A 128690-nucleotide genomic window follows, 5' to 3' on the forward strand; every position below is an offset into this window, starting at 1 on the left:
GGAAAGATCACTTGAGGCTAGGAGTTCCAGGTGTAAACCTGGGCAACATAGCAAGACCCCATCTCTACAAAACATTTTTTAAAAATTAGGCACAATGGCATGTGCCTGTAGTCTCAGCTACTCAGGAGCCTGAGGCAAGAGGATTGCTGGAGCCCAGAAGGTGGAGCCTGCAGTGAGCCGTGCTTGTGCCCCTGCACTCCAGCCTGGGTGACAGAGTGAGACCCTGTCTCTCAAAAAAAAGAATTCAGAGGCCGGGCGCGGTGGCTCAAGCCTGTAATCCCAGCACTTTGGGAGGCCGAGGCGGGTGGATCACGAGGTCGAGAGATCGAGACCATCCTGGTCAACATGGTGAAACCCCATCTCTACTAAAAATACAAAAAATTAGCTGGGCATGGTGGCACGTGCCTGTAATCCCAGCTACTCAGGAGGCTGAGGCAGGAGAATTGCCTGAACCCAGGAGGCGGAGGTTGCAGTGAGCCAAGATCGCGCCATTGCATTCCAGCTTGGGTAACAAGAGCGAAACTCCGTCTCAAAAAAAAAAAAAAAAAAAAAAAAAAAGAATTCAGAGTAGAGAAAAGTATGAATTGTAAGTTCAAGCATGCCATGTCCCAAATTTCCTTCACAAGTGTTGATGCACGCCCCAAGAAACCTGCATTCATTTCCCAGCGCTGCCTTAACAGAGTACCCTAAACTGTGTGGCTTCAACCACAGAGGTTTATTCTCCCAGTTCTGGAGGCCAGGAGTCTGAAATCAAGGGATTTTTTTATTGTTTGTTTGTTTTTCCTGTGAAGGCTGTGAGGGAGGGTCTGTCCCAGGTCTCGCTCCTGGATTCTCAGAGCTTCCAGAGTTCCTTGGCCTGTAGGTGGTCTTCTGTCTCTGTCTTGACATTGTCTTCCCTTGGCAGGTGTCTTTGTCCACACATCCCCTTTTTATAAGGACACCAGGCACACGGGATTAGGATTCACCCTCATCACCTCAGCTTAGCCTGATCACATGTGAAGAGCCTATTTCCAAATAAGGTCGCATCCACAGACCCTGCGCTGCAGGCTTCAACGTCTTTCGGGAAGACACAGGACAACGCATAACGCTATAGATTTGCAAATATTTTTAGTTTGAGTTTCTGGGTTTTATTTTTTATTTTTCACATCAGGTGGGTGATGTGATGATACCATAAGAAGTTTTGAGGAGGGCACGTATCATAAAATAGCATGAAAACACAATCGTCATGCTTAGGTTTTGATTTCTTAATTTTACTTTTAATTTTTCTTGAGGCAGGGTCTTGCTCCGTTACTCAGGCTGGAGGGCAGTGGTGCAAACATGGCTCACTGCAACCTCAACCTCCTGGGCTCCAGCGATCTTCCCACCTCAGCCTCCCAAAGTGCTAGGATTATCGGAATGAGCCACCACCCCCAGCTGTTCTCTACGTTTTGTTTGTACGTTGTTCTTTTTACTTAAAAATATACCTTTGCAGCTGGGCATGCTGGCTCATTCCTGTAATCCTCAGCACTTTGGGAGGCCAAGGCAGGTGGATCACTTGAGGTCAGGAGTTCAAGACCAGCCTGGCCAACATGGTGTAATGCCTTCTCTACTAAAAATACAAAAATGAGCTGGACATGGTAGTGCATGCCTGTAATCCCAGTGACTCGGGAAGCTTAGGCAGGAGAACCACTTGAACCCTGGAGGCGGAGGTTGCAGTGAGCCAAGTTCATAATACTGCACTCCAGACTGGGTGGCGGAGCGAGACTCTGACTCAAAAAAAAAAGGAAATACACATACATATATATACATATACACACTTAATACACACACACATACACACTCACACACCTTGGCAATCTTTTTATATATCAGCATTTGCTATTACAATTTAAATTCTATAGTAGATTTCATTTAGATTAATAGTCTAAATACTATCCTAGTAAGTTCTACAACTAAAGAAAATAGGCAATGCATTTAAATGATGCAAAGTTCAAAACCTATGAAAGAGTATAGAACTGAGTCTCCCATATGGCAGCCAGTGGCATCTGTGTTTCTTGAAATCGAAGTGAGGCCAGATATGGTGGCTCATGCCTGTAATCCCAGCACTTTGGGAGGCGGAGTCAGGTGGCTCTTCTGAGGTCAGGAGTTTGAAAGCAGCCTGACCAACATGGTGAAACCCCATCTCTACTAAAAACACAGCAAGAAGCCAGATGTGATTGTGAGCCCCTGTAACCCTATCTACTTGGGATGCTGAGGCAGGAGACCTGCTTGAACCTGGGGACAGAGGTTGTGGTTAGCCAAGATCATGCAGCCTCACTTCAGCCTGGGCAACAGAGCTAGACTCCATCCCAAAATAGAAAAAAAATCTAAATGAATTAACATTAAAGAAGATGAAGGATTTGGTTCTTTGGCTGCATCGGCCACATTTCGGGTGCTCCACAGCTGCAGATGGTCCTCAAACATGGTCCTCATTGCAAAAAGTTCTATTGGTTGGTGCTGGTGCCGCCTTAAAGCCACTCTTCCTCCTCTCCTGAAAGCCAACCACTGTTAGGGTTTTTTTGGTGATTCCTTTCCGAGATGATCTATGCATACGATCAGCACGTGGAGTTAATATATCTACCTAAAAAAAAAAAAATCTGTGTGTCCCGTGTAGTGCGAATGACCATGTAAAAGTCCATGGAATGGAATGTATTCAGCTGGTTTCATAATGAAGTGCTCTTGAGTTTTTCCCAGGTTTCCTCTCGGACGATTATTCTGCGGTGAACACCATTCCCTCTGCAGAGCACATTCTTAACGGTGGGATTCCCCGGCCACAAGGTTTACATGTCTCTCTCTTTTCTTTTCTTTCCTTTCTCTCCCTCCCTCTATTCCCTCATTCTTCCTTTTCCTACCTCTTCTTCCCTTTCCCCTCTCTCTCCCCCTCCCTTTTTTTTCTCACCCACTTTCCTCTTTCTTTCACAAGGTCTTCTATGCAATGGCATGAGCCTAGATGACTGCAGCCTCGAACCCCTGAGCCCCAGTGATCCTCTTGCTTCAGCCTCCCAAGTAGCTGGATCTAAGGCCTGTGCCATCATGCCCTTCCGTTGTTTTCTTTTTGTGGAGATGCAGCTTACTGTGTTGTCTAGGCTCATTTTCATCTTAGTAGGTGCTTTTCAAGGGTTCTTACCCAAGGGTACCTGGATAGAACTTAGTCACTTGAAGCCCTTGTCGTTGTGTTGAAGTTTTGTGTCTGTTTCCTCCATACTGGGGAGAAAATTTAAAACTTCTATCCCCTTTTCAAGCAGAGCAGTGACTTCAAAAAGTGTACAAATGTTGGGAGGTGAGGTGGGATTATCACATGAAGTCAGGAACTTGGGACCAGGCCTGCCAAGAAGGTGAAACCCTGTCTCTACCAAAAATACAAAACTTACCTGGGCGTGGTTGTGCACGTCTGTGGGCCCAGCTTCTCAGGAGGCTGAGGCAGGCGGATTGCTTGAATCTGGAAGGTGCACGTTGCAGTGAGTCGAGATTGCACCACTGCACTCCAGCCAGGGTACAAATAGCACCTTTAGCCTTGATCCCACCAGGCATGACCACTGGGCACGTTCAACAGTGGATCACCCAATTCTGCCTCAATTTGCAGTGTCTTCTCAGATGGCTGGAGTGGCGCATCTGAAGCCGGGGCTGGATGTCTTGCTGCATAAATACTCTCTCCATTTCCACCTGTGCCGTCAGCCTGGGTCGGGAGAAAACCCGTGTCAGGGGAGAGCCGTCTTCTTCCTAAAGCCCCACCTGTCTGATGGCTGAGACATCTGCCTCATTTCCCGAACTCCCAGGGGCCCTTGAACGTCTTGTTATTTGCTAAATATGCAAGCACAGATTGCCTGTACCTCCCCTCGGACCTTCCTGCCACTCCCTATAGAGCTGTCTGAAGCCTGGACATGTTTATTTGCCTTTGGAGAAATTCTAGTTCTATCTGCCCCAGACTCATCAAAATTACAGTAACAGCCTGTGCTCTATAACTTTCTGGAGCCTGTTCCAGCAAGTCCCTTCTTCAAGTCTTTTTTCTAACCCCGTACAAGATGGGGAAACTGAGGCAGGTGAGCTCATGAATACAAAGTGCCAGAGCTCAGGTTCAACCTCAAATCCCTGGGCCCAGGGGTTCGAGGCTTGGGTTCAACCTTAAAGTTTGAGGGATTTAAGGTTGATGTGGGAAGTGTTCTGTTTGGCACCTCCTACCCCGGTGTGTGGGGGTTGGTCCTGTGTTGCCTGGAGAGCCCCAGTTTTCTCCCGCTCACCTGACGCATTTGTGGCTAGTGTTCTCTTTAACTGCAAAGTGTGGTTTGGGAGAGAAGTTCTGTGCTCACCCTGTTCACCTGCACCCTGAGGAAGCTCTGAGAACACCACGCAGCCTCTGATACACACTGGAGAAAGCCGGCGCTAGGATGTGCCTGCCAGCAGGAGGAGCTGCGAGCATCTACATCCACATGTAGACATATTTGTACACATACATTCAGATACACACATCCATATATATACACGTTTTACACACATCTGCACACATGTCTATATACCCACACATTCATACACATGTCTACATGTAGACACATCCATGTACACATCACTGTACACACATCCATATCCACACATTCATACACACATATCTGTATTTCCATATATCTATATACATACACATCTACACACATCCATGTACAGATACATCTGTATACAGATGCATACACATACATACACACACATCTGCGCACATGTCGGTGGGGATCAGGGAAACATAGTATTAAGTAGTGACGGTCTGGCAATAGCAAGTATTGTTTTGACATCTTTTGGGTGAACTGACCAGCTAGTGGCTATCAGAGGGGTGTGTGGGGTGTCCGCAGGTTGGTGGGGTCATCAAACATGGTATTTATAGTTGCTCGTGGCTTTTCTAGAGGATATCCCATGTGGGGCCTTGGAGTGTAATGAGCTGTCCCCGTGGCCCACCTGCTAGTGTCTGCACCAGTGACCAAAGTTCTGGCTTCACAGGCCTCAAGGACTTTGCATTGTACTGTAAGAAACGCTAGTGTGCCATCATTGGAAGTGTCTGGTCACCACGTGGAGATCCGTTGCAAGCGGCAGGTTGGGAGCCGGGAGAGCCGGGAGGATGTTTCAGTCAGACAGGCTTGACGACCAGGGCTGGAGCTGGTGGGCAGTGGAGATGGCAGATGAGGTTGACTCTAGTCACATTCCATAGTGATGGTCGACAGAGTTCCTGATAGATCCAACGAGTGGGTTGTCAATGAGAGAATAGGAGTCCTTTGTGTTTATGTCTGAGTTTATAACACAGGTTTCTAATTTTGAAAAATCCAGAGTTTAAAAAATTGGGGAAGGGCTGGGCATAGTGGTTCCCACCTGTAATCTCAGCACTTTGGGAGGCCAAGGCGGGCGGATCACTTGGGCTCAGGAGTTTTAGACCAGCCTCGCCAACATGGTGAAACCCTGTCTCTACTAAAAATACAAAAATTAGCTGGGCACTGTGGTATACATTTGTCTTTCCAGCTACTTGGCAGGCTGAGGCAGGAGAATCACTTGAACCCAGGAGGTGAAGTTTGCATTGAACCAGGATCCTGCCACTGCTCTCCAGCCTGGGTGACAGAGTGAGACTCTGTCTCAAGGAAAATCAAAAACCAGGGAAGGATCAGCATACAAAGCCATTAGTTGGGCTGTCTCCTGCCCTCTCTCCAGTCCCAGCTTGTGTGATCATGGCTGGGCTTGCTGGCCAAGCCTGTCATTTCATGGCCTTTTCAGGACTAGAGACCTGCAGCCACCCATGGTCGGCAAGGCTTAGTGGTTCCAGGAGCAGCTGGAGAGGAAACTGGTCATGGGGGCAGCCCTGTCATCTTTACAGGGAACCTCACGCAGCAGGCGGGCTGCAAGCTGGCCTCTCTGCATCGATGAGCCATCTGCTGAGTGACCAGGCCCACGTGACAGGTAGGCTATGAAACCCCTTGCGCCCCGTCTCCCCTGTGGCCAGGCTAGGGTGTGGGCCAAATGCCTCCTGATGGTCCTCATCAGCCCAGCCTCTCAATATCAACAACCCATCTAAGGACAGACGTAGGCTCAGTGTGAGTCCCCAGAACCTCCCCAACCTCCAACTGCCCCCACAAACCTTAAAATGGCAGCTTTAGGGCAGTTTTTATTCTCACCCACGGTCAGAAACACATGTAACATTTTGACCTAAAATACACAGGGCATTTAAAACACACACCCAGGCTGAGCAGGTGCTGGCCCGGTGCCAGAGCCAGGGTGGTGGCGCCTGGGTGTGCTGCTTATGTGTTCTGAAAGATTCCAAGGTAAAGACAGGAGCTGAGGCTGGGGGCACTTGGAGCAATGGCTGTTGACCACCTCATGTGGGTGTTTGGGAGTCATAACAGCTGGCCCATTTCCACCTGTGTGTTCTGGATGACCTTCAGTGTTGCAGAAGTAGAAGCTTCAGAAGGTGAAATTTACCCAACAACCCATGATGTGTGGTTAATTCTTTTGTCATCTGTCCTATTTGATTTTGTTTCATTCTACTTTTTTTTTTTTTTGACACAGTCTCACAGTGTTGCTGGGACTGGATACAATGGTGCAATCTTGGCTCACTGCAGCCTCTGCCTCCAGGGTTCAAGCAATTCTTCTGCCTCAGCCTCCTGTGTAACTAGGATTACAGGTGCCTACCACCATACTTGGTTAATTTTTTTTTTTTTTTTTTTTTTTTTGTATTTCTAGTAAAGACACTGTTTCACTATGTTGGCCAGGCTGGTCTTGAACTCGTGACCTCAGGAAATCTGCCTGGCTTGGCCTCCCAAAGTGCTGAGATTACAGGAATGAGCCTCTGTGCCTGGCCTCATTCTACTTTATCCTTGGGCCAAGCACAGTGTCCCACGCCTATAATCCCAGAACTTTGGGAAGCCAAGGCAGGAGGATTGCTTGAGTCCAGGAGTTCAAGACCAGCCTGGGAAACACAGTGAGACTCCTGTTTCTACAAAAAATATCTGTATATGTATATATATACAACATTAGCCAAGGTGGCGGCACATGTCTGTAGTTCCAGCGACTTGGGCTGCTGAGGTGGGAGGATCAATTGAGCCTGGGAGGTCAAGGCTGCAGTGAGCCTTGATCAGGTCTGTCTGTGGGCTGTTGTGCAGGGCACAGGTGTTGGTTTTTCAAGGAGCCCCCGAACCCCAAGGCCCCTGGTGTATCCCGAGTCCCCTCTTCGCCTGGGTCTGGGGGTGTTGGTCCCTGGGGGCTGACCCTTTCACCTGCCTGCTCTCTGTCCCTGCAGCACTGCTGGAAAAGGAGGAGGAGGATGGACACTGGGCGGCCACACTGGGTGCCGAGCTCTTCTGTCAGGACTGGCGGGGCTGTGTGCCCTTAGCCTGCTGCAGCAGCGAGGCCGGCTCTGGACCAACTCCCTGAGGATCCAGTGCAGCCTCCTGGGTAAGGCACTGCACGCCTGGCTGTGGGGCAGGTGGAGGTGGCAGGGTCTGTCCTGTTTCTTGAGGCTGTGGCTCTGCACGCTAAGATATGCTGTCACCACAGAATTTTCCATTAGTCATTCTGTGGGCTCTGACTAGGACTTAGTACCTGCTCATTTAAAAAAAAAATGAGTGTTTTTTGAGGGGACGTTCATCCATCTCTTAAGACCTCCCCAAGAACAGGGTCTAATGGAGAGACAGGTGAAGCAGACCACAGGGCTGCAGGGACACGGCTGAGGCCAGGCTGGGCTGGGCTGGGCCCTCCTCCTCTTGGAGCCCTGGTGGAGGGCTGCCTGGCAGAGGAGGGCAGGGGTCCGTTGATCAATCTTCACAGCTCAGGCAAAGCAGCCAGTGCACCAGTGCAGCACCGGCCAGAGGCTGCCGACAGAGAGTGGCTTAGATGGCGCTTACCGGCTGGAGCTGGGCCACAAGCTCCACAGCACACAGATCCTGGCCTCAGCCACAAGGTGGGTGCCCAGGCCAGGTGGGACATCCAGAGAGAGCACCAGAGTCTGGCAAGGTGATCTGAGTACCCTGAGCTCATTCCTAAAGAGATGAGCTTGCTCCCAATAGCATAGCCTCATAGGAGTGGATCCAGGGCTGGCACTTCAGCCTCAGTCTTATGTCTCTTCATCCAGGGTTGCTTCAGTCATGGAGGCAGAGGTTGCAATGAGCCAAGATGGTGCCACTGTACTCCAGCCTGGGCAACAGAGTGAGATCTTATCTCTAAAATAAACAAATAATAAGTTTAAAAAAAAAAAAAAAAGGCCAGGCGCAGTGGCTCATGCTTGTAATTCCAGCACTTTGGGATGCTGAGGCGGACAGATCATGAGGTCAGAAGTTCAAGGTCAGCCTGGCCAACATGGTGAAATCCTATGTCTACTAAAAATACAAAAATTAGCCAGGTGTAGTGGCGGATGCCTGTAATCCCAGCTTCTCTGGAGGCTGAGGCAGGAGAATCGCTTGAACTGGAGGTGAGTTATGGGAAGCACTGGGACGAGAGCAGCAACGAGAGGCATCTCCGTGTCAGCCAGACCTTCAAGAATGACTCGGGACCCACCCTGAGCAATCACTTCATGGAGGTAAGCCCGGCCACTGCAGCAGAGTCGTGCCTTGTGATTCCAGCGTGGACGGCGGGAGCTAGGGAGCCCCTCATGGCCCTCTGGCCCTGGCTGCAAGGATGCAGGCAGCTGGAACTCAGCCTTGGTGACTTTCCCTTTTGCATCTCCAACCCCACGTCCCCAGAAGTAAGAAATGCTTGTCACAGTGCCAAGGACTGGAAGGAGGGCTTGGGAAACAGATTTTCAACCGTAAAAATGCATTTTGGAAACAGCAGTTCACTTAGTTGTTCCCGGAGTCGGGGTTCTTTTGCTGAGTTAGGAATGACGATGTGCTCAGCAGATGAACAGGTGGCGGTTCTTCTACCGCATGCAGTTAATCTTCTACATTTTTTTTCCTTTTCACATTCAGTTCTGCAAATTGTGGTTTTTCTTTAAGATAGATTCTTGCTCTGTCACCAGGCTGGAGTGCAGTGGCATGATCTCGGCTCACTGCAACCTCTGCCTCCTGCATTCCAGCAATTTTCCTGCCTCATCCTCCCAAGTAGCTGGGACTACAGGCATGCATCACAATGCCTGCTCAGTTTTGTATTTTCAGTAGAGATGGGGTTTCATCATTTTGGCAAGGATGGTCTTGATCTCTTGACCTCGTAATCCACTGGCCTCAACCTAAAATGCTGGGATTGTAAGTGTGAGCCACGGTGCCTGGCCCAACCTTCTTTTTATTTATTTATTTATTTATTTAAATTTTAATTTTAATTTTTTATTGCATTTTAGGTTTTGGGGTATCTGTGAAGAACATGCAAGTTTGTTACGTAGGTACACACATGGCAGTGTGATGTGCTGCCTTCCTCCCCCTCACCTATATCTGGCATTTCTCCCCATGCTCTCTCCCCAACTCCCCACCCCCCACCCCCCACTGTCCCTCCCCTATTTCCCCCCAAAGACCCCAATGTGTGATGCTCCCCTCCCTGCGTCCATGTATTCTCATTGTTCAACACTCACCTATGAGTGAGAACATGTGGTGTTCGATTTTCTGTCATTGTGTCAGTTTGCTGCAAATGATGGTTTCCAGGTTCATCCATGTTTCTACAAAGAACATAAATTCATCATTTTTGATGGCTGCATAGTATTCCATGGTGTATATGTGCCACATTTTCCCTGTCCAGTCTATCATCGATGGGTATTTGGGTTGGCTCCAGGTCTTTGATACTGTAAACAGTGCTGCAATGAACATTTGTGTGCATGTGTCCTTACAGTAGAATGATTTATAATTCTTTGGATATATACCCAGTAATGGAATTAATTGCTGGGTCAAATGGAATTTCTATTTCTAGGTTCTGAAGGAATCGCCACACTGTCTTCCACAATGGTTGAACTAATTTACACTCCCACCAATAGTGTAAAAGTGTTCCTAATTCTCCACATCCTCTCCAGCATCTTTCTCCAGACTTTTTTATGATCGCCATTCTAACTGGCGTAAGGTTAGAATGAAGAATTTTGCATCTATGTTCATCATGGCTATTGGCCTGAAGTTTTCTTTTCTAGCTGAGTCTCTGCCGGGTTCTGGTATTAGGATGATGTTGGTCTCATAAAATAATTTGGGAAGGATTCCCTCTTTTTGGATTGTTTGTAATAGTTTTAGAAGGAATTGTACCTGCTCCTCTTTTTATGTCTGGCAGAATTTGGCTGTGAGTCCATCTGGACCTGGGCTTTTTTTGGGTGGTAGGCTCTTAATTGCTGCCTCAACTTCAGACCTTGTTATTGGTCTATTCAGGGTTTTGACTTCTTCCTGGTTTAGGCTTGCGAGGATGCAAGTGTCCAGGAATATATCCATTTCTTCCAGGTTTACTAGTTTATGTGTACAGAGTTGTTTGTAATAATCTCTGTTGATGGTTTCTATTTCTGTGAAATCTGTGGTGATATCCCCTATATCATTTTTTATTGCATCTATTATTCTCTCTTTTCTTTTTTATTAATCTGGCTAGTGGTCTATTTTGTTGATCTTTTCCAAAAACCAGCTCCTGGATTTATTGATTTTTTGAAAATTTATTCATTTTTTGTATGTGTCTCTATCTCCTTCAGTTCTGCTCTGATCTTAGTTATTTCTTGTCTTCTGCTAGGTTTTGAGTCTTTTCTGGTCTTGCTCATCTAGCTCTTTCACTTTTGATGACAGAATGTCAATTTTAGATCTTTTCTTGCTTCTCATGTGTGCATTTACTGCTATATATTTTCCTCTAGACACTGCTTTAAATGTGTCCCAGAGATTCTGGTATGTTGTGTCTTCATTCTCATCGGTTTCAAAGAGACCACTTTATTTCTGCCTTCATTTCATTGTTTATCCAGTCAACATTCAAGAGCCAGTTCTTCAGTTTCCATGAAGCTGTGTGGTTCTGAGTTAATTTCTGAATTCTGAGTTCTAACTTGATTGCACTGTGCTCTGAGAGACTGTTAGGATTTCCATTCTTTTCCATCTGCTGAGAAGCGATTTACTTCCAATTATGTGGTCAATTTTAGAGTAGGTGTGATGTGGTTCTGAGAAGAATGTATATTCTGTGGATTTGGAGTGGAACGTTTTGTAAATGTCTATTAGATTGGCTTGGTCCAGGTCTGCGTTCAAGTCCTGGATATCTTTGTTAATTTTCTTTCTGGTTGATCTGTCTAATATTGACAATGGGGTGTTAAAGTCTCCCACTATTATTGTGTGGGAGTCTAAGTCTTTTTCTAAGTCATTAAGAACTTGCTTTATGTGTCTGGGTGCTCCTGTATGTGGTCCATACATATTTAGGATCATTAGCTCTCCTTGTTGCATTGATCCTTTTACCATTATGTAATGTCCTTCTTTGTCTCTTTTGATCTTTGTTGGTTTAGTCTATTTTATCTGAGATGGGAACTGCAAGTCCTGCTTTTTTTTTTTTTTTTTTTTTTTTTTTTTTTTTTTTTGCTCTTCATTTGCTTGGTAAATCTTCCTCCATCCCTTTATTTTGAGCCTATGTGTATCCTTGCATATGAAATAGGTTTTCTGGATACAGCACATCCATGGATTTTGGCTTTTTATTCAATTTGGCAGTCTGTGTCTTTTGATTAGGGCATTTAGCTCATTTACATTTAGGGTTGATATTATTATGTGCAAATTTGATCCTGCCATTTTGATGCTAGCTGGCTCTTTTGCCCATTAATTGATGCAATTTCTTCATTGTGTTGATGCTCTTTACTATTTGGCATGTTTTTAAAGTGGCTGGTACAGGTCGTTCCTTTCTATGATTAGTGCCTCTTTTAGGAGCCCTTGTAAAGCAGGCCTCGTGGTGATGAAATCTCTGAGTACTTGCTTGTTTGTAAAGGATTTTATTTTTCCTTTACTTATGAAGCTTAGTTTGGCTGGATATGAAATTCTGGGTTCAAAGTTCTTTTCTTTATAGATGTTAAATATTGGCCCCCACTTTCTTCTGGCTTGTAGGGTTTCTGCTGAGAGATCTACTGTGAGTCTGATGGGCTTTCCTTTGTGGGTAACCCCACCTTTCTCTCTGGCTGCCCTTAGCATTTTCTTCTTCATTTCAACCCTGGTGAATCTGACGATTATGTGCCTTGAGATTGCTCTTTTTGAGGAATATCTTCATGGTGTTCTCTGTATTTCCTATACTTGAATATTGGCCTGCCTTGCTAGGTTGGGAAAGTTTTCCTGGATAATATCCTGAAGAGTATTTTCCAGCTTGGATTCATTCTCTCCGTCACATTCAGGTAAACCTATTAAATGTAGATTAGGTCTTTTCACATAGTCCCATATTTCTTGGAGACTTTGTTCATTCTTTTTTACCCTTTTTTCTCTAATCTTGCCTTCTCATTTTATTTCATTGAGTTGATCTTGGACCTCTGATATTCTTTCTTCTGCTTGGTCAATTTGGCTGCTGAAACTTGTGTATGCTTCACAAAGTTCTTGTGTTGTGTTTTTCAGCTCCATCAGTTTACTTACATTCCTCTCTAAGTTTATTCTCGTTAACATTTTGTCGATTTTTTTCTCAGTGTTCTTAGTATCTTTGCATTGGGTTAGAAGTTCACAGAAGTTTCTTATTGCAGCAGAGGTGTTCTGGTTTCGGGTGTTTTCATCCTTTTTGCACTGGTTTCTTCCCATCTTTGTGGATTTATCCACCTGTCGTCTTTGTAGTTGTTGACTTTCAGATTGGGTCTCTGAGTGGACATCCTGTTTGTTGATGATGAGGTTATTTCTTTCTGTTTTTTAGTTTTCCTTCTAACAGTCTGGCCCCTCTGCTATAGGACTTTTGAGGTCCACTCCAGGCCCTGCTTGCCTCAGGATCACCTGCAGCAGCTGCAGAACAGCAAGGGTTCCTGCCAGTTTCTTCTTCTGCTATCTTTGTCCCTGAAGGATACCTGCCTGATGTCAATCTGAGCTCTTTTTTATGAGGTGACTCTTTGGGTATACAGGGGTCAGGGAGCTGCTTGAGGAGACAGTCTGTCCTTTATAGGAGCTCAAGGGCTGAGCTGTGAGCTCCGTTGTTCATTCAGAGCTGCTGGGCAGGTATGTTTGTCTGCTGCAGCAGAAGTCATAACCCGCCCCCCCTTTTTTCCCCAGGTGCTCTGTCCCAGGGAGTTAGGGCTTTATTTATTAGTTTCTGTTGTGCTGCTGCATTTTTTTCAGGGATGCCCAGACCAGTGAGGAGGCAGCCTAGTCACTGTCTGCCTGCAGAGGCTTTGCTGAACTGCTGTGGGCTCCGTCCAGCTGCCATGTGAACTTCCCTGCAGTCCTGTTTATAGGAGTACAGTTAGAATTGCCTCGGCAATGGCAGCCACCTCTGTAATGGCGGGCTGCCTTAGCAATGGCAGACTACATCCATAGTGGTGGAGTGCCTCGGTAATGGCCGATGCCCCTCCTCGACAGAGCTGTACCGTCCTGGGTTCAGCTGTGCTTGCTGTGAAACTCTGAATCCAGAGCATTTCAGATTGCTGTTTTTTTGTGGGGGTGGGACCAGCTGAGCCTGATCCCCTGGTTCTCTGCCTCAGAGCCTTTTTTGTTGTTATTTTTTAGTTGAACGTTCAACTGTCTCCCAGGTGTTCCAGTTGTCTGTTGACAAGGTGCAAGGATCTGTGTTATTTCCCGTGCGGTGACCCACTGTGCCGGCTGAAACAGCTGCAATGAGATTCATGTCATTTTTTGGCCCAGGAATCTCCTGGCCTGGCTCCCTGTTTCAGTCCCCTTTTTAATCAGATGAATGAGTGACTCTATCTCCCCGGAGCTCCAATCTCCAGCTTAAACAGCTCCTGGACCCATGTATTTTGTACAGAGAACTGCTACACTGGGGCGCCAGCCAAAGCAGCCACACTGGCCAAAACAGCTGTGCCTGCCAAAACAGCCATGCTGGTGAGCTGTGGGGCTCCTCTGCCTGGGAATCTCCTGGTCTGTGGGCAATAAAAATCCATCTGGAAATGTGGCGTTCACTCACCCTCCCACTTTTGCTGGGAGCTGCAAACTGAGCTGCTCCTAATCCACCATCTTGGATCTGTCCATGTTTCTGATTCTAATCAGAGGGAAAACAGTTTCAGTGTAGCTTATAGGTTCACGTTAGTGATGAACTTGGGTGGAGATGATGACACAGCTTGTTCTCTCCTCCTAGGCTCTCAGTGCATCCAAGATCCTGAGCATCCACGGGCGTGGCCACTCCCTTCCTGACCCCTGCCTTGGCTGAGCTGGTCACTGCTGTGTGTCCCGAGCTGCCGGCCTGCCTATCCTCTGCAGTGCAAAGGTATGCATGTGTGCGCATATGTACATGTACCTCACACATACCATGCTCAGCTCACACCACACACATACACGATACACACCATACACAACACACATACACCCACCTCACACACCATACACTGCGTTATACACCATGCCCACCTCATACACCCCACACGTTGAATTTGTACAGATACACAACATATACCACACACATACTATAACCACGTCACACACAGCATACATATATCATACCCATCTGACACACCAGGAACATATCACATCCACCTCACACCACACACACACACACACACACACACACACACACACACCATACAGGCCACACACAACACATATACAGACACCTCACACACCACATAACACTTATAAATCATGCCCACCTCACGCACCCCACACACTTAAGCCATATACACCACACACATCATTCCCACCTCACACACAAACCCCATACTCATATACACCCCATGCATGCCACACACAACACACATACACACCTTACATACCACATATATACCATGCTCACCTCACACACACCACACACTTCATACCACATATACAACATGCCCACCTCACACACCACACACATTGAACCCATATACACCATCCTCACCTCACACATACCCCATACACACCACATGCATATAACCCTCACACCACGTATTTACCATGCTCACCTCACACACACAATGCACTTAACCTATGTACACCAGACACCACACACGTTGAACTCACGTCACAGACACCACACACACCCTTTATACACCACACACATATCATGTCTACTTCACAAACATAACACACACACTTCCTACACATCATGAACTCTTCACACGTACCACACACTGCACACATATACCATACACACAACACACATACCACACTCACCACATACCATGCATACACCATATACATTTCACACACACCACATGCATTTCACACACAGCACACAAACACTTCATAAGTACCACATACACAGCACACCACATTCCACATACATATTACATCACCTGTACTACACACCACATTCCACACACCATACACAACATATCTACCCACCTCCCACACCACACACTACATATATATCATGCCCACCTCACACATCCTACACACTTAACCCATATACAGCACACACACACCACACACAAACCATGCCCACCTCACACACACCACACCCATACCCCATACACACCATACACAGCACACATATACCCACCTCACACTATACACTACATTATACACCATGCCCAGCTCACACACCCCACACACTTAACCCATATGCAGCACACACACCACACACATACCATGCCCACCTCACACACACCAGGAGGAGGAAAACTCTGTGCAGGCCCTGAGGCCCCAGAAGGAGTGTTACAATCGGTGCTCTTTTAGCTTCCCTGCCCATGGACAGCTGAAGTGTTAGCAGCTCAGTGGAAGGTAAGTGTGACAGCCTTTTACACCAGCCTGGAAGAGAAATGGCTGTTGGAATATGAGAAAGGGTGGATATGAAAGATACTCCTTTCGACTGTGTTAAGTTTCAGATGCTGGCTAGACTTTGAAGTAGAAATGTGAAGAACATTGAAGATGTGAATCTGGAGTTCAGGGAATAGGGCAGGACTCAAGATTCTATTTGGAGGTTGCACATTTTATCTTGAAAGAATTCCATTGTATTTTTCAGAGTAAGAATTTCATTTGATAGAATAAAGAGCCAGTGGTATTTTGAGTAGAATGATGAGAAAAATTTTAATTTTTTTAAAGCATTGTGAATAAAAATAAGAGTAAAAGGTAGGTGATTTTCAGTCAACATCAGTGACCTGTCTGTATCTGACCTGAGTCCCAGCTGATAAAGCCAGTAGACAGTAGAAAACTCAGAATTTGATTTGCATGTTTTAAAGCTATTGAGAAGAATAATTAGACATTTTAATTTCTCCCCCCACCCCCATAAGGAACCTTGTGAATATATTTGTGAGCCTTATCTTTTTTTTTTTTTCTTAGCAGGAAACCAGTCTGAACTGGGAGGCCTCTGAACAAGCTGTACGCTGTGAAGCCGCCAGCTTCTGCTTTCTCGAGGCAGAACGCTGGCCCTCAGTGCCTCTTTCTGCTTCCCCTTGTTCAGACCACTGAGGACTGCCACTGTCCTGTCTGACTCCTCCTGTCGTGGTGAGAATATAGGGACACTGAGAGATTGATATTATTTGGCTCCATATTTTAAAAAGATACTTGGTAATTACATAAAGTTACGTCTAGTTTGAACAGTACCACTTACAACTTTAAGTTGTTGTACAGAAATTGATCCCTTATTATTTAGAAAACAGACTTTACATTTAATAATCCTGAGAGAATTCATGGTTCTTTCCTTTCCCCTTCCCTGTCCTTTAGTTCTTTCTTTTTAGAGCTTTTGTACCGGCACATCTTCCCTTTCCTGAGGAGTTGATTTTAAAAATTAGATTTGCAAGAGCTTATCCTTTTAGAGGATGATGAAAACCACTTGTACTTGAACTTAAAGAAAAGATTTTTTAAGTTCCTTGTGTGCCCTTTTCAGATCACATCCCAGAGAGGAGAGAATTCTGCAATATTGTGTTAATCATTTCCTTTCTTCAAGTGTTATCCACAACTGTATATATGTATGTGGTAATAATGAAATTTGCCATCTTCACCGTCTTTAAGTGGGTAGTTCAGTGGTGATGAGTGATGAGTGCATTCACAACTTTGAGTACTAGGTCTCCAGTTTTTCTTTTTACAGAATTGAAACTATATATTAATTTATCAACTCTCTATTTCCTCCAGGCCCAGCCACTGGCCTTTTGTTTCTATGAATTTGACTATTCTAGATACTTCATATAAGTGGAAACTTACAGCATTTGTCTTTTTGTGAGTGACATATCTGAGTTAGCATGTTTTCAGGGTTCATCTGTGTTGTCACATATATGTTTTATGACTCATAAAAGCCAGAATTTCTTTTCTTTTGAAAAGCTGAATAATGATCCATTTATAAATTTCTTAATATTCGTGTGACTGAAATTATAACATTCATATTTGCAATGTTTTCATAACTAGTTTAGGAAATTCTTCTGTATCCTGAGATCATAAAGATAGCCTCCTATATTTTTAAGAAATATTTTTTCTTTGTTTTAAAACAAGATTAAATTTACAGGAAGCTTACCAGTACAATTCAGATAACATTTGCTTTTCCTTGAACCATTTGATAATAAGTTGCTGACTTGATGATCCATTGTTTCCAAATATTTTAGTGGCATTTCCTAAAAAAGGGACATTCTTCTGTGTAATATCAAAATGACTGTCAAAATTAGAAAATTAATACATTTCTATCCTCACAACTTCAACTTCATTCAAGCTTTACTGGTTATCTCATCCTCGACAACAGGATCTAGTTTGGAATTACAGGTTGCATTTGGTTCTAAACTCTCTTTAGTCTCCTTACATCTAGACCACTCCCTTTATTGAATTGAGATGTATTCCTTCCCCTTCCATTTTCTGGGAGGGGTTGTATAAAACCCATATTAATTATTTTAAAAAAATTTGATAGAATTCTTGAGTAAAGCCATCTGGGCTGAGTTTTTTGGTTTTTGGTTTTTTTGCTTTTTGGGATGGAGTTTTGCTCTTGTTGCCCAGACTGGAGTGCAATGGCATGAAATTGGCTCATTGCAGCCTCCACCTCCTGGGTTCAAGGATTCTCCTGCCTCAGCCTCCTGAGTAGCTGGGATTACAGGTACCCACCACCAGGCCCAGCTAATATTTTGTATTTTGAGTAGAGATAGGTTTCACCGTGTTTGCCAGAGTGGTCTTGAATTCCTGACCTCCAGTGATCCACCTGCCTCGGCCTCCCAAAGTGCTGGAATTACAGGTGTGAGCCACTGCACCTCACTGGCCTAGAGATGTTTATGAGATTTTAAATTGCAAAGTCAGTTTTCTTAACAGTTACAGGTCTACTTAAATTCATATTGGATGAGTTGTAGTTGTGTTTTTTCTGGAATTGGTGCATTTCATCTAAGAAATTCTATTTTAGCTAATCTATGTGCAGTTTTATTCTTCCTTACCTTATATAGACATATTTTCCATGAAAAGGCAATCTATTACAAATACTTATAAAAAGCATATTTTACATCTGTATCATATAATTTTTTATCTGTATCATATACTTTGGATTGAGCTCTAGATGTAGCCAAGATCTCAGGGGGCAGGCTATATTCACTACTTTTGGGAGACTCAGTGACCTTTAAAGTATGTGTCTCTACACACTTCAGAGTTTGCTCTGCATGAGTCTCTGACCATGCAGATAGCTATACTGTGGCTATATTTTGGTGACACCTCATTCTGTTTCAATTTTTTTTCATGACTTATTCAAAATAATGTGATACAGTGCAAATCAGATTTGCTATGGTGCCTGACCTCAGGTTGCTTAGAGTCTCTGTATGGGTTGCAGAGAAGTAATTATGAAATCAGAAATCAGTGTGGTCTGTGTTCTGATGAGGAGGCAACAACTCCCCATGAAAACACAAAGAGGTATCTGTTCTATTCTCTCCACCTCTGGTACCTAGTACAGTACCTTGCACATAGTAGGTTCTCACTAAGTCTTTGTTGAATGAATGAATGAACTAAGAACTGGGTGATCACAGGGTCACTTATGGAGAGGACTTGTGTCTGAGCCAAGTTAGTGGTATCTATGGGCAGTAGATGAGTGGAGGGAACTCTCTCCTGTGGACGCAATAATATGCAGTGCTGTAGAAGAACTGAAAGCTTAGCAATCTAAATAGTTGTCTAAAGCTGTCTATTTGCTAGTGGGGAGTGGTTTCCAAAAGTGATTGCAGACTGAAGGCTAAGAAGAAATAACTCTGACCAAAGTATGTATTGGGCAAGGTTAGCTAAGGACCAGAATTGATTTTTATGAATTAGCATTTTTGGTTCTGGCCGTTGTCTTTACCATTACTAGGTTTAGTTTCTAACTTCTTAAAAATGATGCTCTTGAAATAAATAAGTATTTTTTTGTGAAGCATAGTACAGTTTTCTCTGGCTCTTACCTACTAGTCTTATTCATGCTATCTTTGCTTTAAAACGATACTTTTCTATGCTCTAAATATATCTGTGATAAATCATGAGTTTACCACTAATAATGGTGGGTTATACTGTTGTGTTTTCATATGCCAGGTACTGTATTGAGACCCTGCCATGAGTTATTTCATTTAATGTGGGCAGTGGCCTGTCTGTAAGAAAACCAAACCTAGGGATCCCATTTTACAGAAGTGGCAACTAAGGTTTGGGGAAGTTAAATTGTGTGTACCCAAGGTCACTTAGGTAAGCCTGGGACTCACATTTGAATCTAAGTGTGTCTGACTTCATTTAACCACTGAGCTGTGTGCTCTTTCCAGTGTTTTATATGTCTTTTTATGGCCCAGGGTTTAGTTTTACTTGTGTATATATCCTTGGAAAGTTTTTCAGTTAAGTAGGGAAAAAGTTTGTAATGAAGTAACATATTAAGACTCTCCTAATAGCAAATGACAGAAACCCACTTTAAACTGGCCAGCAGGGCTGGAGGCAGATGCGCCAACAATAATTACTGTGCTCTTCCTCTCTATGTCTCCTGCTTTCTCACCTTCCTCTTTCCCCTCCTTCTTTATCCCACTGCCCCACTTTCTCTCTCTCATTCTGCTTTTCTTAGAGTGTTGGCCCATTCTCTCTTGTCACAGGAGCAGCCCCAGTTGAACCCAGCTCCATCTGTGATTCTAGGAAGAGAAAACATCTTCTCTGGGAGCTCTGGCAGAAATGCTCTGGGGAATACTCTTGGTCATGGAGACTGGGGGCTGTGAGAGGACTTTGTGAACTCTATGGAACGTAGCTGTTGAGGTGACATGTCCATACTTCGTCTTGATAAGACATGTCATTTGATGGTTGAAAGCTATCATTATTTAAAGATAATGCACAATGTATTTTAATAGCTTTATCAAGATATAGTTCACATACCATAGGACTCGCCCATTTAAAGTGTACAGTTCAATGGATTTTAATGTATTCACGGTTGTACAGCTATCACCACTGTCTAATCTGTAACATTTCTATCACAAAAAGGAAACTTGTACCCATTCAGGCACTCCCTATTTTTTACAAATCTCTCAGCCTTAAGCAACCACTCATCTACTTTCTGTCTTTATAGATTTGCCTATTCTAGACATTTTATGTAAGCGCAGTCAGACGACTTGTGGTCTTTGTGTCTGACTTCTTTCATTAGCATGTTTTCAAGGTTTATCTATCTTTGCGTATTATCATGCATTTTTTATTAATTGCTAAATATTATTCCATTATATGGATATATGCCATATTTTATTTGTCTGTTGGACATTTGGGTTGTTTTCACATTTTCGCAATAAAGAAAAATGCTGCTGTGAACACTTGCCTAGAAGCTTTTGTGTAGATCTGTTTTTAGTTCTTTTTTTTTTTGAGACGGAGTTTCGCTCTTGTTACCCAGGTGGGAGTGCAATGGCGCGATCTCGGCTCACCGCAACCTCCGCCTCCTGGGTTCAGGCAATTCTCCTGCCTCAGCCTCCTGAGTAGCTGGGATTACAGGCATGCGCCGCCATGCCCAGCTAATTTTTTTGTATTTTTAGTAGAGACGGGGTTTCACCATGTTGACCAGGATGGTCTCGATCTCTTGACCTCGTGATCCACCCGCCTCAGCCTCCCAAAGTGCTGGGATTACAGGCTTGAGCCACCGCGCCCAGAAATGGTTTTTTTTTTTTTTTTTGAGACGGAGTTTCGCTCTTGTTACCCAGGCTGGAGTGCAATGGCGCGATCTCGGCTCACCGCAACCTCTGCCTTCTGGGTTCAAGCAATTCTCCTGCCTCAGCCTCCTGAGTAGCTGGGATTACAGGCACGTGCCACCATGCCCAGCTAATTTTTTTGTATTTTTAGTAGAGACGGGGTTTCACCATGTTGACCAGGATGGTCTCGATCTCTTGACCTCGTGATCCACCCGCCTCAGCCTCCCAAAGTGCTGGGATTACAGGCTTGAGCCACCGCGCCCAGAAATGGTTTTTTTTTTTTTTTTTGAGACGGAGTTTCGCTCTTGTTACCCAGGCTGGAGTGCAATGGCGCGATCTCGGCTCACCGCAACCTCTGCCTTCTGGGTTCAAGCAATTCTCCTGCCTCAGCCTCCTGAGTAGCTGGGATTACAGGCACGTGCCACCATGCCCAGCTAATTTTTTGTATTTTTAGTAGAGACGGGGTTTCACCATGTTGACCAGGATGGTCTCGATCTCTTGACCTCGTGATCCACCCGCCTCGGCCTCCCAAAGTGCTGGGATTACAGGCGTGAGCCACCGCGCCTGGCTGTTTTTAGTTCTTTTGTGTGCATACCTAGGCGTGGAATTGCCGGCTTATGTGATAACTATACCTAACATTTTGAGGAACTGTTTTCCAAAGTGACTGTATCATTTTACATTCTCACCAGCAATGTGTGAGGGTTCCAATTTCTTTACATTCTTGTCAACACTTACTATCTTTTTGATTATAGGCATCTTGGTGGGTGCAAAGTGGTATAATATGTATTTTAGAAAAGGCTGTTTTGTTGGTTAAATAATGGCCCGTTTACTTGTCTTGTTACCTTGTATGGGAGCTTTCCCAGTGGGTTCTGAACCTGCTCTACCTCAGTCCAGCCAGCCAGGTAGGCAGACCATGTTGGTCAAAAGATCAGAAGTATGTTTATTTTTCTTTTTCTTGATAAATTCTATTATTTACAAATCTAGACAGGGATTATTCTTATTTTCATATTAAGAAACAGGTTAGGCCGGGCGCGGTGGCTCAAGCCTGTAATCCCAGCACTTTGGGAGGCCGAGGTGGGCGGATCACAAGGTCAAGAGATCGCTGCTGTGGGTATCTAGAAGATCACTTCATCTTGGTACTTACAGAACTGCCTGATTCTCTGTGATGGCTGTAGAGCATTCACTCCATCGACTGAATGTAACATGCCTTAGGAGTCCCCACCACTCTTCCTGTTATATCAGTGCTGAAATACATAATACTTACAGGTACATACATCATCTCCCACATTTCCAAATTGTTCTCCATTAACATTTTATCGGTATGTACTTCCACCAACAAGGTTTTAGTGTGTCTGTTTCCTTATACACTCAACAGTATGGAGTGCTAGTAGAGTTTATCTGATTGGTGAAAATGTTATTTTATTCTGATTTTTAACTTAGATTCCTCTTACAGAGTTTGGGCATCTTTTCATGTGAATGAGTCATTTGTCATTCTTTTTCTGAGAGTTCAGTGTTCCTGTATGCTACCTATTTTTGTACTATATGATTACTGTTTTATTATTGAGATGTAGGAGCTTTAGATATATTAAGGAAATTAGCTCTTGGCAGTATGACTTACACTGTTGCTTTTAAGTTTGTTTGTCCTTTGACTTTGCTTACTGTGTTTTGCCATGAGGGAATTTTTAATATTTATGTAATGGAATTCTACCTAATTTTAAAAATTGCTCTCAAATTTTGTGTTACACTGAAAACATTTCAGACACAACATTTATAATATTTTAAATACCCATTATGTGTTTGGATTTACCTTGGGAATTCCAGTTACATTTTATTGATCTGTTTTATCTGCTCATCATTCTAGCTTTAAAAAAAATTTGTTCTAGTCTCTGAAAGGGCAATCAATCCACCCTCATTACAAATTTATTGGCTATCTCACATGTTTATAATTCTCTATTCATTTTTAAAATAATTTTGTCTTGAAAAACCCTATTGGCCGGGCGCAGTGGCTCAAGCCTGTAATCCCAGCACTTTGGGAGGCCAAGGCGGGTGGATCACGAGGTCAAGAGATTGAGACCATCCTGGTCAACATGGTGAAACCTCGTCTCTACCAAAAATACAGATAATTAGCTGGGCATCGTGGCACGTGCCTGTAATCCCAGCTACTCAGGAGGCTGAGGCAGGAGAATTTCCTGAACCCAGGAGGCGGAGGTTGCGGTGAGCCGAGATTGCGCCATTGCACTCCAGCCTGGGTAACAAGAGCGAAACTCCATCTCAAAAAGAAAAAAAAGAAAAGAAAAGAAAAGAAAAACCCTATTGACATTTTTATTGCATGGACTTAATGATGAAAATAAGGAGAAATGAACATCTTTATTATTCTAAGTCTTCCTATCCAAGAATGGTGTGCTTTTCCATTTATTCAAGTGAAGATCTTTGAGACGGGTATCTGCTTTGGACAGTTACATAAACCTGTTTTCATTACAGCCATTAAATATTTTCTGAGTCCATTTATTATAGTACCTAGTGTTACTACAACGAATACATAAGATTTAACAAAATACTAAAAAGCCAGTATTTGTGTGACCACCCTGGGCAAAAGTACATTACCAGCCCACAAAAGTTCTCTGTCTGTCACTATTGTAACCTGTTCTCTCCTTTCATAGGCAACATTCTAGTGACTTCAATGGCAATCCCTTTCATGTTCTTTATAATTTTATCAATGTTGTAGGTATTCCTAGACAAATGGTTTATTACTTGCTTTATGGAACGTCTGTGAAATATTTATATGTTATAATGTATTCTTCTGAATTGATTCAAGAGATGTATGGTTTCTTTTGCACAACATTATGTGTTGAATTCAGTTCATATTTTTGTTAAGAAGTTATAGTTCACTTTCATTTTCTGTGTAGTTTCTTACTGTGTGGATATACCACTATATATTTAGCCATTTTGCTGTTAATTTTTTTTTTCTCATTTGGCTATGATGAACAACATTGTGCTGAATATTCCTGCACATGTATCTCGTACCCCATGTTAGACATGTGGATATTGGAGTGATTGGTCATGGATAGGACTATTTTCAATCCTATAAGAAAATACTGAGGTTTTCTCTAAAGTAGTGTTTGGCCATGTGTGAAAAATCTCATTGCTCTACATCATAGTCTGTCTTGGTATTGTGAGACTTAAAAATTTTGGCAATCTGATGGGTGTATAATAGTGTCTTATGTCTGTTTAATTTGTGTTTTAAAGATTTTTAAAGTGGGTCTTTCCTTTGCCTTTGGGCCCTTTCCTCTCTAGTTAACTTTGAGGTTGGTTTGTGGTCAAGAGCTTTGTTGATGAGGACACTTGTTTTCTAAACATAGCTACACAGAATTTTGCCTGGAAAATTTACAAAGACTCCCAACTCCCATTTCAAACTTGGAGAACAGAAAGTTTTGGAGCTAGTATCCAAGAATCTATTTCTACCTAGCTGTCTGAGTGATTATTACACAGCTAGACTTAGATAGATTCGAGCACAGGGCCCTTGAAACTGAAGGTTGTTCTGTCTGTCTATACTATTTTTTCCAAGTCTGTTGTGTATTTAGCACTTAAAACACACCTGTATTTGTAATAGTCACATACAAGTGCTCATGGCCCCATATGGCTAGCTGCTATTATATTGAACTGTGCAAATCTGTTTAGAAAATTGCTTAATGATCAGAGTGTATAGTATGGCATGCATTTTAAACTTTGATATGCAGTTTGATCTTTGGCATCAGGTTCATGCCTCCCCACTCCCTTCCCATCAAAGTAGGGCCTCACAAAGACTGGCCATTCACCATTCATCTTGGGAGGGAGTAGTTAAAAGTGTAAGTATGTTATCCAAAATCAATTTATATTATTAAAAAGATAACATTAGAACATATTTTGTATTCCATCAGTAGAGGTGTGGATATAACCATGGATTTTTTTTTTTTGGCTGCTTTTACTGATTTGTTGAAGGTTGTAATCATTTTGAGCTGTCTTGAAACTAAAAGCTTTTTTAGTTTAAATTACATTAATTTTTGACTTCTTGTAGAATGCCTCATTCTGATGTAGAGGTAATTTACAAGCTTTTGTTGGGCATATGTGACAGTTGTTGGGCATGTGGCTAGAGGCTATCATATGGAACAGCGATATGCTTTCAATGTGTCAGAAAATTGCTCAATTATCTAGAAGTGTATTGTTTGATAGAGATTTTGAATGTGCCAGAAACTCCCTTCTCATGTTCCTGTAAGAGATTAAGCATAAAAAGGTAGAGAAAATATGCAATTTATTGTAGAGACAGCATGTGAATTTGTAACATTTTTACATTTTCTCAACCACACTTTAAAGTGTAATTACCCTTAGTAAAAATAAGAAAATGGTAAGATCAGGTTCAACTTTGAAGCTAAAAGGAAAACTCTGTAAGATGGAGAGTCCAGAGGTAGATCTCACATGAGCATGGAGGATAACTTAGATTTTGTGAAATGTAATAACAGTTGTTTATTATAAATTTATACACACACACACACACACACACACACACACACACACACACTCACACGTAAGCCGTACCTTTGTGTTAGTCTTCAGGGCAAAAAACTTTCCTTTCAATTTTTGGAAGTACACTCCTGTGTTCTCTCTCACTGTTTCTCTCTGTCCTGCGTGCATTTGCCTCCTCAGGCCTTCCCCACCCATAAAACGATGATTAAGATACTTTTGTTTGGGAAAGTTTCGCATTGAAGACCTTTCACAACAGTTATTTGAATGTCTAGGTTTATGTATCGTCCCATCTTTTCTGGTGATGTAACAGCTTTGACTTCCCCATCTGAATTACTTACACAATTTTTTCCTGATATGATTGATGCTGCTCCCTCTTCCTAGAGCCCCTGCCATGGTCTGACTGTCCATATCCTTCATAGCTCAGTTATAAGACCCACTGCCAGGTATACTTTTGGGAGGCTCCTCCTTCCCCCCTCCCCACCACCAACCCGCTTCCTGTCAGGGAACTGGCTGCTTTTCCTCTGGGTTGCTCCTAGGTCTTTACTTTAGCTAGCATTTAATAAGTTGTACTCCAGCTTTGTGTCTGTGGCTTCTTCCCCTTGTTTTTTCAAAACCACATCTTCATATCTCCTGTACAGTTACCTGGCAGTTACTGGATAAATGTATGACTTTAAGCTCCGTGACTTTAAATGGGTCACTTAAGTACTGAGACCTAGTCTCCCGATCTATAAAATGTGGCTTTCTGCCTCTTGACTCTCACTAAGGTCATCAATAAAGTTGCAATTGCCAAATCAGATGACCGGCTTTGGACTTTCTGTCCTATGACATGAGACAGTGACCTTTGCTTCTTGACCTCCTACCCCCCAGTTCTGCTCATTGTTACACTTCTTAGAAGATTGATCCTCTGTTGCTCTTGGTACTTGGCCTTGGATGTGTCCTTTGCAGGTCTTTGGGATTCTGCCCTACATCTTGTCTTTCCGTAGCTTTCCTTCAGCTGTGTTCGTTACTTCCAGATTCACATCTGTCTTGATGGCTCCAAACCAGTCTTCCCAAAACGCATGTGAAGTGTACACACGTGTCCCTGGGCGCACTCAAACTAAGCATACCCAAGGTGGAATCATTCCTCCCCTGGAACTACTCTCTCCGCCTGCATTTGCCAATCTTGATTAAGGTTGTCATCATCTATGAATGTTGCCATTTCTTAATCCCCCTCATCTGGTGACCAGTCCTGACAGATCCAGTCCCAAGTACTCTTTGAATTGGTCCTCTTTTCCATCCTCTAGCAGCTCCAGGCCTCCTCCTTTTTTAAAAAAAAATATTTCATTCCACTTTAGGTTCTGGGGTACATGTGCAAAACATGCAGGATTATTGCATAGGTACACACATGGTGATGTGGTTTGCTGCCTTCTTTTCTCAAGGGGACTGGAACGGCAGCCTCCTGACCTGCCTCTGCACATTCAGTGTCCATTCCTTCCTTTGTGGAAGCAGAGGGCCAGTCACATCACTTTCTTATTTTAAAAATCTTCAATGGTTTTGTCATCATTACGGACTCAAATGCTTTAGTGTGGCATAGAGAGCACCTCACTTTTGAATCATCCACCTTCCAGCCTCATCTTCAAAGATCCCTTCCCACTGTGCTCATTTGCACTATCATGGCCAAGTCCTTCCTTCATTAGAATGTACTTTCTGTTATTGTCCAACACAGTGGTTCTCACATGTTGGGGATTATGCAAACCTGTGTTTTATTTTTTAATATGTACTTTTGGGCCTATTCCTCCCAAAATTTTTATTTGGTATCTGAAGTGAGGCCTGTTGTCATTTTCTTTATCTGAAAGGTGACAATGTTGAAAAGAAGTGATTGCAAAAATTTTATAAAATTCTACATGCATGTTGTCCTAGAATGCTTCTAAGTAATTACTCTTTGTTTCGTAGTGTAAAAATACACAGAAATTGAAAGTGGGAGGGAAAGCAGCTCCTTCAGTGGTTGTGGAGATCAGCTGGGGTGGAACCTGTTGCTCTGACCCAGTTTGCTTGCCATGTACGCTTTCAGGCTTTCCTTTGTGAGACACGGTTTCAGTCTGTCCCAAAATCCTGGGCTCAAGCAATCCTCCCATCTCAGCCTCCCAAGTAAGTAGGCATCGCCACACTTGGCTACGTTTTTAATTTGTGTGTGTGTGTGTGACAGGGGAGAGGTAGAGACAGGGTCTCCCTATGTTGCCCAGGCTGGAGTGCAGTGGTGCAATCTAGCTAATTGCAGCCTCTTCTCCTGGGTTGAAGTAATTCTCTCCCTCAGCCTCCCAAGTAGTTGGGATTACAGGCGACCACCACCGTGCCTGGTTAATTTTTCGTATTTTAGTAGACATGGGGGTTTCACCAACTTGGCCAGGCTGGTCTTGAACTCCTGAACTCCTGATCCACCCGCCTATGCCTCCCACAGTGCTGGAATCATAAGCATGAGGCCACGGTGCCCAGCCAATTTTATTTATTTATTTATTTATTTATTTATGAGACAGAGTCACTCCCCTTCCTGATCCCCTAGGCTGCAGTGCAGTGGTGCGACCTTGGGTTCACTGCAGTCTCCACCTCCCCATTTCAAGCAGTTCTCCTGTTTCAGTCTCCCGAGTAGCTGGGATTACAGGCATGCACCACCATGCTCAGCTAATTTTTAAAATTTTAGTAGAGAAGGGGTTTTGCCATGTTGGCCAAGCTGATCTGAAACTCCTGACCTTGAAGGATGCACCTATGTCGGCCTCCCAAAGAGCTGGGATCACAGGTGTGAGCCACTGCACCCGGCCGGGAAAAGTCTTCTTAAAGATGCACGTATGTAGTAAAATGCATATCCCAACACAAACGTCGTTGCACCGGTTGATAGGTGTCTTAAGCCAGAGGTAGGGAAGTTTGGTAGGTGGAAGTTACTTGCCATCTCCTTTCTCATAGCATGGCACATGGAAGCAAAGATTTTGGCTTTAGCACTTCACTGTGAGCGTCCTGCTTATTCCATGGTCATGGGCCTTTAGTACCAAATTTACTTGAAAACCTTGTGAAATTATTTATGCAGAAAGAAAGAATGAGGAATCTTGGATAATGGGAAGGCAACCTGCCAGTTTTGCAAAAAGTCCAACATGGGTGGTTTATAACTAATTGGAAAAACATGTCTCATTTCAGTTGACTTAATCCTTTTTGCAGTGCTGGGGGCCTTAAGTGTTCCCAGAAGGTCATGGCCAGCTCTCTCTAGGGGAGGCAAGACTCTGTCTATCCTCAGCCTTCCTGGCTATGGCAGGGGCATGGGGTTGAGAGAGCAGAGCGTGGGCACTTGTTCTGGCTGGAAACTTAGCCTTGGAAACAAGGTTCCAGAGGCAGAGTTTGAGACCCAAACAGGAGAAGGGGATGGCCAATGTTGATGCTCTCAGAGCGGAGGGTCCCGAACTTTCTGATTATAAGCGCAGTGTTGGGTCCTTACGTACTTATACGAAGTTATTTTCAGAAACATGGAAGCCAGTGGACCCACTTTCTCTTCCTCATTAGAGTTCTCTGGAAAAGAGTGTTCCCAGGTACAGATGATCTGCCGGGGCCACGGCCACACCAGTGTCCTTAAGACGGAAAGCTCTGTCAGCAGAGAGAACCTCACCCCTGGCTGATCACACAGGCTACACTAGGCCAGGATCTGCAGACACCAACAGCCTGCCCTGAGGCTCCAAAGTCAGAGAGGTCTGGTTGGTCCCGGTTGTGGCTTTGCTAGCCAGTCTCAGTCCCTGGCTTCATCTCTTGGGGGACTGATCCCATGTCGTTTATGAGATGGAGCAAAATGGCATTGCTCCTACCCCCACAAGGGTGCCATCAGGTTAAAATTCAACATGGGAAGCACCCTCCCCCCACACCCATGGACCAAGAGGTGATGCTGTTAGAGTTATATGGGTTTATAGTTTCCCATTACTGTTTCCACTTCCTTCCTGAAACCTTGCAAGAGGCTTCGTGGGAAAGGAAGGGTCTTTCAGATGGCTGCGTGCAGCTGGGAATGGCTGTTCCCAGTGAGCCAGACTGGTTGGAGCCCAGGGTGAGAATGGCTGGGTAGTGGGTTTGAACCACCAAAGCCACTGAGGCACAGCTGGCCCACTGCCAAGTGCTGCCAACCATCCTGCAAATGCACCATTGCTCATGCCTAGGAGACATTCCAGCATTGACCAAAAGGGTTGCTGGGTCTTGTCCTGCTCAGGACAGGCCACTGAAGAGTGATCTCTTGTCATACTCTAAGGACAGATCTGGATCCTATGCCTCCCAGGGACCCCAAACACAGAATGCCCATGACAAGACCCCAGCCCATGGGCATAGCCCCTCTTGTTAGTATTAATTATGCACTTAGGTGAAATGCACCCGCTCTTGAAGAGAGGGACAGACGGTGATTAAAATAGTTGACGGCAGTTCACCAGGGTGTTTCAGACTCCATTAGGAAATGGCTCTGAGAGGGTTACTTTAGAACAAGGGAAAGATCTCCCTTTTGGAGGGGCTCTGTGCCTGGCCAGGCTCTTAATTTAAATCCCAGCCTACTCCAGCCACCCAGGAATCTTCATTAAGTGGTTCTGTAGTAGGAACTGCTACTTAATTTGCATGGATTCACACAAAACAAAAATCAGTAATATTCAGAAATTAAGATTCAAGTGGGTTGGGCACAGTGGCTCACACCTGTAATCCCAGCACTTTGGGAGGCTGAGGCAGGCGGATCATGAGGTCAGGAGTTCAAGACCAGCCTGGCCAACATGGTGAAATTCTGTCTCTACTAAAAATAAAAAACTTAGCTGGGCCTGGCGCGGTGGCTCAAGCCTGTAATCCCAGCACTTTGGGAGGCCAAGGCAGGTGGATCACGAGGTCGAGAGATCGAGACCAACCTGGTCAACATGGTGAAACCCCATCTCTACTAAAAATACAAAAAATTAGCTGGGCATGGTGGTGCGTGCCTATAATCCCAGGTACTCAGGAGGCTGAGGCAGGAGAATTGCCTGAACCCAGGAGGCGGAGGTTGCGGTGAGCCGAGATCGCGCCATTGCACTCCAGCCTGGGTAACAAGAGCGAAACTCCACCTCAAAAAAAAAAAAAAAAAAAAAAAACTTAGCTGGGCATGGTAGTGGGCACCTGTAATCCCAGCTACTCAGGAGGCTGAGGCAGGAGAATCACTTGAACCCAGGAGGTGGAGGTTGCAGTGAGGCAAGATCATGCCATTGCACTCCAGCCTGGGTGACAGTGAGAGACTATGTCTGAAAAAAAAAGATTAAAGCAGCAGAGCATTCAAGCAAACATTAGGGACCCTTCTGAGCACAGGGCCCTGACTGTGTAGTTTGTACACTGGCCCAGGTCTGGAGACAGTGCCAGGCAGGCAGCTGGCCTGCACCATGTGGGTGAACTGAGTCACCCTGCCCTTTGCGGGTTGTATGGGGACCTTTTCTAGGCTGTTGGCCTGGGCAGGGCTGATGACATGAGCGGGGCTTGCCCAGGTCTGGGCTGAATATGATACACTGGGACAAGTTGAAGGGAGGGGAATTGGAGTGGGGTGCTCCAGGTAGCATCATCTGTGTACAACAGGAAGTCCTTGAGCTTGGACGCATGACTTAATCATCTGCCGTGAGGTTCAGAGCAAAACCCAGAAGGCCAGGCAATGATGCACTGAAACCGTCACTACCCAAGTTAGCATTTTCCAGTATCATTAAAAAATGTTTTATAGATAAGAGGTCTCACTGTGTTGGCCAGGATGGTCTTGAACTCTTGGTCTCAAGTGATCCTCCTGCCTTGGCCTCCCAAGGTGTTGGGATTACACTCCAGAGACACTGCCCCTGGCCTCCAGCACGGTTTGAAAATTTTTGATGTATCTGTGATTTTTTGACCGTACCTATGTTGTTACTTCCATTAGAGAAAATTAACCTGGCCAGGCGAGGTGGTTCACGCCTATAATCCCAGCACTTTGGGAGGTTGAGGTGGGCAGACCACATGACGTTTCTCCTGTGAGAGTTTGAGACCAGTTTGGACAACATGGTGAAACCCCGCCTGTACTAAAAACACACAAATTAGCCAGGCATGGTGATGGGTGTTTGTAATCCTAGCTACTCAGGAGGCTGAAGCAGGAGAATCTTTTAAACCCTTGAGACAGAGATTGCAGGGAGCTGAGATTGTGCCTCTGCACTTCTGCCTGGGCTGCAGAACAAGACTCTGTCTCCAAAAAAAAAACCTTCAAAATCAGATTTTTGTCACTGCCAGGTGACCTTACTAATCACTAGCCATGGGCATACAAGGACAAACAAAATGAGTGCACAATAATTTATGCCTTGTTTTCTTTGCCTTTGACCTTCAGCCCTATGCATTCCTGCAAATGATTCGCCCATGGCAAACGTTTGAAAACCTTAACTTTTCTGTTTTAAATGAGATTTCCAAGCGAATTTATGTTGTCTGGAAAGACAATCCCTTTCCTGGAGAGCAATTGGTATTTGAACGGAAAGAGATCAGGTTGCTAAGGACACCCTTGTTTGTAATCTTTGGTTTATACAAATTATTGATGAATAAGAGAAATGTTTATTCTTTTTTTCCCAGATGGTAAACCGGAAGGGAAGAGTGTTACAGGGTAAAGTGGGTCATGGGGCGTGGGAGGCTCAGATGGAACAGGGCTCTAGACGCCTCTCTCTTGACTTGGGTCATTTTTTTTTTTTTTTTTTTTTGTACTTTTAGTAGAGATGGCATTTCACCATGTTGGCCAGGCTGATCTTGAACTCCTAACCTCAAGGGATCCATCCACCTCAGCCTCCCAAAGTGCTGGGATTACAGGTGTCAACCACTGCACCTGGCTGCACCTGCTTTAGTATTTATTCTTCATAGCACTCTCCACTTGACGTGCTGTCGGTGCTAATGGTTTGTTTATGGATCGCCTGTCTCTTTCCCCCTCATTAGAATGATGGATCCATTAAGACAGGTGTCCCCAAACTTTTTACACAGGGGGCCAGTTCACTGTCCCTCAGACCGTTGGAGGGCTGCCACATACTGTGCTCCTCTCACTGACCATCAATGAAAGAGGTGCCCCTTCCTGAAGTGCGTTGGGGGGCTGGATAAATGGCCTCAGGGGGCCACATGCTGCCCGCGGGCCAGGCTGTAGTTTGGGGACACCTGCAGTAAGAGATCAGGAACTTTGTTTTGCTCATTGCAGTTTCCCCAGAGCCTCGAACCCTGCCGGGTATATGACAACCATACAGTATTTATTTATAGAATAAATGAATGTTAAAATAAATGGCTGGGTGCTGTGGCTCATCTCAGCACTTTGGGAGGCCGAGGTGGGTGGATCACGAGGTCAGGAGATCGAGACCATCCTGGTCAACATGGTGAAACCCCATCTCTAATAAAAATAAAAAAGTAGGCTAGGAATGGTGATGCATGCCTGTAATCCCAGCTACTCGGGAGGCTGAGGCAGGAGAATTGCCTGCACCCGGGAGGTGGAGGTTGCAGTGAGTCGAGATCATGTCACTGCACTGTAGCCTGGCAGAAAGGGAGAGACTGTCTCAGAAATAAATAAAAATAATTTAAAAAAAGAATGAATGAAAGACAAGAAGGCCTAGATAGAAGGAATAAGTTAGGGTAATCAATAGTGCACAAGGGAAATTACAGTGAATGAGAATTTATTTGAAGATTTCCAGATACCTAGAAGGATTTTCGTGTTCCCAAAACAAAAGATAAGTATTTCAGGTGATGACTGTCTCAATTACCCTGATTTGATCATTACCTGCTGTCTACAGCTGGGGTCCCCAACCTTCCTGGCCATGGACCAGTACAAGTCTGTAGCCTGTTTTTGTTTTTGTTTGAGACAGAGTCTCACTCTGTGCAGTGGTGCGATCTCGGGTCAATGTAACCTCCACCTCCAAGGTTCAAGCAATTCTCTGCCTCAGCCTCCCAAGTAGCTGGGATTACAGGCATGTACCACCACACCTGGCTAATTTTTGTATTTGTAGTAGAGACAGGGTTTCACCATGTTGGCCAGGCTAGTCCCGAACTCCTTATTTCAGGTGATTCGCCCTCCTCATTCTCCCAAAGTGCTGGGATTGCAAGTGTAAGTCATCATGCCCGGTCTTTTTTTTTTTTTTTTTTTTTTTTGACATGGAGTTTTGCTCTTGTTGCCCAAGCTGGAATGGCTGGAATGCAATGGCGTGATCTTGGCTCACTGCAACCTCCATCTCTCAGATTCAAGCAACTTTTCTGCCTCAGACTCCCAAGTAGCTGGGATTACAGGTATGAGACACTACGCTAGGCTAATTTTGGTATTTCTAGAAGAGACAGGGTGTCTCAGTGTTGGTCAGGTTGGTCTCGAACTCCTGACCTCAGGTGACTCACCCACCTCAGTCTCCCAAAGTGCTGGGATTACAGGCATGAGCCACTGCACCCAGCTCGCCTGTTAGGAACTGGGCAGGCAACACAGCAGGTGAGCAGCGGGAGGGCGAGGGAGGCTTCATCTGTGTTCACAGCCACTCCTATTGCTGGCATCACCACCTGAGCTCCACCTCCTGTCAGATCGGTGGCCAGTGTTAGAGTCTCAGACGAGCGCAAACCCTACTGTAAACAGCACATGCGAGGGAGCTGGGCTGCGTGCTCCTTATGAGAATCCAATGCCTGTTGATCTGTCACTGTCTCCTGTCACCCACAGAAGGGACCATCTAGTTTCAGGAAAACAAGTTCAGGGCTCCCACTGATTCTACATTACGGTGAGTTGTGTAAGTATTTCATTACATATGACAAGGTAATAATAATAGAAGTAGGCCGGGCACAGTGGCTTATGCCTGGCATCCCAGCACTTTGGGAGGCTGAGGCAGGTGGATCATCTGAGGTCAGGAGTTCAAGACCAGCCTGGCCAACATGGTGAAACACCATCTCTACTAAAGATACAAAAACTAGCTGCACATGGTAGCAGGAACCTGTAATCCCAGCTACTTGGGAGGCTGAGGCAGGAGAATTGCTTGAACCCAGGAGCAGAGGTTGCAGTGAGCCACAACTATAGCATTTTGGGAAGCTGAAGTGGGTGGATCACCTGAAGTCAGCAGTTCGAGACCAGCCTGGCCCAGTGGTGAAACCCCGTGTCTAATAAAAATACAAAAATTAGCTGGGTGTGGTGGTAGGTGCCTATAATCTGAGCTACTTGGGAGGCTGAGGCAAAAGAATTGTTCGAACCCAGGAGATGGAGGTTGCAGTGAGCTGAGATCATGTCCCTGCACTCCAGCCTGGGTGATAGAGCAAGATTCTATCTTTAAAATAAATAAATAAATAAAAAGGCTGGGTGCGGTGGCTCAAGCCTGTAATCCCAGCACTTTGGGAGGCCGAGGCGGGTGGATCACGAAGTCAAGAGATCGAGACCATCCTGGTCAACATGGTGAAACCCCGTCTCTACTAAAAATACTAAAAATTAGCTGGGCATGGTGGCGTCTGCCTGTAATCTCAGCTACTCAGGAGGCTGAGGCAGGAGAATTGCCTGAACCCAGGAGGCGGAGGTTGCAGTGAGCTGAGATCGCGCCATTGCACTCCAGCCTGGGCAATAAGAGCGAACTCCGTCTCAAAAAAAAAAAAAAAAAAAGGCAAGCCAGTTAAAATGGCTTATACCTGTAATCCCAGAACTTTCGGTGGCCAAGGTGGGAAGATTACTTGAGGCTAGCTGTTCCAGGTAAACCTGGGCAACATAGCAAGACCCCATCTCTACAAAACATTAAAAAAAAATTAGCCAGGCACAGTGGCATCTGCTTGTAGTCTCAGCTACTCAGGAGGCTGAGGCAAGAGGACTGCTGGAGCCCAGGAGGTGGAGGCTGCAGTGAGCCATGCTTGTGCCACTGCACTCCAGCCTGGGTGACAGAGTGAGACCCTGTCTGTCAGAAAAAGAATTCAGAGTAGAGAAAGGTATGAACTGTAAGTTCAAGCAAGCCACGTCCCAAATTTCCTGCAGATTTTTTTTTTTTTTTTTTTGAGACGGAGTTTCGCTCTTGTTACCCAGGCTGGAGTGCAATGGCGTGATCTTGGCTCACCGCAACCTCCGCCTCCTGGGTTCAGGCAATTCTCCTGCCTCAGCCTCCTGAGTAGCTGAGATTACAGGCACGTGCCACCATGCCCAGCTAATTTTTTGTATTTTTAGTAGAGACGGGGTTTCACCATGTTGACCAGGATGGTCTCGATCTCTCGACCTCGTGATCCACCCGCCTCGGCCTCCCAAAGTGCTGGGATTACAGGCTTGAGCCACCGCGCCCGGCTCCTGCAGAAGTATTGATGCACGCCCCAAGAAATCTGCATTCATTTCTGAGCACTGCCTTAACAAAGTACCCTAAACTGTGTGGCTTCAACCACAGAGATTTATTCTCCCAGTTCTGGAGGCCAGGAGTCTGAAATCAAGGAGTATTTTATAGTTTTTGCTTTGAAGACTGTGAGGGAGGGTCTGTCCCAGGTCTCGCTCCTGGATTCTCACAGCCTCCAGAGTTCCTTGGCCTGTAGGTGGTCTTCTGTCTCTGTCTTGACATTGTCTTCCCTTTGTAGGTGTCTCTGTCCACACATCCGTTTTGATAAGGACACCAGGCACACGGGATTAGGATCCACCCTCATCACCTCAGCTTAGCTTGATCACATGTGAAGAGTCTATTTCCAAATAAGGTCGCATCCACAGACCCTGCGCTGCAGGCTTCAGCGTCTTTCAGGGAGACACAGGACAACGCATAATGCTATAGATTTGCAAATATATTTAGTTTGAGTATCTGGGTTTTCTTTTTTCCTTTTCACGTCAGATGGGTGATGTGATGGTATCGTAACAAGTTTTGAGGAAGGCACATACGGTAGCATGAAAACCCAATTGTCATGCTTAGGTTTTCGTTGTTTAATTTTATTTTTCTTGAGGCAGGGTCTTGCTCCGTTACTCAGGCTGGAGGGCGTAGTGCAAACATGGCTCACTGCAGCCTCAACCTCCTGGGCTCCAGCGATCTTCCCACCTCAGCCTCCCAAACCACTAGGATTACAGGAATGAGCCATCACCCCCAGCTGTTCCCACCCCCCCAACCCTTTTTTTTTTCTTTTTCTTTTTGTTTTTGAGACAGAGTTTCACTCTTGTTAACCAGGCTGGAGTGCAATGGTGCGATCTCGGCTCACTGCAACCTCCGCCTCCTGGGTTCAAGCGATTCTCCTGCCTCAGCTTCCTGAGTAGCTGGGATTACAGGCACACGCCAACATGCCCAGCTAATTTTTTTGTATTTTTAGTAGAGACGGGGTTTCACCATGTTGACCAGGATGGTCACGATCTCTTGACTTCGTGATCCACCCGCCTCGGCCTCCCAAAGTGCTGGGATTACAGGCATGAGCCACCGCGCCCTGCCGGGCCACATTTCAGTTGCTCCACAGCTGCAAATGGTCCTGAAACATGGTCCTTATTGCAAAAAGTTCTATTGGTTGATGCTGGTGCAGGCCTAAAGCCTCTCTCCCACCCCTCCTGAAAGCCAACCACTGTTAGGGTTTTTTGGGTGATTCCTTTCCGAGATGATCTATGCACACAATCAGCACATGGAGTTAATGTATCCACTTAAAAAAAATCAGCATCTCCCATGTAGTGTGAATGACCATGTAATTGTCCATGGAATGGAATGCATTCAGCTGTTTCATTATGAAGTGCTCTCGAGTTTTTCCCAGGTTTCCTCTCTCACAATTACTGTGTGGTGAACACCATTCCCTCTGCAGAGTAAATTCTTAACAGTGGAATTCCCTGGCCACAAGGTTTATATGTTTTTCTCATTTCTTTTCTCATTTCTTCCTTTCTTTTTCTTTCCTTTCTCTCCCTCCCTCTATTCCCTCTTTTCCTCTTCCTACCTCTTTCCCTCCCTTTTCCCCATGTCTCTTCCCCCTCGTCCTCCCCTTTTCTCCCTCCCCCACTGTTCTTTCTTTTACAAGGTCTTCTGCGCAATGACATGATCCTAGATCACTGCAGCCTAGAACCCCTGGGCCCAAGAGATCCTCTTGCCTCAGCTTCCCACGTAGATGGGACTAAGGCCTGTGCCACCGTGCCCTTCTATATTATTTTTCTCTTTTTTTGTCTTACTATGTTGTCCAGGCTCATTTTCATCTTGGTGCTTTTCAAGGGTTCTTATCCAAGGGTACCTGGATGGAACTTAGTCACGTGAAGCCCTTGTCATTGCGTTGAAGTTTTGTATCTTTCTCCTCCATCCTGGGGAGAAGATTTAAAACTTCTATCCCCTTTTCAAGCAGATGAGTGACTTCAAAAAGTGTACAAATGTTGGGAGGCTGTGGTGGGAGGATCACATGAAGTCAGGAATTTGGGACCAGGCTGGCCAAGAAGGTGAAATCCTATCTCTGCTAAAAATATAAAACTTATCTGGGCATGGTGGTGCACGCCTGTAGGCCCAGCTTCTCTGGAGGCTGAGGCAGGCGAATTGCTTGAATCTAGAAGGTGGAGGTTGCAGTGAGTCAAGATCGTGCCACTGCACTCCAGCCAGCGTACAAATAGCAGCTTTAGACTTGATCCCGCCAGGCGTGACCACTGGGCACGTTCAGCAGTGGATCTCTCAATTCTGCCTCAGTTTCCAGTGTCTTCTCAGAGAGGCCTAGAGTGGAGTGTCTGAAGCCAGGGCTGGAGGTCTTGCTGCATACTCTGTCCACTTCCACCTGTGCCGTCAGCCCGGGTGGGAAGAAGACCCATGTAGGAGGAGAGCCGCCTTCCTCCTAAAGCCCCACCTGCCTGACGGCTGAGACTTCTGCCTTATTTCCAGAACTCTCAGGGGCCCTTGAACGTCTCGTTATTTGCTAAATGTGCAAGCACAGATTGCCTGTACCTCCCCTCGGACCTTTCTGCTGCTCCCTATAGAGCTGTCTGAAGCCTGGAAATGTTTATTTGCCTTTGGAGAAATTCTAGTTCCATCTGCTCCAGACAGTAACAGCTGGTGCTCTGTAACTTTCTGGAGCCTGTTCCAGCAGACAGGAGGTCCCTTCTTCAAGTCCTCTTTATAACCTCATACAAGATGAGGAAAGTGAGGCAGGTGAGCTCATGAATACAAAGTGCCAGAGCTTGGGTTCAACTTGTCTCAAAGTTTGTGGGATTTAAGGTTGGTGTGGGAAGCGTTCTGTTTGGCACCCCCTGTCCTGGTGTGTGTGGGTTGGGTCCTGGGTTGCCTGGAGAGCCGGTTTACCCCTGCTGACCTGACGTATTTGTGACTAGTGTTCTCTCTTTTTTTTTTTTTGAGACGGAGTTTCGCTCTTGTTACCCAGGCTGGAGTGCAATGGCGCGATCTCGGCTCACCGCAACCTCCGCCTCCTGGGTTCAGGCAATTCTCCTGCCTCAGCCTCCTGAGTAGCTGGGATTACAGGCACGTGCCACCATGCCCAGTTAATTTTTTGTATTTTTAGTAGAGACGGGGTTTCACCATGTTGACCAGGATGGTCTCGATCTCTCGACCTCGTGATCCACCCGCCTCGGCCTCCCAAAGTGCTGGGATTACAAGCTTGAGCCACCGCGCCCGGCCAACTAGTGTTCTCTTTAACTGCAAAGTGTTGTGGTTTGGGAGAGAAATTCTGCGCTCACCCTGTTCACGTGCACCCTGAGGAAGCTCTGATACCACTGCGCAGCCTCTGATGCACACTGGCGCCGGATGTGCCTGTCAGCAGGAAAAGGTACGAGTGTCTACATCCACATGTAGACATATCTGTACACACACATTAATATACACATCCATATATATACACATCTTATACACATCTGCACACACGTCTACATTAGACACATGTACACACACATCGCTGTACACATTCTTATCCACACATTCGTACATACATATCTGTGTATTTCCATATTTCTGCAATACATACACATCTACACACACCCATGTACAGAAACATCTGTACACAGATGCACACAAATTCATACACACACATCTGCATACACGTCGGTGGGGATCAGGGGAGCACAGCATTAAGCAGTGACAGTCTGGTAATAGCGAGTATTGTTTTGACATCTTTTGGGTGAACTGACCAGCTAGTGGCTATCGGAGGGGTGTCCACAGGTTGGTGGAGCCATCAAAGATGGTATTTGTAGTTGCTCATGGCTTTTCTAGAGGATCTCCCATGTGGGGCCTTGGAGTGAAGTGAGCTGTCCCCATGGCCCACCTGCCAGTGTCTGCACCAGTGACCGACAAAGTTCTGGCTTCACTGGCCTTCTCAAGGACTTTGGATTGTACTGTAAGAAACGCTAGTGTGTCATCATTCGACGTATCTGGTCACCACATGGAGATCAGTTGCCAGCGGCGGGATGGGAGCTGGAGAGCCAGGAGGATGTTGCAGTGAGACAGGCACGATGACCAGGGCTGGGGCTGGTGCGCAGCGGCGGTGGCAGATGGGGTTGACTCTAGTCACATTCTGTAGTGACGGTCAACTGAGTTCCTGATGGATCCAGTGAGGGGGTTGTCAAGGAGAGAAGGGGAGTCCTTTGTATTTATGTCTGAGTTTGTAACACAGGTTTCTAATTTTGATAAATCTGGAGTTTAAAACATTGAGGAAAGGCTGGGCACAGTGCCTCATGCCTGTAATCTCAGCACTTTGGGAGGCCAAGGCAGGCGAATCATTTGGGCTCAGGAGTTTGAAACCAGCCTCGCCAACATGGCAAAACCCCGTCTCTACTAAAAATACAAAAATTAGCTGCGCACTGTGGTGTGTGCCAGTCATCCCAGCTACTTGGGAGGCTGAGGCAGAAGAATCTCTTGAACCTGGGAGGCGAAGGTTGCAGTGAACCAGGATCCCACCACTGCACTCCAGCCTGGGTGACAGAGTGAGACTCTGTCTCAAGAAAAATCAAAAATTGGGGAAGGATTGGCATAAAAAGCCAACATATGGGCTGTCTCCTGCCCTCTTTCCAGTCCCAGCTTGTGTGATCATGGCTGGGCTTGTTGGCCACGCCTGTCGTTCCAGGTGACACCAATGTCTTTTCAGAGCTACAGTGACCTGCGGCCACCCATGGTTGGCAAGGCAAGTGGTTCCAGGCGCAGCTGGAAATGAAACTGGTGATGGGGACAGCCCTGTCATCTTTACAGGGAACCTCACGTGGCAGGCAGGCAGCAAGCTGGCCTCTCCGCATCGCTGAGCCATCTGCTGAGTGACCAGGCCCACGTGACAGGTAGGAGACCCCTTGTGCCCCGTCTCCTCCATGGCCAGGCTAGAGTGTGGGCCAAATGCCTCCTGATGGTCCTCTTCACCCCAGCCTCTCAACATTTAACATCCCATCTAAGGACAGACGCAGGCTCAGTGTGAGCCCTCAGAACCTCCCCCAACCTCCAACCACCCCCACAAACCCTAAAATAGCAGATTTTGAGCTGTTTTTATTCTCACCCATGATAAGAAACACATGTAACATTCTGACCTAAAATACACGGGGCATTTAAAACACACACACACACACAGGCTGGGCAGGTGCTGGTCCCGTGCCAGAGATGAGGGGTGCGGGTGGCACTTGGGTGTGACGTTTATGGGTTCTGAAAGATTCCAAGGTAAGGACAGGAGCTGGGGGCACTTGGAGCAGTGGCTGTTGACCACCTCTTGTGGGTGTCTGGAGTCAACAGCTGGCCCACTTCCACCTGTGTGTTCTGGATGACCTTCGGTGTTACAGAAGTGAAGCTTCAGAAGGTGAAATTTACCCAACAACCCATGATGTGTGATTAATTCTTTTGTCATCTGTCCTATTTGATTTTGTTTCATTCTATTTTATTTTAAGACAGAGTCTCAAACTGTTGCTGGGACTGGATGCAATGGTGCGATCTCGGCTCACTGCAGCCTCTGCCTCCTGGTTCAAGCGATTCTCCTGCCTCAGCCTCCCGAGTAGCTGGGATTACAGGTGCCCGCCACCACATTTGGTTAATTTTTTTTCTTTCTTTTTTTTTTTTTTTTTGTATTTCTAGTAAAGACAGGGTTTCACTATGTTGGCCAGGCTGGTCTCGAACTCCTGACCTCAGGAAATCGGCTTGCCTTGGCCTCCCAAAGTGCTGGGATTACAGGTATGAGACACTGTGCTCGGCCTCATTGTACTTTATTCTTGGGCCAAGCACAGTGTCCCACGCCTATAATACCAGCACTTTGGGAAGCCAAGGCAGGAGGATTGCTTGAGCCCAGGAGTTCAAGACCAGCCTGGGCAACATAGTGAGACCCCTGTTTTTAGAAAAAATATGTGTGTGTGTGTGTGTGTGTGTGTGTGTGTGTGTGTGTGTGTGTACACACACACGCCAATGTGGTGGCACATGTCTGTAGTACCAGTTACTTGGGAGGCTGAGGTGGGAGGACCGATTGAGCCTGGGAGATTAGGCCTGTCTGTAGCCTGTTGTGCAGGGCACAGGTGTTGACTCTTCAAGGAGCCCCCAACCCCAAGGCCCTGGGGTATTCCCAAGTCCCCTCTCTGCCTGGGGCTGGGGGTGTTGGTCCCTGGGGGCTGACCCTTTCACCTGCCTGCTCTCTGTCCCTGCAGCACCGCTGGAAAGGAAGGAGGAGGATGGATAGTGGGTGGCCGCCCTGGGTGCTGAACTCTTCGTGCCAGGGCTAGAGAGACTGTGTGCCCTTGGCCTGCTGCAGCAGCGGGGTCAGCTCTGGACCAAATCCCTGAGGATCCAGTGCAGCCTCCTGGGTAAGGCACCACACACCTGGCTTCATGGCAGGTGGAGGTGGCAGGGTCTGCCTTGTTTCCTGTGACTGTGGCTCTGCGAGCTAAGATACGCTGTCACCACAGGATTTTCCATTAGTCATTCTGTGGGCTCTGAGTAGGACTTAGTACCTGCTCATTAAAAGAAAAGGTGTGTCTGTTGAGGGGACATTCATCCATCTCTTAAGACCTCCCCATGAACAAGTTCTAATGGAGTGACAGGTGAAGCAGAGCACAGGGCTGCAGGGACACGGCTGAGGCCGGGCCGGGCTGGGCTGGGCTGGGCTGGGCTGGGCCGGGCCTTCCTCCTCTTGGAGCCCTGGTGGAGGGCTGCCTGGCAGAGGAGGGCAGGAGTCCCTTGATCAATCCTCACAGCTCAGGCAAAGCAGCCAGCGCACCAGTGCAGCACCAGCCAGAGGTTGCAGACAGAGAGCGGCTCAGACGGTGCTTACAGGCTGGAGCTGGGCCATGAGCTCCACTGCACACACAACCCGGCCTTCAGCCACAAGGTGGGATGTCAAGAGACAGCACCAGAGTTGGCAAGTGGTGATCTGAGTACCCTGAGCTCATCCCCAAAGAGATGAACTTGCTCCCAATAGCATAGCCGTATAGGAATGGATCCAGGGCTGGCACTTCAGCCTCAGTCTTATGTCTATTCATCCAGGGTTGCTTGAGGCCAGGAGGCAGAGGTTGCAATGAGCCAAGATGGTGCCACTGTACTCCAGCCTGGGCAAGAGAGTGAGATCTTCTCTCTAAAATAAACAAATAATAATTAAAAAAAAAAAACAAGGCCAGGTGCAGTGGGTCCTGCTTGTAATTCCAGCACTTTGGGAGGCTGAGGCGGGCAGATCACAAGGTCGGGAGTTCAAGACCGACCTGGCCAACATGGTGAAACCCCATCTGTATTTTGCATTTTTAGTAAATACAAAAATGAGCCAGGCGTAGTGGCAGGTGCCTGTAATCCGAGCTTCTCCGGAGGCTGAGGCAGGAGAATTGCTTGAACTGGAGGCGAGCTATGGGAAGCACTGGGATGAGAGCAGCAAGAGGCATCTCCGTGTCAGCCAGACCTTCAAGAATGACTTGGGGCCCACTCTGAGCAATCACTTCATGGAGGTAAGCCCGGCCACTGCAGCAGAGCCGTGCCCTGTGAGTCCAGAGTGGACGGCGGGAGCTAGGGAGCCCCTCATGGCCCTCTGGCTGCAAGGATGCAGGCAGCTGGAACTCAGCCTTGGTGACTTTCCTTTTTGCATCTCCAGCCCCACATCCCCAGGGGTGAGAAACGCTTGTCACAGTGCCAAGGGCTGGAAGGAGGGCTTGGGAAACATAAGATTTCCAACCGTAAAAATGCATTTTGTAAACAGCAGTTCGCTTTTAGTTTTTCCCAGAGTGGGGTTTCTTTTGCTGAGTTAGGAATGGCGTGCTCAGCAGCTGAACAGGTGGTGGTTCTTCTACAGCGCGCATTTAACCTTGTACATTTTTTTTTTCCTTTTCACATCCAGTCCTGCAAATGGTGGTGGCTTACTCTTTTTGAGATGGAGTCTACATCTGTGACCAGGCTGGAGTGCAGTGGCACGATCTTGGCTCACTGCAACCTCTGTCTCCCATATTCAAGCAATTCTCCTGCCTCAGCCTCCCAAGTAGCTGGGACTACAGGCATGCACCACAATCTCTGGCTCATTTTTGTATTTTTACTAGAGATGGGGTTTCACCATTTTAGCCAGGATGGTCTTGATCTCATGACCTTGTGATCCACCGGCCTCAGCCTCCCAAAGTGCTGGGATTATAAGTGTGAGCCACCGCACCTGGCCCAACCTTTTTTTCGTGGGCTGCTGTCTCATTCTTAGAAGGTCTGCAACCTAAAATCCCTTATGTCTGCTGCCTCGGTTTTTTTTTTTCAGTCTTCTGCCTGCTTTCCTTTGAGTGTACCACCGTGTTTCTGTGAAGCTCACTGCCACAGGGTCTCTTTCTGGTTCCACAATGAGCTCTCTGTGGCTGTGTGGTCATTAAATGTTCACAGTGGCTGCCCCGACTGCCCTCCTGGCAGGACGAGGAACTTGTGGCCTCTCCACCACCCGGGGCTAAGACCCTGCCCAGCACCAGGGTGGGCGTCCCTCTGACTGGCTGTTGAATGTCACCTCCCCATTCTCTCTGCTGTGCCAGATCCCATGGCCACCCACAGGGCAGTGAATTTGAAAGAGTGCTCCAGGGCTCGGTACCCTGTGCTGTGATTGACTACAGTGAGAGGAGGCAGGAGTGTCGGGGCAGGGAAGGGGGCTGGTGCAGAATCCAGGGGGAACCAGGGCCAGCACACAGTGTCCTCTCCCAGTCCCTGCGCCTTCACACAGGATGCACTTGGCTGTCCCAGCACTATGTCACCCAGGGTGTTTAGTGGGGTTGCCACATGGGCAGGTGCTGCTTGGCTTAGAGCACACTGGCAGACTGCTAGGAGGCAAGCAGGGGTCTGGCATAAACCACGTTTGTGCAAACAGTTCAGGTGCAGAGAGCCTCGTATCACTTCTAGAAATAGTGGGAACCCTCCCCCAATCCAAGTTCCCAGACAACCTATGAGCAGGCCATGCAGAGGCAGCTCGGGTCTGCTGTGACAACTCACCTGCAATCTCCAGTGCCTGCTGCTCTATTCCTTTTCCTCCACTCCCCCACCATCTTAATCCCAGGAACAAGCCCTGTCTCCTCAAGGCCTGGGCTGGGCCTCTGAGCTGCCCAGAGGGCTCATGTTGGGTGGTGGCTGCCCACTGAAAGGCCCCTGGCCACAATGAAGAACGCCTACCTGGAGGAGGTGTGGCAGGAGCAGGCAGAGGAGGCCATGTGGTGGCTGCAGGCCTGGGTGCCCAGGATGCCAGGCAACCGGGGTCCCAGCCACATCAATATGGCCCTGGGGGCCGTGAAAGGCACCCTGGAGCTGGTGAGTGAGAACAATGATGGGGCGGGGCTGGTAGTTGAGGATGACCGAGACCATTCTCACTGTCCCCTCCCTCTCCAGGTGGCCCACCAGATGCTGTCCTGGGCTGAGGCCACGTTCTCATGGGCACTGAAGAGGCTCTGCAAACCCCTGCTGGAACTGTATGGCCTCGCAGCCAGGTAACACAGGGTTGGGGTGGCACATCCGGTGTTCCTGCCACATATCAGGTGCAATGCAGAATTTGACACGTTCTGACTCACTACTGACTGCCCTGCACAGAGTCTTCTTCACTCCCCATTTCACAGAAGAGGAAGCTGGGGTTTCTTCCTCACACCATGGAGACCTCGTGAGCATGGTCCCAAGTCCAGGGAGCATTTTAGGAGCTGTGCAGAGGAGCACAGTGGGCAAGGCTGACCCTTGCCTTCAGGAAGCTCGGTTTTACTCAGAGACAGACATGAAGCCCAAGAAATCATCTACAGCAAGGTGTGTACCGCTCCCTGCAGGGAGCCTGAGTCACCTCTTAAGCAGGCCATTCTGCTATGTCACATTTCCTTGCTTTTGTTTTGTAATCATCTTCTTTTTGAGATGGAGTCTTGCTCTGTTGCAGTGGTATGATCTCAGCTCACTGCAACCTCTGCTGCCTCTGTTCAAGTGATTCTCCTGCCTCAGCCTTCCAAGTTGCTGGGACTACAGGTGTGTGCACTACTGCACCTGGCTCATTTTTTGTGTTTTTAGTAGAGACAGGGTTTTGCCACTCCAGGCTGGTCTCAAACTCCTTTCGGTGATGCAATCCCCTCAGCCTTCCAAAGTGTTGGCATTACAGGCATGAGCCACCACTCCTGGCCTGTTTTGTAATCTTTTAAACACTCAAAAGCCCTTCTTTCTTGCAGGCTGCGTGTGGCACACTGCTCATCATTTACCACCACTGAGCCAAACATTAGGTGGCAAATGCTAGAGAAGTCACATTGGTGAGATGGTGAGCGGGGGATCCTATGGTGTGGCCATGGCCAGCTTTGAGAAGGTACAGTTAGAGCAAGAGCCATGGGGCCAGTGTGCGAACAGAGCTCCAGGTGGGGGCACCACTGCACAGAGGCCTGGGAAAGGGATGTGCCTGGCCTGTTTGTTTTTGAGATGGAGTCACGTTCTTTGTCACCCAGGGTGGAGTGCTGTGGTGTGATCTCAGCTCACTGCAACCTCTGCCTCTCAAATTCAAGTGATTCTCCTGCCTCAGCCTCCCAAGTAGCTGGGATTACAGGCATTCACCACCATACCCGGCTAATTTTTGTACGTTTAGTAGAGACGGGGTTTTACTATATTAGCCAGGCTCGTCTCAGAATCCTGGGCTCCAGAGACTCGGTGCTGGGATTACGGGCATGAGCCACCATGCCTGGCCTGTTTAAATAGCAAGGTGGTGGGGCTGATGCAACTGGGAGGGACTGGGAGGTCCCAAGGCTGAGGGGTGAGGGGAGGACTCTGGCTTCCGCTCTGAGGGATGGATGTGATCACCCTTTCACTTCAAAAGGCCCCCTTTTGTCCCTGTGTTGAGAACACGGTGGTGGATAGAATTGGGGAACCCAGTCGAGAGGGGGTCCTGGGGACTCAATATCCTTTCCCTTACAGTCATGAAGCCCACCAGGAACTGGGCTCCAGGAAGGGAGGCAACTCCCTTCTTCCATGCTGGTGGCCTTGCAGAGCCTCTGGACTCCAGCTCTGCCTCTTACTGGGATTCCTCTGCATTGGCTCTGCGTGCCTCCATTTCCCCAGCCGTAGAATAGGGACTAAACCCGCATCATGGGGAAAAGGCTCCATGTAATACACGTTTCTCCTCCTGCCACCTTGTGGTCAGAATTTAGGCTGAGGAAGGGAAAAGCCCCCAGGCCGGGGCCTTGGCTTGGTTGAAGAATCACCTGCCTGGTAATTGGTCTACTTGGTGAGTGTGATGTGGTGGGGGTGCCAAAAAATGGATTCAACTTGCAGTGAGGTGTTGAAGCTGGTTCCTGCCAGCTCCAAGGCCTCTGGGCTCCCTAGAAGGTAAGTGAGTCCACCTGCCCCTCCACCTCACAGGCCCATCAACAGCAGAGTGAGCAATGTTCCTTGTCCCACTCCACCCCCATGTGAACCGAGATCTCCCTGATCATTCAGATCTCACAGGCTTGACCCTACTCTACATATTGAGAAAGTTCCAGTCCTCCCCTCAACTGTAGACGTCTGCTAGACCTGTTGGTCGGGCACAGTGACTCATGCCTGTAATCCCAGCACTTTGGGCAGATCACTTGAGGTCGGGAGTTCGAGACCAGCCTGGCCAACATGGTGAAACCCTGACTCTACTAAAAATCCAAAAATTAGCTGGGCATAGCAGCGAGTGCCTGTAGTTGCAGCTACTCTGGAGGCTGAGACAGGAGACTCACTTAAACCCAGGAGACAGAGGTCACAGTGTCAAGATAGCAGCATTATACTCGAGCTTGGGAAACAGAATGAGATTCTGTCTGAAAAAACAAAGCAATTTCCTACACCTTCCAGTTCCTGTCCTCAGCATCCCCACACACAGGCCCCATGCTGCTCAAGACCCAGATAAGGCATGACATCAGATGTGTCCAAAATAGGTCAGCTTGTTTCTGTCCCGGCCTCAGCCCCCACCTCTGCTGTCATGCCAGCCTCTGTGCTCCTCCACCTCATTATGGGATTTCCTAGAACAAGGACAGCCCCCGCCCCCCCAGAGGCACCCCAATGCTCTCCATGGCAGAGCTCTTCCTGCGGACCTGTGAGCTACTGCTCTGCAGCCAAAGGAAGCAAGGCTTGGCCAGGCATAGTGACTTGTCCTGTGCGTTTCCTCTAGGAACTACTCAGTGGTGGTGACATTGCCACTACTGCCTCGGGAGGATGAGCCCCTGGACATGCCTGGGTGACCAGCTACCTGGTGGAGGAGAAGCTGCTGCGGCCACTCCAACAGCTGTCGAGGGCCAACGTGCTGGCCGAGTTCTACCGGCTCAGATGCTAGCTGCTGCAGGGTCCCCGGAAGTGTGAGTCCTGCCCCGGGCTGTGCTGCCCTCCTCCCTGAGAACTCCCTGCCCCATGGGCACAGCAGCAGGGCCATGTAGGGGCAGGTACTGTGGGGGCACAGGGAAGCCTGCAGGGGCTCGTGGCATCACAGTGCCAGGCCCAGAGCTTACTGGACTTCCCAAGGTCCTATGGGACTAGGGCTGAGGCTGCACATCCTGCTTTTGTCCAGAATATAAGGTCTGGCCCAGCAGTGCAGCCAAGGGCGGTGCTGAGATGACCGGCTCCGGGCTCCTTGGGGAGCTTGCGTGTGGCTCAGGTGAGTCTGCTAACCTCTGTGGACTCGGCTTCCTCCACTGTGAAATGCAGGTAACCACCTGGCTCGCTCACAGGGGTAAGGAGCATGTACAGTTCTTTTTTGTTGTTGTTGTTGTTGTTGTTTTTGAGACCGAGTTTCGCTCTTGTTACCCAGGCTGGAGTGCAATGGCGCGATCTCGGCTCACCGCAACCTCCGCCTCCTGGGTTTGGGCAATATTCCTGCCTCAGCCTCCTGAGTAGCTAGGATTACAGGCACGCGCCACCATGCCCAGCTAATTTTTTGTATTTTTAGTAGAGACAGGGTTTCACCATATTGACCAGGATGGTCTCGATCTCTTGACCTCGTGATCCACCCGCCTCGGCCTCCCAAAGTGCTGGGATTACAGGCTTGAGCCACCGCGCCTGGCCGCATGTATAGTTCTTAATGCATGAGGGAGCTCCTCACGTCCATGGGGGAGCCATGGTACCCAGGCTAGGCAAGGAATGGTTTATCTGTGTGGAACTCACACAGAGGCTTAGGGCTCCCTAGAAGCGTGGGTGCAGTCATGTCTAAGCAGCACGCTGATGTTGTAGAAAACAGGCTGGTCTTAAAGTTCTGTGTCTGTGACTACAGGCTTCTCTGTGCCCCTCAGTTCTGACAGCTGACCAGGGGGCTGGTAGTGCCTCCCTCAGGCTGCTAGCCATGGCCATCAGGTGTCTGGCTACGCATGATAGATGGTGCTTTCCCGCCATGCGCACGAGCACCCCCAAGGCACAGCTCAGGGGCCACGCTGGCTGGACTGGTCAGACCTGCTCCTTCACAGGCCATCTCTTCCCTACCCTTTAGAGGCCAGGTCTGTAGAACACTGCTGTCGTGTTGAGGGAGCGGTTGGCCATCCACTTAAACAGTTAACGTTCTTCCCCCCCCCCCCCCCCACCGTAGCTTCCTTGAGATTAAATGGATGACTTATATCTTTTTTTTTTTGAGACTAGGTCTCACTCTGTTGTCATGGTTGGAGTGCAGTGGTGTGATCTCGGCTCACTGCACCCTTGACCTCCTGGGTTTAAGTAATCCTACTGCCTCAGCCCCAAAGTGCTGGGATGGCTTAGCGCCACCATGCCCGGCTGATCTGTGAATTTTAAGTGGACGATTCAGTGGCTTCTAGTTTATTCAAAGTTGTGCATGCCTCACCACAATTGATTTTAAAACGTTTCTATCGTCCTAAAATGAAACCCTGCAGCTACCAGCCTGCCTGCTGTGTCCATGGCTGGGCCTGCTCTGGACAGCTGATGTAAATGGAAGTGTGACTAGGTGGCCTCTGAGCCAGGCTTTGTTACTTAGCACAGCAGTGTTGTAGCGGGTCTCAGGACTCCATTCCTCATTAGGGCTGAATTGGCTGTAGCCCTTCAGCTCATGTCATCCTGAAGCTGTGGGGATTGCTGAGCCTCTGGCTGCTGCTCCAGGGGAGGGGGACTCCTGGCCTCAGGGCAGGCTAAGCCGGGGCTCCCACCGCAGTGGGTGGCGCTGGCTTTGGGGCTGCTTCTCCCCAGACCATGCCCTAGTGGCTGGGGCCCAGCATGTGGTGACTTTTGATGGCTGGGTATGGGACTTCAGTGCCTAGTGTGGCAGCATCCTCCTGGCCCAAGACTTTGCTCACAACACATTCTCCCTGATGCTGAGTCGAACAGGCTCGGGGCTTACGGCCCTGACTGTGGAGCTCATCCACATGACCCTCATCTTCTACCGCAGCCTGCAGGTGAGGAGGAGAGGCTGGAGCTTCCCCTGGAGACCTGTGCCTGTGGCAGGCTGCCTGGGGTGATGGCCCTTTCAAGCTTTTCCCCTGTCTCTGGGTCAGCCCTCCTGCCTACTCGCTCTGGCCTACAGGCTGTACAACTCCTCCCTGCAGGGGGAGAGCTGTCTAAACTCCAGCTGCCTCCTGCCATGACAAGGAGGGACGTCTCCAGGATTGAGCTGGCCACTAAGAACGGGGTCTCCATCTCCTGTGACGACCACCAGCCTCTGCAGCCTGACTCTGGGCCTCTGGCACCATGGTGAGTCTGGGCCCTGGCGCGGTTGGCCCCACTACCAAGAGCCTCTTTGGGATGCACCATTCTCAGCTTCCAGTGCGACAGGTCCCCCGGCTGTAGGCGGTGACCATGGTTGAGATGATGGCACTGAGGCCCAGGGCTTTCTGCCCACATCCCTGGATACGCGGCTCCAGGGTGGAGTTGGCCTGTCTGTGGTTCCTCTGCCAAGGAACACAAAGGGTGGGCCTGGATTCTGGGCACTTGAGCTGAGGACATGGAGAGGGGGTGGGGGGACACATGGTGTCCTTAGTCCCTGTGCTTTCTCTCTCTCCTCTGATGAGGGTTTGGAGCCAGAGCCCTGGGCTCCAGGAGTCCGGGGTGGAGGTGGCGGGATTCTACCAATCCTTGGTGTGCCTCAGGCTCGTCTCTCATACAGGTCCCCTGGGGGAGGATCACGGGCTCTCAGAATCTCCTCAGCTTCCCTCCTCCCCACAGGCATATCCGTTGGCTTTCTGGGTACCAACGACAATGAAGCAGGCAATGAGCTGATGTTGCCAGACAGCTCTGTGGCCCACAGACTGGAGGAGCTCCGCCTGGCCTGGCAGGTGAGCCGGGGCACCTGCCCTTCCTCCCTCTGGCTGAGGCTCTCGAGGGCTGCTCTCTGCCCCCAACCCTGGGTCTGCAAAGACCTCTGCAGTCTCTTGCTGATGCCGATGTATATGGGGGAGCCACATGGTCCAGCAGAAGGTCTGAGTCTAGTGTCTGTCCTGCCAGGTGGATGGTGCTGCAGGGCCACCAAGAAGACTCAGCAGGCCTGTCCAGGACAGAGCCCCACCTGCCAGGCCTTCTTTCAGGACCACCCCTCCAGCTTGGGGAACTGCTTCTGGGTGGTGAGTGTGAGCCTGGGCCCTGGGGCACAGAAAGCCCTTTCCTCCATCTGGCCTCTCCTCCATGCCACTCCCCAGGGTAGGACAGTGACTGGGTGACCTTGATTTCAGGTGGACCCTGCGCCATTCCTCAGCCTGTGTGTGCAGGACCCCTGTGGCACCCAGGAGCTCCAGCCTGCCTGCACTCTGGAGGCTGCCTACATCCACCTGTGTGCCCACAGCTTCATGTCCCTGGCCCCTCCTCCATAGTGCGGTAAGCTGCCCCAGCCAGCTGGCACTCTGCCCCCGTCTGGCATCTGCCTTCCAGCCAGAGGCTCTCTCTCTTGCCAGGGAGGACAAATAATTGTCATTCAAGGAGCTAAGAGTCAAAACATTTACAGGCTGACACAGCTTGGATGTGTGTCCCTTCCAAATCTCATGTTTGTTAGAGGGGGTACATCCCTCATGGATGGCTTAGCACCCTCCGTTTGGTGAGGCATGGGTTCTTGCTCTATTAGTTCATATGAGAGCAGTTTGTTTATAAAGAGCCTGGCACCTCCTCTCTCTTTGCACCCACTCCCATTTCTGCCATGATTGTAAACTTCCTGAGGCCTCGCCACAAGTGAAGCAGATGCTGGAGCTGTGCTTGTACAGCCTGTAGAACTGTGAGTAAATTGTATCTCTTATTTATGAACTGCCCAGGCTGGAGTGTAGTGGCGCAATCTCACCTCACTGCAACTTCCACCTCCCAGGTTCAAGCAATACTCCTGCCTCAGCCTCCCAAACATACAGGCAGGTATTTTTGTAGAGATGATGTTTTTCCATGTTGGCCAGGCTGGTTATGAATTCCTGACCTCTGGTGATCCACCTGCCTCGGCTTCCCAAAGTGCTGGAATGACAGACGTGAGCCACCGCGCCGAGCCTCACTAGGGACTAGAATGTCCACCACTGTTTAGGGAAAACGCTCAGCCTGTTTTCCCTCTGCTCTCATATCACAAAAATCATCATCAACACAGAAGATGAATTCTGTGAGCAAATGTATAGAGTTTGTCCCCACTACCAGGGTGGACCTCTAATCCGGTTCTAACAGTAGCTACCTTGAGATTCTCTAGCCCATGCTGCATATGATTGCTACAGCCAAAGCCCCACTAAAAGGGCATAGAGGTCAGTATCAACAAGAGGAGTGGAAAATATGACAAAGGAAGGATGAAATGAGAGGATCCAACACGTCTCAAAGAAATTCCAGGCCGGCTGTGGTGGCTCATCCCTGTAATCCTAGCACTTGGGAGGCCAAGATGAGTGGATCACCTGAGGTCAGGAGTTTGAGACCAACCTGGCCAACATGGTGAAAACCCATCTCTACTAAAAATACAAAAATTAGCCAGGAAAGGTGGTATGTGCCTTTAATTCCAGCTATAACTTGGGAGGCTGAGGCAGGAGAAATGCTTGAACCCAGAAGGTGGAGGTGGCAGTGAGCCAAGATCTTGCCACTGTACTCCAGGCTGGTGACAGAATGAGAGTCTCTCAATAAAAATTCCAGAATGAAAATAGAGACAGGACCCAGGACCCTTTGGAGTCAGGAGGCACAATCCCCAATACAATAAATCCATCCATACCTAGACCCATCCAAACACAATTGCAGAAAAGACAAAGAACAGCTCCTAAAAGCTACTGAGGAGGGTGGAAAGAAGGAAGAACATGTTGACAATTGCTTTCCCACCCGCAGCAACAGAAGACAGTGGAGTAAGACAAAGTAAGCATGAGGTTAGAGATGATCCCCAGCTCAACTATTACTGAATGAAATAACCTCTCAGCACCGATCTGTCTAGAGATCTTTACCACAAACAGACACTTTCTCAAGGGACACATCCCCATGTTCATTTACGTACTGTCTGTGTCTGCTCTTCTGCTACAATGGCAGAGTATCTGCAAGGGAGACTACATCTTTGCTCTCTAAAAGACTCAATTAGGAAGATGGAGAGATAAGCTACAGATTGGGAAAAACGTTTACAAACCACCAATCAGACCAAGGATTCATCTATCTCCAGAGACTCATCTCTAGAATGCATAAAGAACTCAAAGCTCAAAAGTAGGCCAGGTACAGTGGCTTACGCTTGTATTTCTGGCACTCTTGGAGGCTGAGGTGAGATGGCTTGAACCTGGGAGGTCAAGGCTACAGTGAGCCATGATTACACTCCTGGCTGCATGACAGAGTGAGGCCTTGTCTCACAAAACAAAACCTCCAAAGTAAAAAATGGGAAATAATGCATGAACAATGTTTTCACTCCCAATCATAGAGAAACAAGGTAGTGCTACACACCTGAGCTCTGGTGAGTTCCAGCACGGGTTGGTGAGCTGCAGGGACTCCGCAGCATAAAGCATTAGTTCAATATCCAAATGACCAGGTTGTGATTTCAGCATCCACTGATGAGTGCATTATAAAAAGCACTGTCCTAGTGCCAAAAAGGTGGTGGCTGATGAGAAAAAAGTGAGGCTCAGGGGCAGGAATCAAGGTCACGGTCTACCAACCAGATCCTCTCTGGAAGCAGCATTCGACTCATGAGGTGCCAAGACAGGAGATGGTGTTGCTCCAGTGGAAGCTTGGAGAATCTGGAATCAAGCAGAAGCACTCATTGTTCTGACCATGTAAATACAAAACCGTCAGCTACTACAGCGATGAACAGAACATCTGGGACGACAGGCAACTCAGAAGATTTACAGCCACAGGGTAACAATGGAGTCTTATCTGCAGTTAAGGTCCTCTGTATTCCTGTTAGGGTTTATTTATTTTTTTGAGACAGAGTCTTGCTCTGTCACCCAGGCTGAAGTGCAGTGGAGCAATCTCAGCTCACTGCAACCTTCTCCTCCCGGGTTCCAGCAATTCTCCTACCTCAGCCTCCTGAGGAGCTGGGATTACAGCCATGTGCCACCACGTCCCGCTAATTTTTTTGTGTTTTTAGTGGAGACGGGGTTGCACCATGTTGGCCAGGATGGTCTCAAACGTCGGACCTCATGATCCATCTGCCTTGGCCTCCCAATGTGCTGGGATTACAGGTGGGAGCCACCGTGTCTGGCCGGCTTTACTTGTTTTAAATCAAGGGCTAAATTCTTCCCCTCTCTTGGACACCAGTGAAGTATTTAAGAAAAGCAGTCACCAATTACAGTTAACATTTGAAGGACAAATTTAAAGGTGGTTATAAGTTACAAAATAAAGGCGACTTATGAACTCTCATATAAAAAAAGAATATTAAGACACTTTTTGTTATCTTTTTGGGATAGGGTCTTGCTCTGTCCTCCAGGCTGGAGTACAGTGGTGCAGCCTCCCAAGTAGTTGGGATTACAGGCGTCCACCACCATGTTTTTGTCTTTTTAGTAGAGACGGGGTTTCACCATGTTGGCCAGGCTGGTCTCAAACTTCTGAGCTCATGTGATCCTTCCACCTATCACCTGACCAGAGAAATTAAGACATTCTCAGATAAACAAAAGCTGAGACAGTTCATTACATTGGGACCTGTCCTGCAAGAAATGCTAAAGGGAGTTCTTCAAGTCAAAACAAAAAGATGCTAGGTGGACATTTGAAGCCACATATAAAGACCTGTATTATTGGAATTTTGATTCACATCTCTGATTTTCATTATTTTACTGGATTTAAAAGAGATGTGTAACCATAAGCCTATGTTAAATATGTAATTTATTTTTAAAAATTAGGCATGGTGGCGTGCACCTGTAGTCTCGGCTATGGAGGATCACTTCAGTCCAGGGGCTTCAGGTTACAATGAGCTATGACAGTGACACTGCACTCCAGCCTGGGTGACAGAGTGAGACCCTCTCTCTAAAATATATACTTTGTAATGAAAACATAGGACGGGGTAGAGCTGTCGAGGAGTTGAATATTTGGTATGTGATTGAACTTACTAGTTTAAAATCAATTGCTATATCTTCAGGATGTATGATGTAATCCTCATGGTAATTACAAAGAAAATATCTACAGAATGTACACAAAAGGAAGTAAGAAGGGATTCTAAGTGTATCACACACAAAAAATTAAACACAAAGGAAGGCAGAAGGAAGGAAATGAGAAAGAAAACAAACCATAAGCCATGCAGAAAACAATCCACAGAGTGGCACCTAAAAGCCCCGTAAATGGGGTGCTGGAGTCCTCCCAGATCAACTGCTCACCTTAGTCCCTGGCTGTGGGCCTCATGGCACAGTCACCCACCAGGCTATTGAGTTTCATCAGATGATAATCTTTAAAAGTGCAAATTATTTCCACAATCTAAAGACAGTAAGAGACTTACACATAGGATGACAAAAAAGATACTCCATGGAAATGGTAACTGAGAAAAGGAGGGAGGAGCTAGATTAATCTCAGACTAAGTAGACTTAAGGTCAAAAGCTGTTGTAAGAGATAACAACAGTCCATTCACCAAAAAGATGCAACAGTTATAAAGGTATGTGCAACGCACCTCAGAGCTCCTAAATACACGACTCAAACACTGACAGAATGAAAGAAGAAACAGTTCTATGAAACTTGTAGGAAACTTCAACACCTCACTTTTTTTTTTTTTTCCAGACAGAATCTTGGTTTCCCAGGCTGGAGTGCAGCTGCAACCTCCTGAATTCAAGTGATTCTCGTGCCTCAGCCTCAGAGTAGCTGGGATTACAGGTGTACGCCACCATGCCCAGCTATTTTTAGTAGAGACAGGGATTCACCACATTGGCCAGGCTGATCTTGAACTCCTGACCTCAAGTGATTCACCCACCTTGGCATCCCAAAGTGCTGAGATTACAGGCATGAGCCTCTGTGCCTGGCCCAATAATTGACTTTCAATAATGGATACAATACCCAGACAGAGGATAAAGAAGGAAACAGAGAGCTTGAATGATACTACAGACAAATTGGACCTACCAGACACACACAGATGAGTTCGCCCAGGAGCAGAATACACATTCTTCAAAGTACATGTGGAATGTTCTCTGGGAAAGGTCATACATTAGGCCTGAAAGTAAGATTTAATACATTTTAAAGGACTGAAATCATAATAGCAGAATGAAAACTGGAATATTCACAAATCTATGGGAACTCGACAACATACTACAAAACTGAATCAAAGAAAAATAAGGAAAATTATAAAGTATTTTGAGACAAAACAATGTATCAAATCTGTGGGATGCAGCAAAAGCAGTGCTATGAGGGAAATTTATAGCTGTACATGCTTAAATTAAAAAAAAAAAAAAGCTGGCTCTAGGTAGTGGCTCACATCTGTAATCCCAGCACTTTGGGAGGCCGAGACAGGCAGATAACCTGATGTCAGGAGTTCAAGACCAGCCTGGCTAACATGGGCACCCCATCTTTACTAAAAACATAAAATTAGCCAGGTGTGGTGGCAAGCACCTGTAATCTCAGCTACTTGGGAGGCTGAGGCAGGAGAATCATTTGAACCCATGAGGAGGAGGTTGCAGTGAGCCAAGATTGTACCACTACACTCCAGCTTGGGAGAGACAGCTAGACTCCGTTTCCCCCTACCCCCACAAAAAAAAAAAAAAAAAAAAAAAAAAAAGCAGCAGTAGCCAGGAATAGTGACACTGTTCTATAATCCCATCTACTTGGAAGGCTGAGGCCAGGAGATTGCTTGAACCCAGGAGTTTGAGACTAACTCAGCAAGTGGCAAGACCCTCTCTCAAATAAAAGAAAAAGGAAAAAGCTCTCAAACCACAATCCTAACTTTGTACCTTAAATTTTTAGGAAGAGAAGAACAGCCTAAACCCAAAGTAGGAGAAGGAAGGAAATACTTAAGGTTAGAACAGAAATAAATGAAATAGAAGATGAATCAGTGACCAAAAACTTGACAAGAAAGTACAAGAACAGATGGCTTCATGGGTGACTTGTACCAAACATTTACAGAATCAATACCAATCCTGCTCATCTTCTTCCAAATTACAGAGGAAAGAATACCTCCAAACTCATTCTGTGAGGCCAGCATTACTGATACCAAAGACAGACAAAGCAGCAGAAGAAAACACACCACAATTCCTGATCAATACAGATGCAAAAGTGCTCAAGAAATTACTAATGAGAATTCAACAGCATCATAGAAAGATTACATAACATGATCAAATAAGATGTATTCCTGGAATGGAAAGGTGGTTACCATATAAACATTAGGGTAAGATACCACATTAACAGAATGAAGGAAAGAAAACACATGATAATTTGTTTCAATTAGTACAGGAAAAGCAGTTAAGGAAGTTTAATATCCTTTCATGATTAAAAACATACTGACTAGAAATTAAAACAACCTCAACCTAATAAAAGTCATATGAACAACCTCCAGCTAGTATCATTCTCAATGATGAGAGACAAAGTTTTCCAAGAGGAGGAATAAAAACAGTGATGCCTGCTTTCATAATACTGGAAATCCTAGCCAGAGCTACTAAGAAAGAAAGAAAAAAAAGAAAAGGCATCAAAACTGGAAAGGAAGAAGTGAAATTTTCTCTGTTAACAAATGACATGAACTTCTTTGTAGAAAATCCTGAAGGCTGCACAAAATAAACTGTTAGAACTAATAATTTGTTCAAGATTCAGAATTATGAAATCAACACACAGGAGTCAGTTGCATTTCTACACACTAACAGTCAATGATCCAAGAAGGAAATTAAGAAAACAGTTCCTGCTGGCTTGGTTGTGGAACCCTATAGTCCCAGCTACTTGGGAGGCTGTGGTAGGAAAATCGCTTGAGCCTGGGAGGTCAATTCTGTCAGTTTTTATAACGATTATGCCTGTGAATAGCCAATGTACCCTAGCCTGGGCAACATAGTGAGATACTATCTTAAAAAAAAAAAAAAGTCAGTTTACAATAGCATCAAAAACAATAAAACAGGAATAAACTCAAGCAGGAGGCAAAGACTTTGGAAGGATTTTGAGTTCCAGAGACCGGTTGTTTAACAAATGTAAAGGCATTTCATACTTACGTATTATAAGGCTTAGTTTCCTTAAGATGTCAATGTGACTCAAAGTGATCTACAGGTTTAGTTTAATTGCTCTCAAAATCTCAGTGACATTTTTTCTTCAATTATAGAAAAATCCATCCTTATAAATTGTGTAAAGTTTATACACAATTTCAAGAGATCCCAAATGGCCAAAGCAATCTTGAAAAAGTAACAAAGTTGGAAGTCTTTTATTTCTCAATTTCAAAATGTATTATTAAAAGCTACAGTGGGCTGGGCATGGTGGCTCAAGCCTGTAATCCCAGCACTTTGGGAGGCCGAGGTGGGCAGATCACAAGATCAAGCGATCAAGACCATCCTGGCCAACATGATGAAACCTCATCTCTACTAAAAATACAAAAATTAGCCAGGTGTGGTGGCACACGCCTGTGGTCCCAGCTACTCAGGAGGCTGAGGCAGAAGAATCCCTTGAATCCAGGAGGCAGAGGTTGCAGTGAGCCGAGATTGCGCCACTGCACTCCACCCTCGTGACAGCAAGACTCTCTCTCAGAAAAAGAAAAAAAAAAACAAGCTACAGTGGTCAAAAGTGTGGTATGACAGTAAAGACATACAGAGAGACCAGTGGAATGGAATGCAGAGTGCAGAAGGAAACCCTTACACATATGGTCAAATGAGTTCAATAAAGATGCCAAGATTTTTCAATCAGGGAAGGAATAGTCTTTCAACAAATGGTGTGGGAAAACTAGATATCCACATGCAAAAGAATGAAGTTAAAGCCTTACTTTATATCATGTTAAAAAAAAAAAAAAAACAACACCTCAATAATGAATCAAAGACCCAAGTGTAAGATCTGAAGCTATATAATTCTTGCTCTTTTGAGACAGAGTCTCACTCTGACACTGAGGCTGCAGTGGCGTGATCTTGGCTCACTGCAACCTCTGGCTCCCGGGTTCAAGCAATTCTCTGCCTCAGCCTGCCAAGTAGCTGGGATTACAGGTGCCCATCACCACACCTAGATAATTTTTGTATTTTTAGTAGAGACAGGGCATCTTGGTCAGGCTGGTCTTGAACACCTGACCTCATGATTCACCCCCTTTGGCCTCCCAATGTGCTGGGATTATAGGTGGGAGCCACTGTTCCCAGCTGACAACTCTTAAAACATGAAGGAGAGCTTCCTTTGGCAATGATTTCTTGCATATGACACCAAAGGCCCAAACAACAAAAGGAAAAGTAGACAAATTGGATTGCTTCAAATAATACTATTAACAGAGTAAAAAGGCAACCTGCAGAACGATAGGACAGAGGTGCAAATTACATGTGACTGAGTTCCCATCTAGAATAGATAAAGCACTCTCACAATGCAACAACAAAACCCAACTAAGGCAGTTCAAAGATGCGCAAAGGATGTGAATAGACAGTCCACCAAATAAGAGATGCAAATGGCCATTCAGCACATAAAAAGATGCTCACCATTACTATTAGGGAAACAAACCAAAACCACGGGGAGAGGCTGGGCATGGTGGCTCACGCCTGTAATCCCAGCACTCTGAAAGGCTGACGTGGGCAGATCACTTGAGGTCAGGAGTTTGAGACAAGCCTGGCAGACATAGTAACACCAAGTCTCTACTAAAAATAGAAAAATTAGCTGGGTGTGGTGCCATGTGCCTGAAGTCCCAGATGCTCAGGAGGCTGAGGCAGGAGAATTGCTTGAACCTGGGAGGTGGAGGTTGCAGTGAGCCAAGATTGCACCACTGCACTGTAGCCTGGGTGACAGAGCGAGACTCCACCTCAAAAAAAGAAACAGAAGACCTACATGGAGAGGCCACCTCAGACTCATTAAGATTACCGTAATCCATACAGAAAATAAAGTGTTAGCGAGGATGCTGAGTGGTTGGCAGCCTTGTGTACTCTTACTGGGAGTTTAAAATGGAGCTGTAGCTATGGAAAACAGTGTTTAAACCTTTCATCAAAAAGTTAAAAACAGGCCAGGCATGGTGGCACACACTTGTAATCCCAGCACGTTGCGAGGCCGGGGCAGGAGGCTAGGAGTTGAGGCTAGGAGTTCAAGACCAGTCTGGCCAACATGGTGAAACCCATCTCTACTAAAAACACGAAAACTCACCAGGCGTGGTGGTGTAGGCCTGTAATCCCAGCTACTCAGGAGGCTGAGGGGTAAGAATCACTTGAACCCAGGAGGCAGAGGTTGCAGAGAGCCAAGATTGCACCACTGCATTCCACCCTGGGTGACAGAGAGACTGTCTCAAAACAAAGGATTGGCCGGGCGCGGTGGCTCAAGCCTGTAATCCCAGCACTTTGGGAGGCCGAGGCGGGTGGATCACGAGGTCGAGAGATCGAGACCATCCTGGTCAACATGGTGAAACCCCGTCTCTACTAAAAATACAAAAAAAATTAGCTGGGCATGGTGGCACATGCCTGTAATCCCAGCTACTCAGGAGGCTGAGGCAGGAGAATTGCCTGAACCCAGGAGGTGGAGGTTGCGGTGAGGCGAGATCGCGCCATTGCACTCCAGCCTGGGTAACAAGAGCGAAACTCCGTCTCAACAACAACAAAAAAAACCAAAAACAAAACAAACAAACAAAAAAAAAAACAAAGGATTACCATATAATCTGTCTCAAAACAAAGGATTACCATATAATCCAGCATTTCCACTTCTGGGTATGTACCCCCTGCAATTCAAAGGGCTGCACACATTTATACACTGATGTTCATAGCAGCGTTGTTGAGAGCAAATTCTGAAGTGTGTAAGAAATCATATTGTTTGCTGAGAAATCCTATTGAGATCAGCGGCAAGAAAAACCAAGTCAGCCCCCCAAAGCGGAAAACTGCCCACAAAGCAGTAAACTGCTCAAAGCATTATAAAACAGCATCCAATATAATTATGTCTCATGCCAGATTAATGAGTTCTTTGAACACAGGATATGTGACCGTTTCCTTTTTTCCCTCATAAAAAGCATTTTCTAGTTCATCTTTAACCTATAGTAAACACACACTAGCTGCCTGGTTAGTTTACCTTTAACCAATGAAAGAACATAGAGCATCTGCTTGTAAAACTTGTCACTGGAAAGTCAAGAATAAATACATAGGTCAGAGTCTGGTCTGGACTCTCAGCTGGAAATGCTGTGAGACCTCTGGTGCTCCACTCTGAACCCACCTTTTGCTATCTCTGTGTCTGTTTCTTAATTCCTTCAGTGCCGCATGACTGGGGGTCTCCAAGGCTGAGCTGGTCTCAGCACAGCGTTATTCATAGGAGCTGCAAGATAGCAGCAACGCAAGTGCCCACCAACGGATAAACAAATGTGCTCTCTCCATACGGTCAAACATTATTCAGCCTTAAAAAGGAAGGAAATTCTGACGCATGCTAGCACACAGATGAACCTTGAGGATGTTATGTAAAGTGAAATAAGCCAGTCACAAAAAGAGAAATACTGTATGATTCCACTTATGGGAAGGACCTAGAGTAATCAGATTCACAGAGACAGAAAGTAGAGTGGTGGCAGCCAGAAGCTGGGAGAGCTTATTGAATGGGGACAGAGTTTCAGTTCAGCAGGATTTAGTGAGTTTCAGAGTTTGGATGCATAAAAATATGAATGTACTTACACTGGTGTACTTAAATGGTTGTGGTAGATTTTTTGTGTTTTACCACATTGAAAATTTTTGACATTGGAAATGTATATTTATTGAGCACCTCCATACTGGGCATGATGATACGATCATGGACACTGTAGTTATAAAAAACACTCTTAGGGAGGTACAATTCTAAGTGTAAAAACCAGCACAGACAGACAATAATAGATACAGACCTACAGGACTCAGAGAGTAGGCTTATTAGACAGAGATCATAGATTTCAGCAGGGAACCAGAAATTATTAAAATTACTAATCACTAAATTTATAGTTTAGTAATTTAGGCAATCAGCTAATTTACTAATTACTGAAAATTACATACTGAAAAAGAACCAGAATGCAGTAGAAAGAGATGGCAGAAAAGGCCACCTAAAGCTCATCTTTTAGACCTTGCTCTTAGCAAATGAGGGATAGAAGGGCACTTCCTGGCCAGGCGTGGTGGCTCATGCCTGTAATCCCAGCCACTCAGGAGGCTGAGGCAGGGGAGCCACTTGAACCCAGCAGGCAGAGGTTGCAGGGAGCTGATACCGTGCCACTGCACTCCAGCCGGGGCAACAGAGCGAGACTCTATCTCAAAAAAATAAATAGCAGGATGCGATGGCTCACACCTGTAATCTCAGCACTTTGGGAAGCCAAGGTAGGTGGATCACTTGAGGACAAGAGTTGGAAACCAGCCTGGCCATACCCTGTCTCTAATAAAGATAGAAAAATTAGCTGGGTGTGGTGGCAGGCATCTGTAATCTCAGCTGCTCAGGAGGCTGAGGCAGAATTGCCTGATCCCGGAGGCAGAAGTTGCAGTGAGCCACTGCACTCCAGCCTGGGTGACAGGGTGAGACTCCATCTCAAAAAAATTAAATTAATCCCATCTTTTAAACAGTTCTCCTAGCAGATGAGGGATACAAGAGCGCTTCCTTACCGTGGTAGCTCTGAGTGTCCAGTCTGTGCCCTTGACCACCACACCTAATGGGGAAACAGTAGAGCAGCCTCCACTGCAAGCTGTACTGAAGATCCCACCCACACAGTGAGAGTTCCCTTTAGCCTGCACTTTGGGTTGCATGCATCCCGAGCTCTCAATGCATCATGTGATAAGGTTCCACCCTCCCCTGGGCTGGGAAGTATGTCTTGGTCTTCTTTCTCCAGGGTGCTGGTGGCAGAGGCTGACATGGAGTGAGTGCTCCATAGACGCTTGTTCAGTTTCCTAGGAACTCAGCAAGCTGGGCCTAACACCACTGCCTGCAAAGGCCTGGCAGGTGTAGGGACTCATCGACCCCTGCCTGCTGCTCTTACAGAAAGAGGAGAGAAAAATGGGTGGGAGTGGATGAAGAGTTGTCCTTTTAATAATGAGGGCCAAGAGCTGTAATAGGGGCCCCAACATAATTGATCTCAGGAAACAGCAGGGGCCCCTCTCCTCTGGGGCCCATAGCCTGGCCTTACTTCTCTTCTCACTTCTTTTCAGATTGAGATTTCATCTAAGCCAGCACTAGGCTGCCAAAGACTTCAAACTCCTTCACCTTCTACTCTAATTCCAGCTCCTTGACAAGGGCAAGATTCTTGCCTGGGACAGAATAACCAGCATGGAATGCCAGGAAACTCAAAATCACACGTTCTTCAAATGCAGGGAAGAAGGGCTGTTTGCCATTTCGCTCAAAATACTTCTGAGGACATGAAACTCTCCCACCGGTCTGGGTAATTCTCCCCTTTCCACTGTAATCCAAGAGACAGCATGGCCAGAGAGTCTCAGCGCTGCAGAGAGAGCTCTACCGGCTCCTGTTCATGCCCAAGGTATTTATTAACTTATTCAACAGCCATGTGGGAAGCACTGCTTCAGAACGCTGACTGTGCTCAGGGGGACACAAAGTCAGGTTCTTAGCTGCCTGGTCCTGGCTTTCCCTGCCTGACCCAGGGGTCTCCTGAGGCAGGAGCTTTTATGAGGGCAACTGATAGCTTTTCAGAAGCCTGATAGAGAACTGCGATCTGGGGTAGACACACGAGGACTGAAGGCTTTCAAGGGCCTCTGTTTCGGTAGGGGCACCTGTCAACTCAGGCTCCCAGGCTAGAGCATTCAAAGTTTTTCTACTTTCTTTTGGAACATAACTTTTCCTTTGAGTTTTCAACTGAAGAATAAACCTACCAGAATCCAAGAATGTGTATCTGGATTGCTGGGGCTGATCAACTCAGGAGATGGGGAGATGTGGGCAGCTATGGAATCTTCTCACCGATAGGGGGAGCCCTCTTTAGGCTGAGCATTTGGTAGTAGATTGCAGGGTCCGGATTCCAGAGCAAAGGGCCAGGTGTCAGCCACAGGGACTGAGGCAAGCTGAAGGCCAGATGCCAGACTTGGCTGTCCCTGGCCTCCACACCCATGAATCCCTGGTGCACAGCAGGTGCTAGATGAAGTTCAGAAGAAAGAACTCCAGGATAAATGGGAATGAGCAGGTTGGTCCTTCACATTCCCATGCTGGAGGAAAGAGAAGGGAGGGTGGCTGGGATCTGAGTGTTTGCTATGGTTACAGCCTGAAGACCCCGGAGCCCAGGCACTGCTCCAAGTGCCTTGAAAGATGTTTGATCTTAAGCCTTACAATAGTCCAAGGAGGAATGGATGATCTCCTTAATGAGGGAAGAAACAAAGGCTCAGAGAGTTGAGGGGAATCCCCAAAGTTAATATAACCTACAAATGGCCAGGACGGTGCTGATGCGAGCCCGTCTGCCTCCCAATGCTGTCCAAGCTCAATCACGCCCCCAATACTTCTGCTTTTGTAGTAATAGCCTTATGCCACATATTCTACCAGTTACTTTATGAAAGAAAGTCAAGTAAACTTTAGCCATATCCCAAGCCATAATAGGTAGCTCCTGTTCAAAATACCCTGTAAATCAGGTCACGCAAGATCAGAAATGCACACACAACTGTTACAGGTGCTGTGCTGGCCACTGTTTTGGGGAACTCAGCCTAGGAATATGGGTGAAGAGATAACTCACAAAGAAAAGCAAATCACTGGCGTGCACGGGGCCCTGAGCAATTCAGAGTCAGACGCAACTAGGGTGTGCAGCCACCTGACCTGCTGGTTTCCCAATATGCTTAGTGGATCCGTGATGTGAGGTCCACAAAGGAAATGCAGAAGCCTTCCCTTCCTGCCTCCCACACTCTGTGGGTCAAGTATTTACCAAAAACACAGCAGTGGACTGGACACCAGCAGAGATACAAAGAGGGAAAAGCAGTTCTCCCTTCACAAGGCAGGCTGGACAACATCAATATTTTGCAGTTAGGAGGTACGGGTGGAGTGTGTGTGCATGCCCAGAATTTAAAGACAAACAGATGGGAGAGGGAATGATTCCAGCAGAAAGACCAATAAATATTCATATCGACAATGTACACTGAATTGCAGCCTAGACAACATAGCAAGTCTCTGTCTCTACAAAAAATTTAAAAATAAGCCAGGCATGGTGGCACATGCCTATAGAGTCAGCTACCCAGGAGGCTGAGGTGGGAGGATCACTTCAGCCCAGGAGTTTAAAATTACAATAAAGTGTGGTCACATCACTGCACGAGCCTGGGCATCAGAGCAAGGCCGTATCTCTAAAACAAAACAAGATAAGACATTTACATAAAAATCAATGTATGAAAATCCAAAATAATATATTAGCAAATAAACCCCACTGGGGCTTTTTAAAAAACTTACCTAAACCAAGAGAAACTTGTACAGTGTGAAAAGGATGGCTCAAAATTAAAACATCTTTCCATTTCATTTATATTAGTATGTTGAAAATCATAATCACCACAGATGTTCAAAAGGCATTTAACTACAAAATTTATAAAAGAAACTTTTCAGATCAGAAAGAAGGATACTTCCTTAAATTACACACAATAAAGAAAATTACACCCAGATACACACCCATCAAGGCAAAGCCCAGCATCATTTGTAAGGGATGGAAGCAATAGAAGCTTCCATCAACCTTTGGAATGAAAGAATGCCCTCTGTTACCATTATTATTTTGGAGGCCCGAGCTGATGCAACCAGGCAAGGAGCAAAGTAAGACATTAAAGAAAAAAGCAGGTGAAATAGTTATATTTACTCTGAAAAATGAGGCAGACAGATTTTGCTAAGGAGTTAGGTACAAAGGAACATACTAAACAGCCTTTCTTTTTCTTAGTTGATAAACTATAGAGATGGGGCTGGGCACAGCTCATGCCTGTAATTCCAGCACTTTGGGAGACCAAGGCAGGCAGATTGCTTGAGGCCAGGAGTTCCATACCAGCCTGGCCAACATGGCAAAAAGCTGACTCTTCTAGTAATACAAAAAGTAGTTGGGTGTGGTGAAACACCCCTGTCAGACCAGGTACTCAGGAGGCTGAGGCATGAGAATTGCTTGAACCTGGGAGGTGGAGGTTGAAGTGAGCCAGAACTGCACTACTGCACTCCAGCCTGGGCTACAGAGCAAGACCCTGTGCCAAAAATATAAAAATAGGTATGGGGTCTTACTATGCTGCCCAGGCTGGTCTCAAACTCCTTGGCTCAAGCAATCCTTCTGCCTCAGTCTCCCAAAGTGCTAGGGTTACAGGCCTCAGCCACCAAGCCTGGCCACAGATAGTCTTTCTATGTACAAACAAGCAGTTAGAAAAAAGATGAAAACATCCCATTTGCAACAGCACACCCCAAAAAAACAAAACCTTCAGAAATAAATATGCAAAAATATACACACACAATCCATATGAAGAAAGAGTTCAATGAAATGCTTTAAATGCAAAGAAAGCCATGCTGCACACTTTATCGAGAAAGGCTCAATATCAAAAAGATGTCACAACCAGATGTGGTGGCTCACGCCTGTAATCCCAGCACTTTGGAAGTCCAACGTGGGTGGATCACAAGGTCAGGAGTTCGAGACCAGCCTGAGCAGCATAGCAAAACCCTGTCTCTACTAAAAATACAAAAAAATTAGCCGAGCACAGTGACCTGCATCTGGAGTTCCAGCTACTCAAGAGGCTGAGGCAGGAGAATTGTTTGATCCCACAGACAGAGATTGCAGTGACCTGAGACTGCGTGACTGCACTCCAGCCTGGGTGACAGAGACTCATCTCAAAAAAAAAAAAAGATGTCACTATCAGTATGAAGTTGGGGGTGTGTGGAAGTGGAGCCTTCACACATGCTGGGGAAACACAGGACAGCATGGCCAGTCCAAAAGACAGTTTGGCAGTTTCTTAAAAGGTAAATAGAAATTTACCTTATGGAGTTGGATGCTGTGGCTCAGACCTGTAATCACAGCATTTTGGGACGCCAAGGTGGGTAGATCACCTGAAATCAGGACTTCGAGACCAAACTTGGCCAACATGGTGAAACCCCGTCTCCTCTAAAAATACAAAAAAGTAGCCCAATGTGGTGTCGGGCACCTTTAATCCCAGCTACATGGGAGGCTGAGGCAGGAGAATCGCTTGAAACTGGAAGGCAGAGGTTGCAGTGAGCTGAGATCACGTCACTGCACTCCAGCCTCAATGACAGAGCCTGACTCTGTCTCAAAAGACAAAAAAAAATTTAGGTGCAGTGGCACATGCCTGTAATCCCAGCTACTCGGGTGGCTGAGGCAGAACTTGGGAGGTATAGGTTGCAGTGAGTCAAGATTATGCCACTGCACTCCGGCTTGGGCAACTCAGTGAGACTGTCTCCAAACAAATAAATAAAAATCAAGTGTCAACATCACTGGCTCTTTGTATACTCACAGAATGGTGCATCCATCACCACCATCGATTTTAGAACATTTTCATCTCCTGAACAAGGAACCCTGTTATCCTTCATCATCACCCCTTCCAATTCTTCCTTCCACCCCCAGCACTAGGTAACCAGTAATCTGCTCCCTGTCCCTCTGGATTTTCCCATCTGGGCATGTCATATAAATGGGATGATACAGTATGTGGCCCTTAGTGACTGGCTGCTTGGACTTGGCATAAAGTGTCAGGCTTGCCCACATGTGGTCCATGTCTGTGCTTCATTCCTTTTCACTGCCTTACTGCCCAAGTGGCGTCATAAGCACTGCAGGTGAACTGTGAAAAGTCAGGGTATGTGTCATAATCCCTAGAACAATTGCTAAAGAAAGCATCTATAGCTAAAAACAGAGCAAAAAGACAGCCAAAAAGCGGCTAGAGATGAAAGGATACATGAAGAATCACTCCATTCATCCAAAAGAAGGCAGGAAAAGAGGAACAAAAAACAAGAGAATAGGCCAGGCACGCTGGTTCACTACTAAAAATCAAAAAAAAAAAAAAAAAAAAAAATTAGCGAGGCACAGTGGCACACACCTGTAATCCCAGCTACTCAGGAGGCCATGGCAGGAGAATCACTTGAATCTGGGAGGCGGAGATTGCAGTGAGCCGAGATCATGTCATTGTGCTCCAGCCTGGGTGACAGAGCAAGACTGTCTCAAAAAACAAAACAGAACAAAGAAAAACAAAAACAAAACCCACACAACTGGCATAGGTTAGAAATTCCATTGAACTGTAAGTGAACTAAACACTCCAAATGAAACTGAGATAGTGAGACTGAATTTTAAGAAACACAAACAAAAACATGACCCATCTATCTAATGTGTAGAAGAGGCACCCTTTAAATACAAAAGCACAGGTAAGATGAAAACAACAGGATGAAAAAAGATATCTACGTAAACATTAGTTATAAGAAAGCTCTATTAACATTAGATAAATAGATAAGTAATATGCGGGCTTCCTACTTCTTTGATGGAAGAATTAATAACTGAGAATATGAGGTTGGTGCAGTGGCTCAGGCCTGCAATCCCAGCACTTTGGGAGGCCACGGTGGGCAGATCACCTGAGGTCAGGAGTTCAAGACAAGCCTGGCCAACATGGTGAAACCTTGTCTCTCCTAAAAATACAAAAACTAGCCAGGCACGATGGAGGATGCCTTTAACCCCAGCTACTCGAGACCCTGATGTGGGAGAATGGCTTGAATCTGGGAGGTGCAGGTTGCAGTGAACCAAGATTACACCATATACTTCAGCCCGGGTGATAGAGTAAGACGTCATCTCAAAACCAAACAAATACTGGAGAATGGTAAACTTTAAATTGCTGCATTTTGTGGTATGTGAATTACATGTCTATTTCTTAAACGACTGCGAGGAAAAGGAAGGCACTGCAAATGATATTTTGGTTTTGTAATTAAACAAGAGATTTCTCCCTCTCTCTCCAAAAAAAAATAAATAAAATTAAAAAGTCCCCTTTCAGTTTATGCAAACTTCCTTCTTCCCTCCAGTATCCATCCACCCAGAGGAATTTTTATCTGTTCCCACCCAGATTAGAAAATTTTTCTTTTATTTTGAGGCCTGGTAGGTAAATTTGAGGTCCCAAGTCAAGAGAGAGAGGCGTCCAGAGCCCTGTTCCATCTGAACCTCCCACGCCCCATGACCCACTTTACCCTGTAACACTCTTCCCTTCCGGTTTACCATCTGGGAAAAAAAGAATAAACTTATTTCTCTTATTCACCAATAATTTGTATAAACCAAAGATTACAAACAAGGGTGTCCTTAGCAACCTGATCTCATTCCGTTCAAATACCAATTGCTCTCCAGGAAAGGGATTGTCTTTCCAGACAACATAAATTCGCTTGGAAATCTCATTTAAAACAGAAAAGTTAAGGTTTTCAAACGTTTGCCATGGGCGAACCATTTGCAGGAATGCATAGGGCTGAAGGTCAAAGGCAAAGAAAACAAGGCATAAATTATTGTGCCCCCATTTTGTTTGTCCTTGTATGCCCATGGCTAGTGATTAGTAAGGTCACCTGGCAGTGACAAAAATCTGATTTTGAAGGTTTTTTTTTTTTGGAGACAGAGTCTTGTTCTGCGGCCCAGGCAGAAGTGCAGTGACACAATCTCAGCTCCCTGCAATCTCTGTTTCATGGGTTTAAAAGATTCTCCTGCTTCAGCCTCCTGAGTAGCTGGGATTACAAACATCCATCACCATGCCTGGCTAATTTGTGTGTTTTTAGTACAGGCGGGGTTTCACCATGTTGTCCAAACTGGTCTCAAACTCTCACAGGAGAAACGTCATGTGGTCTGCCCACCTCAACCTCCCAAAGTGCTGGGATTATAGGCGTGAGCCACCTCGCCTGGCCAGGTTAATTCTCTCTAATGGAAGTAACAACATAGGTATGGTCAAAAAATCACAGATACATCAAAAATTTTCAAACCGTGCTGGAGGCCAGGGGCAGTGTCTCTGGAGTGTAATCCCAACACCTTGGGAGGCCAAGGCAGGAGGATCACTTGAGACCAAGAGTTCAAGACCATCCTGGCCAACACAGTGAGACCTCTTATCTATAAAACATTTTTTAATGATACTGGAAAATGCTAACTTGGGTAGTGACGGTTTCAGTGCATCATTGCCTGGCCTTCTGGGTTTTGCTCTGAACCTCATGACAGATGATTAAGTCATGCGTCCAAGCTCAAGGACTTCCTGTTGTACACAGATGATGCTCCCTGGAGCACCCCACTCCAATTCCCCTCCCTTCAACTTGTCCCAGTGTATCATATTCAGCCCAGACCTGGGCAAGCCCCGCTCATGTCATCAGCCCTGCCCAGGCCAACAGCCTAGAAAAGGTCCCCATACGACCCGCAAAGGGCAGGGTGACTCAGTTCACCCACATGGTGCAGGCCAGCTGCCTGCCTGGCACTGTCTCCAGACCTGGGCCAGTGTACAAACTACACAGTCAGGGCCCTGTGCTCAGAAGGGTCCCTAATGTTTGCTTGAATGCTCTGCTGCTTTAATCTTTTTTTTCAGACATAGTCTCTCACTGTCACCCAGGCTGGAGTGCAATGGCATGATCTTGCCTCACTGCAACCTCCACCTCCTGGGTTCAAGTGATTCTCCTGCCTCAGCCTCCTGAGTAGCTGGGATTACAAATGCCCACTACCATGCCCAGCTAAGTTTTTTATTTTTAGTAGAGACAGAATTTCACCATGTTGGCCAGGCTGGTCTCGAACTCCTGACCTCATGATCCGCCTGCCTCAGCCTCTCAAAGTGCTGGGATTACAGGTGTGAGCCACTGTGCCCAACCCACTTGAATCTTAATTTCTGAATATTACTGATTTTTGTTTTGTGTGAATCCATGCAAATTAAGTAGCAGTTCCTACTACAGAACCACTTAATGAAGATTCCTGGGTGGCTGGAGTAGGCTGGGATTTAAATTAAGAGCCTGGCCAGGCACAGAGCCCCTCCAAAAGGGAGATCTTTCCCTTGTTCTAAAGTAACCCTCTCAGAGCCATTTCCTAATGGAGTCTGAAACACCCTGGTGAACTGCTGTCAACTATTTTAATCACCGTCTGTCCCTCACTTCAAGAGCGGGTGCATTTCACCTAAGTGCATAATTAATACTAACAAGAGTGGCTATGTCCATGGGCTGGGGTCTTGTCATGGGCATTCTGTGTTTGGGGTCCCTGGGAGGCATAGGATCCAGATCTGTCCTTAGAGTATGACAAGAGATCACTCTTCAGTGGCCTGTCCTGAGCAGGACAAGACCCAGCAACCCTTTTGGTCAATGCTGGAACGTCTCCTAGGCATGAGCAATGGTGGCATTTGCAGGATGGTTGGCAGCACTTGGCAGTGGGCCAGCTGTGCCTCAGTGGCTTTGGTGGTTCAAACCCACTACCCAGCCATTCTCACTACCCAAACTCACCCTGGGCTCCAACCAGCCTGGCTCACTGGGAACAGCCATTCCCAGCTGCACTCAGCCATCTGAAAGACCCTTCCTTTCCCACGAAGCCTCTTGCAAGGTTTCAGGAAGGAAGTGGAAACAGTAATGGGAAACTATAAACCCATATAACTCTAACAGCATCACCTCTTGGTCCATGCGTGTGGGGGGAGGGTGCTTCCCATGTTGAATTTTAACCTGATGGCACCCTTGTGGGGGTAGGAGCAATGCCATTTTGCTCCATCTCATAAACGACATGGGATCAGTCCCCCAAGAGATGAAGCCAGGGACTGAGACTGGCTAGCAAAGCCACAACCGGGACCAACCAGACCTCTCTAACTTTGGAGCCTCAGGGCAGGCTGTTGGTGTCTGCAGATCCTGGCCTAGTGTAGCCTGTGTGATCAGCCAGGGGTGAGGTTCTCTCTGCTGACAGAGCTTTCCGTCTTAAGGACACTGGTGTGGCCGTGGCCCCGGCAGATCATCTGTACCTGGGAACACTCTTTTCCAGAGAACTCTAATGAGGAAGAGAAAGTGGGTTTACTGGCTTCCATGTTTCTGAAAATAATTTTGTATAAGTACGTAAGGACCCAACACTGCGCTTATAATCAGAAAGTTCGGGACCCTCCGCTCTGAGAGCATCAACATTGGCCATCCCCTTCTCCTGTTTGGGTCTCAAACTCTGCCTCTGGAACCTTGTTTCCAAGGCTAAGTTTCCAGCCAGAACAAGTGCCCACGCTCTGCTCTCTCAACCCCATGCCCCTGCCATAGCCAGGAAGGCTGAGGACAGACAGGGTCTTTGCTCCCCTAGATAGAGCTGGCCATGACTGAAGGACCCTCATATGCAAGCAGAATACTTTGTCTTTTTTTGTTACTGTGATCACCCTGGGAGCTGATTCTGCCCCTTCAACCTTCTGGGAACACTTAAGGCCCCCAGCACTGCAAAAAGGATTAAGTCAACTGAAATGCGACATGTTTTTCCAATTAGTTATAAACCACCCATGTTGGACTTTTTGCAAAACTGGCAGGTTGCTTTCCCATTATCCAAGATTCCTCATTCTTTCTTTCTGCATAAATAATTTCACAAGGTTTTCAAGTAAATTTGGTACTAAAGGCCCATGACCATGGAATAAGCAGAACGCTCACAGTGAAGTGCTAATGCCAAAATCTTTGCTTCCATGTGCCATGCTATGAGAAAGGAGATGGCAAGTAACTTCCACCTACCAAACTTCCCTACCTCTGGCTTAAGAAACCTATCAACCGGTGCAACGACGTTTGTGTTGGGATATGCATTTTACTACATACGTGCATCTTTAAGAAGACTTTTCCCGGCCGGGTGCAGTGGCTCACACCTGTGATCCCAGCTCTTTGGGAGGCCGACATAGGTGCATCCTTTGAGGTCAGGAGTTTCAGATCAGCTTGGCCAACATGGCAAAACCCCTTCTCTACTAAAATTTTAAAAATTAGCTGAGCATGGTGGTGCATGCCTGTAATCCCAGCTACTCGGGAGACTGAAACAGGACAACTGCTTGAAATGGGGAGGTGGAGACTGCAGTGAACCCAAGGTCACACCACTGCACTGCAGCCTAGGGGATCAGGAAGGGGAGTGACTCTGTCTCATAAATAAGTAAGTAAGTAAGTAAATAAATAAATAAATAAATAAATAAAATTGGCTGGGCACCGTGGCCTCATGCTTATGATTCCAGCACTGTGGGAGGCATAGGCGGGTGGATCAGGAGCTCAGGAGTTCAAGACCAGCCTGGCGAAGATGGTGAAACCGCCACGTCTACTAAAAATACAAAAAATTAATCAGGTGTGGTGGTGGTCACCTGTAATCCCAACTACTTGGGAAGCTGAGGGAGAGAATTACTTGAACCCAGGAGAAGAGGTTGCAATTAGCTAGATTGCACCACTGCACTCCAGCCTGGGCAACAGAGCTAGACTCCATCTTGAAATAAAATAAAGTAGATGGAGAGGCTGAATGCGTGTGGTGGCCCATACCTGTAATCCCAGCACTTTGGGAGGCGTAGGTGGGAGGATTGCTGGAGCCCAGGAGTTTGAGACCAGCCTGGGCAACATAGGGAGACCCTGTCTCTACCTCTCCCCTGTCACACACACATACACAAATTAAAAATGTAGCCAAGTGTAGCGATGCCTACCTACTGGGAGGCTGAGATGGGAGGATTGCTTGAGCCCAGGATTTTGAGACAGAGTGAAACCATGTCTCACAAAGGAAAGCCTGAAAGGGTACATGGAAAGCAAACTGGGTCAGAGCAACAGGTTCCACTCCAGCTGATCTCCACAACCACTGAAGGAGCTGCTTTCCCTCCCACTTTCAATTTCTGTGTATTTTTACACTACAAAACAAAGAGTAATTACTTAGAAGCATTCTAGGACAACATGCATGTAGAATTTTGTAAAATTTTTGCAATCACTTCTTTTCAACATTGTCACCTTTCAGATAAAGAAAATGACAACAGGCCTCACTTCAGATACCAAATAAAAATTTTGGGAGGAATAGGCCCAAAAGTACATATTAAAAAATAAAACACAGGTTTGCATAATCCCCAACATGTGAGAACCACTGTGTTGGACAATAACAAAGTACATTCTAATGAAGGAAGGACTTGGCCATGATAGTGCAAATGAGCACAGTGGGAAGGGATCTTTGAAGATGAGGCTGGAAGGTGGATGATTCAAAAGTGAGGTGCTCTCTATGCCACACTAAAGCATTTGAGTCCGTAATGATGACAAAACCATTGAAGATTTTTAAAATAAGAAAGTGATGTGACTGGCCCTCTGCTTCCACAAAGGAAGGAATGGACACTGAATGTGCAGAGGCAGGTCAGGAGGCTGCCGTTCCAGTCCCCTTGAGAAAAGAAGGCAGCAAACCACATCACCATGTGTGTACCTATGCAATAATCCTGCATGTTTTGCACATGTACCCCAGAACCTAAAGTGGAATGAAATATTTTTTTAAAAAAAAGAGGAGGCCTGGAGCTGCTAGAGGATGGAAAAGAGGACCAATTCAAAGAGTACTTGGGACTGGATCTGTCAGGACTGGTCACCAGATGAGGGGGATTAAGAAATGGCAACATTCGGGGAATGCTGGGAAGATGGCCGCCTAAGAACAGCTCAGGACTTCAGCTCCCAGTGAAAGTGCAGAGGAGACATGGATGAACCCAGGAACCATCATTCTCAGCAAACTGACACAAGAACAGAAAATCAAACATGTTCTCATTCATAGCACTATTCACAATAGCTGAGATATGGAATCAACCTAAGTGTTCGTCGATGGATAAATGGATAAATATAATGTGGCATATATGCAATGGAATACTTTGGTCTTCACAAAAGAAAAAAAGACTGTCATTTGCAACAACATGGATGAATCTGAAGGACATTAAGTAAAATAAGACAGGCACAGAAAGACAAATACCACATTATTTCACTTATATGTGAAATCTAAATAAATTGATCTCATAGATTTAAAGAGTAGAATGGGGAAGGGGGAATGGCAGTTGGTCGAAGAATACAAAATTTCAATTAGATAGGAGAAATAAATTCAAGAGCTCTATTGTAAAACATGGTGACTACAGTTAATAATAATGAATTTGTATTCTAACAATTACTAACAGTGATTTTATGTATTCTCACCACAAGAAAAAAATTAAGTATGTAAGCTAACACATGTTAATTTGCTTAATTTAGACCTTCCATAATGCATATATCTATCAAAACATGTTGTACATGATAAATACACAATTTTCATTTGTGAATTGAAAAATTAAAAAATTTAAAAATGATAAAGATGAACCTGCATTCAGGTTCAAAAATCAAATAAAAATTTCTATTAAAAGGTAAAAAAAAAAAAAAAAAAAAGAAATGGCAACATTCATAGATGATGACAACCTTAATCAAGATTGGCAAATGCAGGGGGAGAGAGTAGTTCCAGGGGAGGAATGATTCCACCTTGGGTATGCTTAGTTTGAGTGCGCCCAGGGACACGTGTGTACACTTCACATGCGTTTTGGGAAGACTGGTTTGGAGCCATCAAGACAGATGTGAATCTGGAAGTAATGAACACAGCTGAAGGAAAGCTACGGAAAGACAAGATGTAGGGCAGAATCCCAAAGACCTGCAAAGGACACATCCAAGGCCAAGTACCAAGAGCAACAGAGGATCAATCTTCTAAGAAGTGTAACAATGAGCAGAACTGGGGGGTAGGAGGTCAAGAAGCAAAGGTCACTGTCTCATGTCATAGGACAGAAAGTCCAAAGCCGGTCATCTGATTTGGCAATTGCAACTTTATTGATGACCTTAGTGAGAGTCAAGAGGCAGAAAGCCACATTTTATAGATCGGGAGACTAGGTCTCAGTACTTAAGTGACCTATTTAAAGTCATGAAGCTTGGCCAGGTGCAGTGGCTCAAGCCTGTAATCCCAGCACTTTGGGAGGCCGAGATGGGTGGATCACGAGGTCAAGAGATCGAGACCATCCTGGTCAACATGGTGAAACCCCGTTTCTACTAAAAATCAAAAAAATGAGCTGGGCATGGTGGCACATGCCTGTAATCCCAGCTACTCAGGAGGCTGAGGCAGGAGAATTTGCCTGAACCCAGGAGGCGGAGGTTGCGGTGAGCCGAGATCGCGCCATTGCCCTCCAGCCTGGGTAAAGAGAGTGAAACTCCGCCTCAAAAAAAAAAAAAAAAAAAAAAGTCATGAAGCTTAAAGTCATACATTTATCCAGTAACTACCAGGTAACTGTACAGGAGATATGAAGATGTGGTTTTGAAAAAACAAGGGGAGGAAGCCACAGACACAAAGCTGGAGTACAACTTATTAAATGCTAGCTGAAGCAAAGACCTAGGAGCAACCCAGAGGAAAAGCAGCCAGTTCCCTGACAGGAAGCGGGTTGGTGGTGGGGAGGGGGAAAGGAGGAGCCTCCCAAAAGTATACCTGGCAGTGGGTCTTATAACTGAGCTATGAAGGATATGGACAGTCAGACCATGGCAGGGGCTCTAGGAAGAGGGAGCAGCATCAATCATATCAGGAAAAAATTCTGTAAGTAATTCAGATGGGTAAGTCAAAGCTGTTACATCACCAGTAAAGATGGGAGGATACATACACCTAGACATTCAAATAACTGTTGTGAAAGGTCTTCAATGCGAAACTTTCCCAAACAAAAGTATCTTAATCATCGTTTTATGGGTGGGGAAGGCCTGAGGAGGCAAATGCACGCAGGACAGAGAGAAACAGTGAGAGAGAACACAGGAGTGTACTTCCAAAAATTGAAAGGAAAGTTTTTTCCCTGAAGACTAACACAAAGGTTTGGCTTAAACGCGCGCGCGCGCGCGCGCGCCTGTGTGTGTGTGTGTATAAATTTATAATAAACAACTGTTATTACATTTCACAAAATCTAAGTTATCCTCCATGCTCATGTGAGATCAACCTCTGAGCTCCCCATCTTACAGAGTTTTCCTTTTAGCTCCAAAGTTGAACCTCATCTTACCATTTTCTTATTTTTACTAAGGGTGCTTACACTTTAAAGTGTGGCTGAAAAAATGTAAAAATGTTACAAATTCACATGCTGTCTCTACAATAAATTGCATATTTTCTCTACCTTTTTATGCTTAATTTCTTACAGGAATATGAGAAGGGAGTTTCTGGCACATTCAAAATCTCTATCAAATGATACACTTCTACATAATTGAGCAATTTTCTGACACATTGAAAGCATATCACTGTTCAATATGATAGCCTCTAGCCACATGCCCAAAAACTGTCACATATGCCCAACAAAAGCTTGTAAATTACCTCTACATCAGAATTAAGCATTCTACAAGAAGTCAAAAATTAATGTAATTTAAACTAAAAAAGCTTTAAGTTTCAAGACAGCTCAAAGTGATTACAACCTTCAACAAATCAATAAAAGCAGCCAAAAAAAAAAAAAAAAAAAAAATCCATGGTTATATCCACACCTCTACTGATGGAATACAAAATATGTTCTAGCTATCTTGAGATTCTTTAGCCAGTGCTGCATATGATTGCCACAGCCAAAGCCCCTCTAAAAGGGCAGAGAAGTCAGTGGCAACAAGAGGAGTGGACTTCCAAGAGCTTCAGATGCCAGAATTAGTGGCTGCCTTTCATAGAAACTTAAAGCTTAACGAATTCAAAAGCAGAAGAGAAAATTAATCAATTGGAAAATATGACAAAGGGAAGATGAAATGAGAGGATCCAACACGTCTCAAAGAAATTCCAGGCCGGCTGTGATGACTCATCCCTGTAATCCCAGCACTTGGGAGGCCAAGATGAGTGGATCACCTAAGGTCAGGAGTTTGAGACCAACCTGGCCAACATGGTGAAACCCCGTCTCTACTAAAAATACAAAAATTAGTCAGGCATGGTGGAGTTTGCCTGTAATCCCAGCTATTTGGGAGGCTGAGGCAGGACAAATGCTTGAACCCAGGAGGTGGAGGTTGCAGTGAGCCTGTATTGCGCCACTGCACTCCAGCCTGGTGACAGAGGGAGTCTGTGCCAAAAAACAAACAAACAAACAAAAATTCCAGAATGCAAACAGAGACAGGACCCAGGACGCTTTAGAGTCAGGAGGCACAATCCCCAATACAATAAATCCATCCATACCTAGACCCATCCAAACAAAATTGCAGAAAAGACAAAGAACAGGTCCTAAAAGCTGAGGAGGGTGGAAAGAAGGAAGAACATGTTGACAATTGCTTTCCCACCAGCAGCAACAGAAGATAGTGGAGTAAGAGAAAATAAGCATGAGGTGAGAGTTTATACCCAGCTCAATTATTCCTTAATGAAATAACCTCTCAGCATTGATCTGTCTAGAGATCTCTTTACCGCAAATGGCCCCTTACTCAAAGGCTACATCCACATGTTCGTTTATGTATTGTCTGTGTCTACTTCCTTGCTACAGTGGCAGAGTATTTGCAAAAGAGACCATATTTTTGCTCTCTGAAAGACTCGATTCGAAAGCTGGAAAGGTAAGCTACAGATTTGGAAAAAATGTTTACAAACCACCTATCAGACCAAGGACTCATCTCCAGAGACTCATCTCTAGAATATATAAAGAATTCAAAGCTCAGGCCGGGTGCAGTGGCTCACGCCTGTAATCCCAACACTTTTGGGAGGCCGAGGTGGGTGGATGACGAGGTCAAGAGAGCAAGACCATCCTGGTCAACATGGTGAAACCCCGTCTCTACTAAAAATACAAAAAATTAGCTGGGCATGGTGGCGCATGCCTGTAATCCCAGCTATTCAGGAGGCTGAGGCAGGAGAATTGCCTGAACCCAGGAGGCAGAGGTTGCGGTCAGCCGAGATCGTACCATTGCACTCCAGCCTGGGTAGCAAGAGTGAAACTCTGTCTCAAAAAAAAAAAAATTTAAAATTAAAAAAAAAAAAAACACAAAACTCAAAGCTCAAAAGTAGGCCAGGTGCAGGGGCTCACACTTGTACTCCTTGCACTTTTGGAGGCTGAGGTGAGATGGCTTGAACCCAGGAGGTCAAGGCTGCATTGAGCCATAATTACACTCCTGGCATGACAGAGTGAGGCCTTGTCTCACAAAACAAAACCTCCGAAGTAAAAAACAGGAAATAAACACATGAACAGACTCCTTTCAGAGCACTTGGGCTGCGCGCCTGTAGGGGCGGGGCGAAGCTAGCGACCAAGCCCTGCAGCCGGGGGGCACTGGTGGCGGAGCGGGAGAAGGAGTGGGATGCCAAGCACCGGGCCTTCTGTAACCTGGGGCCCTGGGAGAATTGCTCCGCCACCCTTGCCTCCAGAATCCCTGCCCAGAGTCCAGCGCCTCCTTCCTGTCCAGGATCACAGGAGTTGTCTTGAATCTGCCTGTGCTGGCCATGTGGTCTCGGAGACACCAACTCTGACCTGCAAGTTTATCACCTTGAATGTGATAAACACAAGAGCCATGAGCAGCTTAGATCTCTCCCTCTGTAGAAGGCTTGGCCTGGGGAAGCCATACACTGGACTGCTCTTGCTTTAGATTCAGATTTGTACATCCTCAGCTGTGTGGCTGCTTTCATTTGCAAACAACAACAAAAAAAGCTAGAGGCATCATGCTACCTGACTTCAAACTACTAAAGCCTACAGTAATCAAAACAGCATGGTACTGATAGCAAAACAGAGATATAGATCAATGGAATAAAAGAAAGGCCTCAGAAGTAATGCCACACATCTACAAACATCTGATCTTTGACAAACATGACAAAAAAAAGCAATGGGGAAAGGATTCCCTATTTAGTAAATGGTGTTGAGAAAACTGGCTAGCCATCTGCAGAAAGCTAAAACTCCATCCCTCCTTACAACTTATACACAAATTAACTCCAGATGGATTAAAGATTTAAACATAAGACATAACACCATAAAAACCCTAGAAGAAAACCTAGGCAACACCATTCAGGACATAGGCACAGGCAAGAAGTTTATGACTAAAACACCAAAAATAATGGTAACAAAAGCCAAAATAGACAAGTGGGATTTAATTGAACTTAAGAGCTTCTGAACAGCAAAAGAAACAATCATTAGAGTGAACCAGCAACCAACAAAATGGAAAAAAATTTTTGCAATCTACCCATCTGACAAATGAAAAATACCCAGAATCTAGAAAGAAATTAAACAAATTTACAAGAAAAAAACCCTATCAAAAGTGGGCAAAGGATATGAACAGACACTTCTCAAAAGAAGACATACATGAGGCCAACAAACATGAGAAAAAGCTCATCATCACTGGTCATTAGAGAAACGCAAATCAAAATCACGTTGAGATACCATCTCATGCTAGTTAGAATGGCGATCATTAAAAAATCAGGAGACAACAGATGCTGGAGAGGATGTGGAGAAATAGGAACACTTTTACACTGTTGGTAGGAGTGTAAGCTAGTTCAACCACTGTGGAAGACTGTGTGGCAATTCCTCAAGATATAAAACTAGAAATACCATTTGACCCCGCTATCCCATTACTGAGTATATACCCAAAGGATTATAAATCATTCTGTTATAAAGACACATGCACACATATGATTATTGCGGCATTGTTTACAATAGCAAAGACTTGGAACCAACCTAAATGCCCCTTGATGATAGACTGGATAAAGAAAATGTAGCACATATACACCATGGAATACTATGTAGCCATAAGAAAGGATGAGTTCATGTCCTTTACAGGGACATGGATGAAACTGGAAACCATCATTCTCAGAAAACTGACACGAGAACAGAAAACCAAACACTGCATGTTCTCATTCATAAGTGGGTGTTGAACAGTAAGAACAGAGGAATACAGGGAGGGGAACGTCACACACCAAGGCCTGTCGGGAGGAGTGGAGGGTAAGAGAGGGATAGCAGCGGGTGGAGGGATTGGGGAGGGATAACATTAGGAGAAATATCTAATGCAGATGACAGGGGGATGGATGCAGCAAACCACCACGGCATGTGTATACCTATGTAACAGACCTGCACGTTCTGTGTATGTACCCCAGAACTTAGCATAATTTTTAATAATAAATAAATCAGATGCAGCTTTGTTATGCTGCCCAGGTGGTTCTCAAACTCCTGGTCTCATGCAACCTCAAACTCCCAAGTAGTTGGAACCATAGGTGTATATCACCACACCCAGCTATTTTGTCTACAATTTTTAATATTTTAGTCTCACTACAGAACCAAAAATATAAGTAGAGTAACAGTCTCTCCTACCAAGTATATAATACCCAAATAATAAATGTCCAAGAAAAACAGCTATGTGCTATTTGTCGTACAGTTTTTCAACTAAAAGGTGTCAGGGAGATTCCATTTACCACAAGTAATTTGATCCACTGAAGATTTATACTGGCAAAAATACAATGTTATACTAGTATGATTTGAAAGTCAAAGTATTAATATTTATCTAATTAAACCTTAAGCAAATTGCAGAAAGCATTTTCTAATGTGATTTTTCTGTTGCTATGTATGTTACAGTTCATTTTTGTTCAGTCCCGACCCTGTCACAGTACTTACCAATCTTTTGTTAGTTACCAATGTTAAATAAAATGGTAACTAAAAAAAAAATAAAATAAAAAAAATAAACACATGAACAGTGTTTGCAATCGCAGCCATAGAGAAACAAGGTAGTGCTACACACCTGAGCTGCAGTGGGTTCCGGCATGGGTTGGTGAGTTCCAGGGACTCTGCAGCATAAAGCATTAGTTGAACATCCAAATGGCCATGGTCTACCAACCAGATCCTCTTGGGAAGCAGCCTTGGATTCACGAAGTGCCAAGACAGCAGGTGGTGTGGCTCCACAGGAAGCTTGGAGAAGCTGGAATCAAGCAGAAGCACTCATTGTTCTGACCGTGTAAATAAAAAACTGTCGGCTACTACGGCTACTACCGCCATCAGCAGAACATCTGGGAGGACAAGCAACTCAGAAGATTTATGGCCACAGGGTAACAATGGACTATTATCTGCAGTTAAGGTCCTCTCCATTCCTTTTGGGCTTTATTTATGTGTTTTTGTCGCCCAGGCTGAAGTGCAGTGGTGTAATCCCAGCTCACTGCAATCTTCTCCTCCTGGGTTCCAGCAATTTTCCTGCCTCAGCCTCCTGAGGAGCTGGGATTACAGTTACATGCCACCACGCTCAGCTAATTTTTTTGTGTTTTTAGTGGAGACGGGGTTGCACCATGTTGGTCAGGATGGTCTCAAACTTCGGACCTTGTGATCCACCTGCCTTGGCCTCCCAAAGCGTTGGGATTACAGGTGTGAGCCACCGTGTCTGGTCGGGTTTATTTATTTATTTTTTAAAATCAAGGGCTAAATTATTCCCCTGTCTTGGACACCAGTGAAGTATTTAAGACAAGCAGTCACGAATTACAGTTACATTTTGCAGGACAAATTTAAAGGTGGTTGTAAGTTACAAAATAAGGGCATCTTATGAATTCTCATAGGAAAAAGAGGAATAATATTAAGACACTTTTTATTATCTTTTTGAGATAGGTTCCTGCTCTGTCCTCCAGGCTGGAGTACAGTGGTGCAGCCTCCCAAGTAGTTGGGATTACAGGCCTCCACCACCACGTTTCTGTACTTTTAGAAAAGAAGGGGTTTCACTATATTGGCCAGGCTGTTCTCAAACTCCTCACCTCATGTGATCCTCCTACCTAGCACCTGACCAGAGAAATTAAGACATCCTCAGATAAACAAAAGCTGACAGAGTTCATTACATTGGGACCTGCCCTGCAAGAAATGCTAAAGAGAGTCCTTCAAGTCAAAACAAAAGGATGCTAGGTGGACATTTGAAGCCACATATAAAGGCCCATATTATTGGAATTTTGATTCATATCTCTGATTTTAATTATTTTACTGGATTTGAAAGAGATGTGTAACCATAATTCTATGTTAAATTTATAATTTATACAAAAAAATTAGGCTTGGTGGCATGCACCTGTAGTCTCAGCTATGGAGGAGGATCGCTTGAGTTCAGGGGCTTCAGGTTACAACGAGCTATGAGAGTGCCACTGCACTCCAGCCTGGGTGACAGAGTGAGACCCTCTTTCTAAAAAATAGATATACACTGTGATATCAACAACATAGGATGGGGCAGAGCTGTCAAGGAATATTTGTATGTGACTGAACTTACTAGTTTAAAATCGATGGCTATAAGTTCAGGATTTTTGTATAATCCTCATGGTAATTACAAAGAAAATATCTATAGAATGTACACAAAAGGAAATGAGAAGGGATTCTAAGTGTGTCACACAAAAAAATCAATTAAACACAAAGGCAGGCAGAAGGAAGGAAATGAGAGAGAAAATAAGCCATAAGCCATGCAGAAAACAATCCACAGAGTGGCACTGGGAGGCCCCGTAAATGGTGCGCTGGAGTCCTCCCAGAGCAGCTGCTCACCTTCGTCCCTGGCTGTGGGCCTCGTGGCAGTCACCCACAAGGCTAGTGAGTTTCATTAGATGAAAATCTTTGAAAATGCAAATTATTTCCACAATCCAAAGACTGTAAGACTTATACACATGTTGAAAGTGAAAGGATGAAAAAAGATACTCCACGCAAATGGTGACTGAAAACGGGAGGAGGAGCTAGACTAATCTCAGACTAAATAGACTTAAGGTCAAAAGCTGTTACAAGAGATAAAACAATTCACCAAAAAGATGTAACAGTCATAAATGTATATGCAACACACCTCAGAGCTCCTAAATATATGAAGCAAACGCTGACAGAATGAAAGGAGAAACAGAGAGTTCTATGAAAATTGTAGGAAATTTCAACACCTCTTTTTTTTTTTTGGAGACAGAATCTCTGTTGCGCAGGCTGGAGGGCAGCTGCAACCTCCTGAATTTAAGTGATTCCTGTGCCTCAGCCTCAGAGTAGCTGGGATTACAGGTGTATGCCACCAGGCCCAGCTATTTTTGTTAGAGACAGGTATTTATCACTTTGGCCAGGCTGGTCTCAAACTCCTGACCTCAAGTGATCCACCTGTCTTCGCCTCCCAAAGTGCTGGGATTACAGGCATGAGTCACTGTGCCCAGCCCAATAACTCACTTTCTTTTTTTTTTTTTTTTTTTTTTTTGAGACGGAGTTTCGCTCTCGTTACCCAGGCTGGAGTGCAATGGCACGATCTCGGCTCACCGCAACCTCCGCCTCCTGGGTTCAGGCAATTCTCCTGCCTCAGCCTCCTGAGTAGCTGGGATTACAGGCACGCGCCACCATGCCCAGCTAATTTTTTGTATTTGTGGTAGAGACGGGGTTTCACTATGTTGACCGGGATGGTCTCGATCTCTTGACCTTGTGATCCACCCGTCTCGGCCTCCCAAAGTGCTGGGATTACAGGCTTGAGCCACCGCGCCCGGCCCCCAATAACTCACTTTCAATAATGGATACAACACCCAGACAGAAGATCAAGAAGGAAACAGAGGGCTTGAACAATATTATAGATGAATTGGACCTACCAGACATACACAGATGAATTCACTCAGCAGCAGAATACACGTTCTTCAAAGTACATGTGGAATGTTCTCTGGGAAAAATCGTGTATTAGGTCTCAAAGCAAGATTTAATACATTTTAAATGACTGAAATCCTAATAGCAGAAGGAAAATCAGAATATTCACAAATCTATAGGAACTAAACAACACGCTACAAAACTATGGATCAAAGAAAAAAAGGAAAATTAGAAAGTATTTTGAGACAAAACAACGTATCAAATCTTATGGGATGCAGCAAAAGCAGTGCTGTGACGGAAATTTATAGCCGTACACACTTACATTTTTCAAAAAAAGCTGGCTGGAGGTGGTGGCTTACACCTGTAATCCTAGCACTTTGGGAGGCTGAGACAGGCAGATTACCTGATGTCAGGAGTTCAAGACCAGCCCGGCTAACATGGGGAAACCCCATCTCTACTAAAAACATAAAAATTAGCCAAAGTGGTGGCAAGCACCTTTAATCCTAGCTATTTGGGAGGCTGAAGCAGGAGAATCATTTGAACCCATGAGGAGGAGGTTGCAGTGAGCCGAGACTGTGCCACTACACTCCAGCCTGGGAGGCACAGCTGGACTCCATTTCCCCCACCCCCATCCCCACAAAAACACAGCATCAGTCAGGCATAGTGACAGTGTTCTATAATCCCAGCTACCTGGAAGGCTGAGGCCAGGAGAGTGCTTGAGGCCAGGAGTTTGAGACTAGCTCAGCAAGTGGCAAGACTCTCTCAAATAAAAGAAGAAGGAAAAGCTCTCACACCACAATCCTAACTTTGTACCTTAAATTATTAGAAAAAGAACAGCCTAAACCCAAAGCTAGGAGAAGGAAGGACTTACTAAAGGTTAGAACAGAAACAAATGAAATAGAATATGGAAAAACTGACCTATAATTACCAAGGAGATTGAATCAGTGACCAAAAACTTGACAAGAAAGAAAAGTACAAGAACAGATGGCTTCATGGGTGACTTGTACCAAACAGTTACAGAACCAATACCAATCCTGCTCATCTTCTTCCAAAATCCTGAGGAAAGAATACCCCTAAACTCACTCTGTGAGGTCAGCATTACTGATACCAAAGACAGACAAAGCAGAAGAACACAGCACACCGCTATCCCTGATCAATACAGATGCAAAAGTGCTCAAGAAGATACTAATGAGAATTCAGCAGCGTCATAGATGAATTATACAACATGATCAAGTAAGTTATTCCTGGAATGCGCGCTGGGCGCGGTAGCTTATGCCTGTAATCCCAGCACTTTGGGAGGCCGAGGCGGGTGGATCACGAGGTCAAGAGATCGAGACCATCCTGGTCAACACGGTGAAACCCCGTCTCTACTAAAAATACATAAAACTAGCTGGGCATGGTGGCACATGCCTGTAATCCCAGCTACTCAGGAGGCTGAGGCAGGAGAATTGCTTGAACCCAGGAGGTGAAGGTTGCGGTGAGCTGAGATTGCGCCATTGCACTCCAGCCTGGGTAACAAGAGCGAAACTCCGTCTCAAAAAAAAAAAAAAAAAAAGTTATTCCTGGAAAGCAAAGGTGGTTACCATATAAACATTAATGTAAGATACCACATTAAAAGAATGAAGGAAAGAAAACACATGACAATTTGTTTCAATTAGTACAGAAAACACATTTAACAAAGTTTAATATCCTTTCATGATTAAAAACATACTAACTAGAAATCAAAACAACCTCAACGTAGCAAAGGTCATATGAACAACCTCCAGCTAATATCATTCTCGATGAGAGACAAAGTTTTCCAAGATGAGGAATGAAACAATGATGCCTGCTTTCATAATACTGGAAATCCTAGCCAGAGTTATTAAGAAAGAAAGGACAAAGAAAAGGCATCCAAATTGGAAAGGAAGAAGTAAAATTTTCTCTGTTAACAAATGATGTGATCATCTTTGTAGAAAATCCTGAAGGCTGCACAAAATAAACTGTTAGAACTAATAATCTGTCCAAGTTTCAGATTACAAAATCAATACAAAAGTCAGTTGCATTTCTACACATTAACAGTCAGCAGTCCAAGAAGGAAATTAAGAAAACAGTTCCTGCTGGGCTTGATTGTAGATGCCTACTGTCCCAGCTACTTGGGAGGCTGGGGCAGGAGGATAGCTTGAGCCTGGGAGGTTAATGCTGTCAGTTTTTATAATGATTATGCCTGTGAATAGCCACTGTACTCCAGCCTGGGCAACATAGTGAGATACCATCTTAAAAAAAAAAGAAAAGAAAAAAGTCAGTTTACAATAGGATCGAAAAGAATAAAATAGGAATAAGCTTAACCAGGAGGCAAAGACTTTGGCAGGATTTAAAGTTCCAGAGACCAGTTGTGTAACAAATGTAGAGTCATCTCATATTTATAGATTATAAGGCTTAGTTTCATTAAGACGTCAATACGACTCAAAGTGATCTACAGGCTTAGTATAATTGCTCTCAAAATCCCAGTGACATATTTTCTTAAATTATAGAAAAATCCAGCCTTATAAATTGCATAAAGTTTATACATAATTTCAAGGGATCCCAAATTACCAAAGAAATCTTGAAAAAGAATAACAAAGTTGGAAGTCTTTTACTTCCGAATTTCAAAATGTATTATTAAAAGCTACAGTGGTCAAAAGTGTGGTACAGCAGTAAAGACATACAGAGAGACCAGTGGAATGGAATACAGAGTGCAGAAGGAAACCCTTACACACACGGTCAAGTGAGTTCAATAAGGATGCCAAGACTATTTAATCAGGGAAGGGACAGTCCTTCACCAAATGGTGTGGGAACATTAGATATCCACAGGCAAAAGAATGAAGTCAAACCTTTATCTTATATCATGTTAAAAAAAAAAAAACCAAAAAACTAAACCTCGATAATGAATCAAAGACCCAAGTGTAAGATCTAAAACGTATTATACAACTCTTGTTTTTTTGAGACAGAGTCTCACTCTGTCACCCAGGCTGGAGTGCAGTGGTGTGATCTCGGCTCACTGCAACCTCTGGCTCCTGGGCTCAAGCAACTCTCTGCCTCAGCCTGCCAAGCAGCTGAGATTACAGGCACCCACCACCATGCCTAGCTAATTTTTGTATTTTTAGTAGAGACAGGGCATCTTGGTCAGGCTGAGTCTTGAACTCCCGACCTCATGATTCACCCGCTTCGGCCTCCCAACGTGCTGGGATTATAGGCATGAGCCACCCTTCCCAGCTGACAACTCTTAAAACATAGAAGGAGAGCTTCCTTTGGCAATGATTTCTTGGCTATGACACCAAAGACCCAAACAACAAAAAGAACAGTAGACAAATTGGATTGCATCGAAGGATACTATTAACAGAGTGAAAAGGCAACCTACAGAATGACAGGACAGAGGTGCAAATTACATGTGAAAGAGTTCCCATCTAGAATAGATAAAGCACTCTTGAAATGCAACAACAAAACCCAACTAACGCAGTTCAAAAATGTGCAAAGAACGTGAATAGACAGTCCTCCAAATAAAAGATGCAAATGGCCAATCAGCACACAAAAATATGCTCAGCATCACTAGTTATTAGGGAAACAAACCAAAACCACGTGGAGAGGCTGGGCATGGTGGCTTATGCTTGTAATCCCAGCACTCTGAAAGGCCGAAGTGGGCCGGTCACAAGGTCAGGAGTTTGAGACCAACCTGGCCGACATGGTAACACCACATCTCTACTAAAAATAGAAAAATTAGCTGGGTGTGGTGGCATGTGCCTGAAGTCCCAGATGCTCAGGAGGCTGAGGCAGGAGAACTACCTGAACCCGAGAGGCAGAGGTTGCAGTGAGCCAAGATTGTACCACTGCACTATAGGCTGGGTGACAGAGCGAGACTCCATCTCAAAAAAAGAAAGAGAAGAAGACCTACATGGAGAGGCCACCTCCGACTCATTAGGATGGCTGTAATCAATACAGAAAATAACAAGTGTTAGCGAGGATGCTGAGCGGTTGGAACCCTTGTGTACTCTTACTGGGAGTTTAAAATGGAGCTGCAGCTATGGAAAACGGTATGGCAATTCAACAAAAAGCTAAAAATAGGCCAGGTGAAGTGGCTCATGCTTGTAATCCCAGCACTTTGCAAAGCCAGGGTAGGCAAATCACTTGAGGCCAGGAGTTCGAGACCAGCCTGGCCAACATGGTGAAACCCCGTCTCTACTAAAAACGCAAAAATTAGCCAGGCATGGTGGTGCAGGCCTGTAATCCCAGCTACTCGGGAGGCTGAGGGATAAGAATTGCTTGAACCTAGGTGGCAGAGGTTGCAGTGAGCCAAGATTGCACCACTGCATTCCAGCCTGGGTGACAGAGTGAGACTGTGTCTCAAAACAAAGAACTACCATGTAATCCAGCATTTCCACTTCTGGGTATGTACCCCCTACAATTCAAAGGGCCTCATACATACACTGATGTTCATAGCAGTGTTGTTGAGAGCAAATTCTGATGTGTGTGAAAAATCATATTGTTTGCTGAGAAATCCTATAAAGAGTGGTGGCAAGGGAAACCTAGTAAGCCCCACAAAGCAGAGGACTGCCCCCAAAGCAGAAGACTGCTCAAAGCACTATAAAACAGTGACCAATATAACTAAGTCTCACCCCAGATGAATTAGTTCTTTGAACACAGGATTTGTGACCCTTTCCTTTGTTCCCTAGCAAAGAGAGCTTTCTAGTTTGTCTTTAACCTATAGTAAACACACACTAGCTGCCTGGTTAGTTTACCTTTAACCAATCAAAGAACACAGAGCATGTGCTTTTAAAACTTGTCACTGGAAAGTCAAGAATAAATACGTTGGTCAGAGTCTGCTGTGGACTCTCAGCTGGAGGTGCTGTGAGACCCCTTGTGCTCCACTCTGAACCCACCTTTTGCTCTCTATCTCTGTGTCCGTTTCTTAATTTCTTCAGCGCAGCCTGGGTTGGGGTCTCCACGGCTGAGCTGGTCTCGGCATAGCGTTATTCATAGGAGCTGAAAAACAGCGGCAACGAAAGTGCCCACCGACAGATAAACACACGTGGTCTCTCCATACAGTCAAACGTTATTCAGCCTTAAAAAGGAAGGAAATTCTGACACATGCTAGCACATGGATGAACCTTGAGGACATTATGCAAAGTGAAATAAGCCAGTCACAAAAAGAGAAATACACATGATTCCACTTATGTGAAGGACCTAGAGTAATCAGATTCACAGAGACAGAAAGTGGAGTGGTGGCGGCCAGGAGCTGGGAGAGCCAGTAATGGCTTATTTAATGGGGACAGAGTTTCAGTTTGGCAGGATTTGGTGAGTTCCAGAGTTTGGCTGCACAAAAATATGAATGTTCTTACACTGAAGTGTGTACTTTAAAATGGTTATGGTAAATATTTTGTGCTTTACCACATTTAAAATTTTTGATACTGGAAATGTGTATTTATTGAGCACCTCCTTGCTGGGCATGATGATAACATTATGAACACCATAGTTATAAAAACCACTCTGAGGCAGGTAAAATTCTATGTGTAAAAACTAGCACAGACAGACAATAGTAGACACAGACCCCCAGGACTCAGATAGTAGGCTTATTAGACAGAGATTATAGATTTCAGCAGGGAACTAGAAATTACTAAAATTACTAATCACTAAATTTTTAGTTTAGCTAAATTAATTAATAATCAGCTAATTTACTAATTACTGAAAATTACATACTGAAAAAGAACCAGAATGTAGTAGAAAGAGATGGCAGAAAAGGCCACCTAAAGCCCATATTTTAGACAGTGCTCTTAGCAGATGAGCGATGATAGAAGGGCACTTCCTGGCCAGGTGTGGTGGCTCATGCCTGTAGCCCCAGCTACTCAGGAGGCTGAGGCAGGGGAATCACTTGAACCCAGCAGGCAGAGGTTGCAGTGAGCTAATATTGCACCACTGCACTCCAGCCTGGGCAACAGAGCAAGACTCCATCTCAAAAAAATAAATAGCAGGGTGCGGTATGTCACGCCTGTAATCCCCAACACTTTGGGAGGCCAAGGTGGGCGGATCACTTGAGGTCAAGAGTTGGAGACCAGCCTGGCCATACCCCATTCTCTATTAAAAATACAAAAATTAGCTGGGTATGGTGGCAGCCATCTGTAGTCTCAGCTGCTCAGGAGGCTGAGGCAGAATTGCTTGATCCCAGGAGGCAGAGGTTGCAGTGAGCCGCTGTACTCCAGCCTGGGTGACAGAGCCAGACTCCATCTCAGAAAAATTAGAGCTAGTATTTTTTTTTTTTTTTTTTTTTTTTTGAGATGGAGTTTCGCTCTTGTTACCCAGGCTGGAGTGCAATGGCGCGATCTCGGCTCACCGCAACCTCTGCCTCCTGGGTTCAGGCAATTCTCCTGCCTCAGCCTCCTGAGTAACTGGGATTACAGGCACGTGCCACCATGCCCAGCTAATTTTTTGTATTTTTAGTAGAGACGGGGTTTCACCATGTTGACCAGGATGGTCTCAATCTCCTGACCTCGTGATCCACCCGCCTCGGCCTCCCAAAGTGCTGGGATTACAGGCTTGAGCCACCACACCCGGCTAGAGCCAATCTTTTAAACAGTTCTCCTAGCAGATGAGGGATACAAGAGCGCTTCCTTACCCTGGTAGCTCTGAGTGTCCAGTCTATGACCTTGGCCACCACACTTGATGGGGAAACAATAGAGCAGCCTCCACTGCAAGCTGTACTTTAGACTCCACCCCCACAGTGAGAGCTCCCGTTAGCCTGCACTTTAGGTTGGATGCATCCCGAGTTCTCAGTGCATCCTATGCTAAGGTTCCACCCTCCCCTGGGCTGGGAAGTTACATCTTGGTCTTCTGTCTCCAGTGTGCTGGCAGCAGAGCCTGACATGGAGTGAGCGCTCCATAGACACTTGTTTAATTTCCTAGAAACTCAGCAGCCTGGGCCTAACACCACTGCCTGCAAAGGCCTGGCTGGTGTAGGGACTCACTGACCCATCCCTGCTGCTCTTAGAGAAAGAGGAGAGGAAGACGGGTGGGAGTGGACGGAGAGTTGTCCTTTTAATAAGGAGGGCCAGGGGCTATAATAGGAGCCCCAGCATAATTTCTCTCAGGAAACAGCAGGGGCCCCTCTCCTCTGGGGCCCACAGCCTGGCCTTACTTCTCTTCTCTCTTCTTTACAGTTTGAGATTTCATCTAAGCCAGCATAGGCTGCCAAAGACTTCAAACTCCTTCACCTTCTACTCTAATTCCAGCTCCTGGACTAGGGCAAGATTCTTGGCTGGGGCAGAATAACCAGCATGGAATTCTGGGGAACTCAGAACCACATGTGCTTCAAATGCAGGGAAGAAGAGCTGTTTGCCATTGTGCTCAAAATGCTTCTGAGGACATGAAACTCTCCCACTGGTCTGGGTAATTCTCCCCCTTCCTCCACACCTCCACTGTAAACCAAGAGACAGCATGGCCAGCGAGTCCCAGCCCTGCAGAGAGCGCTCTACCCAGCTCCTGTTCATGCCCAAGGTATTTACTGTATTCACTTATTCAACAGCCATGTGGGAAGCCACTGCTTAAGAACGCAGACTGTGTGGAGGTGGATGTGAAGCCAGGTTCTCAGATGCCTGGTCCTGGCTTTCCCTGCCTGATCCAGGGGTCTCCTGAGGCAGGAGGTTCTTTGAGGGGAACTGATAGCCCTTCAGAAGCCCAGGCAGAGAGCTACTGTCTTTGGGGTAGACACACTGGCACTGAAGGCTTTTAAGGGCCTCTTTTGGTAGGGCACCTGTGAACTCAGGCCCCCAGGCTACAGCATTCAAAGTTTTTTTTACTTTCTTTTGGAACATAACCTTTTCCTTTGAGTTTTCAACTGAAAAATGAAGGTAGCAGAATCCAAGAATGTGTCTCTGGATTGCTGGGGCTGATCATCCACTCAGGAGATGGGGAGACATGGGCAGCTATGGAATCTTCTCACCGATAGAGGGTGCCCTTGAGCCCTCTTTGGGCCTTTGGTAGGAGATTGTAGGGTCCAGATTCCAGAGCAAAGGGCCAGGTATCGGGACTGAGGCAAGCTGAAGGCCAGATGCCAGACTTGGCTGTCCCTGGCCTCCCTACCCATGAACCCCTGGTGCACAGCAGGTGCTAGATGAAGTTCAGAAGAAAGAACTCCAGGGTAAATGGGAGTGAGCAGGTTGGTCCTCCACATTCCCATGCTGGAGGGAAGAGAAGGGAGGGTGGCTGGGATCTGAGTGTTTGCCATGGTTACAGCCTAAAGACCCCGAGCCGAGGCACTGCTCCAAGTCCCTTGAAAGATGTTTGATCTTAAGTCTTGCAATAGTCCAATGAGGAATGGATGATCTCCTTAATGAGGGAAGAAACAAAGGCTCAGACAGTTGAGGGGATTCCCCCAAGGTCATATAACCTACAAATGCCCAGGACGGTGCTGATGCAGGCCTGTCTGCCTCCCAACGCTGCCCAAGCTCAATCAGCCCCCACCACTTCTGCTTTTGCAATAATAGACTTATGCCACATATTCTACCAGTTACTTTATGAAAGTCAACAAGCTTTAGTCATATCCCAAGCCATAATAGGTAGCTCCTGTTCTAAACACCATGTAAATCAGGTCATGCAAGATCAGAAATGTACCCACAACTGTTACAGGTGCTGTGCTAGCCACTGTTTGGGGAACTCAGCCTAGGAACATGAGTGAAGAGACAACTCACAAAGAAAAGCAAATCACTTCCAGCCAAACTAAACTTCTTAAGTGAAGGAAAAATAAAATCCCTTGTGAACAAGCAAGTACTCAGAGATTTCATCACCACCAGGCCTGCTTTACAAGAGCTCCTGAAAGAGGCACTAAACATAGAAAGGAACAACCAGTACCAGCCACTCTAAAAACATACCAAATGGTAAAGAGCATCAAGACAATGAAGAATCTGCATCAACTAATGGGCAAAACAGCCAGCTAGCATGAAAATGGCAGTATTAAATTCACACATAACATTAACCCTAAATGTAAATGGACTAAATGCCCCAATCAAAAGACACAGACTGGCAAATTGGATAAAAAGCCAAAATCCATCGGTGTGCTGCATCCAGGAAACCCATCTCACATGGAAGGATACACATAGGCTCAAAATAAAGGGATGGAGGAAGGTTTACCAAGCAAATAGAAAGCAAAAAAAAAAAAAAAAAAAAAGCAGGAGTTGCAATTCTTGTCTCTGATAAAATAAACTTTAAACCAACAAAGATCAAAACAGACAAAGAAGGGCATTACATATTACATAATGGTAAAAGGAGCAATGCAACAAGAAGAGCTAACGATCCTAAATATATATGCACCCAATATAGGAGCACCCAGATACATAAGGCAAGTTCTTAATGACCTACAAAGAGACTTAGACTCCCACACAATAGTAGTGGAAGACTTTAACACCCCATTGTCAGTATTAGACAGATCAACAAGACAGAAAATTAACAAGGATACCCAGGACTTGAACTCAGACCTGGACCAAGCAAACCTAACAGACTGAACTCTCCACCCCAAATCCACAGAATATACATTCTTCTCAGCACCACATCGTACCTACTCTAAAACTGACCACATAATTGGAAGTAAATCACTCCTCAGCAAATGCAAAAGAACAGAAATCTTAACAGTCTCTCAGACCACAGTGCAATTAAGTTAGAACTCAGAATTCAGAAACTAACTCAGAACCACACAGCTTCATGGAAACTGAACAACTGGCTCTTGAATGTTGACTGGATAAACAATTAAATGAAGGCAGAAATAAAGATGTTCTTCAAAACCAACGAGAACAAAGACACAACATACCAGAATCTCTGGGACACATTTAAAGCAGTCTTTAGAGGAAAATATATAGCAATAAATGCCCACATGAGAAGCAAGGAGAGATCTAAAATTGACACCCTATCGTCAAAATTGAAAGAGCTTGAGGATCAAGATCAAAAAAACAAAACCTAGCAGAAGACAAGAAATAGCTAAGATCAGAGCAGAACTGAAGGAGATAGAGACACAAAAAGACGTTCAAAAAAAGCAATAAATCCAGGAGCTGGTTTTTTGAAAAGATCAACAAAATAGACCACTAGCCAGATTAATAAAAAAGAAAAGAGAGAATAACCAAATAGATGCAATAAAAAACGATAAAGGGATATCACCACAGATTCCATAGGAATTCAAACCACCATCAGAGATTATTACAAACAACTCTATGCACATAAACTAGTAAACCTGGAAGAAATGGATAAATTTCTGGACATTTGCATCCTCCCAAGCCTAAACCAGGAAGAAGTTGAAACCCTGAGTAGACCAATAACAAGGGCTGAAGTTGAGGCAGCAATTAAGAGCCTACCACCCCAAAAAAGCCCAGGTCCAGATGGGTTCACAGCCGAATTCTACCACACATACACAGGGGAGCTGGTACCATTCCTTCTGAAACTATTCCAAATAATCCAAAAAGAAAGAATCCTTCCCAAATCATTTTATGAGACCAACATCATCCTGATACCACAACCCAGCAGAGACTCAACAAGAATAGAAAACTTCAGGGCTGGGTGCGGTGGCTCACGCCTGTAATCCCAGCACTTTGGGAGGCTGAGATGGGTGGATCACGAGGTCAAGAGATCGAGACCATCTTGGTGAACATGGTGAAACCCCATCTCTACTAAAAATACAAAAAATTAGCTAGGCATGGTGGCACGTGCCTGTAATCCCAGCTACTCAGGAGGCTGAGGCAGGAGAATTGCCTGAGCCCAGGAGGCGGAGGTTGCGGTGAGCCAAGATGGTGCCATTGCACTCCAGCCTGGGTAACAAGAGCGAAACTCTGTCTAAAAAAAAAAAAAAGAAAAAAAAAGAAAGAAAAGAAAACTTCAAGCCAATATCCATGATGAACATAGATGCAAAAATCTTCAATAAAATACTGGCAAGCCGATTGCAACAGCACATCAAAAAGCTTATCCACCATGATCAAGTAGGATTCATCCCAGGGATGCAAGGCTGGTTCAACATACACAAGTCTATAAACATAATTCACCACACAAACAGAACCAAAGACAAAAACCACGTGATGATCTCAATTGATGCAGAGAAGGCCTCTGACAAAATTCAACAGCCCTTTATGCTAAAAACCCTCAATAAACTAGGTATTGATGAAATATATCTCAAAATAATGAAAGCTATTTATGACAAACCAACAGCCAATATCATACTGAATGGGCAAAAACTGGAAGCATTCCCTTCGAAATCTGGCACTAGACAAGGATGCCCTCTCTCACCACTCCTATTCAATATAGTACTGGAAGTTCTAGCCAGAGAAATCAGGCAAGAAAAAGAAATAAAGGATATTCCAATAGGAAAGGAGGAGTCAAATTGTCTCTATTTGCAGACAACATGATTCTATATCAAGAAAACCCCATGTCTCAGCCCAAAATCTCCTGAAACTGATGAGCAACTTCTGCAAAGTCTCAGGATACAAAATCAATATGCAAAAATCACAAGCATTCCTATACACCAATAACAGACTTAAAGAGAGCCACATCAAGAACGAACTGCCATTTACAATTGCTACCAAGAGAATAAAATACCTAGGAATACAACTAGCAATTAATGTAAAGGACCTCTTCAAGGAGAACTACAAACCACTGCTGAATGAAATAAGAGAGGACACAAACAGATGCAGAAACATTCCTATGGTTAGGAAGAATCAATATTGTGAAAATGGCCCTGCTGCCCAAAGTAATTTACAGATTCAGCGCTATCCCCATCAAGCTACCAATGACCTTCTTCACAGGACTGCGGAAAGAAACGACCTTAAACTTCATATGGAACCAAAAGAGAGCCCGCATAACCAAGTCAATTCTAAGCAAAAAGAACAAAGCTGGAGGCATCACACTACCGGACTTCAAACTGTACTACAAGGCTACAGTAATCAAAACAATATGGTACTGGTACCAAAACACAGATATAGACCAATGGAACAGAACAGAGGCCTCGAAGGCAACACAACATATCTTCAACCATCTGATCTTTGACAAAACTCACAAAAACAAGCAATGGGGAAAGGATTCCCTGTTTAATAAATGGTGTTGGAAAAACTGGCTAGCCATGTGCAGAAAGCAGAAACTGGCCCCCTTCCTGACACCTCAACTAAACTGCAGATGGATTAAAGACTTAAACATAAGACCTAACACCATAAAACCCCTAGAAGAAAATCTAGGCAAAATCAGGACATAGGCGTAGGCAAGGACTTCATGACCAAAACACAAAAAGCATTGGCAACAAAAGCCAAATAGACAAATGGGACCTAATCAAACTCCACAGCTTCTGCACGGCAAAAGAAACAGTCATTAGAGTGAATTGGCAACCCAACAGAATGGAAAAAAAAATTTTGTAGTCTACCCATCTGACAAAGGGCTAATATTCAGAATTTACAAAGAACTAAAACAGATTTACAAGAAAAAAAGCAAACAAGCCCATTCAGAAGTGGGCAAAGAATATGAACAGACACATTACAGAAGAAGACATACATGAGGCCAACAAACATATCAAAAAATGCTCATCGTCACTGGTCACTAGAGAAATGCAAATCAAAACCACACTGAGATACCATCTCACGCCAGTTAGAATGGTGATCATGAAAAAATCTGGAGACAACAGATGCTGGAGAGGATGTGGAGAAATAGGAACACTGTTACACTGTTGGTGGGAGTGTCAATTAGTTCAACCATTGTGGAAGACAGTGTGGCGATTCCTCAAGGACCTAGAAATAGAAATTCCATTTGACCCAGCAATCCCATTACTGGGCATATATCCAAAGGATTATAAATCATTCTACTATAAGGACACATGCACACAAATGTTCATTGCAGCACAGTTTACAATAGCAAAGACCTGGAACCAACCCAAATGCCCCTTGGTGATAGACTGGACAAGGAAAATGTGGCACATATACACCGCAGAATTCTATGCAGCCATAAAAAATGATGAGTTCGTGTCCTTTGTAGGGACACGGATGAACCTGGAAACCGTCATTCTCAGCAAACTGACACAAGAGCAGAAAATCAAACACCGCATGGTCTCACTCATAGGCGGGTGTTGAACAATGAGAACACATGGACACAGGGAGGGGAGCATCACACACTGGGGTCTGTTGGGGGGAAATAGGGGAGGGACAGCGGGGGGTGGGGAGTTGGGGAGAGATAGCATGGGGAGAAATGCCAGATATAGGTCATAGGAAGGAAGGCCACAAATCACACTGCCATGTGTGTATCTATGCAACAATCTTGCATGTTCTTTACATGTACCCAAAAACCTAAAATGCAATTAAAAAAAAAAGAAATTTAAAAAAAAAAAAAAAAAGCAAATCACAGGCACACAGGGGGCCCTGAGCAATTCAGCGTCAGATCCAACTAGAGTGTGCAGCCCCCTGACCTGCTGGTTTCCCAATATGCTTAATGGATCCATGACACAGGGTCCACAAAGGAAATGCAGAAGCCTTCCCTTCCTGCCTCCCACACTCTGTGGGCCAAGTATATACCAAAAACACAGCAGTGGACTGGACACCAGCAGAGATACAAAGAGGGTAATAAAACAGTTCTCCCTTCTCAAGGCAGGTTGGACAACATCAATATTTTGCAGTTAGGGGGTGCAGGTGGAGTATGTGTGCATGCCCGGAATTTAAAGACAAACAGATGGGAGAGAGAATGATTCCAGCAGAAAGACCAATAAATATTCACATCGACAATGTACACTGAACTGCAGCCCAGACAACATAGCAAGGCTCTGTCTCTACAAAAATTTTAAAAATTAGCCGGGCATGGTGGCATGTGCCCGTAGTGTCAGCTACCCAGGAGGCTGAGGTGGGAGGATCACCTGAGCCCAGGAGTTTAAAATTACAATAAACTGTGATCACATCACTGCACTCCAGCCTGGGCATCAGAGCAAGGCCCTATTTCTAAAACAAAACAAGACAAGACATTTACGTAAAAATCAATGTATGAATATCCAAAACAAAATATTAGCAAATAAACCCCACTCTGGCTTAAAAAAAAAACTTACCCAAACCAAATGAGACTTGTACAGTGTGTGAAAAGGATGGCTCAGAATTAGAACTATTTCATTTATATTAATATGTTGAAAGTCATAATCATAGATGTTGAAAAGGCATTTGACAAAATTTACTACAAAATTTATAAAAGAAACATCAAATTAGAAAGAGGGATACTTCCTTAAATTACACACAAAAAAGGAAATTACACCCAGACACACCCATCAAGCCAAAGCCCAGCATCATTTGTAAGGGATGGAAGCAATAGAAGCTTCCATCAACCTTTGGAACAAAACAATGCCCTTTGTTACCACTATTATTTTGGAGTCCCTAGCTGATGAAACTAGGCAAGGAGGAAAGTAAGACACTAAAGAAAAAAGCAGAAGGTGAAATAGTTATATTTACTCTGAAAAATGAGGCACAGATTTTGTTAAGGAGTTAGGTACAAAGGAACATACTAAACAGCCTTCTTTCTTAATTTTTAAACTACAGAGATGGGGCTGCGCACAGCTCATGCCTGTAATCCCAGCACTTTGGGAGACCAAGGCAGGCAGATTGCTTGAGGCCAGAAGTTCCATACCAGCCTGGCCAACATGGCAAAACACTGACTCTACTAATAATACAAAAATTAGCTGGGTGTGGTGACACACACCTGTCATACCAGGTACTCGGGAGGCTGAGGACTCACTCAGCTGTCCCCAGGACTCCCCAGACCCTCATTCTTATCAAGGACCTAGGAGCCCCACCCCCCAGCCCTCTGTCATCAGCCATAAATGATGATTTGCTGCTGTTATCATCACTGCATTTAGTGACCAAGGACCTTCCAAGGTGCCAGCTCTGGAATGAAAGATGTCCTTGGGAGGTGATGACACTTGGGACACAGGTGCTCAGCAGGTTGCTTCCTCCTATCCTCACAGTCCTTTACACAACCATTGACACTCCCATTGTGTGGAAGGAAAGTGGCCCAGGGTCGCACAGCTGGTCTCAAATCTAAGGTGCCTGGCTCTGCCTCCATGAGGGACCTGCCTGCTAGGGAGGTCAACCCTGGCTTTGGGGAGCCTTTCCTGGACTGCATGAATCACCTCCCCTGTTTGAGCCCCCAAATTCTGCTCACATCTCCTTCCTTGCCCTGTCTCTCCTTGGGCTATAATCAAAGTGACCCCAGCAACCGTTCATAGACATCATGGTACTCTCTGCCATTCACTTTTGGGCTAATCTGACTTCAACACCCACTTACTTGGTCTCTCCTTTTACAACCAAGACAACCCAAATCTGGGGTTCTTTATGCAGGTGACAGCATACAAATAGAATTGAATGTCATAGTTGTGTTATCCATGTTTCGTTTTTGTTTTCCTTGTGTGTCAGGGTTGTTTTTCTATTTATGGTAAAGGCATTGGCTTTCCATCTGTAGCATGAATAGAATATTTGCATTTTACGATAACTTTATGTCATAGTAAATTGTAAGATTTAAAGCTGTGGTTTTCAGCTGCAAGAAGCCTGAGTACGTTTGAGCACTCTGTGTGATTAGGAAGAAGCAGGCCTTTGGGAAGTTTAGCTGAGGGTGTGTCCAGGAAAGATAATGGACACTGGGAGTCTGACCTGCTCACCAGACCCCTGTGTCCTGCTCACCAAAGTGGCACTCCCTAGCCATCACTCATGATGCTGCCAAACCCTCTGGGTATTGTGGACAAATCCCCCAGGAGAGAGGCTGATGAACTTTGTCTCTTGAAATGTACAGATTCCTTGGACATCCCTGGGAGCTCAACCATGAGAGTCAACTTGGTTTTCTCCCTCTCATTCGGGTTCAGAATTAAAAGTCCACCTTCACAGGCAGTAAGATAATATAGATAAGTGACAGCATCACCCTGTTTCAAATGTTAACATGTCTAGGTGTGTTAGGGGTGATTTGAGACCACACAACCTTGTGCCACATTGGAATTCCTGGGCCAGAGGGAGACATTTGATTGCCATGTTATGATCTTGTCACTGAGTGTAAAGGCAGTCTTGTTTCACTTTGGATTTTCTTCTGTTGACATCTTTTAAGGGTCCTTTGAATTTTGAAGTATGTAACAATTTTTGGTTAGCTTTTAATCATTGACTTCTAGCACAATTCTGTGATCAGAAACCTGCCGTGTGACTGGATTTGTCTGAACTATATTGAGATTTGCTTGATGAACAAGCTGGGTTAATTTTTGTAAATGTACCATGCATGCTTAAAATCAGTGTAGCTCCAACATTGTTCCCGAGATACAGGATGATGGAGTGATGGCTTCATGGATGTGATGGAGACGGTTTACTATTGGGACTTTCCGCATCCTTCTGATGTTTTGTTGCTTAGAATACGAATGGCTGACAGGGGGCTGTGGAGCTCCCACTCTGCTTGTGTGTGAGGTTCTTCCTGACGTCCTGCCATCATTTGTTTCTTATGTTTTGCAGCCAAGACTGACCATGAGAAACCCTGGGAGCTCAGGAAGGTAGGAGCTGCCCAGAAGCAGGGACAGAGAGCTGGTGGGGAAGACCAGAAATGAGGTCTGTGAAGGTTCCAGAGAGCTTTGGGAGGCATGTGGGGGACTGAGATGAGGTAGGGGCATGGGAGGACGTGGGTGCTCCGTGGAATGTCCACTGTGAGGTACCACACTCTGGGGATGGGGATTGGTGGAGAGGGAGTATAAAGCCCCAGAGTTGCTTAGGCAGTGCCCAGACAGAAGGTGTGGTGGAAACCAGAGCCCTGGTCTGCATCTAATTGCTCCTGAACCTCCCACTTTCTTGCCCCGTGTGTCCTGTGGCTTCCCTGATAGACTTTCTTCCTGACTTGTAGCTGAACCTGCCACTCATCCTTGAAGACTTAATTTGAACCGGATCCTTTCCCAGACCCCTCCTCCAGGTGCCCAACATCCCCCCTTTCCCTGCCCTCTCATTACCCCTCTCCAACTCAGATCCCACCCTATCCCCATCCCCTTCCCTCCCCCAGCCCTAAGCCACCCCCACCTCTGTCCTGGCCACCTCAGGGCACCCTGAGAGCACCAGGACATGTGGGTGCTGTGGCTGCTCTTTTAGCTCCTCCTGGGGTTTCCCAGCCATCAATCCACCCATATGAGTAGATCTGGACCCATGGGGTTTCTTCTTTGTTATTGGGCTGTGTCATGTGGTAAATTACACAGTGCAGGCCTGTAATTTCAGTGCTTTTGGGGGTTAAGGTGGGCAGATCACCTGAGTCCAGGAGTTTAAGACTAGCCTGGACATCAGAGACAAACCCCATCTCTACAAAGGTTCCAAAAAAGATTAGTTGGACACCCACTGCACTCTTGTCTCAAACAGAATAAACCAAAACAAAGTGAAATGTCATTTGAGTTTTGTGTCATCTGGTTTGATGACTTTTTAGGAACTTCTGAGTCATCCATGTCTTCTGCTCTTGGGGGCTGAATCTAGGGAGTCTGTGTCCAGTCAGTGTGATGGAAGCTGAGAAGCCCATCAGATGGAGAGGAAAGGGTGACACCTGCTGGGAGGTTTGCAATATTGGAGTCACTAGGAGTGACATGACCAGGAAGTTAATGAGGACAGTATTGTCCTTTGTTTTCTAAAATGTGTATGGTGCAGATCATTGATTGACCCCAAGGAGAAAGGGTCTTAAAGTCCTTATGTTATCCAAATATAAAAAAAATGACAGACCAGGTGTGGTGGCTCACACCTGTAATTGGGAGACTGAGGCCGGCAGATCAGTTGAGGTCAGGAGTTCCAGACCAGCCTGACCAACATGATGAAACCCTGTCTCTACTAAAAATACACAAAATAGCCAGGAATGGTGGCAGGCGCCTGTAATACCAGCTACTCAGGAGGCTGAGGCAAGAGAATGGCTTGAACCTAGTTGGCAGAGGTTGCAGTGAGCCAAGACTGCACCACTGCACTCTAGCCTGGGCAACTGAGCAGGACACTCTCAAAAAAAAAAAAAAAAATTTTTTTTTTGAGACAGTCTCCCTCTTGTCTCCAAGGCTGAAGGCAATGGCAGGATCTGGGCTCACTGCAACCTCTGCCTTCCTTGTTCAAGCGATTCTTCTGCCTCAGACTCCTGATTAGCTAAGATTCCAGGTGCCTGCCACCACACCTGACTAATTTTTGCATTTTTGGTACAGATGAGGTTTCACCATGTTGCCCAGGCTGGTCTAGAACTCCTGACCTCAGGTGATCCACTGGCCTCAGCCTCACAAAGTGCTGGGATTACAGGCATGAGCCACCATACTGGCCTTTTTGTGATTTTTTTTTTTAAAGATCATCAGCTATTGTTAGTGTTAATGTATTTTATGTGTGGCAAAGTTTCCTTCTTTTAATATTGCCAGGGGAAGCCAAAAAAGTGGATATGCCTGCTTTACGTAAAAAAAAAAAAAAAAAAAAAAAAAAAAGACACTCTACATTGGAATGCCTAAAAACACTACCAGCCAGGCAAAAAACATCAGACTGGTAACTTCCAATCTTTTTTGAAGCAGTGGAATACCCTGATGATATCTGAAGGGTGTGGTTACCTCTTGGAGGTCGTCGACGGTTTCTAAAGATTATCATTTTTTACTGAAATATTGTAAATGTCACTGATCTTTTCATTATTTCAACTATTTTTTGTTTGTTTGTTTTTGAGATGGAGTTTAGCTCTTGTTAGCCAGGCTGGAGTGCAATGGTGCGAACTCGGCTCACCGCAACCTCCGCCTCCTGGGTTCAGGCAATTCTCCTGCCTCTGCCTCCTGAGTAGCTGGGATTACAGGCACGTGCCACCATGCCCAGCTAATTTTTTGTATTTTTAATAGAGACGGGGTTTCACTATGTTGACCAGGATGGTCACGATCTCTCGACCTTGTGATCCACCCACCTCGGCCTCCCAAAGTGATGGGATTACAGGCTTGAGCCACCATGCCCGGTATATTTCAACTATTAGTATTCCAGGCCATCACTTTTCCATCTGATTATTTGTATCCTGGGCATGACTTTCTCGGCATTCTGTGGATCCTTATCACTATTGTGTTTCTGGGAGTTTCTACAGTTGGACTTTTCCTCCAAAAAATTAGCTTGTGTGAGAGTATACTAACTTCCTGTAGAGGTGTACTTGTAATCACATATAAGAAGAAATTATTTAAAACAATTCATGGTTCTGGACTTTATTATGAACATTGGGTTTTACCAAAACATCAGGGAAATGATTTATTAGCATAAGAATTATTAAAATATCTGCCATTTTCATTAGGAAAATTAAATAGGTTGGTGTTTGTTTAACAGACTGTCAACAGAGCTTTGGGTCAAAAATAGGTTTGTTTTTAACCTTCTTGCTCTTTATCAGAAATGGAGTATGAAGTTTTGGCACTTAAATGAAAAATTCTGTCTAAATTTTTCTGCTTTCTAATTCTATTGTATGGCTGGAAGGAAAGCGTTCACTTTCCTCTCTAAAGGTTGACTGCACAAATGAACCAACAACAGATGCTTAACAGGAGAAGAAAAACATAGAACAGGCATAAACATGGAGCCAGCCAAAAAATCAGACTGCAAGAAGGGTCAGATGATTGATGCTTAAAGAGTGCTGTCTTCAGGAGAGAGGGAGATAGATGGAGATAGAGGCAATGTAGAGGGGGAGTATAAGTGATTTTTAGGGGAAATTAAAGAGCCCAAGGAACAGTCCTTCTGTTTCCCATTTGTCAAGGCAAAGACTTAATGCAAATCTTTCTCCCATGGACTCTATAGACTTGAAAACAGTGGCTAGAGATTGGAGACAATTCTGATTCTGATATTCCAGGGATCCCTGACCAGAATAATATGAAATTACCATAATTTCTCAATTTCTAGTACCACACACATAAATTGCATCTTTCTCTCTCTCTCTCTCTCTCACACACACACACACACACACACACACACACACACACACAGAGGCAGGCTTACCTCTCAGAAAATTGCAGAGATTCAACAAGAACAAATAGTAATTAATGTGTTCCTTAATGGCTAGTGAATAATAATATTAACTAAAACAAAAACAAGTATTATTTTTACACCCACTGCCCCCCCACCAAATATTTAAATCATGAAGTCTAAACTGACAGAACAGCAAATTCATACAGTCCTTTGGGAGGGAAATCTGGTGAAACATATTAGAAACCAATCCTGTTATTTGTTGCTTTTTTAAAAAAATGACAAAAAATAATTACAAAATGCTGTTTCATAAATCATAGTATATTCTTCAAATGAATACTATGTAAACACTTTAAAAATGAGATGCTTGTGTGAGAACTAGCTTTGAAGGAGACACAAAGTATTTACAAATTATTCTATTGAATGTTAGCTAGTATTTGTGGAACACCTATGTACTAGGGCTGTGCTGACTGATTGTACACCTGCTGTTTAATTTTATAATAACCTTACAAGGGAGGTGGCATACTAACGTCATTTAACAAATAAAATGAAAGCAGAGGCTTAAGTTTATTATCTAGTATCACAGAAGGACACAGCAGAATCATGATTTAAAACCATGAAACCTTGATTTCAGAATCTATGCTTCCACTCACTGTGCCAGTGTGTCAGAAAGTATACATACTTTTGAATAAATCATTATTTAATATGCATCAATGTTATACATTTCTTAATATACAGCAATATAAATAAAACATCAATGTTATGTATTTATGTAATATACATCAATGTATGAGTTCACAGCTCTTATCACTAAGGATTTTTGGATTTCTTTAGTAAATTTTAAGAAAACTTATGAATTAACAGTACAGATGATACAATATATGGCAAAAGTAACAAGGAGCCATGTCAATGACTGAAAGTTTGGAGAACACAACTCTCACCTTCTCAAAAGACACATTCTTTTTTATATGCTCCAATATTGTATGAAATTTTCACAACAATTACATATTACCTCAAAGACGTTTTTTTTTTTTTTAAAAAAATACCCCCGAAACATTTTTCAAATAAAACAAGAGTAAAGGCACTATCTTAATGTGTACTCTCAGAAACTAGAAACATCCTTATCTAACATAAGAGTTAAGTACAGTTATCAACTTGATTAAATAGTCCTTAATCATTAAATTTATGACAATAAGAAAAAGAGATCATACTACACTGCCAATTGTTACAATAGCCTAAGTATACATATGCCATATATCATAATAAAGTCTCTTCAGACCCAAAATTAAAGGTGAAAGGAGAAATAAAAACAGGAAGAGATGATATGAGGCTTTCCCCTCAACTAATTTACTCTAATACTACCTTTGTAATACATGTGTTTAGAACAAAACAGTGCTACAATGAGCATCTAGGTTAAAACCGTTATCAGAGAGGCAACTACAGAACAAATACAGATACAGTACGCTCTTTGTTGGGAAGAGCTGCTAGTGAGAACTGACTCCTTCCCATATTCATCTATAAATTTAGCACAATTCTAATCATAATCTCAATGGGATTTCTCTTAAAACTCATTAAAATAATTCTAAAATTTACCAGAAACTGTAAATTCATGAGAATAGCTAAGAAAAATTTGAAGATAAGCATATTTGCCCTATCAGGTATCAAACTTCTATAAAGAGCCACAGAGGAGGGCAGATAATGGAATAAACACAGACAGACCTGTCACTGGAACAGAACTGAGAATCCAGAAAGAGGCCTTAGAGATGCAGGAAGACACAAAAGGAAATTCCATACCAACTAAATGAGCTCAGTGTGAAAGAAAAATTTTCACATTAAATATATGAAAAAAATTTTAAGATAATCTTGGGATGGTAGAGATTTTGCTAAATAATAATAATAATAAAGCTATAAAGAAGTGAAAGATTTTCAAGTTGAATAATAAAGAATTTTTTAAATGAAAGATATGACCACATAAGTTAAAACTTCTACATAAGGACACCATAAACAAAATTAAAAGACAAGTAACAAATGAGGAGAAAATACATGTAACACATATAACAAAAGATTGTGATATCTAAAGAATTCCTATAAAGCAGTAAGAAGAAAAGATAAACAACCCAGAAGGGGGAAAAATGGGCAAAGGTATGAACAGGCAATATCCAGAAGACTAACATAACACGTAGTAAACTACAATATAGGGGATTAAAGAAGTAATGCTTTTTAAAACTAACAAATTACACATATTTACATGATATCAGAATGGGAAATGCCCTTCCAAACTTGAATCTACAGACCAAAATTACCAAGAAAAATCTTTAAAATTTTCATAGACTTAAAAAGACCTTTGTACTAGCATTTGTCTAAATCAATGTGAAAAATTCTAAGATTTATCTAAACAGGAGAAGAAACACATTAATAAAAATGTGAAAACCTCATTATCAAACAAGGTGATTATAAATTTAAAAATACTTTTTTAAAAATGTGACAACCATTAAACCTCACTGATGCTTGGGGAAAATGCAAATCAAAACAATGTCATGATAGTTTTCATGTCATATTGGCAAATATCTAAAAAGTGAGAATGCCCAATATTGGCAAGGGTACAAGACACCCAATATTCTCTTACATTACTGGTGGAATTTTTCACAACATGGGAAAATAGTTATGATTTTTGTTGTTGTTGTTTTTTTTTTTTTTCTTCTTGAGACAGAGTCTCACTCTGTCACCCAGGCTGGAGTACAATGGCACAGTCTTGGCTCACTGCAATCTCGGCCTCCCTGGTTCAATCTAGAGTCTCAGATCTTAACCACTAGCACAATGTACAGAAATTCATTAAAATCTTTAAACACAGTGGAGTTGAGTATACTGTCTACTTTAATTCCCTATTTTGTCATAGATTTTCTACTACTTTACTTCTCAAATACAATGATTTTTAAAAGGATCAGTATCACAAGACAGCAACAGTGTCCCTGAAATGCCCCTAGAGATGCTAACTACAAAATAAAACTTATAAATCATAATCCAATAGCTTTAAATATTTTAGTACAAGAACATTTTTCTAAATGAATTTCATATGGATCTATAACCTAAGAAACAGATTAAAGCAGTATTTTATTCTATCAGTGTATTTTAAAGCTCAAATGGGGCTGAGTACAGTGGCTCATGCCTGTAATCACAGCAATTTGGGAGGCTGAGGTGGGCAGATCATTTGAGGTCAGGAGTTGGAGACTAGCCTGAACAACATAATGAAACCATGTCTCTACTAAAAATAGACACACACACACACACACACACACTCACACACACACACACACAATTAGCCAGGCATGGTGGCACATGCCTGTTGTCCCACCAACTCAGGAGGCTGAGGCAGGAGAATCACTTAAAGCTGGAAGGAGGTTGTAGTGAGCTGTGACTGTGCCACTGCATTCCAGCCTGGGCCACAGAGTGAGACTCCATCTCAAAAAAACAAAAACAACAACAACAACAACAAAAACTCTAATGTAGAACTTGTATAATGAGAAAAATAAAACTCTTCTGATGAACACAAACTTTAAATGATGGATGATTAGGCAGTCTTAGGTCAAATTTGTTTTGTTTTGATTGCATGGCATCAAGAAAAACCTGATTCACAAAGATGAGTAGATGACAAAGCATGTTTTACAATTGATAAAGAATGTTTTCTGTGTGTTTTTAAAATAGTACATTAATGCTATCTAAGGATTTAATTACATCTGTTGAGAAGTTTTTAAAATAGAACATTTCTAAATTAATTCTGTAATAATGTTAAGGAATGTGAATACTTGGTAGTTGTAAACTTTTTGGTAAAAAATAAAACTTTACAGTATGTACTAATGATGATGTATGCATAAGGCAGTCATGTTATTGCACAATGCAATTAGTTCAGATAGTACTGAATGTGCTTATATAATGTTACAGGAGCAAACAAGCACCACCCTAAAATTTCAAAATATCAACATAAAACTAGTCTTACTAATCAATAACATTTCTATCCTTTCTGAGGAGAAAAAGAAAAAAAACAATTTTAATTAAAAAATAAAATGGGAGAGAGATCCAAGATGCTTGATTACTAGCAGCTCATGATTGTAGCTCCCAGTTAAAGCGCAGAGAACGAGAAGACGCCACACTTTCAAATTTTTGTTGCTCACGGACTAGGAGATTCCCAGTGGAGGAGCCCCACGGAACGCCAGCGTGACTCTTGTGGCCAGCACGGTGGTTCTTGGTACAGAGTAAACGGGACTGGGTCCCCTTTTGGTCAATGTTTGGAGCTCCAGGAAGGCAGAGTCGCCTATTCAGCTGATTGAAAAAGGGACTCAAGAAGGAAGCCAGACCAGAGATTCCCAGGCAGAAAAGCACCACAAATCTTAACGCCACTGTTTTGGCTGGCGCAGTGGGCTGCTCATATTCCAGCGCTGAGAATCAACAAGTTGGACGTTCACTCAGAGACCTAATTTTAAAGTCGGTAATTACAAAGATGACAGGTGGATAAATTTACAATGATGGAAGAAACCAGTGTAAAAAGGCTTAGAATACCCAAAATCAGAATGCCTCTCCCTCTGCAGGGGATCACAGTTCCTCATCAACAAGGGAACAAGGCCTGATGGAGAACGAGTGCGTTCCATTAACAGATTTAAGCTTCAGAAGGTGGATAATAAGAAACTTCTGTGAGTTAAAAGAACACGTTCTAGCCCAATGTAAAGAAACTAAGAACCTTGAAAAAAGGTTTGACGAAATCCTAACGAGAACACAGTCTAGAGAGGAATATAAGTGAATTAATGGAGCTGAAGAATACAATACGAGAACTCTGTGAAGTATGCACAGGTTTTAACAGCTGAATTGATCAAGCAGAATAAAGGATATCAGAGGTCGAAGACCAACTTAATGAAATGAAACGAGAAGACAAGATTAGAGAAGAAAGAGTAAAAAGGAACGAGCAAAATCTCCAAGAAATATGGGACTATGTGAAAAGACCTACTTTATGTTTGATAGGTGTACCTGAATGTCATGAAGAGAATGAATCCAAGCTGGAATATATTCTTCAGGATATTATTCAGGAAAACTTTCCTAACCTAGTAAGGCAGGAAAATACTCAACTTCAGGTAATACAGAGAACACCACAAAGATATTCCTCAAGTAGGGCAACCCCAATACACATAATCGTCAGATTCACCAGGGTTGAAATAAAGGAGAAAATTCTAAGGACAGCTAGAGAGAAAGGTCAGGTTACCCATAAAGGGAAGCCTATCACACTCACAGCAGATGTCTCAGCTGAAACCCTACAAACTAGAAGAGATTGGGGGTCAATATTCAATATCCTCAAAAAAAAGAATTTTCAACCCAGAATCTCATATCCAGCCAAATTAAGCTTCATAAATGAAGGAAAAATGAAAATTTTCACGAACAAGCAAGCACTCAGATTTCATCACCACCAGGCCTGCTTTACAAGAGCTTCTGAAAGAAGCACTATACACAGAAAGGAACAACCAGTATCAGTCATCTCAAAAACTTACTAAAAGGTAAAAAGTATCTCCATAATGAAGAATCTATATCAACTAATTGGCCAAATAGCCAGCTAGCATTAAACGACAATATTAAACTCACAAATATCAATATTAATCCCAAATTTAAATGGATTAAATGCCCTAATCAAAGACACAGACAAGCAAATTGAATAAAAAGTCAAAATCCATTGGTTCACTGTATCCAGATCCTATCTCATAAGCAAGGACACACAAAGACTCAAGACAAAGGGTTGGTGGAAGACTTACCAATCAAAGGCAGAGGAAAAAAAAAAAAAGAAAAGAAAAGAAAACAGGAGTTGTAACTTTTGTCTCTGACAAAATAGACTTTAACAGTAACAAAGACTAAAAGAAACAAAGGACATTACATAATGGTAAAAGGATTAATGCAACAACAGGAGTCAATGATCATAAATATATATGCACCCAATATAGGAGCACCCAGATACATAAGACAAGTTCTTAATGACTTATAAAGAGACTTGGACTCCCACACAATAGCAGGAGACTTTGACACCACATTGTTAATATTCGATGGATCAAGGAGACAGAAAATTAACAGGGACATCTATGATTTGAACTCAGACCTGGAACAAGTAAACTCAGTGAATATTTATAGAATTCTTCACCCCAGGTCCACAGAAGATACATTTTTCTCAGTATCATATTACACCTATTTTGAAAGTGACCACATAATTGGAAGAAAATCACTCTTCAGCATTTGCATAGCATTTCACAGACTTAAATGAAATACTGGTTGGCTGATTGTTATTTTCTTCCTTTATTCCTTCCTGTCTCCACTGTTAAGCACAAGTATCGGCATAAAAGAGGTTTTTAATACCTATTTTTAGATTGTATTCCAGCCTGGGCAATAAAGCAAGACTCCTGTTCTCTCTCCCCCTTTCTCTTTCTTTCTTTCAAAATAAATAAATAAATAAATAAAACGGATTTTTTTTTTCCTCCCCTGAGACAGAGTCTTGCTGTCGCCCAGGCTGGAGTGCAGTGGCATGATCTCGGCTCACTGCAACCTCCACCTCTCAAGTTCAAGCAATTCTGCTGCCTCAGCCTCCCTAGTAGTAGCTGGGACTACAGGTACGTGCCACCACACCCACCTAATTGTATTTTTAATAGAGAAGGGATTTAACCATGTTGGCTAGGATAGTCTCAGTATCTTGACCTCATGATCCACCCACCTTGGCCTCCCAAACTTCTGGGATTACAGGCATAAGCCACCACACCCAGCCTAAAACATAAAATGGCATTTAAAAAGTTTCAAGTCTATACACAAAGTGAGAAACTCTATTCCAAGGATTGTTATCCTGGGTATGAGAATTATAGACAATTTACATTTCCTTCCTTTTGCTTATTTTCCCTGAAATACTCTAAATGCAGTGCTTTGTTTGTTTTGGCTTTGCTTTTTTGCTTTTTATTTTATTTTGAGACAGTTTTGCTCTGTTGCCCAGGCTGGAGTGCAGTGGTGCGATCTCAGCTCACTGCAACCTCTGCATCCCAGGTTCAAAGCAATCTTCATGCCTCAGCCTCCCAGGTGACTGAGACTACAGGTACACACTCCACCATGCCTGGCTAATTTTTGAATTTTTGGTAGACAGGGTTTCATCATGTTGGCCAGGCTGGTCTCGAACACCTGACCTCAGGTGATCCACCTGCCTCAGTCTCCCAAAGTGCTGGAATTACACATGTGAGCCACCATGCCTGGCCAACGTTTTATGTTAAAAGTACTATAATTACAAATGACAGGAATTTGCAAAAAAGTACACAGGGAGGTCCCAAGTATGCTTGCCCAAAGTCCTCCAATGTTATAACTTATGTGACTCTAGTACATCAGGAAACTGACCTTGGTACAATCCCAAACTTATTCAGGTTTCAACAGTTTTTTGATGCAAAATGGGACTTGAGAATGCTAGGATTTGTATGCAGTATGTGTGTGTGTGGTTGTATGAAATTTTATCACATTTGCAGCTCTGTATAATCACACCTGAGATAAAGAACTGTTCCATCCCTACACAGCTCCCTCATGCTACCACTTTACAACCACACCACCCCTCACCTCCCATTCTGAACTCCTAGCAACCACTAAATCTGTTCTCCATCTCTGCAGTCTTGTTATTTCAATAATGTTACATAAATGCAATCATACAGTATGTAACCTTTAACTCTATTTTTTTTTTTTTTTTTTTTTTGCTTTTAGCTCTGTAACCCAGGCTAGTGTGCAGTGATGCAATCCTGGTTCACTGCAATCTCTACGTCCTGGGTTCAAGTGATTCTCCCACCTCAGCCTCTCTAGTAGCTGGGATTACAGGTGTGCACCACTACACCTGGCTTATTTTTGTATTTTTTGTAGAGACACAGTTTCATCATGTTGGTCAGGCTGGTCTTGAACTCCTGACTTCAGGTGATCCACCCACCTTGGCCTCACAAAGTGCTGGGATTACAGACGTGAGCCACCATGGCCAGTATAACTCTCTTGAGATAACCTGGTGGTACAAATCAGTTGTCCTCATTTATTAAAATTTAGCATAATATGCACTTGAGTGTATATAAACATTTATAACATTTTAAAGTCACATCTAGGTATTTTCCCTAATAAACTAATACCTACATATTAAATGCATTTTCAAAATGTTTCACTTGGCCGTGTGATTATTATTTCCCCTGTAAAAAAGCTACAGGATTTTAGTTTAAGAGCAAATGAGATAGAATATCTGGTCCATGAGAAAGCTAAGTGGAAAGATCAGCACCCTGAAATTTGTAACCAATAACAAGACAAACTCCAATGCTACCTTGTTCATGTAATCAACAATATGTGAGTCGAAATAAACAAAGTAACTTGCCTAGGAAAATGTAATGCGTTAAAATAAAATGTAACAGACAAACCAATTACAACATTAAAAAAAAAAAAAACTAAAATGATCAGTAACACAAACAAATCGCTCAAGTTTAGCAAAGCGTGTGTTTTATCTGTTGGAGGTATCCTATTAAACTAATAAGCAACGTTTAAGTCATGCCAATGCCTACACCACCACCATCCACATAACATAATTGTCCTTTACTCCGATGAAGCTTAAATTCAGACCCAAACTCACACCATTTCCCCCTCCTGGCACACTGAAATATACGCGGGGAAATCAAAGAAATCAGGTATGTTAAGTGCCGGTATCTTCTTCCAGAGTAGGGTCAAATTCATGTTTGCCCGCAAATGTCACGGTCTCAGAAAGTCTGCAAATTCTTATTAGCGCTGGAGTACAAAGACGCCTGACCACAGAAACACTCGTCCTAGCAACGGGAAGACCCTGAGTCGGCGCCGGCCCCAAAGCCTCGGCTGCAGCGATGGGGGGCAAGAGAGGTCGCTGGCCTCGCGGGTGCGGCGGACAGGGTCCCATACCGCCGGCCCGCCTCCCGAGAACCAGGAAACCCGTCGGGCCGGCTGGGATCCACCCTCCTCAGACCCTCGCGCTCCAGCCCAGCGCGGCCCCCGTCCGTCCGACCGCACCCGACCGCCCCGGCCTCCCGACTGCATTCTGTCACCTCATCCCTCCCTGGCGACCTTGAGGCCCCCACCACCTCCGCCGCGCAGCCTGGGCTTGGGCTGCCCCTGGGGCAGGAGCGCCCAGTCGCCGCCTCCCGCCTCGCCCGATCCCCTGGCGGCCCGGTTCCCACCGACCCCAGGCCCGAGCTCCCGCTTTGCGCTCCCCACTCCCAGCCTCCACCCTTGCCCCGCGCGGCCGCTCCCAGCCCACTCCCCAGCCAGCTACCTGGAGGCAAGGGCTGCAGAGCACTTCACCCAGGGTCCCAGGTTGAAGAGGGCCCGGTCTCGGGGTGCCCCTCATTCTCCCGCTCTACCGCCGCAGCCCCCTAGGGGCTCGGTCGCTTGCTCCAGACCCGGCAGCCACACGCCCACCGCCTAACTGCCCCGAAAGGAGTGAGGAAGGAGGAGCCGGGGAAGGCGCGCGCAAGCGCCGAAGGAGGAGACTGGGGCGCGCAACCGCAAGGGAGGCTGGATTGGCCAGCGGAGACTGCGGCGGGACATCCCAGCGCGCGTGGGGGGCGGGGCCTGGAAATAGTGTAAAGAGAAAACCAGAAATTTTTTCTTTCAAAAACTCAGGTAGAACAACTAGTCCAAAATATGTTTTAAAAGGTTTGAAAGGAAAACTATAAAGTAAAAGAGGAGGGAATGGTGGGAAGTAGAAAAGTTCCTGTGGTCCCAGCTCCACGGGAGTTTAGGTGGGAGGACTGCTTGAGCCCAGGAGTTTAAGAGTGCAGTGAGTTATGACTGTGCCACTGCGCACCAGCCTGGGTGACAGAAGGAGACCCTATTTGTAACAAAAACAGTTGGGGGCCAGATACAGCGGCTCATATCTCTAATCCCAGCCCTTTGGGAGGCCAAGGCAGGTGGATGACTTGCGGTCAGGAGGTTGAGACCAGCCTGACCAACAGGGTGAAACCTTGTCTCTACTAATTAGCTGGGCGTGGTAGCGCGTGCCTGTAATCCCAGCTGCAGGTCTGCACCACCATGCTTGACTAATTTTCTTAAATTTCGTACAGATGGTGTCTTACTATATTGCCCAGGCTGATCTCAAACTCCTGGCCTCAGGTAGTGTTGGAAATAGATGCTCGGTACCTTAAAGAAAAATTAGCACTGAGACAAAGGCTCTTTCAGCAACAGAATTTTTTACTTTCTGGACTGCAGGAAGGGTACTCCTGGTAGCCATTGTGCTATGAGAGAACAACAAAAAAAGGAGGAACCAGGTGAGCTGATCTCAGTTCGGTTCCATAACACAAGAAGCAGATGCCAAGGTGGAATTTGATGTGCAAGAGATTGACAGGAAGAAGAAAAAAAGCTTGTGAAAAATAAAGGTGCGGGAGCAAGAATAAGCATGGATGGGCCGGATGAGGTGGCTTGCACCTGTAATCCCAGCACTTTGGGAGGCCAAGGCAGACAGATCACCTGAGGTCCAGACTTTTGAGACCAGCCTGGACAACATGGCGAAACCCCATCTCTACTAAAAATACAAAAATTAGACTAGTGTGGTTGTGGGTGCTTGTAATCCCAGCTACTTGGTAGGCTGAGGCAGGAGAATCACTTAAACTCAGGAGTGGGAGGTTGCAGTGACCTGAGATCATACCACTGCACTCCAGCCTGGGTGACAGAATGAGCGAGACTCTGTCTCAAAATAATAATAATAATAATAATTTTAAAAATAAAAAGTTTTTTAAAAAGGCATGGACACCATAGCTCATGCCTATAATCCCAGCACTTTGAGAAGCCAAAACAGGAGGATCACTTGAGGCCAGGAGTTCAAGACCAGCCTGGGCAACATGGCAAGACCCTGTCTCTACAAAAAAATGAAGTTATTAGCTGGGTATAGTGGTATGTATCTGTAGTCCTGCCTACTTGGGAGGCCGAGGTGGGAGGATTGCTTGAGCCCAGGAGGTGGAGGCTGCAGTGAGCCACGATTGAGCCACTGCACTCCAAATCCTATCTAAAATAAAAATAAAATAAAATAAACAAAATGAATATTCATGGAGAGCATACTGACCACAATGCAGGTCTGACAACTGTTTGAAAGCTCTGCGGAGAGCCCAGAGCAGACTGTCGACATAGGAGCTGTTTGTAAGGCAGGAATGGCCTGAATCTGGAATCCATGGCATGCAGAGCCATTGGCTGGCACGGCCTGGGAAGAGCATGCCTCAGCATGAAGCCTGTGGTGGGCCCAAGTGTGTAGCAGATGGAGTGTCTTGGCCAGCCAGACCTCTTGAAGTAGGCTCTTTTTTTTTTTTTTTTTTTTTTTTGAGACAGTCTCACTCTGTCACCCAGGCTGGAGTGCAGTGGCACAATCTTGGCTCACTGCAACCTCTGCCTCCCAGGTTCAAGCGACTCTCCTGCCTCAGCCTCCCAAGTAGCTAGGACTACAGGCACACACCACCACACTTGGCTGATTTTTGTATTTTTAGTAGAAGCGGGGTTTCACCGAGTTGGCCAGTCTTGTCTCGAACCCCTGATCTCAAGTGATCCATCTGCCTCAGCCTCTCAAAGTGCTGGGATCATAGGCATGAGCCACCATACCTACCCCAGTATATATATTTTGAGTGAATGAATAATTGGACACTCAAAAAATGTTAGCTCTTAATATCTTTTCACAAACAATAGGCCCACAGCAAATATATTTTCCCAAGTAAAAAGGAAGTCTTCACCACAGAGATTTCACCACTCCAGAAAAAAAAGATGAAAACTTTTTTTTTTTTTTAGATGAGAACTTTTAAAAGAGTGTTTTGTAGACTGGGCATGGTGGCTCATGCCTGTAATCTCAGCACTTTGGGAGGCCAAGACAGACAGATCACCTGGGAACAGGAGTTCGAGACCAGCCTGACTAACATGGAGAAACTCCATCTCTATGAAAAATGCAAAATTAGCCAGGTGTGGTGGTGCATGCCTGTAATCCCACCTACTCAAGGGGCTGAGGCAGGAAAATTGCTTGAACCTGGGAGGCAGTTTTCAGTGAGCCAAGATTGTGCCACTGCACTCCAGCCTGGGTAGCAAGAGGCGAAACTCCATCTTTTTTTTTTTTTTTTTTTTGAGACGGAGTTTCACTTTTGTTACCCAGGCTGGAGTGCAATGGCGCGATCTCGGCTCACCGCAACCTCCGCCTCCTGGGTTCAGGCAATTCTCCTGCCTCAGCCTCCTGAGTAGCTGGGATTACAGGCATGCGCCACCATGTCCAGCTATTTTTTTGTATTTTTAGTAGAGACGGGGTTTCACAATGTTGACCAGGTTGGTCTCGATCTCTTGACCTCGTGATCCACCCACCTCAGCCTCCCAAAGTGCTGGGATTACAGGCTTGAGCCACCGCAGCAGGCCGAAACTCCATCTTAAAAAAAAAAAAAAAGAGTTTTGTGGTGGAGCACAGTGGCTCATGCCTATAATTCCAATGCTTTGAGAGGCCAATGTGGGAGGATCACTTGAGGCCAGGAGTTACAAACCAGCCTGGGCAACATAGCAAGACCTTATCTCTACAAAAAATAAAAATACAAAATAAGCCAGGCATGGTGGTGCATGACTGTAATCCCAGCTACCCAGAAAAGCTGAGGCAGCAGAATTGCTTGAACCCATGAGGCGGAGATTTGAGCAAGCCAAGATCAAGCCATTTTACTCCAGTCTGGACAGTTAGATGAAACTTCATCACACACACACACACAAATTACCCAGGCATGGTGGTATGTACCTGTAGTCTCAGCTACTCAGCAGGCTGAGATAAGGATTGCTTGAGCCCAGGAAGTCAAGGCTACAGTGAGCCGTGATCACACCACTGCACTCCAGCCTGGGTGACAGAGTGAGATCCTGTCTCAAAAATAATAAAAGTTGAATTTTTTTTTTCTTTTTGAGACAGAGTCTTGCTCTGTCACCTAGGCTGGAGTGCAGTGACATAATTTCGGCTCACTGCAACCTCTGCCTCCTGGGTTCAACTGATTCTTCTGCCTCAGTCTCCTGAATAGCTGGGATTACAGGTGTGCAACACCATGCTTGGCCAATTTTTGTATTTTTAATGGAAACAAGGTTTCACCCTGTTGGCCAGCTGGTCTCAAACTCCTGACCTCAAGTGATCTGCCTGCCTCAGCCTCCCAAAGTGCTGGGATTACAGGCATGAGCCACCATCCTCAGCCAAAAGTTCATTTTTTTCTCCCTCGACATGGAGTCTCACTCTGTCATCCAGGCTGGAATGCAATGATGCCATCTCGGTTCACTGTAACCTCTGCCTCCTGGGTTCAAGCGATTCTCCTGCTTCAGCCTCACAAGTAGCTGGGAGTACAGGTGCATGTCACCAGAGGCTGGCTAATTTTTGGCTATTTTTTGTATTTTTAGTAGAGAAAAGGTTTTGTCATATTGTCAGGCTGGTCTCAAACTCCCAACCTCAGTTGATTCACCTGCCTTGGCCTCCCTAAGTGTTGGGATTACAGGTGTGAACCACTCCACCTGGCCAGTTGAATTTTTTAATAAATAAAACCGAAAAAACATTTGATCTATTTAGCAGGGACAAGGGCAGGTTTTCTTATTGTGGAGTGCTGAGGTCTGGGCTTTGAGTGTAGCCATGACCAAATAGTGAACATTGTACTCAATAGGAGAATATTCACCCCTCACCCTCCTCCCATCTTTTGGAGTCTTCAGTGTCTATTTTTCCTCCTGTGTACCTATTGTTTAACTCCCACACACACATGAGAACCATCAGTATTTGACTTTGTTTCTGAGTTATTTCACTGAGGATATGTCCTCCAGTTCTATCCACACTGCTGGAAAAGGCATGATTTCATTCTTTCTGTGGTTGAGTCACGTTCCACAGTATATATGTACATTTTCTTTATCCAGTCATCTGTTGAGGGACACTTCAGTTGATCCCATAGCTTTGCTACTATGAATAGTGCTGTGATAAACATAAGAGTACAGGTACTTTTTGATATATTGATTTATTTCCCTTTGGGTAGATACCCAGTAGTGAGATTGCCAGTTGAATGGCAGTTCTATTTTTAGTTGTGTGAGAAGTCTCTGTACTGTTTTCCATAATGATTGTACTAATTTACATTCCCACCAACAGTGTATAAGCATTCCCTTTTCTCTGCATCCTTGCCAATATCTGTTGTTTTCTGGCTTTTAATTTGTTGTTGTTGTTATTTAGTCTTTATTTCATAATCATAAACTTTGCAATCCAGCTAGGCATGGAAGGGAACAAGGAAAACATGGAATACAAAGGGAACTGCAGCGAGAGCACAGATTTTAGGATACTGCAAGCAAATGGGGTGGAGGGGTGCTCTCCTGAGCTACAGAAGGAATGGTCTGGTGGTTAAGATAAAACACAAGTCAAACTTATTAAAAGTTGTCCACAGTCAGCAATGGTGATCTTCTTGCTGGTCTTGCCATTCCTGGACCCAAAGCGCTCCATGGCCTCCACAATATTCATGCCTTCTTTCACTTTGCCAAAGACCACGTGCTTGCCATCCAACCACTCAGTCTTGATAGTGCAGATGAAAAACTGGGAACCGTTTGTGTTGGGTCCAGCATTTGCCATGGACAAGATGCCGGGACCTGTATGCTTTAGGATGAAGTTTTCATCATCAAATTTCTCCCCGTAGATGGACTTGCCACCAGCGCCATTATGGCGTGTGAAGTCACCACCCTGACACATAAACCCTGGAATAATTCTGTGAAAGCAGGAACCCTTATAACCAAATCCTTTCTCTCCAGTGCTCAGAGCACGAAAGTTTTCTGCTGTCTTTGGAACCTTGTCTGCAAACAGCTCAAAAGAGATGCGGCCCAAGGGCTCGCCGTCGACGGCAATGTCAAAGAACATGGTGGGGTTGACCATGGCTGATACTAGAAGGCTCCAGGCAGTGGCGGTGTCTGCAAAGCTGGCTTTTAATTTTTATAAAGATGGGGGGTCTCAATATGTTGCCCAGGCTGGTCTCAAAGTCCTGACCTAAGTGATCCACCCACCTCAACCTCCCAAAGTACAGGGTTACAGGCACCAACCACCACATCTGGCTGTTTTCTGACTTTTTATTAATAGCATGGGTGCAGTAGCTCACACCTGTAATCCCAGCACTTTGTGGGGCCTAGGTGGGTAGATCACCTGAGGTCAGGAGTCTGAGACCCGTGTGGCCAACATGGTGAAACTCCATCTATACTAAAAGTACAAAAATTGGGCCAGGCGCGGTGGCTCAAGCCTGTAATCCCAGCACTTTGGGAGGCCGAGGTGGGTGGATCACGAGGTCGAGAGATCGAGACCAACCTGGTCAACATGGTGAAACCCCGTCTCTACTAAAAATACAAAAAATTAGCTGGGCATGGTGGCGCATGCCTGTAATCCCAGCTACTCAGGAGGCTGAGGCAGGAGAATTGCCTGAACCCAGGAGGCGGAGGTTGCGGTGAGCCGAGATCGCGCCATTGCACTCCAGCCTGGGTAACAAGAGCGAAACTCCATCTCAAAAAAAAAAAAAAAAAAAAAAGTACAAAAATTAGCTGGGCGTGGTGGCACACACCTGCAATCCCAGCTACTTGGGAGGCTGAGGCAGAATAATTGCTTGAACCTGGGAAGTGGACGTTGCAGTGAGTCAAGATTGTACCACTGCACTCCAGCATGGGTGACAGAGCAAGACTCCTTCTTTTTTTTTTTTTTTTTTTTTGAGGTAGAGTTTTGCTCTTGTTGCCCGGGCTGGAGTGCAGTGACATGATCTCAGCTCACCAAAACCTCTGTCTCCCAGGTTCAAGTGATTCTCCTGCCTCAGCCTCCTGAGTAGCTGAGATTACAGGCATGCACCATCAAGCTAGGCTAATTTTGTATTTTTAGTAGAGACATGGTTTCTCCGTGTTGGTCAGGCTGGTCTTGAACTCCCGACCTCAGATCTGCCTGCCACAGCCTCCCAAAGTGCTGAGCTACTGCACCCAGCCCCAAGACTCCCTCTTAATAATAACAGTAATAATAGCATGTGCTTCTTCAAACATAACGTTAACATTGTTCCATGATGAGGTCAGGTCTGTGTTCCGTTTGAATTTGAGAAGGTCTGTGACTGGCAGAAGTGATTCAAGGTATATCATAAAAGGCGACACCATTTGTCCGTGGTCTTCCTGGGATGCTTGCCCTTTCACCCAGTCGCCATGCTGTGTGGAAGCCCAGATCACAGGGAGAGGCCACATTTCGATCTTCCAATCAACAGTTCCAGCACAGATTTCAGATGACAGTCAACATCAGTTGCCAGACATGAGACTGAAGTAGGCTTTGCGATGACTCCAGCCCCAGCCACCGCAACGGCATGAGAGACCCCGAGTGAAAATCACCTACCTCAACCCAGTCAACTCCCAGACCGTGGAAAAAACAAAACAAAACAGATTGTTATGATTGTTATTTAAAGCACCCAAAGTTTTGGGGTTATATATTATGCAGTAAGAGTAACTTCAATATCTTCCTTTCCTTCTAGCTTTCGAATCGCTTACTCACCAAACCTAGTCTCTCTTGGAAGACCGTCTCTGCCTTAATCAATGTTTTCCCTGTAGACCCAGCAAGAGGTAGGTTGGGTTTTCTTCCTACTCTTCATGGCCACTCAGAAACAATTTCTTCTTCTATTTCCTCTTCTTTCTTCTTCTTCTTCTTCTTCTTCTTTTGTGACAGAGTCTCCCAGACTGTAGTGCAGTAGCGCAATCTCAGCTCACCGTAACTTCTGCCTCCTGGGTTCAGGCGATTCTCCTGCTTCAGCCTCCTGAGGAGCTGGGATTACAGGTGCCTGCCACCGATGCACAGTTAATTTTTGTAGTTTTAGTAGAGACAGGGTTTTACCTTCTTAGTCCAGCTGGTCTTGAACTTCTGACCTTAGGAGATCCACCCGCCTCAGCCTCCCAAAGTGCTAGGATTACAGGCATGAGCCACTGTGCTTGGCCAGATTCTTCTTTTTATTCTACTTCTTATTCCTCGTCTTCCTTCTCCTTGTTTTTCTACTTCTTCGTCTTTCTCCTCTTCTTCTTCCTCCTCTTTCTCCTCCTTCTGCTGCTTCTCCTCCTTTTTCTTCCTCTTCCTCCTCATCCTCCTCTTTCTCTTTGACAGGGTCTCACCTCCACATGCTCATTCGATTCTCCTACCTCAGCCTCCTGAGTAGCTGAGACCATAGTCACATGCCACCATACCTGATTGGTTTCTTTTTTTTTCTTTTTGAGACGGAGTTTCGCTCTTGTTACCCAGGCTGGAGTGCAATGGCGCGATCTCAGCTCACCGCAACCTCCACTTCCTGGGTTCAGGCAATTCTCCTGTCTCAGCCTCCTGAGTAGCTGGGATTACAGGTATGCGCCACCACACCCAGCTAACTTTTTGTATTTTTAGTAGAGATGGGGTTTCACCTTGTTGATCAGGATGGTCTTGATCTCTTGACCTCGTGATCCACCTGCCTTGGCCTCCCACAGTGCTGGGATTACAGGCTTGAGCCACCGCGCCCGGCCTCTTTTTTTTTTCTTGAGATGGAGTTTCGCCCTGTTGCCCAGGCAGGAGTGAAATGGCACAATCTCAGCTCACCGCAACCTCCACCTCCCGGGTTCAAGTGATTCTCCTGCCTCAGCCTCCAGAGTAGCTGGGATTACAGAAGCCCGCCACCATGCCCGGCTAATATTTTGCATTTTTAGTAGAGATGGGGTTTCAACATGTTGGTCAGGCTGGCCTCAAACTCCTGACCTCATGATCCGCCCGCCTCAGCCTCCCAAAGTGCTGGGGTTACCAGTATGAGCCGCCATGCCTGGCCTGATTAGTTTTTTTATTTTTTGCAGAGATGGGGGTCTCACTATGTCGCTCAGGCCAGCCTCAACCTCCTGGGCTCAAGTGATCCTTCTGCCTTGGCCTCCCAAAGTGTTGAGATTACAGGTGTGAGTGACTGTGCCCAGCCTCATGTTTCATCTTCTTTAGCTAACCTAAGTGTCTCTGTTCTCCAGCATTCTGTTGCCTTGAAGACTCAATCTCCTGTGTGACTGCTGCAAGTCCTGGGATCTTTTTAGGATTTCCTCTCTAAGGGCCATTCACAAAGTGGTGAGTTCATTTGCCCACAGTCCACACTGCAGCCAATAGCAAAGCCAAACACCAGCTGTGCCTGGATCTCCCTTCGTACCACATTCACCTTGCCTTGCATACATTTCCTTCACTATATGAGGATAAGAACACTTTTGAGATCATCAGTGTGCATGTCCTCTGTTCAAACTAAAACATATAATAAATAACTCCCACCAAGATGCTAACTTCCTGATGGGTCTGCATGTTAAAAGCAGTTGTCTTCAAATCTAACTCCTATGAATGTTTATACTTCTGTTTATTCTAAAACTCCCTAATTAGAGACTTTCCAGTATCTTACAATTCCTCAATGAGTCATAGGGAGCCCAGGAATAAATTATTCAAAAATAATTAGCAAAAAGCTTTACTTTATTTATTTAATTGGTGATATTTTCCAACATAATTAGTTTCACTGATACATAAATTTTTAGAACAGGCCTGTTGGGTTAAGAACAATGCTCTTTCTCGTTGCTCTAGAGAAGTGGAAGAAGAAAAAAGAACAAAACCCATTTTAGAAAACTTGTATCCATGAGTATAACACAGCACAATGAAAACTTTCTCTTTTATATAAGAAATATATTTTGGCCAGGTGCGGTGGCTCATGCCTGTAATCCGAGCATTTTGGGAGGCCAAGGTAAGCAGGTCACCTGAGGTCAGGATTTCAAGACCAGCTTGGCCAACATGGTGAAACCCTGTCTCTACTAAAAATACAAAAATTAGCCAGGAGTCGTGATGCCCACCTGTAATCGCAGCTACTCAGGAGGCTGAGGTAGGAGAATTGCTTGAACCTAGGAGGCAGAGGTCGCAGTGAACTGAGGTTGTGCCACTACACACCAGCCTGGGAGACAGAGTGAGACTCCATCTCAAAAAAAATAAATAATAAAAGAAATATATTTCACAGAAGTGCATTTAATGCAGGCAAATTTTGAGCATCGGAGAAATTGGTTTGGAGTCCAGAGACGCAGTGTCGCATTGGTTACAAGAACGGTTCGGGACCCCAGCTTTACCGCATTAATAGCTGCCCATGCTTAGCAAGGTACTTAACCCCCCTTTGCCTCAATATCTTCTCCATAAAACAGGGATGGCAGTAGTACAGTGGTCCATGCCTCAGAGGGTTTGAGAATCAAGTGGTGGGCACATAGTGCTCAATAAATGCTATAGCTATTATCTTTATTCTTGTGTCTATGAGTGAAAGAAAAATCCAACAGTGGATCAGATTAAATTCTTCCAGAAGCAATGGCTCAAAATAAACTGCCATTCAAAACCTAAAATCATCATATTGGGTTAAAGTATCCGAAATTTAACTGATCTATATTCCAGTAATTCCACAAAATAGATAAATGTTTATAGTTACTTAGAAGAACATTTAACAATTGCATTTAAATGTAGGTTCTTGGCCAGGTGCAGTGGCTCACACCTCTAATACCAGAACTGTGGGAGGCTGAGGCAGGAGGATCACCTGAGGTCAGGAGTTCAAGACCAACATGGTGAAACCCGTCTCTACTAAAAATACAAAAATTAGCTGGGCATGGTGACAGGCACTCTGTAATCACAGCTACTCAGAAGGCTGAGGCCAGAGAATTGCTTCAACCCAAGAAGTGGAGGTTACAGTGAGCCGAGATCATACCACTGCACTCGAGCCTGGGCAACACAGTGAGACTCCATCTCAAAAAAAGCAGAAAAAAACCAAAAAAAATAAAAAAATAAAAAATAAATAAATGTAGACTCTTGGGCTTTGTTTCATATTTGATTCCCAACAGCAGAGAGACCTAAGAATGTGCTTTTTTTTTTTTTTTAAGACAAAGTCTTGCTCAGTCACCAGGCTATAGTGCAGTGGTGGGATCTCAGCTCACTGCAATCTCTGCCACCTGGGTTCAAGCAATTCTCCTACCTTAGCCTCCTGGGTAGCTGGAACTACAGGTATGCTCCACCACACCCAGCTAACTTTTTTTCGTATTTTTAGTAGAGACAGAGTTTTACCATGTTGGCCAGCGTGGTCTCAATATCCTGACCTCATGATCCACCTTCGTCAGCCTCCCAAAGTGCTGGGATTACAGGTGTGAGCCACCAAGCCCAGCCAAGAGTGTGTATTTTTATCAAGCCCTCTCGTGACCTTTATGATCAGGCACTCAGGTAATCACAACTGAATTGTAACCCCTTCAATCACATCGACTGAAGGGTTGGTGAGTGCATATTTTCCAGGTTTAAATGATAGTGGACATAGAGCAGCTGTTCTCATTTTTTTTTTTTTTTTTTTTGAGGCGGAGTCCCACTCTGTGCCCAGGCTGGAGTGCAATGGTGTAATCCCTGCTCACTGCAAGCTTCACCTCCTGGGTCCCAGTTCAAGCAATTCTCCTACCTCAGCCTCCCAGCTATGGCTGGGATTACAGGCATGAGCCACCATGCCCAGCTAATTTTTGTATTTTTTTTTTTTTTAGTAGAGACAGGGTTTCACCATGTTGGCCAGGCTGGTCTTGAACTCCTGACCTCATGATCTGCCCACCTAGGCCTCCCAAAGTGCTGAGATTACAGATGTGAGCCACTGCGCTAGGCCTGTTCTCAAATTTTAATGTGCTTAAGAATCACCAGGAAAGTTGTTAAAAATTAGATAACCAGGGATTTAGACACTTAGAGACTTAGATTCAAAGCACTGGGAAACACTCAAAAATCTGCAATTTAAACCAGTTTCTTCTCTCCAGGGTGAATCATTCAAAGGTACTTGTCTTCATCCATTCTGTGCTGCTGTGACAGGTAATTTATAATGAACAGAGATTTATTTGGCTTAGCGTTCTGGAGATTGGGAAGTCCAAGTAAAGCAGCTACATCTGGTGAGGGCCTTCTTGCTCTGTCAAACAATGGCAGAAAGTATCACATGGTGACAGAGAGCAGGAAGGGGGCTAAACACATCCTTCATAAGGAACCCACTTGTGTGATAATGAACCAACCCCACTCCCACAATAACCGCATTAATGCATTAAGTCAGAGTCTTCATGACCTAATCACCTCTTAAAGATCCGACCTCTCCACATTGTTGTGTTGGGGATTAGGTTTCCAACACATGAGCTTTGGGGGATACATTCAAACCATAGCATTCTGCCCCTGACTACCCAAATTCATGTCCTCACATGCAAAATACATTAATTCCATCCCAATAGCTCCAAAAGTCTTAACTTGTTTCAGGGCCAAATCAAAAGTTTAAAGTTCAGAGACTCATCTAAATCAGATATGGGTAAGACCCACAGCACAATTCATCCTGAGGCAAATTTTCCTCCAGCTGTGAGCCTGGGAAATAATAATAAAAATAAAGTGATGTGCCTCCAAAATACAATGGTAAGACAGATATAGGGTAGATAGTTCCTTTCTTTTTTTCTTTGAGACACTGTTTCACTCTTGTTGCCCAGGTTGGAGTTAAATGGTGCAATCTCGGTTCACTGCAACCTCCACCTCCTGGGTTGAAGCGATTCTCCTGCTTCAGGCTCCCGAGGAGCTGAGATTACAGGTGCCTGCCACCACACCTGGCTAATTTTTTGTATTTTTAGTAGAGACGGTGTTTCACCATGTTGGTCAGGCTGGTCTCGAACTCCTGACCTCAGGGGATCCACCCGCCTTGGCGTCCCAAAGTGCTGTGGTTACGAGCATGAGCCACCATTCCCCGCAGACATTTTCATTTCGAAAAGGAGAAATTGGCCAAAAGAAAGAAGAAGTCCAAAGTAAGTTCAAAACCCAGCAAGGCAGACAAATTAAATCTTAAGACTCCAGAATAATCTTTTATTTCCTGTGCTGCACCTGGACACATTGGGAGGATTGAGTCCCCAAAGCCTAGGGCAGCCCTGCCCCTCTAGAGCTAGCAGTATAGGGTTACTATGCTGCTGTGCCTGCTGGGCTCAGTTCACGAAGAAGCTCTCATGGGCTGAAATATTGTGCCTTCAGCTCTCCCAGGCTGGAGTTGCACATTGTTAACTCTATAGTTCAGCCAGTCACAGTGACTCATGCCTGTAATACCAGCACTTTGGGAGGCTGAAGCAGATGGATCACCTGAGGTCAGGTGTTAGAGACCAGCCTTGCCAACATGGTGAAACCCTGTCTCTACTAAAAATACAAAAATTAGCCGGGCCTGGTAGCACATGCCTGTAATCCCAGCTACTTGGGAGTCTGAGGCAGAATAATCACCTGGGAAGCAGAGGTTGCAGTGAGCAGAGATCATGCCACTGCACTCCAGCCTGGTAGACAGAGTGAGACTCCATCTCAAAAAAAGTAAAAAAAATAAAAGCTAGATTAGGGTTATACTTTTTGGGTTTTGAAATGCCACGTCAATCGTCTGGTAATCAATCTCTCATTTTATTACAAGTGATTATGACTTTTTTCAGAAGGGAAATGATATGATAAATCTGATGCTTAAAGGTATTTATCAGATGCTAGTATGTGTAGCACACTAAAGAAATGAAAGAATAAAAGAGATGCAAACTGGTACATGCCTGTAATCCCAGCTACCCGGGAGGCTGAGGCAGGAGAATCGCTTGAACCCAGAGGTGGAGGTTGCAGTGAGCTGAGATCATGCCATTGCACTCCAGCCTGTGTGAGAGTGAGACTCCATCTAAAACAAAAAATAATCAATAAAATTAAATAAATAAAAATAAATAAATAATTTTCATTTGCAATTCTGAGTTTGCCAAGAAGAGTGAACTGTGGCCTGGTGACTGGCACACACATTTTAGAGTTCACAGTGTGTTCTCTCGGAAACTGTTTTAGCCAAAATAGTGTCATCATCTCTGGCCACTCACTTTATTCAAAAGACTTGACTCAAAATGACTATTTATGGAAGTCACCTTCAACTCTAGCCTCAAAAGACAAAAACATTGTGGTTCTAAAGATATTCAAAAGTAGGTAATTAAGGTTATTAAAAAGCAATGAAGGGCCAGATACCATGTCTCACACCAGTAATCACAGCACTTTGGGAGGCTGAGGTAGAAGGATCACTTGAGGCCGGGAGTTTGAGACCAGCCTGGGCAACATAGTGAGACCCTGTCTCTATGAAATAATTTTTAAAATTAGCTGGGCATGGTGGTGTGTGCCTGTTGTCCCAGCTACTCCAGAGGTTGGAATTGAAGGATGACTTGAGGCCAGGAGTTTGAGGCTGCAGTGATCCAGGATTGTACCACTGTATTCCAGCCTGGGTGGCAGGAAGAGAGTTCATCTCTAAAAAAAATAAAGGAAGCAAGGAAGAGCTTCTCCTCCAAATACTCCCACATCATTTGGGGCAATTACAAGATTCCAGAAAACATGGAAAACCTACCTTGAGTACCTTTTTGGTTGTATGCTTATGAAAAAACAAATCTCTTTAATTAACTCAGAAAGACTAAGAGGAAAGGATCCTAAGGGACATATGGTCTTACTTCCCTATTTTATTTTATTTATGTATTTAGATGGAGTCTCGCTCTGTTGCCCAGGCTGGAGTGCAGTGGCACAATCTCCACCCACTGCAGCCTCCACCTCCCAGGTTCAAGTGATTCTCCTGCCTCAGCCTCCTGAGTAGCTGGGATTACAGGCACCTGCCATCATGCCTGGCTAATTTTTGTATTTTCAGTAGAGACAGGGTTTCACCATGTTGACCAGGATGGTCTTAATCTCTTGACCTTGTGATCTGCTCACACTGGCCTCCCAAAGTGCTGGGATTACAGGTGTGAGCAAAGGTGCCTGGCTCCCTAATTTTAAACATAAGAAAATTGGGTACCAAAGAGAAGAAGTAACTCACCAGGTAGAAAGAGAAGAGCCTCTCTTACCACAGGGGGTCTTCTCATTGAAAAACTGGCAAAACTTGTTCCCTGCCCGAATTCCCCAAGATCTTAGCCCAACATAGAATAGAAATGTCTTCACTTCAAAGGACAACCTGTTTGTCCTTTGCCTTTTACATCCCTTTCAGCAAGCAGTGTTTCTCAACTTTGTGTTTGTGCAAACTCTTGAGCAGCATAAACTCCTGAGCTAAGAGACACTCCACTCTGTTTGCAATTGAGGGCAAAGGCTGGGATCCTTGGGCACAGCTCCAAACTCCTTTTCCAGAAGTCTGGGGTGGCAGAAAAAAAAAAG

At 45.1% G+C, this 128690-nt stretch overlaps 1 protein-coding gene, 3 long non-coding RNA genes and 2 pseudogenes across 7 annotated transcripts; 1 reads left to right on the forward strand and 5 right to left on the reverse strand.

Moving 5' to 3' along the window:
- Positions 1-1144: 1144 nt before the first annotated feature.
- On the reverse strand, positions 1145-1241 carry LOC141583812 (small nucleolar RNA U13; annotated as a pseudogene).
- A 1161-nt stretch (positions 1242-2402) lies between these two features.
- Positions 2403-6259, reverse strand: LOC141583478 (uncharacterized). Its single transcript, XR_012516102.1, has 3 exons — positions 4957-6259; positions 3390-3694; positions 2403-2599 (listed from the first exon to the last, which is right to left on the reverse strand). It is a non-coding gene; the product is annotated as an uncharacterized LOC141583478 (long non-coding RNA).
- A 30065-nt stretch (positions 6260-36324) lies between these two features.
- Positions 36325-36411, reverse strand: LOC120363103 (small nucleolar RNA U13; annotated as a pseudogene).
- Positions 36412-39367: 2956 nt separating this feature from the next.
- Positions 39368-113985, reverse strand: LOC104653371 (uncharacterized). 4 transcript variants are annotated; one of them, XR_012516105.1, is made up of 7 exons: positions 113793-113985; positions 89453-89555; positions 84569-84636; positions 81757-81933; positions 56236-56326; positions 53647-53936; positions 39368-42970 (listed from the first exon to the last, which is right to left on the reverse strand). It is a non-coding gene; the product is annotated as an uncharacterized LOC104653371 (long non-coding RNA). The 4 variants fall into 4 exon arrangements; XR_012516106.1 differs by lacking the exons at positions 84569-84636; positions 89453-89555 and adding an exon at positions 68205-68302; XR_012516104.1 differs by lacking the exon at positions 84569-84636.
- On the forward strand, positions 53933-64062 carry LOC141583479 (uncharacterized). Its single transcript, XR_012516107.1, has 2 exons — positions 53933-54054; positions 63375-64062. It is a non-coding gene; the product is annotated as an uncharacterized LOC141583479 (long non-coding RNA).
- A 4798-nt stretch (positions 113986-118783) lies between the features above and the next one.
- On the reverse strand, positions 118784-119408 carry LOC120364023 (peptidyl-prolyl cis-trans isomerase A-like). Its single transcript, XM_039469452.2, has one exon. It carries the CDS (start codon positions 119391-119393, stop codon positions 118872-118874), a length of 522 nt encoding a protein of 173 aa, XP_039325386.1. The 5' UTR covers positions 119394-119408; the 3' UTR covers positions 118784-118871.
- Positions 119409-128690: the final 9282 nt, after the last annotated feature.

The sequence above is a fragment of the Saimiri boliviensis genome, chromosome 2 (assembly GCF_048565385.1).
Source record: "Saimiri boliviensis isolate mSaiBol1 chromosome 2, mSaiBol1.pri, whole genome shotgun sequence".
NCBI lineage: Eukaryota > Metazoa > Chordata > Mammalia > Primates > Cebidae > Saimiri > Saimiri boliviensis.

What these genes read in the sequence shown, in the direction of transcription:
- LOC120364023 (XM_039469452.2), bottom strand. Translation starts at nt 119,393, where the DNA reads ATGGTCAACCCCACCATGTTCTTTGACATTGCCGTCGACGGCGAGCCC.